At 35.1% G+C, this 134,456-nt stretch overlaps 12 protein-coding genes across 17 annotated transcripts; 7 read left to right on the plus strand and 5 right to left on the minus strand.

The window, feature by feature from the left end:
* Positions 1–18,120: 18,120 nt before the first annotated feature.
* CPFL2 (cuticular protein CPFL family 2) lies at positions 18,121–19,345 on the plus strand. Its single transcript, NM_001163906.1, has 2 exons — positions 18,121–18,146; positions 18,599–19,345. The coding sequence occupies exons 1-2, from the start codon at positions 18,135–18,137 to the stop codon at positions 19,343–19,345; spliced, it is 759 nt and encodes a 252-aa protein (NP_001157378.1). The 5' UTR covers positions 18,121–18,134.
* Positions 19,346–28,879: 9,534 nt separating this feature from the next.
* Positions 28,880–30,511, plus strand: CPFL3 (cuticular protein CPFL family 3). Its single transcript, NM_001163905.1, is given in 2 exon segments — positions 28,880–28,910; positions 29,733–30,511. Coding segments are annotated over 2 exon segments (714 nt in total). The 5' UTR covers positions 28,880–28,898; the 3' UTR covers positions 30,435–30,511.
* Positions 30,512–39,697: 9,186 nt separating this feature from the next.
* CPG22 (cuticular protein glycine-rich 22) lies at positions 39,698–42,480 on the plus strand. The gene is given in 2 exon segments (NM_001173312.1): positions 39,698–39,741; positions 41,919–42,480. Coding segments are annotated over 2 exon segments (324 nt in total). The 5' UTR covers positions 39,698–39,729; the 3' UTR covers positions 42,231–42,480.
* Positions 42,481–44,411: 1,931 nt separating this feature from the next.
* CPG23 (cuticular protein glycine-rich 23) lies at positions 44,412–45,180 on the plus strand. The gene is made up of 2 exons (NM_001172822.1): positions 44,412–44,456; positions 44,551–45,180. Exons 1-2 carry the CDS (start codon positions 44,445–44,447, stop codon positions 45,178–45,180), a joined length of 642 nt encoding a protein of 213 aa, NP_001166293.1. The 5' UTR covers positions 44,412–44,444.
* A 2,202-nt stretch (positions 45,181–47,382) lies between these two features.
* On the minus strand, positions 47,383–49,375 carry LOC101736296 (uncharacterized). Its single transcript, XM_004932699.5, has 2 exons — positions 49,176–49,375; positions 47,383–49,093 (listed from the first exon to the last, which is right to left on the minus strand). The coding sequence occupies exons 1-2, from the start codon at positions 49,185–49,187 to the stop codon at positions 47,465–47,467; spliced, it is 1,641 nt and encodes a 546-aa protein (XP_004932756.1). The 5' UTR covers positions 49,188–49,375; the 3' UTR covers positions 47,383–47,464.
* Positions 49,376–50,874: 1,499 nt separating this feature from the next.
* Positions 50,875–52,010, minus strand: CPFL4 (cuticular protein CPFL family 4). The gene is given in 2 exon segments (NM_001163904.1): positions 50,875–51,841; positions 51,983–52,010. Coding segments are annotated over 2 exon segments (918 nt in total). The 5' UTR covers positions 51,995–52,010; the 3' UTR covers positions 50,875–50,935.
* Positions 52,011–58,312: 6,302 nt separating this feature from the next.
* LOC101736495 (uncharacterized) lies at positions 58,313–62,518 on the plus strand. The gene is made up of 3 exons (XM_021352208.3): positions 58,313–58,865; positions 59,935–61,122; positions 61,513–62,518. The coding sequence occupies exons 2-3, from the start codon at positions 59,950–59,952 to the stop codon at positions 62,137–62,139; spliced, it is 1,800 nt and encodes a 599-aa protein (XP_021207883.3). The 5' UTR covers positions 58,313–58,865; positions 59,935–59,949; the 3' UTR covers positions 62,140–62,518.
* Positions 62,519–64,811: 2,293 nt separating this feature from the next.
* LOC101736423 (uncharacterized) lies at positions 64,812–86,144 on the minus strand. Of its 2 annotated transcripts, none has more exons than XM_038019153.2 (8): positions 85,785–86,144; positions 78,753–81,252; positions 77,483–77,741; positions 76,803–76,919; positions 76,626–76,735; positions 75,870–76,002; positions 74,130–74,371; positions 64,812–72,508 (listed from the first exon to the last, which is right to left on the minus strand). In XM_038019153.2, exons 1-8 carry the CDS (start codon positions 85,906–85,908, stop codon positions 72,427–72,429), a joined length of 3,567 nt encoding a protein of 1,188 aa, XP_037875081.1. In that variant the 5' UTR covers positions 85,909–86,144; the 3' UTR covers positions 64,812–72,426. The 2 variants fall into 2 exon arrangements, with proteins under 2 accessions (XP_037875081.1, XP_037875082.1); XM_038019154.2 differs by having other exon boundaries at positions 85,977–86,124.
* A 1,338-nt stretch (positions 86,145–87,482) lies between these two features.
* Positions 87,483–92,690, plus strand: cdk8 (cyclin dependent kinase 8). The gene is made up of 8 exons (NM_001168582.2): positions 87,483–87,966; positions 88,622–88,873; positions 89,501–89,690; positions 90,370–90,583; positions 90,662–90,830; positions 91,237–91,353; positions 91,879–91,951; positions 92,243–92,690. Exons 1-8 carry the CDS (start codon positions 87,721–87,723, stop codon positions 92,368–92,370), a joined length of 1,389 nt encoding a protein of 462 aa, NP_001162054.2. The 5' UTR covers positions 87,483–87,720; the 3' UTR covers positions 92,371–92,690.
* Positions 92,691–94,038: 1,348 nt separating this feature from the next.
* On the minus strand, positions 94,039–100,823 carry LOC101736634 (mucin-2). Of its 4 annotated transcripts, none has more exons than XR_005246080.2 (4): positions 100,695–100,800; positions 97,377–98,705; positions 95,448–95,912; positions 94,039–94,356 (listed from the first exon to the last, which is right to left on the minus strand). XR_005246080.2 is itself a non-coding variant. In XM_038019155.2 (4 exons), the coding sequence occupies exons 1-4, from the start codon at positions 100,732–100,734 to the stop codon at positions 95,752–95,754; spliced, it is 1,290 nt and encodes a 429-aa protein (XP_037875083.1). In that variant the 5' UTR covers positions 100,735–100,823; the 3' UTR covers positions 94,039–95,751. The 4 variants fall into 4 exon arrangements, 2 of the variants coding, with proteins under 2 accessions (XP_037875083.1, XP_062531223.1); XR_009976272.1 differs by having other exon boundaries at positions 94,039–95,315; positions 95,393–95,912; XM_038019155.2 differs by having other exon boundaries at positions 94,039–95,912; positions 97,377–97,962; positions 98,203–98,705; positions 100,695–100,823.
* Positions 100,824–103,586: 2,763 nt separating this feature from the next.
* On the plus strand, positions 103,587–106,762 carry Desat1 (acyl-CoA delta-11 desaturase/conjugase). The gene is given in 3 exon segments (NM_001043552.2): positions 103,587–103,867; positions 104,600–104,936; positions 105,380–106,762. Coding segments are annotated over 3 exon segments (993 nt in total). The 5' UTR covers positions 103,587–103,656; the 3' UTR covers positions 105,825–106,762.
* Positions 103,825–113,377, minus strand: LOC101736551 (trypsin-3). Of its 2 annotated transcripts, none has more exons than XM_062675240.1 (6): positions 113,169–113,377; positions 112,217–112,362; positions 110,559–110,730; positions 109,823–109,939; positions 108,692–108,817; positions 103,825–104,025 (listed from the first exon to the last, which is right to left on the minus strand). In XM_062675240.1, the coding sequence occupies exons 1-6, from the start codon at positions 113,316–113,318 to the stop codon at positions 103,840–103,842; spliced, it is 897 nt and encodes a 298-aa protein (XP_062531224.1). In that variant the 5' UTR covers positions 113,319–113,377; the 3' UTR covers positions 103,825–103,839. The 2 variants fall into 2 exon arrangements, with proteins under 2 accessions (XP_062531224.1, XP_004932758.1); XM_004932701.5 differs by lacking the exon at positions 103,825–104,025 and adding an exon at positions 107,196–107,421 and having other exon boundaries at positions 113,169–113,375.
* Between the last annotated feature and the right edge of the window lie 21,079 nt (positions 113,378–134,456).

Genomic DNA, 134,456 nt, shown 5'->3' on the forward strand with positions numbered 1-134,456 from the left:
TTAATTGCTGCAATTTTTCTCGCTAATTAGATAGATATGTCGTAACGTATTAGGCAAAGACTGTGACATAATTAATAACTTGTTTAATAATCTGCTGGAAGCCGGATTTAAATGTCGGTACTAAAAGTTCAGATGAAGTCAATGTAAATATGGTAATGCTTGTGTTTAATTATAGTGTATATTGGCAAGGCTAATTTAACTTCACAGTCAAGACAAAATTAAGGAATATAAAATTTGCAGCAGTGTATGCAGCGAACAGCAATGTATGATGCATTATTTACTGAAATATTTCAAGTCCAATAAAAGTATGAATGTACCGTGAAAATTATACTACTTTTGTGAGCTCGCAAAATACTACCAACTCATTTATGCTGAGAAACAATAATGCGTTGCGATTTGATGAACGAGAGTGCCTATACTCACACAAATGAGACTCTGATTACATAAAGATGGACGCCATTATACAAGTTCTTAGGTCTACTAAAGTGACGTCGAGCCAACCTAAGTTATCAGATAATAAAAGATAGTAATGCACAAAGGTTTAATTCGCTAATATCCCTTTAATACTAAGAAGAAACTTTAAAAAATCTTTTCGCTCATATCGCATTGACCGAAGTCAAAAGTTTTGATGATATGCATGCATTACAATAATTTACTCTTATCTCATTATATATTATTTAGGGATGTATTTCCGATAAAAACAATTAAAGCATAAAAAGCAACATAAATAAGAACAAAATTCTGTCGTAAATATTTGATTGATTCATATAAACAATTTCAGCTTACAAAGCTATCTATCAATAACATGTATGTAATTTTTGAAAATTGGCCTAGGTAGGTAGTATAGTGATTTTATTAACTGTATATTTATTTCGTAACATATTGATTACTCACAGAACCTAAAGAATAAGTTAGACCAAATTGCACTATTGTAAGTTTATTATCTTGTTATCATCTTAAAACAACACTTAGCGAATATTATTCTAATTGAACTATCTTAAAAGTGTGAAGATGTAAACGAAACTAGAAGTGTAATAAAAATTAAAAAAGAAATAAAAATGTTTGATAACAAGTCGTAGACCACTATGAGTAATATGATTCTTTATACTCGAACATAAAGCTTATAATTAATATATTATTATAGATATAACAAAAAATAAAATTATATTTGTTTCAATGATTTTAAAAATATTGTTTATAATTTGTTAAACTGAATCTAAATTTTGCATCAAAACAGCTACTGATTTTTTTAGGCTAAATAAATTGTACTTTTTTTTAAATTTTGTTTTTTTATTGCTCACTTCTACAGAAAAACGCGATAAAAAGAATAAATTATTATGTATTAACGTCTCGAAGCTAAGTTCTATGTATTCGAATCAAGCAACTCTATGCGGTTTTACATTCATAAACATGTAATAATTTTTGTAAGGACGTACTTTTTGTTTACAATCGTCTTCCATAAATTTGCATATGAGCACAAGTACAACTACCCTCCTATTTCTACTGCTGGTCAGTCAGACGTTCCGTATTTAAGTATGGGCAAGCAATTCTATAATACCATTACCATTTTGACCCAATGGCTCGAGATGAGTTCAGCGTTCGCCTTCTGCTGGTAGCTTTAAGTAAGCTACATCTGATCACCGTCCTCGTCGAACTCGTCAATTTCGACCAAGAGTTCGACGTGCGAGTGCGAACTAGCCCATAAGCACAGCCCTTTCTCGCCGGATCTTCCACCTTTCTCTATAGGTCCGCGCGAAATTGGAATAGCCCCTTAGGTTATCAACGATTAGATAGGGAAAGAAAATTAATTAGGCTGCGAGCTTATCCACGCATCTAAAGAGCGATAAACCAATCTTGAAACACGGCTTTGAAGTCTAAATGCAAATCATACATAAACGGCGGTCTTAGTATTGTTACGCGCTGGGGTTCGGGATAAATAAAATTCTACCGAATTACAAGTTAACACTGTATTTAATACTTAGAACACTTAAAACACTCAACAAACACTTTAAAACACTCAATTCGCTTCTTTCGCTTCGCTCCAGGTGATCGGTTCGCTGTTTCGTTTCTAGTAGTTCCGATTACTAACTAACTGCGTGCCGTCCCTACAACGGTTTTATAGTCAATATCACATCCCTAGAATTATCGAGAATATTCCTCACATCTCTAGTATATATCTAATATTGTGTTTCCGCTATCTGACAATAGATTGTGTTGTACTCCTCGAGCGTTCTAGGTGCTACTAAATCCTTCGATATTCGTTCGACCATTCGGCGATAGATGGCGTTACTGTTACTGGCGTAACAATATAGTTAACTTAGTATGGCTTTATCCAATTATAAACAGGATGGTAGTATGTAGCGATCAGGTAAGTACGAATCTGCTTAAAGATAGAGCTTAAGAAACAGATGGCTAAAACATAGCCCTCGACCATTCAATACCACGGAATTACAAAAAAGCTAAAAAACAAAAGTAATATTCATCTGTCAATCATATAAAGTATGTACTTCATATTACGTACATATGACATTTAGAGCAAAATTAGAAATACCGCGTGATGTTCTGGGTATAAGCTTTCATAAAATAAAGCTTAATTAGAGATCGAGTATCCAGAGATTATGGTAGGCAGCGGCTTGACTCTGCCCCTGGCATTGCTGACGTCCATGCGCGACGGTAACCACTTACCATCAGGTGAGCCGTACGCTCATCTACTTACAAAGGCAATAAAAATAAACAGTAACAGCGAACTAGGTCTTTTGTGAATGCTTAGATTTTTTTTCGGCATATAATAATAATAATAATAATGTTTTTATTGCAAGTAAAATTATATAATATGCACAGTAAAATTTTTAAATCCAATTTTGAACTTACTTACAAAAACAGTACAGTGAGATTACACAATAACAAAATTGTGACTGTCATCAGTTACTGGGTCAATGTAAATCAGCTAGAAACACAAAAACTTTTCGAATCAACAAAAATGATTTGTTGCCGTAACCCATTTTCCTGTAAGGAAGTAGCATTGTGATAGCACTCCGTAACGTATGATATATCAAAACATCTCTCTTTGATATGTTAATGACGTTTAATATAACTTGGCCCATAAAACTGTCGCATAAATGATAAATGTACCGCACCAACTATTTATACGACTGTTAAGAGAAATAATTTCTCATAAAACACACAAAATAATTACATATTACTATTTATCATTCCGCATATTATGAACTCAAAGGAGGTGCGTCCGTTTGGAGGGATATAATTACAAATATGTTTAAACATGTGTTCAGAAATAGTTCATGTAGACAAAAATGATGCACCGCCTAATTTGTTATACAAACTGTGTTACGTAATAATAATAGAACTTACTAATCTAACCAGAAATACTTGTTGTTAAAGTCAGTTTGTATGTCATAAATGGTTATATCGATTTTTTTTCCTACCTAAGCTGATAGCCTTGAGAGGCTATATCAGCGTCGCCTTAACTAGTAGGTGAGCTCACGGGGCTCAAACCTGATGACGTTGCTAACATAAACCCTAGCAAGAGCCGTGCTTCGCAGAATCTACCACCGGATCGGAAACGCGACTCACTGAGAAGATCCGGCGAGAAACTCAGTGGGCTCTATATCGATACATCACCATCAACGATTTTGTCACAACCATGTATAGGTATAGATCGCTTTTCATGTGTTCGCAGGGTGACGAGAATATCGTACACCTGGTCATGAGTAGTAGTAGAGTAGATTTCTGTCAGAGATCAATGCCAGAAGTACTACTAATTATTTAAAATTAAATGTCATCTTCATATATGTATGTATGTGTGTGTGTGCATATATATAACTTAAAGATAATCTTGGGAATTTACTAAATCTGTTGAAAAATAAAAAAAGTCTATGTTAAATGATATAGTGTACATATAATAATAATGTATAATACAAATAGATTTGTCGACAATATACATACATAGATCTAGTCACAAATTATGCAAAAGAATTAGTGGCCAATTTATTTTAATATTCAATTAACAATTATCAGTGAATATGAAAAAAAAAAACAAATAAAAGACATGAACTATTACTAAATTAGATCATCCCATAACGCAACGACTTCACAAATACAGAAGTGCTTTACAATCGAGATAAACATGAAATCTGTTTTTCTTAGCTTCATTAACTCCGCTAATAAACTACAAATGACAAATTGTCTCAGTTGTATACCGGATTAAAAGTGATCACGTCAGCTGGTCAGGGTCGCAATAAAAATTAAAAACGGTCTTGTGAGAACTCGTTACTAAGTCTTCGAACTTGACTAGCGGTATTATTTTATAAGAAAATATACTAGTATCATAAAAAAACGTTAAAATCTTATTTCAAAGATAACAATGTTTATTGAAAAAGGACCTTAACCTCCAACATGAGAAAATTCCATGCATCCCTACTCTCTGCAGATCACTTTTGGACTCTGCTGGCTGCAGATCTTTTCGAATCTCATAAAGCCAGCGATATCTTGGCGGTCCAAACCAGATATTTTTGGCTCAAACGCAACAGATGTACTGACTTTACCACAAGGTCATCTTCTATAGTCTCCAAGGGGCTGAAACAGTGCAATCACTGGCTTTGTTTATGGCAGAGCCAAGTCGTTGCCTACTGTCGCTCTTATCAACTTTGTGATACTGGACTTTGACAAAAGCTCATCGTTCTCCCTGTTTATCCTTTGTGCCCAACGTCCATTTTTTTCCTAATAGGTCCCATACTCTTCCGCCAGAATTTATGGTTCGCCACTAAAAAAAGGTGCTTCAATTATTTCTGAGTAATTCCTTATATAAAAATCACCTTAGTAATAGTCCTGTATATTCGAATCCTATTAGCATATACTGTTAGTAATACTATAGCAGTATTACTAACATGTTTGGACATTATCAAATAAAGTAATCTAATGTAAAGCTTCGGTACATCTTCAAGTATTTTGTCATGGTCGTCAGTATGGCTAATTAGTTTATGAAGTCCATTCAACCCAACCTCTACATGATGATTTAAAACACCCAAGACTCCTATGGCCAAGTTAAATAGCAAAGAAAGGAGAGCATCACTCTATCTTAGAGCATTCATAAGATAGATTCAGACAGGCTTAGCAAAAGTTACCTTGTAAGAACAGTTTCATTTTTAAGGTACAGTGAATAAAATTTGATCAGGGTCATCTAGTATATGACAATAATAACAATAAATACCTGAGAACAAATCCTGCCGTATCGTCCGGCCCTAAATTAGGATTATCTGTGTGATGGATACCAGAAACTCACTGCATACCTATATACGTTTAAATATATACATATATAGATAATAAACACCCAGAGAAAGAGCAAACAAGCCTATTCATCACACCAATGTTTGCCAGATGTGGTAATCGAATCTACTACCGAGGACGCAACAGTCAGCCAAAGTGGCATCTGGTTATCGCACCACATGTATAACAAGACAAGACTCCTACGCGACTTAAAACGCCAATGTTTCTTCGTTTCGCATTGACCCACATGTATCGAAGGCCTTACAAATGTCAAAAGGACCTTTGGGATGGTATTTTAGTTCCGCGGAAACTACAAATTGATAATCGTGCTTCGAAGGCAAGCGGGCCATGTCGAGACTTGATTTTCTGGTTATGCTTTTGTTAATTAGGATAGATGCGTACACCAGTGAATAAAAGTCCACCTGGTGATAACGAAATACCGGATACACCACCGCGTGGTGAATATTTTCACCAAACTCAAGAGAGGAAATTAAAATCTCATTCGGAAGACGATGAACCTATCTTTCAAACTAGAACAATAAATAATAACTCCTAATAAAGAATAGGAAGAACTATTGTGCCGAGTATTAAAAAATGCGCTGCCATGTCATTGGCGATGCCGAAACTAAGACTAATCTAAATTAATATATTACACTCGCTACATCTATCTCGTTGAGTATCAGTGCAATGCATTTTCTTAGCTGTTTTCTTTAAACAAACAAATTATGCGCATTTGTGACTGTATATAAATTAGTAAGTCTAAGCTATTAGCATAATACTATAAGCGGGATTTTACTTGAATGATCAGAGAACTACTTCTAAATAACTTAAAACGTTTGTTGAACTTAAGAAACAGAGAAATAATCATACAAGGTCATCTGGCTCTGAACTAAGATTCTCTATATGTACTTTGGGAATTAGTGAGTAATATATAAAGTACTGTCTTTAAATTAAAACAAGTCTATTAGTAATCTCTTTTACTGGTGGTAGGACCTCTTGTGAGTCCGCGTGGGTGGGTACCACCACCCTGCTTATTTCTGCCGTGAAGCAGTAATGCGTTTCGGTTTGAAGGGTGGGACAGCCGTTGTAACTATACTTGAGACCTTAGAACTTATATCTCAAGGTGGGTGGCGCATTTACGTTGTGGATGTCTATGGGCTCCAGTAACCACTTAACGTCAGGTGGGCTGTGAGCTCGTCCAACCATGTAAGCAATAAAAAAAAATAGTAAGAGACGTAGATAGTCTCTTTTTTGACATTCGATAGTCAAAAAAGAGACTCGAATATTTTCAAAAATGACGAAAGTCTGGCCAATATCCAGCTCTTGTAAAAAGTTTGGGTCCAATAATTGCGGTTGAATATCGCTTATCTTGCTATTGGCAGAGAGTCGCATCATTAGGCGACCCGCCAAACCATCTGCAAACGTTTATTTGGCAGTGGAAATTTAGAAACTTCAATACTTAGAGCCTTATTATTTTATTTTATATTCCTAATATGAGATGTTTGACTTCTGACCGAAATTAGATTAACGTTGTAATCAGTTATATTAACCACCATCATTTTAATTCAACACAATTATCTTTTTTTTAATGGCTATATTGAGTGGATGAGCTCACGCCCCACCTAGTGTTAAGTGGTCACCGAAGCCCACAGGCATCAACAACGTAAATGCCGCCACCCACCTTGAGACATAAGTACTGAGTATCAGCTATTCAGTTCAACGGCTGCCCCACCTTTCAAACCGAAAGGCACCACTACTTCACCACGGAAATAGACAGAATGGTGGATGATACATACCCATGCAGGCTCACACCATATACGCCCTACCACCAGTAATTATACAAATTATATGTTTAGTTTGATTTTTATTTCACGTTATTATTCCTTCACCGTGGAAGTCAACCGTAAATAATTGTTAAATACGTATTTCATTAGATAAACTGGTACCTGCCTTAATCCGAACACCGGCACACTCGCATCGCTCACAAATGCACCAGGCGTCTTATCTCACAGGCCTGGACGACTTCAAAACAATTATTTTAACACTAATTTTGAGAGCAATTTAAAATGTAAATAATTAAAATTAGGACTATAGTAATGTATGTATTCTAGACCAAACGTAGTAAAACTAGTAAATCGACTTCGAATCGAATGGCCTCGTGGCCTAAAGGATAAGACGTCCGGTGCATTCGTAGCGATGCAACGGTGTTCGAATCCCGCAGGCGAGTACCAATTTTTCAAATGAAATACGTACTTAACAATTGTTCACGATTGACTTCCACGGTGAAGGAATAACATCGTGTAATAAAAATCAAAACCGGCAAAATTATAATTTGCGTAATTACTGGTGGTAGGACCTCTTGTGAGTCCGCACGGGTAGGTACCACCGCCCCGCCTATTTCTGCCATGAAGCAGTAATGCGTTTCGGTTTGAAGGATGGGGCAGCCGTTGTAACTATACTGAGACCTTAGAACTTCTATCTCAAGGTGTGTGGCGCATTTACGTTGTAGATGTCTATGGGTTCCAGTAACCACTTAACACCGGGTGGGCTGTAAGCTCGTCCAAACATCTAGGCAATAAAAAAACAAATCGGATTGTCGTATATTAATAGTGATTTCAACCTAATAGACGAAAGTTAGCAAACAGTGCTACAAAAATTTATACAGTTTGTAATGATATATAAAAAGATTGGCGGCCAGTTCCCAAGGTTCATGTACACTAGTTTAGTGCTCATTGTAGAATTACTTAAGAACATAACTACTACTTGCGTTATTACACACACATTATTTATGTTGATAAAGTGGCCAGCTGGGAAAACGGAACTCGACTTAAAGTAGCGTGACCAAAACAAACATTAAATTTATTTTCATTGAAAAAATCACATAATTATCCCAATGATTGCTTCATATTTAATGGCTTCTTCAAGCCAAGATTTTCTCATGAATTCAGGAAAACATATTCCACATTAGAACCAATCACTCAGACCTGAAATACTAAATATGTTTTACAAGGCAATTGACTCCAGTAATCAAACCCAAAACCTATGTTACCGCTCTCCAAGATCCTAGCCTCTAGTTAGACGAATCGATTATTTTAATACGATTTGTAGATCTATTCTTATGTAAATTCTCGAATCAATCTACGCATTTCCTATTTTTAATAGCAGATAACCAGTGTTGACCGAGTTATTTCATTAACACATATAATCTGAAAATAGTATGTCTATCTTTGAAAAACTTAAAGAGATATTGTATGTTTTTTTTTATTGCTTAGATGGGTGGACGAGCTCACAGTCCACCTGGTGTTAAGTGGTTACTGGAGCCCATAGACATCTACAACGTAAATGCGCCACCCGCCTTGAGATATAAGTTCTAAGATCTCAGTATAGTTACAAATGCTGCTCTACCCTTCAGACCGAAACGCATTACTGCTTCACGGCAGAAATAGGCAGGGCGGTGGTACCTACCCGCGCGGACTCACAAGAGGTCCTATCACCAGTAAGTATTTCTAACATGAATTTCTACGTGTAAAATGTAAGAGGAATATTTCTTTATATATTTTTTCTTTCTAAATTGCAAAATGCGGCCCAATTCACGTATGATTCGCTGTGATTTTTTCTTCGTTTTTTTCAATAAAATCTCGTTATTTTCAGTAGTTAAAAATCTATTATTATAAATGTTTTTTCATTTAGTTTTTCTTCTGTACATTAAATATTTTGTATTTTTTCGTCCAAATACACAATTAAAAAGAATATAGTCCGTGCAGACAACTATTGTAATTGTGTTTAAAGAACTTCAGCCTACATTTTTTGTTTGCGGTGTTCGTATGTTGGTATATGACATCCACACAGGTCTGTACGAAGACTTTTGAGAGAAGTTTTGAGAAGCGAATTCTGTACTTATTTGCTTTAATAACTTCATGCATACGTTTAATCAAAAGTAAATAAAGTCGCGCTTATATAAAATTTATTCGCTGTCGATACAAGAATTTCATATAATCAACATAATAATTATATGGGCACGCAAGGCTGTTGATAGATAAACGTAGTAAGTAGCAACTTTTAGTAAGCAGCAACTAGTATTTACGAATGTAGCTAAGTCAAACGCTAAAATGTCGGCTTTTAATGTGTTCATTTCTAAATTATAAGTTTTCAACTCAAGTAAACCTATTAACTGTTGATAAAAAGTTTTGTAATTGCTACGATAAAAATTTCTCGGAAGAAGATTTGTTTTTCAGAACTAATTAAATTCTTGGTTCTAATCTGTTTATATTTTATTATGTAAACATAAGACATACACAACACAAAACATACCTCGTCGTAAAAGGTAGGCTGGACGGCATAACATCATGCCTCGTCTCTCATGTGGTGGACGGATCAAATCAGAGCTACATTGGGATATCCCTGAAACGAATGCAGCAGAATGGTCACGAGCAGGGCAGAGCATATTACAGGACATCGTATATAAAAAAAGCCTTTTTATTTCTTGCAACTGATATAATTAACAATTCTTATAATGCTCGTACATACAATTTTTTTTATTATTTCTTATTATTATTATTAGTATATATATGTTTTAATACTACTTATTTACGAGAACTTCTCCTCGAGTGAAGGCCTCCTCCTACGAAAACCAATGTTCCCTATTTTGGGCCACTTGTGTCCAGTTTGGGCCCGCTGTCCTTGTGATGTCATCCTGCCATCTTATGTGGGGTCTCTGTCTCTTTCCCACTGGACCACTCAATAAAGTAACTCTTTTGATCCATCTTCCAGCTTGTAGCTTCGCTACGTGGCCAGCCCATTTCCATTTCAGTCTTTGGACATGGTTTAGAGGTTCGGTGGCTTTTGACATATTTCTTATTTTTGTGTGTCTTATTTTTTGTATTTTATTAATGTTCATAACAACGTAAGACATCGTTAAATTTTATTTTATTAAAATTGAACGTTAATTATTATTAATTTTGATACCTTGTAAATAAAGTAACTTATAAATACAGAACAAGTATTCACACAACGTTCCTTAGTTACAATTTAATGGTGGGCGTGTTACCAAATTAATGAATTCAATACACAGGAATCGAAAGGTGCAATACCGTTAGATGATGATGTTGCAATGTAGACTGTACATTCGAACTCTATAGTTTGTTTTATCATTCTTGATACTTGAATGGGTGGAGGTCTAGATATAATTTTAGCAAACTTTTCGGTTTTAACTTTGTAAGTATGTAACAGCAGCATTTTATTTGGCACTAGCGGCCCGCCCCGGCTCTATTCGGATCTTTAACAAAAATTTCAACGATATTTGATGTTGTTTTATTTTCTTAACTAAAAGAACACTTATTGCGGCATAACTATAATAGTTAGACACTTTTTGTAAATAATAATGTGTCCTACAAAGTCGTATTACATTATTTTATTCTATCATCAATAGTTTTCGCAGGGCAGGCGATGTAAAGAATATTTTAGGTAATTTTTTTACCCCTTGGATTACATTATTGGAGTTTTAGTAAGGATCCTAATTTTTTTTCAAAACAGATTATAGCCTATATTATTCGGGAATAGTGTGGCTTCCAAACAGTGAAAGAATTTTTCAAATCAGTTCAGTAGTTTCGGAGCCTATTCAAAACAAACAAACAAACAAATCTTTCCTCTTTATAATATTATATATAATAATATAGATGAGTAACAAAGGTAAGCTTGAAGTAGTTAGAAGAATTTTTTTGATACCTACTTGTCTTTCTTTCATTTCTTAGCTTATCAAACCTTTTTCCCTTTCTATGTTGTCATTACCACTCCATTATAATGCGCCGCAATTTGGATAGAGATATCTTTTTTTTTTAAAAATGAAACATCAGAAAATATATTTCTAACACATATTGAACCTAAATTTTGCTGTGTAATGGAATTTCGATCAATAGGCGAACGGTCAAATATACAAATGAATGTAACCTCACAGACAAAGTTATATAAAGTTAAAGTTGTTAAAGACAAAGGATAGCTATGTCTCCGATAGTAAGACAATGTATAATAATTAAGAAAAGGTTGCAAAATTAACACTAATATTCAATTTAAGCCTTAACAATTACTAGACGCCAAGGCTATTTTATTGTAGCAAGTATAATTGCGAGTTATATCCTCTTCGGACAATAGATTAAGAAATTGGTAATAAATTAACGACCCAATGATGTTACTTTCTAAAAGTAGAAAAAGTGGTTCTCAAATATTAATTTACTTTTAATATTTAAACAAGTTTAAATGTTCCGTCGTATTTTAAATATTTTTCGGAGGTATTGTTTTCTTGGACTAAAATTCAGTTCAGTTTGTTTTAACCTTAAAACTTTACAGTTCTTAAAATGTAAAAAGTGATGTCTTAAAAAAAGGCATAGGATTTAAACTTGTTTGAAACAGATTTTAACATTACCATTTAATTCCTAACACAAGTCCTGTCCTGAACAATTCCATTAGTGATATACATGCGAATAACTGTACGATATATTAAATTTCGGCGAGACTTTTTAAGCTTTTTCACTCACTCCATATTTACTATTGTTCAGAATAGCTTAAGAGGTGGCAATAACGTGGTGTTTAACTTTAAGAAAACAATACATGCGTTACTAAAATTATAAACAAATACATGGAAACCTGCTTAAAATATACGAATAATATTTATTTTATTGTAATTTATTTATCGATTTTAAATAATTCAGACATTCGGCATATTTTTTTTTTTTGTTTTTACTTTGACTTGATATAAAGCTTTCCTAAAAAACAAGATCAACCACTTTCGAGATTCGTTATCGAAGATCTCATTCTATGAGTTTGCATAAGCGCGAAATCCAACTGTTCAAAAGGAAAAAATAAAATAAATACTTTAAAACGTATATTGTTATGATAAAAAAAAATCGTCACATTTGGCACCCATGAAAAAATTGTATATGAAAAATTAAATGCATGTAAAATTAATATGGAAAACGTTACTCCAAAGTGAACGAAACGATCAGTTACGCGACGTGTCAGAAGTAAGTGTGCTTGCTGCTGTACCTTAACTGATTAAGCACATATTCCAATATTTCTTTCAATACTCGCAGTTGGTTTCGCAAATGTACTACGAAGACCAGAACGTGAGTTCGACACTGGAGCAAATTGATTTTTTTAACTAGTTCAGTCTTCTAGGAGGGTGCGTCCCCTGGGAGGGAACTAATGCCACTATCCTGGGGTTCAAATCCCGCAGGCAAGTACAAATTTTTTCAAATGAACTTTGTGCTTTACCCATTTTCACGTAAAGCTTCCAGAAAGCAATAATTTTGTGAAACAAAAATTTAATTGGGCTTACAACGCGCCCTACCACCGGTAAAAGGTGGTTTAATGAAATAACAAATTAACCCTTTTCTTAGGAGGTACAGTAGTAAAAAATGGAAAAGATGTAATTTCAATTATTTCCTTGTAGGTCTCTCCGTAGCAGAAAAAGAACATCTAATGTACCATTGACTCCACATCATCCGAGACCCCGGGATTTTAGATCACGCGTATCCACATTTGTAGGTAATTGATTCTCGTAACGCTTCCACAGTGATATGTGAGATCAAAGTCTTAATTATATTCAAAAACAACTGTCACATCCTAGTCTACTTGTTTTATACAAATATTAATTTAAATTAGAATTAAATCATAGATTGTTAAAAATCAGATTAAACCAATACGTTTCTCATGATGCAATTTAATAAAATGAACTCAATTTTCTCTGGACTTTGACAATCCCAATTTAAATTACTCTTTAAAAGCAAACCGATCTAGATCCGACTCCATGTAAGTAAGTACCTTTATACAGCATCGATAAGTTCAATTTAACCTTTAAAAGTTAAAGTGTTGACTTAAGTGTTCTTAATTTAATTTAATGGCCATGGTCACATACGAACTGAGCTAATTTATTTTGTCTTTTAGTTTCTTTTATTGTCGTCGATAGTGGACCATCAATCCACTTATCTATTGGGAAGCGGTTACTGTTTCCCATTATGTTTTGTTCGAAGAAGGATATGTTGTAGCTCTTAGGCAAGGTCATAATTCTTCTTCCTCTTCTCAATCGAGTCAGTCTTGACAGAGTGGTCGTCATCGTCAAGTCGGAAGGGGCAGACTTGATGCGTCTCACGATGTCCCGCCATCTCTCCCTGCTCGAGGCCATTTTACTGCACTCATTTATGGGACCTCCCACTGCAGTTTTAATTTGATAAGTCCACCGCATTTGTAACCCCCCACGCGGTCTTTTACCATGAACCCTTCTCTATACAACGTGGCGTTCTATGGACCGGCCATCTCGTCGCGAAACGTGTCCGAAGAAATCCACCACCATGATTACAGGTAACTTAAACTTGAGCCAAATCTTCGTTTGACCAATTGAGTCCTACCAAATCCGCACCACACTAGAGATCCCATTCCACGACGCCCTTTATGCGGCCAATGATCGGAGGCGCTGGAGGGACATTACAAGGAGCAAAATCCTGTTGAAATATAATCGTCACGACCCTCAGCAGTGAGGAAACAACGGGGGGGAGAAACTTAAGCCAATAGATCGTCCACAACTGTCGTCACACATTAACTGGCAGCCCGCCAACTACAAGTACTTGTGAATACACATCACAGTACGTGTGTATGAGTTTTAAATAAACTGCTGAAAATTAAATAATGATGGCCAGTTTCGAACCTACGACCATCCGATTGAGCGCCATGCACGATGCGACAACACCTCGAACATCGGATAAATACAATAATAGTAATTGAATTAAGCCAGACTTAAAGAAACCAATTCACTATAGCCCAATTGCCAATGTTCATCTACTGTACTGACTAGTTTATTTCAAAGCGAACCGCATATTCGTGCACCTATTAGAGCGATCTGAAATAAAAGCATAAATAGAACATTTATGAAGATTGATAAAGATCTTCGAAATGCCATTCCTAAAACAACATTTCTTGGAAGAAAAACGGTTAGCTTCGTAGTTCAACAGGAGTTCTCACTTACTGTCCTATGTATTATTGATGTGTCTCCAAAGGTCTACATTAAACTTTCATGGGCTTATCACACGGTTTCGTGTACAGACCGTAATTGAGCCGCAGCTGTTGTTCAAAGCTCTTATGGAAATCAGTGTGAAGGGCTTTATAAACAGAAAACGTGTTGTTGTTTCATTGTCACTGTTTAATGTTTTACATTTCTTCAAAAAAATTTAGTTTACATGGTTCGGCTGTTAAAATAAATAAAAAATGTTTTGCTTATAGAAATCAGGAATGTCTGGATACTATGTAACAAAGACCGATACTATTTGAAAATTTAATGTCACTGAATTAATTATATCGAAAACGACCAAAAATATTATAATAGCGATAAAACTCTTTGTTTATCTTGAAAAACAACCCAAACTTTAACTAGGTATATAGGAGAAATGAATTCTGAATATGCCGGCTTTATATACAAACAGATACATGACGAAATAACAAAGGGTTCCATTTTATGCCACTCGGCTAAGGAACCTTAATTAAGTACAATTTTCGAGAAAGTAAGTACAAAAGGGACGTTTTGGTATAAGAATCTATTCAGTGACGGTCAAGACAAAAATAAATTTAATCGACTGGTTCTTAATGATTTTGACCATTTGCGTAAGATGTTTGTTTTTCGGGGACTATTATATTATGTAACATGTGTTTCCGGTGATTATTAGCTTTTTATTACTTAGACGGGTGAACGAGCTCACAGCCCACCTGGTGTTAATGGATACCGGAACCCATAGACATATTGCCACCACATGAGTTCTAAAACTTAATTCTATATAGTACAATGGTTGCCACGCCCTGTAAGCCAGAACGTATTACTGATTTTCGACAGAAAGACGCAGGACGGTGGTACCATGCGGACTCATAAGACGCCCTGTCACCAGTAAACATAATCGGTAATGACAGTAGGTCATAGCTCAAAAATTATGCCAATTTATATTTGCAATGTGTTTAGTACGACTCAAGACGGAGGGAAACAAATGTTCAAACATACAATTGATATTGTCGTACATTATCATTTCCAATATATTTATAGGCACAGGTGAAAACTCACTCATATAATTCAAATTTGAGGAGCACGATGTTTTCCTCGCAAAATAAACACACACAATTGCGCTGACGTTTAACAAACAAAGCTTTGTTACCACATACCACAGACGCGTACATTTCATGAAAATTTCCTTTGCAATTGTGACATTTACATGACACCGAAACGATTTAAACAGGAGATACAATCTCATTCAGACCACGTAATGTAGGTCACGCCTACACACAACATCCGACATGTACATGTTAACTGATTCTAATACGCTTAAATAGCCCATTGACAAATTCCACTCGCACAAATACTAAGAGAACAAACACAAAGATATGTTTTTAAATTTTTTCAATTCAACCAAATTGCAAGCTTTGATAAATTCTCTATGCCACAAAAAAAAATACGCTATTCTAGAAACAAATCTATATTTAATTTTAGAAGTAACATTTGGTCGACAAAAACAGTTACAAACTTGCCGAATTTGATTTTACTAATTTGAAATTACATTACATTTTATTACATTACAAGAAAATTTAAATGGAAACAAAGAGAATCGTAGCGATTTTTCCACATACAAATTATTTTTCGTTAGACAATAGAAAAAACTGAAATATGAATGATACATAAATAAAATTATTTTTGTTCAGTAAAAACGATAGATGCATATAAAAGCATAATAAATATTTATCAGAATTAATCCGAGACGACTATCTATGATACTACCAAACCAAAACTATTACGATGGAATTTTTATTACATACAATATTCGTAAATTATTTAATTTGAATATTCAGATGAATTGTATAGACATGTATATATTTCTAGCAGGCATTTAGCTGCTAAGCTCGATTAGTTCTAGATTATAATCTCATTGTGTCATATTTCGGTAATCTTCTATTTGGGTCGTGTTAAATTATTCTATAGGTTCTTTCGAAATCAAATAATATAATAAGATATTTATACTGCCTAAATGTATATTGCAGAATGAAAATCAATGAACCAAAGACCACCCAATGCGTTGGTCTATTAATCAACAACACCGAGAACTAATTAATTCATTCATGAGCTCTATGCACAAAATATTCGACCCATTGTCTACAACTTGCCCAGGCTAGAGATTTTGTTATTTACGATGATGTAACTTCAACATTCTTCTTGGTCAAATTAATGAATCATCTCAATGATCCTCTTTCAGGAATAAACAGAGCATTCAAAAATGCTAAAAAAAAAGCACAAACATTTACAATTTTTCTTAGCACGTATTTAAAATATTTAACGTTTAGCGATTTAACGCTGTTCGACCTCCAAACGTTTTGATATTACCGTTAATTCAGTAGAAGAATGAAACACACAGGATTTGCATACATTTGGTGCATACTTGAACTGGTATCGTGTAATGAAAATCAAACCCGCAAAAATTATTGTGTAATTACTAGTGGTAGGACCTCTTGTGAGTTCATACGGGGAGGTACCACCACCCCACCTATTTCTGCCGTGAAGCAGTAATGCGTTTCGGTTTGAAGGGTGGGGCAGCCGTTGTAACTATACTGAGACCTTAGAACTTATATCTGAAGGTGGGTGGCGCATTTACGTTGTATATGGGCTCCAGTAACGATTTAACACCAGGTGGGCTGTGAGCTCATCCATCCATCTAAGCAATAAAAAAAAATTAATAAAAGGCACGAGATCACGCGGCCGCTCACCAATGCGCTGGACTGACCTAATAAAGAAGGCATCTGAGTCCACTTTGGTTGAATGTACTCGAAACGCTTCGAACCGCCATACCTGGAAGCTCATTGCCTGGAAGGTGGTTCTCGGCGGGCGACCTAACGGGTCCTTCTGCACATACAGCGTCAGCGCAACCACGAACACTCTGACAAGAGTGTCCAACTGAGAAGAAGGTGCATACTCGACGCTTCAAGACTATTTATGAATGACTTCAGCAAAATAAATACTCCCACGTCATGTTAAATTCATAAACCAAACGGCAGTTCTGGTTTTAACTCATTATCAAGTTAACAGTAGTAATATTTAGCAAAAATATCTATTGTTTTAATTAAGAAAATAACATCTCGTTTTCACTCAAAAATCGTGCTATAATACACATACATAAGCAGAAACATAATCACTCCTGGCTGAGCCGTTGCTCGCCCACCTGCCCTGGTAAAACTGGAAAGGCTTCCGGCCCACCAGTAAATTCTTAAATATAAAAAAAAGAAACATAATTCACAGTGCCCATTTTCTGCGATACACGAGCATATCCGACCTTGTTACTAATTACATAAATAGTGGGGAATTAATCAATGAATGTCAACCGGATATTTATAGATTACCAAAAATTACGAATGCCGACTTGAAAAAATGAAATCAACAACTATTACATAACTACATACATAATATAATTACATGACGTGTTCCTGGGTTTCGCCGGTGTTATATCTTAATTTTAGTCATTATTCACGGCATAAACAAAACATAAGTAACTCTTCAGACTACGAATAATCTTAGAGCACCAAATTAGACAATATGAAAACTTTGAATATTTTAAAATTAATATTGATTGTGTCGTTTTAAATTCAAAAATTAAGCTGAGTTTAAAGTTAAAGGTCATCCACCAATCTGATTGTAATACCCTGATGTATTGCATGTTACTGACGAACAAGGTAACACAGATCTGTAATGATGTTAAATACAAATTTTCGTTGCATATAAAAAGGTTGACTTTCAACAAAACTGTCATTCGATTTCAACTTTCCGAAAGAAATTGTGCCAAATGGATTGCAAGGTATCTGATTTTTAACTATATTAAATAGTATATTAATATAGAATACCCATTAAATAGTACATTCATTATTTATGTCCAAAGTTTTGGTAGCCATGAGCCATGTATTTAATTCTTTCGAGTCTGTACCGTCCTGCCTATTAAACCGCAAAGCAGTTATGCAACTCGATTAAAAGAGAATGGTGGAACTCCTATTAAGATTCAATTGAGATTCTGACGTCACGGTTCGGGATGGGCGACACTGTTCTTTGTGATTTATATAACTTTTAATAATAGCTTTAAATCAAGCAGATTGTGTACTCTGTGTAGATTAAATTTTCACATTCTACAAGGAAATTTTGACAGGGTATTCTATCACCATATATACGAAATCTCCAACAGAATACATCTTAACAATTTGAGTGCTGTTTTATATTGTGCATGACATTCATACTAAGCCCTTTGACTTCTTTCAGATAATCACTATTCTATGCTACTTAGCTGTAGCTAGAGCAAGTATCATCGATACTGACTATCCACCTGCAGCATCAGTGTCATATTCTTCAATATCTACGCCAATCAATGGCAAAACTATTATCAACCCAAGTACTGAAGTCAGAAGACGTATAAATTTTTACAAAACAGTCGAACCGGCTCCTGTACACGAAACGTTTTCCGACCACAATAATGCTGGAAATGCTTACTTTTCATCGCTCCACAAACAAAACCTTGATTATTACAACCATCAAAACTACGATACTCCAGTATATTTGAACACATATCAACACGAACCGATCGGATTTAATCCACACGAAAATATCAACGTTCACGGACCCTTGGTACACTCTGTCTCCACACTAGCTGCACACAAGTCTATTCCTGTGACCTTCGCAACCCATTCTATTCCCTATTCCAAAACGTCTTACTTATCGGACACTCGATCGGCCCCAACTGAACCATCACTTTTTGCTCAAAGTGGCCAATCTTCTGGATTATCAGCATATTCCTCTTATACTCCTTTGTCGTATTTGCCATCAAAATCAAGTGCCGTATATTCTAAGATTTCTGGTGTTAAATCTTACGATATTTATTCACCTCCGATAAACACAGCAGCAGCAAGTTACGAATCTCATCCATCTCTTAAAAATACATTAACGTATTCGGAAGCTCCATTAGTGTCTCATTTGTCTTTTAATGGACATGGAGCTTCTTATAGTTGGTAATTATTATATTTTTAAATGAAATGTGCGACTGAACTAACTTGCAAAGTTACTTATAAGGTTTATTTATTTAAATAAAATTACTTCCCACAAAACTGTTATTTTATTTGTAGACTGGAGTAGTTTTATTGGAGAAAATGCTTTGGACGTTATATCCAAATAAATAAATATCCACAAATCGGTTATTTCCTATAATTTTGTTTGACAACAAAAATCTACAATGGTTTAAAAAAATCTACCATTAAGACTTTAATTTACAACTTATATTATACTAATTCAAATATAGATTATTTTAACATTATTCCGACCTATTTTGGCTAAATAACTGAAACCTTTGTGAGCTATCACAATTATGTTTTTTCAAGTAAAAATATAGTATAGAGAAATCTGTTCATACTATTTCAAGCAGAGTTCTTGTTGACATTAGAAAATATTTTTTTTGCTTAAGCGAGTATACGGTACATAATATGTATGTATATGCATATACACAAGAAACAACAAATTTAAAAATTAAAGACATAAAATCAAATATCCAAGATTTTTAGTTTTTAATTTGCATTTTAAAATTGTTGTAGGTTATAATAATTATATCATTTTATGTTAGTAATTTATAATTAACTAAAATGCAGTCTAGAAGATGAGGTCACAAAAAACTTGATTAAATATTTAATTTTTTAACCAATAGAAGAAATATTTCAACAGATTTATCGATGTGTTTTTACTAAAAATGAAAATTGGTACATTTTACAATGGAAAAAAATTGCTCTTTCTCAAAAATCGCAACCGTTTATCCTCAAAGTTCAACAAACAGAAGTGGCAACATATAGAGCAACATAATTAATAGAGTTGTGCTTAACGCTTACACGCTTGAACTAGCTCAGATCGTAGTGACCGGTGTGCACGATTGACCTGTCCACGTGTGTCGCAAAACATGTTCCGTAAGGATCAGTGCACAATAGACAACGTTTAAAATATGGATGTATTATAAGCACAACATCTCAGACGCAACAGCAAATTCAATTTTTTTTGTTTGTTAAAACGTCTTCGTCTGGTGTTGTGTCTATTTAAGAAAAGCGCAACGCCGTAACTTCTCTTGACTGTTGTCAAAGAACACATAAGAATTCATCAACAGTCTGTATTTCTGTAATCGATTTACGTTGTAATCGTAAACCTGCATGGTACCATCGTGGCTATATCTATCGCGGAACAGTCCTAGATTTTTGTTTGAAAAACGGAACAATACTTATAATACACAATAGACTTCGATCGCATGTTTCAAGGAGGTTGGCGGAACAAACGTCGTGATGTCTACGGGTTCTCAAAATACAAATTAAAAAAAAAAATTGCCATAAAAGTCAGACTGCTGAAATCGATTTTTAAAATATGAATAAATGGAAAAACGAACACCTAGTGAGAAATACTTGGTGTGACTCTCGTATGCCCGAAGCATATACATCCAATACAATATTTATAGGTTTCCCCAGTTGAAAAGATCAACATAATGTGTGCTTAGTACTAAGCACTTAGCACTTACTTATCACTAAGCACACTGGAATTCAATCATACCACTGGAATATTCATCAAAACATTTAAAATAAACTTTTTGAATGTATTAATTTATTTAATAATATTTAATAATAATAAATATTATAAATTGATTTCCAACACAATTGTAAACTGAACCTAAGAAACAACCGCCTCAGTTGCCCTTAGCAAGCCACATGAATCTTACGCAACTGAGCCGAGCCTAGCCGGCGGACAATATGTGTCAGACATTGTTATCATTCTAATAAAGTTACTTCTAGTTTTAATTGTTCTCAAAATTGTTTGGTTACAAGATACAATAAGATTAAATACAGTATGTCTATAGACATTAAGAATGTTTCTTATTCTGGTGTATTGAAAGATTTTTTTTTTTTTGTGATATGATTATTTATTTTACTTTTATCGTGTCGTGGTCTGCCTTTTCAATTCTTCGTAGCTTATGCAACACTGTGGAACTACAACGATTTGAGCAATGGGTACTGAAGAAAACCTAAAGTGCCTCAATGTTACGGCAACCATGTAGATTAAGCACCATATATTTGCTATTAGCACTTATTGGTATTATTATGTTTGACGTCAGGGGTAGTGCGTGAATATGTTTTCCTACAATACAGTTTTGGATATTGAAAACCATAAGATAACCATAAGATCGGTGGGCAGCGGCTTGGCTCTGCCCCTGGCATTGCTGACCTCCATGACCGATGGTAACCACTCACCATCAGGTGGGCCGTATGCTCGTCTGCCTACTAGGGCAATAAAATAATATAATAAATATTGGTCTTTAAGAGATCTGCTTTACATCATGGTTGGACAAAATAACTCTATACTATTCCATTCACCACGCTCGTACTACATACTAAAAATCTTGTTGAAGAATCTACCTACCTAGTCAGGTCATAAATTCTGTCACATGTTTAATGTAAAATAATTGAAACAAGTTTATTCATTATGTAACCATTCATATACCAAAATGAACTTAACAAAACATAGATTCTTATGACACTACAGTTTATTCAAAATGACCTCCGTGATTTTGAATACAGGCCTTCAATCTGCGCGGCCAGTCGTCTATCGCAGCACGAACGAGGTCCATGTCAATATCGGCGGCTGCCTTAATCAAGGATGTCTTGATTGACTCCAAATTGGGATGAGGCTTTGAGCACGCCTTTTCCTCCAAGTGTTGCCATATCTTGTAATCTAATGGATTCAAATCTGAACTGGAGGAGGGCCAGTCTTCGTGCCGGATGAAGTCGATTACACGCGCCGCCAGCCAGTCTTGTGTGCTCTTCGCTCTATGAGCTGGCGCCGAATCTTGTTGGAATACCCAGTGCCTGTTATTGAACATGGTATGAGAAACAGGCTCCACAAGATTCGTCAGGACTGTATTTTGATACACAACTGCATTCGTTTTTACACCTTTCTCACAAAAATGTACCTCTGTTAAGCCCCAATAAGAAACTCCCAACCATACCATGAGCGAGGATGGAAAATGACCTCGTTGGACACGCGGAATACGGTTGCTCGCTTCTTCACTACTGTGTGCGTACACCTTATCATTTTGTTTGTTGTAGCTCTCTTGTACGGTAAAAATTTTTTCATCCGAAAAAAGAATTTCCCGATATTTTTTTCCCGCGTACCGCTTCAACAAAGCGCGGCATCTCTTCAGTCTCAGGTCCATTAGACGAGCATTCAAACGATGTCCTGTTTTTCTTCGATATGCCCGAAGCCCTAAGTCTTCATTTACCACCCTTTTCACCGTCGTTCTGCTTAACCCCATCTGAAGGGCCAACAGTTTCTGCTTACGTTTGGGATTTCTTTGAATTCGCGCCTTCACAGCTTTTATCACTGCTGGAGTCCTAACAGACCGAAGGCGACCACTTCTTGACCTGTCATCTACACTAGAGTCTTCATTGTATCGTTTGATGGTACGATAAACGAATCTTTTGGTTATATTGAAATTTTTCAGTATGTTAAAAATTTGAAATGGCGCGTAACCGCAACGATGCAACGCAATAACTGCAACACGGTCTTCTTTAAGCGTCCACTCCATATTTAAAAATTCGACTAAAATTCTAAGAGTATACATTTTTATTTTCATGAACAATTCGAAATTCGAATTCAATAAACTTTTTTGTGGCCAGCATTCTAAAAGAAAAGTTTTTACTGTGTGACAATACTTATGACCTGACTAGTTATATATATACGTGAAGCAAAAACTTTGTTCCCATTTTTTCGAAAATTGCGTGGACGGTGAAGTAGGAAATTTCCAACATTTATAGAGAAGGAGTGTAGAATGCTACTTTTTTTTTAAATTATATATTAAAAGTACATTAAATCAATAAATAAAACATTACACACACTACCATCTATTTGACACATACACACATAGTTATATATACTCTTTGTTTATTGTCAAACTTTTGTTATTTGCTTAAAGTCTGTATTTTCATTGAGAATAGGTTATGTAATATTGTTTATCTTTATATTTATTTGTTTATAGTGTAGTCACAATCTGTGATTATAGAGGTATATTATTAGTCTTTGACAATAGAATCTTAATGACGTTCAAACTGATAATTTCAATTAATTATAGTTGAATTTCGACTACTGCGGGACCACTAGTATATTATAAGTAATTTCAAAAACTTAAACAGTAAGATCATGGTAAGATCATTGTCCACGTCGTATTGCGTCACTCGTTATCAAACCAGCTAGAGAGTAGATACGTTCTTGGCAGGTCAATAGCGACATGCTGTCTGCCAATACAATGTTTCGTGCAATTAAGATACATTTGCTAGAACGAATCCGTAGCGTAATCCATCCAAGAGTGTATAAGCTTGCAACCGACTTACAAAATAAAGGGTTCTCAATTCACTCCGTTATTTATAAGCCTATTTTGATTTTTTTGATTGAAAGGAAAAACTTCAAATTAATCTTATAGAAATTTAAACAAAATGATCTAAGCCGTCCGTAGTATGATTTTTAAATCAAAATAACTGAGAATATTTACTGAAGTCAGTTTTAATATTTTTCATATCTGAAATTGGATATTTGTGAAAAATTGGTGCTTTTATCGGCTTAATATTATGGTATATTTGAAGGGATGGTTAAAAATAATATACATAAAAGATGAATACAGAATGACTAACAACACGTAGCTTAAATTTCTGGATCTATAAGCTGGATCTATATTTCAATATTGCATAGAACGTCTTGATAATATAACGTAGGTGAGCACTAAAGATTGATTTTTTGCAAAGATTAAGAATCAATAAGAATAAGGTATATGTTAACTTATTCTTGTTAAAAATATATTAAACGCTTCCAAAAAAACATGATTAAACCAAAGTAACTTAGTTTAAATAAAAAAAACACTTTAGATATGAATAAAAGCCTGTAAAATTTGTTCAGGGTTGTTACTGATTTCCGGATTACCATAGTCGAAATTCATTTTTATAAGAATCAAAGTAATTCAAATTTAATTGCATTAATCCGTCAAGGTACCATACTCAACATTTTTGCACTGTTAATTTTACTAGCCTTGGCCGATATGATCGGAATTGCATAACAAGTGTCACCCTAAGATTTAGATTCTTTTTATGTATTTTATTTTCTAATTTCTCTGTCTCTGTTCTCGCTTGATTCAGTTTTTTTTTATTGAAGCTTAGGAACTAATTGACTTTATTTTGTTTTCTTCTATTGTTAATAACAAATTTCGTTAATAGCAACAAATAAAAAAAGAGAAAATCATTGACAATTGAAGAAGAAAAAGGCCCTAAAACGAATTCGCCTACTTAAATGTAGATTTATATTTCTAAGACATCGTTAAGGCATTCACTAGTTTATATAAATAAAAAATTAATTTCGGTCCTGTGGTCCCATCACTATCGCCCAATGCAATATAAAATTACATTCATTGATTAAAACGACTAGAGGTTCACTCAGTGTACGCAGATGTGAACCTTTTTGAAATTTCACTGATAACAGTTTAAAACAAAAAAACAATACTTATATTATAATAATATGGACACGGCTCATTTAATTGTACGTATATTATATGGACACGGCTCATTTAATTGTAAGAAGTGACCGTTGTTCGTGGACCGGCTGAATTTTTTTTTTGTTGCTTAGTTTGTTAGACGACCTCACAGCCCACCCGATCTTAAGTGGTTACTGGAGCCCATAGACATCTACGACATAAATGCGCCACCCACCTTGAGATATAAGTTCCAAGGTCTCAGTATAGTTACAACGGCTGCCCCACCCTTCAAACCGAAACGCATTAATTGCTTCACGGCAGAAATAGTCGGGGTGGTGGTACCTACCCGTGCGGACTCACAAGAGGTCCTACCACCAGTAAAAATTTTCAGAGAATAGGAATAAACTCGGCTCCGGTAGCGACTAGTCCAATAAGATGACGGTATACCATTCTCCAACTAACTAACTAAAAAATGTTAATGTTTTTATTTACTGACATTTAATTAATCAACTAATGAATTGTAATGTACGTTCACGGTAAACTTCCGTTTTTATATCGTATATATTTTAATTACACTTCCGTAAATATATTACGTGTTTACCCTCAAATCTTAGTTTCCTATTGACTAATAATAACAATTCCTATATTTGGTACCAAAAATTTGGAGATCTACCTACTCCTTGTGGTAGCGAAATTTTATTTTTCAACTAACATTGACCATACGTTTTTAAAGATATTTTCACTTTGAAATAAGATTTAGGTCGCGATAGAAATAATCAGTGTGCCAATGAGGGCTTACAAATAATTGGCACTTATCAGCACGATATGTGAACCGGCATAGTCACATCGCTTGATAGGAGTATACCGAGCATCTTGCCATTTAGACCACGACTTTAGATTATGTAGGAAGTGTGAATAACATACTTTATGAGTGCTAGTAAGAAAATGAAGTACTAAGTATCTATCCGAATCGTTATCCAAAACGAGTTAGTTTTAATTGCTGAAAATAAACCCACAGCTCAACTCTTATGAACTGGTAATTAGAAGTCCATAGAATTCACAAATAATACGAAACGAATCGTAAATCATGTGAATACTTGAGGTCTAAGTCTATATTTCATTCTATGAGTGAATAATTCATCTCATCCTTCAAACCAGAACGCTCGATAACTTTGATACAGAATTACAAGTAGGTGGTACCTATAGATCCTAAATTATAATGGCTAATCTTTAAAGATGTAAAGTAAAATTTTGGGATACGAAAGAAACTGAGACCTTAACTGTAATTATACTGAGACCTTAGAACTTACATCTCAAGGTTGGTGGCGTATTTACGTTGTAGATTTCAATGGGCTCCAGTAACCACTTAACACCAGATGAGCTGTGAGCTTGTCCACCCATGTAGGTAAGCAAAAAAATAAAAAATCATTTTACAATGTAAACGTGCAAATGAAGCATGTTAATATAGTTTTGTCCTAATTTTTCAATTGACTGACTTACAATTAATATGTATATTTAACTAGCTAATTTCAAATTCTCCTAGCATCCGGTACAGTCACCATCTTTCACCAGGATGGTCGCGTGGTCGTCAGCTTATGGGAATTTAAAAATAATATATGTACTTATCCACCTTGAAATTTAAATTAAAGGCAGTATGTGACATTTAAAGGTAATTAATAAAGCGTGTCATTGAAATTTAACATTAAATTATACTATTTGTACTCAAATAATACACTTAGTACTTACTGGTACTCATTATCGGCTTAAATATACCGCAAGCTTGGAAATTAATTTATTTAAAAAATTATGAAGAATTTGATTTGTCTTTTGTAAATTATATCAAATGGACCTGCAGAATACCCATGTAAAGCTTTTATGGCACCCATAACATACAATAATATGCATAATGCTTCCGTGAGATATAAAACTGCTTCCTTGAGATATAAAAATCTGAATTGCAAACTTTGTGAGGCAGAAGAAGACTAGTTGCTACTCGTACCCATGCGGGCCTGCAATAAAGTCTATCATCAGTTAGATAACATATATGGGGTTCCATATGGTTTTTTATTACTACTGTAAGCAGATAGGTATTTGACTTACCTGATGATGAAGGAATGCTGTGGCTCATGGACTCAAGTAATACCAGGGCAAATAATTACTACAGTGCCCGTAGCAACAGTTCTTCAAGGACACTGAGGACCTTCTAGTATCTACTGAGCTAGAAAAGCTAAAATACTGATCAAAGCTTGCTTCGTACAGAATAGTTTTCCATCTTCAGCCTACCGTTTTTTTTGTTGCTCGTTAAATAAGATCAAGAAGCGAAAAAACCCGTGAAACATTTGCAAACGCAAACGAATAAGTGTCTTTGATGTTAGTACGGTTGTTAGTCAAATTGCAAATGTTATTTACAAGCGGACGTTCAATGTCTCCGAACGACATAACCTTCAGAGACTCCACTAATAATCTATATATTAATACATGAAGGAAAAACTTTGTACAACTTTTACGAAAATTGCGCAGACGGAGGAGTATGAAATTTCCCATACTTATAGAGAATATAGAGAAGGAGTGCCGAATTTTAATTTTTTTTTAAATGATGCCTAAAAAATACATTAAATCAATATAAAAAACATTACACACACTACCCTGTATTTGACGCACACACGCATGCATACTATTTATTTATTGTCAAACTTTTGTTCTTGACGTCTGTGGTCAAATTGAGAATAGGTTAAATATTGTTTGTCTTTATTAATATTTTTCTATAGTGTATTCTTGGCGAAATTTGTGATTATAGAAGTATAATAGTCTTTGAAAATAGAATCATAATAGTGTACAAACTTACAATTTCAATTAATTATAGTCGAATTTCGACTACTGTGGGACCACTAGTAATAGATAGTTACTTCAAGTATATCGCTTTATTGACGGATGGACTGTGAGCCCATATGTATTGATAACACATACGTACGTAGGAGATATGTGTTTCGGTTCGAATAATGGGATAGCCATTTTATAAAATAACGGAGACGTCGATTTTAAGCCAGAAGGTGCAAAAAATTCTAGGTTACTTCCTGAACGCTTCATTAAATAAGATTTTCGTAAGCTTCTTCACTATTGGAAAGTAGTTTGATTTTCAAAAGTGATACCAACGACTGATTATCCATATGACATCATCAACAATTAAATCAACTTAGCATACTACTTTCGTTATTACTAATATGAAAAAGAAAAAAAAATACACAATTTCAACAGAAAAGAAAACCGATTTGTCGTAACTATGTAGTATATTATGATCAATGAAGTCGAAATCAAATGCTATATGCATTAATAAAAATAACTCAAAAACTACTGGTCGAATCTTTCACCGGCTTTTAAATGAAAAAAGATACATCAAAATCGGTTCAACTAACAAAACCCTCCTCTGGTTTAAAAATTAATTTACTAACACACAGACCCTTAGCTTTATTATATCAAACGTGACGCATCCATAATAGTTTGCATTGCATGAAATAATTTAATAAATACAGGAGCTGTCATCCTTAAAAACATTTAATCAACTTAAATACATTATGTCATTGCAGATCTGCAAGCCGCGGTAATCACTTTGTATCTGGTGATTCGCATGTTGCAAGTGTACAGGGGCAGTTAAATAAAAATAATATTATGAAGAGACCTATGATTGTGTTACTTTATACAAAATCAACTTCAACAAACCTGAACTAAAACAAAGCGACTAATCGTTGATTTAACAGTTTAAAAACAATGGCTAACGACATTCAATTAAGCATACAGTCGATCAGGGACCCTAAGGTTTCAACACAAATACAAATTACCGTCTAAACTTGACATGTGGACATGCAGGCTACATATCAACTATCTAACATTATTTAGATCATGCGACAGGGCAATATTCATGCACTAACCAGATTTGGTACAAACAGCTTGCGCACGGGGGTAACGAGACCAGTATAAAAGTCCTCGTGAATTGTGTGACTGTATCACTTGCCGTGGTGTACTTTATATAACAAAATGGCAGCTAAGGTATTTTTATAGTGTTTTTTCATCGATGTGTGATATTTTTTTTCGCGGCAAAGCTATGGGATCCGAAATGTTTTTGTGGTCAAATAAGGCATTTTAACTTTTTTTTGTTTCCTTTTTTTCTGGACTCATTTATGGTCTCAATTTCTATCCTTAAATTTATCCCAATTATTGATTAATATTTATTTATTATTTAACACAAATTGTCAATTTCTTGTCTGGAAAATTTTAATCCACTTTAAAAAATCATAACATCATTTTTCCACATTCTTTTAGAAAAAAAAATTTAATAACTAATGTAAATGTGAAAAAAAGTTGAGTACACTAGGATTTCTAATATCATGAACACTTAAATTCACTTGTATAGCACAAATTATCAATTTCTTGTCTGGATAATTTTAACCCACTTTAAAAAATTATTATATCATTTTTCAACATTCTTAAAAAATAATAATTTAATAACTAATTGAAATGTGAAAAAAAGTTGAGTACACTAGGATTTCTAATATCGTGAACACTTAAATTCTCATTAATTTAAATTATAAGAATTTTTTTAAAACATGCTTATTAAACGTGCTTAATTCATAAGTTTTTATGAAATCAAACCTGATCTAAACAATTACATTTATCTATTTCTTGATACGTTATGTACTATATATACGCAGTGTACTTGTAGGGGATAATCCATAGTGACTTGCAGAGCCTGTGAAGTATCTCAATTACGACACTAACAAGTTTGGCAACTCAAACATAAAAGTAAAGTTGCTTTGTCCACTACAACGGATAGGCGCTTACAACATTTAAATTGTAATTTTCATTTCACAGTTGGTAGTACTTCTGTGCGCTTTGGCGACCGCTCGCGCCGGCGGACTTTACGGAGCATCATATGCTGCACCTATTGCATCATACGCGGCAGCCCCAGTCATCAAAAGCTACGCCGCCCCAGCGTATGCTGCATACTCTGCGCCAGCCTACTCAGCATACTCTGCACCAGCCTACTCAGCATACTCTGCACCAGCCTACTCAGCATATGCCGCACCAGCTTACTCGGCATATGCTCCAGCTTCTTATTCAACCTACGCTGCGTCTCCCGTCTACAAGAGCTACTCCGCCCCTGCCGTCGCCGTCTCAGCACCCATCGTTAAGGCCGTTGCACCCGCAGTATCCTCCGTTTCATCCTACTCTACCCAGACATCGCATGGTGCTCCTCTCCTCACCAAAACTATCGCTCCTGTAGCGACTTACGCCGCTGCCGCACCTGTTGCAGCTTATGCTGCGCATGCTGCACCACTCGCAACTTATGCCGCACACGCAGCCCCTGTTGCTTACTCCGCCCCTTACACAACCTATGCCCATGCCGCTCCTTTGGTGACTAAGACATACGCTGCCCCTGTAGCCAGTTACGCTCATGCAGCTCCTCTTACCTACGCTGCCGCCCCCGTCCTTAAATCAGCCATCTCCTACTCAGCCGCCCCCGCTGTTTCCCACGTGTCCTACAGCGGCCTTTCAGGTCACTACGGCTGGTGATCATGAAGTTACCTAATCTGTACAAAAATAGTTATTTATATTTTTTTACAATGCGAATAAATTCTGTGAAAACTTAACTTTATTTTTTCTTTTGCATTTTATTACAATAGACCTATTACAAAAATACTAGGGACAACAGTGCTAAAATGCATTTATGTTACACCACTAATAAGATAGTTAAATAAGTGACATTACATTACATTACATTGTTTTTGTCGCACAGAAATCTGATGATATTATTCTCATTCAAAAAAGTCACAAGGTATTTGTTTTTTATTACCTCAATAGGTATATGAATATACGCTCATCTGATGAGAAGTGTTCTACATTTATCACATCCACATGTTTGCTAAAATTTTGCAACAGTTGTGCTGCTACTCAAAATGGTTTTCTTACTTTACTAATTCAAGATAGACTGAATATTTCTCGATTGCTCAACACGTCTAATCTGTCCGTAAAATTCTAACACATTCAAAATGAATAGGTGTATTCGATTGGACGAACCTGGTAGCATGGACCACAGAGTTGACAACAGTACTCCACGCGAGTGTATAGTGTGTGGATTGTGTGAATATTGTGTGAACCGACGGAAGTCTCCCAATTACTTATATATGGTGTCATTGTTTTTAAACGCAATATCATTAAACATGGCCATCCGAAAATGAATACTCTATTCATTAGATTGTAATTGAACACAAATAAAATATACAATTAATTCCACGATTTAAGGAAAAGCGAAAAGAGGTTGGCAGCTGTAAGCTTATATAAGTATGCATGTATGTCTGTCTCTGGTACCCATAACACAGGGAATTCTATTTTAGAACCGGATAGTCATGCGTGATTTGTTCCGAGTTGCTTAATAAATATCATTAGTTATTATTAAAATATACTATTTTTAGTGCTTTAAATAAAGAGTCGAATGTATTAAAATTGACTATGAAGTTCACGACCTATTCTCGCTGTTTGTCAATAGATGGCTACAACAATAAATACCGATCGATTTTAATAGATCTAAACTTAGACATATGAATGATAAACAAACCGTTTTGACACATTTTGTTTTGTTGGTTGTATATCAAAGTGTATTGTTACGCTGGTAAGAGCAACGCGATCTGTCGTCGAATGGCGGAAGCGAATATCAAAGAAACTAGTAAACTCGAAAACGCTCAAGAAGTAAAACGCCATCTATTGTCAGACAGCGCAAACACATATCGAAGCAACGCGACTTGTCAAGAATGTTCTCGATAGTTGTGGAGATGTCCTATCGACTATAAAAGCGTTGAAGAGATGACAGGAAAAATAAAATAAAAAAAAAACTGGAGCTGACGACAGCACGACGCCGGTAGGAGCTTGCTGCCGGGCGTCACTTCTGGTAGGATTCAAATCAAGCCATCGTATTATATTTATGTATATATGTCTAAGTAGGTGTGCTGAGTACGCTACGAGCAGCCCTCGCTCATGTCCCCCCCCGCATCAAGTTCACCCCTGCCTTTCATGGCAGGGAGCTTCTGCCCGGGCAGTGTGGTTCGCCCCGAGGCCCGTTCCATGCCCCCATAATGTGGTAAGATGACCCCCCTCTTGCTCACAAAGGCAGTTAGTAATCGGATCTAGTCGAAGCGAAACAGCGAACGGATCACCTGAAGCGAAGCGAAAGAAGTAGTGAATTGAGAATTTTAAAGTGTTCGTTAAGTGTTAATACAGTATTAATTTGTATTTCGGTAGAATTTTTATTTATCCCGAACCCCAGAACGTAACAGTATTGATATAGTTTCAATTTTTCGCAAATCAAAAGAACTGTTTTTTGATAAGTTGGTCCTCTAAGCGTGTCTAAACTTATACGATTTTGTTGAAACGTGGCACAGTTATTGTTGGTACTTCAGGGTTTCTGAACCTTTTCACTATCATGGTACCATAATGCGGGATTTACATTACGAAATTAGTGTCATGCATGTTGAACTCAGTTTCACGAAAGTAGTTTCGATATATGCGAAAGTAATTTCGTAAAAAAATTAGTGTCGCGAAATCCATAGTATCCCAGTAACCATGGCGCCATCAGCATTAAAGCTATATTTTGCTATATTCAATGTAGCTAAAGAAATGCTTATGTACCTACAAACTTAAAAAAAGGCTATCAAGAAAAAATACTTTGGTATATTCGAAGATGGTTAACAAGAAGGCATTTAGGTGCAATGAAGTTAGTCTTTGAATTAGCAGATGAAGATCCTGAGAGCTATAAAAACTATTTTCGAATGAGTGAAGATAATTTTGATTTTTTACTGTAGGTATTTCGGGTCCCAGAGACACTCTTGTCGCTAATATTCATTAATGAATTTTATATTTTTATCTGTACTTCATCTTTGGTTTGCCATTTTCAAGGCTTGAAGCGCGCGCGAGCTAAAAATACACACGGCCGCACAGCGCAGGCGTTTTCGCGACATTAGTTTCACGTCGCGTCTACACTATGAAATTTGTTACATGACACTAATTTCACCAAAAAATCGCGCAGGGCACGAAACTTATTTACATTCATGAAATTAATGCATGCATTACGAAAATATTAAATTACACGTGAAACTGTTGTTAAAACTAATGTCACGAAATTGATTTCATGCCACTAATTTCGTAATGTGAATTCGCCCTAAGTATAGTGCGAGTAAGCAAAACAAAAATAAGTTAAGAATTTAAAAATAAAGGATTGACAACTGTAACAAATGAAACTGCTTAATTTTCTTGCTCACTAACAATTAATGGCAGATAGTCTTCAGAAAATTTGAATTCCGAATTCTCGATAAAATATTTGTTTTTTCTTGTATCAATAACGTGTGAAATAAAGTAACCAAACACTGTAATTATATATTGACGACGTTCTCAAAGACACACACGAATACAATGACACATTCTTGACAAGAAGATAACGATCATGTTAATCATCATTGTCTTAAGAAGGTCGTTGGTGTCGAAAGTAGACGCAACGGGCCTTGGCTCTCGGCTAATTGTGACAATAAAAGTAACAAACATTCGGTAAAGTGTAGGAGTATTTACGAAAATTTATGTTTTTTTTTTCTATTCATATACCTAAATTAACACTTTCAGTTGAGATTATTGGTGCTATGGAAAATTACTAATTTATGGAGCAGTCTTCGAATTTTACAAGTGAAGAACTTGCTAGATGTCTTCTTCACAGTACAAGACTTTTTTTATATGCCTCCTTCCACTGTGAAGCTTAGACTTACTTAACCTTGTGCGGGTTCATATTACGCCATACGAACAATAATTCGATATTAGTCTATATTTTAAAATATTCAATCACTTCAACATGCCAATAAGCTTTTATTTGACTTTGGTTTATTCTTAGTGTAGAACAACAACTTTTATCATAGTAATCTGTGGAACATATCCTAAGCACTTATGTCAATTTGTAAATCAAATTAAAAAAACATATTATGTTCTATTTACATGCGGTCTAATCTTGTCTTAATTAATCCCTTTTTCTGGCAGAGGCAATCTTGTAGATGTTATTTGCGTTTGCATGTCCCATGACTTGCTCTTTCGTTTCAAATTCAAATTACGATCGTGCTAAAGAAATTTTCATTTCAATAATTAAAAATAAAGTATTCATATAGATTGAGAATGAATTCATCTTGCCGAATCTCGGTTGAATAAATAAGATTCAGAGTATCGTAATGGTAATTTGGCCCAGAATAAATTTATCTCTTGTTTATACCATTAAAATTGATGATTATTATTTTGTGTCCATGGAGCATTATGGTTTTGAATAGTAGGATTGCAATAAATTTGAGATTTCAACATCACCTGTTAATGTATACGGTTTCTACTAACCACTTTACTAACAAAATAAATTTATAAATCAGAATGTAAAGACACTTTAAAATAGTCATGACTTTATCACCGATTCGGAGTCCAATTGCACAAACTCAAGGCTTGGTCTTTTTTTTTTAAATTACATTTTGACAAGCATTACTGCATTTATCAACTCACTATATACTGTAGCATGATCAGAACTAGATCAGATTATTGAGGGCTGACCAAAGAACTCGTTAGTATTGCTACTGTATAAAGGATAATTAAAAATCCAACTGGTATTCCATTTACGCCAGTGAAACAATATGTTCACGAGTGCTTCTCGTCTAGCATGTCACTGTAATACTGTTATACCATATGGGTCAAAATTAAGAATCATTTTCAAAAACTGTGTCAATTGTGACTCAAGCGAAAACGTGAATGGACTTCGTCGGAGTCGTTTTTTATACGGAGATCGTGACAAGACCCCATTAAATCAAGATCTATATAAGGATTTCTGTAATCAGAGCACGTGATAATCTATAAAACGTACTTTTGATAAACGAAATGAATTGTAAGAATTTCCGAAATTGATTAGGGTATTTGGCGTAGACGAGGAAAAAAATGGAATTCCAATTTAAGTGATACACCGACTCACGTCTCAAGAAGGCAGCACGCTATGTTTTCCTATATAACCCGAGAATTACTTTTCGTTTGGTGGGAAATGCTTCAAAATAGTTTGGCAAAATATCCAAAATACTCTAATCTGTGTAAATGCAATTTAGGTAAAGAACATCTGAAATGAATACAGCTGTAGCTCATCTGATTATAATTCAAAGAAGTCTAAAACACAAAAAACTCTACTCATCAATATAAACGTTCAAATAAATTAAAACAATTACTAAAGTCAAAATAAAACACTCAGTCAATTTAGGCAGTAAGTCGAGACTTTGAGATATTGTAAAATGTAATAATACTTTACTTAACATTTAAAATTCACAGTCCAACGTGGTTCCACATTGAAATGGCATACGATAATGCCCTATCATAAAGCCCAAGAGGTTTTTATAGTCGTATCATATTACGTAGTCGGAAGGTCAGAGTTTGGTAATACGAAAACCAGTATATTTTGAGGAAGCGCATCATTTCAATGTGTAAGCTGTAAGCTATATACCTTTTTTACTTACATAGAAATTTCATTCCTTGATAACAGCAAAAGGCTAGATATATTTTTTCAAATCAAATGAAGGGGTTTCGTGTGGCTTATTTTTATTTTCGATCTTCATTCAGCAAGAGTATTACGGAAAGCTATTAAAAATTATTCGTTTTTGTTAATAGTCAATACTTACGTAGTTCTATGTGTAGGCAAAGTTTATATATAGCGACGTCAAAATCTTTACGCGCGTCAATTAGTTCTATGATATTATAAATTAGGATTCCGCATATATCATAACATTTTATCGTCCACACACGTTATCGTTACACATAGAAACATGTACGAACGACATATATGGCCGCAAATCGCGTATTGCGATCGCTCGTAATAAAAACCTTCTATCGTCTAATGTGCAGATCGCGTGCTCTGTCTTATAGATTACGATGCAAAATCATCACAGCTCTAAATGAAAAAAGTTCATATAGAGTCCAATTCTTGTTTTATTAATAAGCTAGCGTCCCACTCCGGCTCCGCTCGGGTCTTTAACAAAAATTTCAACGATATTTATATTAGCTTTATTTAGTTAGACATATACTGTCGCGACACGTTTTGTAAATAAAAATCTGTTCTACAAAGTCGTACTACATTATTTTATTCTATTATCAATAGTTTTCGCAGGGTACGCGATGTAAAGAATATTTTAGGTAATTTTTTTACATCTTGGGTTACATTATTGGAGTTTTAGTAAGGATTCCTAATGTTGTTCAAAAAAAAAAAAAAAATTATACCCTATGTCACTTGGGAATAGTGTAACTTCCAAACAGTGAAAGAATTTTTCAAATCGGTTCAGTAGTTTCGGAGTCTATTCAATACAAACAAACAAACAAATCTTTCCTCTTTATAATATTAGTATAAAGAACTCAGTGAAGCCTTTCGATGCATGTAAAATCAAATGTCGAATGTCATTGGAACATGGGTCATTGAAACATTGGAATACTCTGTCAATAAATATAAGTGATTCAATACATAGTGATCAGACATAGGTGAAAACATTTTCATTGATATTGTGTGTTTTTATGATAATTTATCTTAGTTTATATGTGTATGTGTTATATGTGTATGACAGTTCTGTACTAAACCCGAATATTGTATATTAATAAATAAATCGAAAAGTTTTTTTTTGTCTACTGAAAGCATTGTAATATCTAAGTAGTGTAGAACATAAATATTATATTAAGTAAGTCGTTTATATTTTCAAGAATCCTGGTATTAGAGCGGAACTTTTCCCAATGTTAATTTTTTTTAGAAAATCGTACAATTTAACGGTATTTTGTTCAGTGGTATAATGCGTGTTTCAAAAGAGTGATCACAGGTTCAAAACTTGATCCCGTCTTGCCATTCTTCCCATTTTTTCGAATTTTCACTTGTATTTAACGTAAAATGTATTTCCGAGAACACATTTTACAATAAATATAGCTTCGGTTTAATAGCAGCGACGAACTATCTACCATATCTGAGCAACTTGGCCATTTAGCAGTTAAAAAAAATATGTAAATTTACTCTCACGACCGTGATGTTACGTAAATAAAACCTTGAATTCTAGGGAAAACGAATCGATCATCGTTCTGTATCAATAAAATTTTGACGGTCAATGAAGAATAACGATGTAACTGTTCACTGATTTCTTAGTCTATGAACACAGATATCATGATACGCCTCAAATATTAGCCTACCATTAAGCACATGTATTTTCTACATGGATACCAAGTTTCAAGTTAATCGGATGCACGGTTCAGTAGTTATAACGGAACATCCGTAAAGGCCACTGTAGATTTATGCCTATATATTTTATAGTCTTGCCATAAATACTGAGACAAAGGAAAAAAAAATCTATTGCAAATAACATTTATTACTTTTACAGTTAGTTTAATACATAAATATAAATCAATTTAAAGTATAAAAAGCTCATTCGAAGTGGTCTCCATTAGCTGCAACACAGTCCTTTAAACGTTGAGGCCAGTTATCAATAGAAGCACGCACTCTTTCCATGGGAACATTTTTCACTGCCAATCGTACAGATTGTTTTAGGGACTCCAAATTATCATGGCGTTTAGAGCAAGCCGTACTCTCTAAAACTGACCATAAATCATAATCCAGCGGATTAAGATCGGGACTAGACGACGGCCAATCTTCAGCTCTGATGAAGTCCGAAACGTTCGTTTCCCACCAAGACTGCGTAGACCGAGCTTTATGACCTGGCGCCGAGTCATGCTGGAAGGACCATTCTTGATTATTGAACATGGTGTTGTTAAGGGGCTTCACTACCTTCTCAAGAATGGTATCTTGATACACTTGTGCCGATGTCTTGATATCTTTTTCACAAAAGTATGGCTCAGTCATTCCTTCATAGCTAATACGCCACCAAACCATCACTGAAGTCGGATAGTGCCCTCGTTGCACTCTATGACCTCCCTTTGCGTACCGCTTCAGTAGTTGTTTCAATTTTACCACACTATTCTATTTTAAATTATCAGTTAAGAAATGACCAGTACGTCTCTTATAGGCTGCAAGTCCTAAGTCATCTTTTAAAATACGCAACATGGTTCTAGGTGCTATCTTCATCTCCCGAGATAAAATCTTTTGCTTTCGGACAGGATTTCTTCGAATTATTTCCCTTACTGCTTTGACCACCTTTTTCGTACGAACACTACGTGGACGCCCAGATCTTTTCCTGTCGCAAACAGAAGAGATCTCATTGCACCTATTAATAGCCCAGTACACAAACATTTTACTAATACATAAAGCGTATGGAGAGTTTTAAAAATTGCATTTGGCTCCATACCTACTTTGTATAATGAAATCACAGCGATTCGGTTCTCTTTATCACCCCACTCCATTTTAATATCGCAAAATATTGTACAACGTATTGGCGCCAAAATTAGAAAACTCAATGAGCAATCATATAAAAATGACAGATTCCAAATTCAAATGTAATATTTTGTTTATTTTTAATTGTAACAGTATTTATGGCCAGACTAAGTATATTAGTGTAGATACATATATCTAAATATAAAATTGGACCGATTAATACTATTTGCAATAAGTATATTTTTACGCTTCAGTAAATACACTAGACAGCGCAAGGACCGTCGTATCTCTTATTGAAAATCAGTATAAAATAGGACAATTTTGTCAAAAATATTTCAGAAACCATCTTAAGTAATGGTTTGTAAAATAATATTTTCCTCAATCTTCTCTGTTTGCGGCTTAAGTTCAATTTTCACGGAATTCTGAAAAAAACTGTTAAACTTGATGGTATCATCCTGATCTTGTTACCTGTTAAAGAATTTTGTATTTTTCGCTCCCATTTCATTATGACGTTTTGTTTAAAAAAAAAGAGGATAAACCTACTTAAATAAATCAACTATACTCAACCGTTTTATTGGAAACTACCACTACACCGCAATTCCACGTTGTCTTTGAAAAATAACATAAATGAAATTCTAATGGGATCTCACTCAATTTTATATTAGTGCTTTAATGAAAAATGTTAGCTTTTCGTTTCCAGGAGCTATTTCTTATTAGGCTCTAGAAACCATTCATAGGTGGGGCAGCGTTGTGTGATATCTGGGCCCTATGAAATGTTCATAGATACAATTATGGGCTGTATAAGCCGATTGTAAATTGACTGTCAATTTTTTTTATTCAGATTGTATTATTTATTATTTTGTTACTAAAACCGATTAAACATTTGTATTTTATTAACATTATCATACAATTATTTCATTTGTATAGAGAAATAGCAAATTAAAGTTTGCGATGCAAAAAAAACTTTTTTATTTAATTAACCCACTCAAAATACCTTGACGGTACAAGTTTATTGTCTTGATTGAACAAACCAAAACTTAAATCGTTTCTATTCGATATTTTTATGCTTATTTCGGTTTTTTTTTCGGCATTGACTTTTCCATACGCACGTGCATGACGATATAATAATAATAACAGTAAACAATTTAAAATATTGTTTTATCTCTGATTCCTTCGTCTAATTAAATAACGAATGTAAAAAATATCTCGACGCACCAGCACTTCCTAAAACATCGTGGCTTAATTACATTACCTTCACGAGTAAATTGTAGCAAAATTTAAATATTATTATAATAATATAAACGGAGTTTTAACAAGTTGTGTTACAATTACGCATCGTTTTAACTAAAATTAGTGGAGTCTTGACAATGGCGAGGTCGCTTTATTTCCGAGTTTTGGAATTACTATATAAGGTGACGCTTTTGTTTAAACAAACATTCAACAATCAAGAATCAAACAATTAACAGCAAAATGATCGCTAAGGTAAGCCTAATTAAAACCTATTTAAATTATGCATAAGTAAATGTGTTTTTTTCTAATGGTAGGGTGGCATATTTCTGTTACCAAGTGGTCATACGTCTTCCAATAGATACGTTGTACAATCTTCCATGTCTCAAGAGCTCGAGATGTGTGGTGGCATTGTTACCAAATGGTAGTGGTTACCAGAGGAACAATTTACCAGGCGCAACCACTAGTACTAAGTGAGCAATAAACTTGCGAACAAAAAAAGTCGTCGTGGCCTAACGGATAAGACGTCCGGTGCATTCGTGTTGAAGCGATGCACCGGTGTTCGAATCCCGCAGGCGGGTACCAACTTTTCTAATGAAATACGTACTCAACAAATGTTCACGATTGATTTCCACGGTGAAGGAATAACATCGTGTAATAAAAATGAAACCCGCAAAATTATAATTTGCGTAATTACTGGTGGTAGGACCTCTTGTGAGTCCGCACGGGTAGGTACCACCGCCCCGCCTATTTCTGCCGTGAAGCAGTAATGCGTTTCGGTTTGAAGGGTGGGGCAGCCGTTGTGACTATACTGAGACCTTAGAACTATATCTCAAGGTGTGTGGCGCATTTACGTTGTAGATGTCTATGGGCTCCAGTAACCACTTAATATTAGGTGGGCTGTGAGCTCGTCCACACAGCTAAGCAATAAAAAATAAAAAAAGATTTTAGAGACCTTAAATGATAAATTTAGCTAAGTTTGGGTCAGTTTAAATTCATTATATTTTCTTTAACGTACTTCACACATTTCCTATTTAGTAAATTAGAGTAAATGCAAAATTTACAATACGCAATGTAACGTTTAAAGTATCTTAATTAACGTGTGATTGCAATGTTTTAATTGGCCATCTTTTACGGCTGTTGAGTTTTTTCATAATACATAGTAAAACAGTTGTAAAGAAATTTACATTTTTTTGTTACGAAAATACAGATTTGAGAGCTATCAGTCACTCACAGTATGATCGATTTCACATAAAGAACATAAATCTGAAGTTAATAGGTAGCTATCGAATAAATAAAACTGTTAAAATCAATGAACATTAATTTCAATTTTAGTGTCATAAATTAGTGTGATATGTATGTGAAAACTAATGAGATCCGTAAAACCATAGAAAAAGTATTGCTGGACAGGATAATGCACATGGAGGTATTATTAATATTACGCTTGAAAAGATAACCAAGTCTAATGTATCAAATATATTATATAGTTACATACATTAACATTACAGTAACAACTCTTAATTCGCTTCCATGTTTTTTTTTTTTTTGTTTTTTTTTTTTATAAATATATAAATAAATATTTACTAACAATCACGCCACGTTAACTGGTCCCGTGATAAGTTCGTAAAGAACTTGTGTTACAGGTACCAGATAACGGAAATAAATGTAAGATTTTTATTATACACATACATATATTTAATATACATCCATAACCCTGGAAAAGACATTTATATTTATCATACAAATATCTTCCCTTGGCGGGATTCGAACCCGCGACCCCCTTGTGTAGTGACCATGTCACTTACCACTACACCAGACGGCCGTTACATACAGCGAATACAGAATCCGTGAATATGGATAAGCGCGTTTACAAGGGTTATTCGGTTGGATACCTAGATATTGGAATCATTTTTAATAATGTGTATGTACCGATGTACCGATTAGATATTCGAATAAATAAATAAATCTTGAGTCGCGAATTGAGTTGCATTTTTCTAATCCTCGAATAGTGAAAACGGGAATGAAGGAAGCGCAAATAAGGAGCTTTTACTATTTCAGGTCTATATTAGTATTACTACTACTGTATTAGTATTAGTATTACTGTAAAAGTAAAAGTATTACTGGCGGTAGGACCTCTTGTAAGTCCACGCGGGGGGGTACCACCGCCCTGCCTATTTCTGCCGTGAAGCACTAATGCGTTTCGGTTTGAAGGGTGGGGCAGCCGTTGTAACTATACTTGAGATCTTAGAACTTATATCTCAAGATGGGTGGCGCATTTACGTTGTGGATGTCTGTGGGCTCCAGTAACCACTTAACACCAGGTGGGCTGTGAGCTAGTCCACCAATCTAAGCAAAAATTTTTTTATTAAGAAACCGTCGATTTCAGACAAAATGCTTAGTATCTAACGGTATTTTCTGTTTTTTTTTATTAGATCGCAGCCCTACTCTGCCTATTCGGTATGGCTCAAGCCGGCTACCTCCATGGCGCGTCAAGTCTTGGCTACGGCACTGGTCTCGGCTACGCATCAGGTCTTGGTTATGGATCAGTCGGCTACCATGGGTATTCGCCATCGTATGTGTCATATGCTCCTGCTATCTCATCTGTTTCGAGGTATAACGTACATTCTCCGGTAGCGTCCTACGGATATTCTCCTGTTTCCTATGGCGGTTACGGAGGATACGGTGGCATCTATGGATATGGTCACGGTACTTACGGTGGTTATGGTAGCAAATACTTGTGGTAAAAAATAATTATAAGTAGCTTTTTTGTGGATTACCTATATTTGTGAAATTCTTGCCATATCGCTGTTAAATTACATGTTTTTTGTCCAAATAAATTCGTTTCATAATATTCTTTTTATAGACCGAGCTTCAATTTCATTGTCAGTGTCCATAGTTATAAATTATATGTAATATTCTTTATTTCTCCTTGTTATTTATATACATTTCAACAGAAATAATTTGTGATCGTTTTAAATAAATATTTCTATTTGATAATCTGTTTTTATTTAAATTAAGTAAGCAGGTTCATGCTTGATTTGTACTCATGTGGTATACCAAAAAATAATGGATTTACTGTTTCGATACTATTTTTGCTTCTTTTTTTAGTGTATGTACATCAAACGTTTCTAATTATCAAGCGTTTAATTATATCTGTTTATTTTCCAACTTTTTTTTCGAACTATTTTCTGTGAAACATTTTAAAATGTATGGCTACGTTAGAAAAGAACACATCTGGCAATTAGTATTTACAAAATATATATTTCAGATAGTTATCAGATATTATTTCAGAAGACATGCCAAACATTTAACGTGGTTTTTTTGATTAAAACCATTCAAACTTTAGTTTTAAAATAGTTTAAAAAGCATTTTATGTGTTGTGTGAATGTAATGAAAAGTACCTAAAGTAATTTTTCTTACAGAACACATATTCCACCAGTAGTAGCTACTACTCTTACATTTATATCTTACAGTACAAATTACTGCCCTAAAATGACATAAATCAAGATCTCTTTACAAAAACGATAAGTTGAGCTACTGCGAATGTTTTTACTCACTGGAAACGTGTTCAAGAAAGCTATTTGTTGTCAAATGATAAATTGAATTGAAGCCAAATTGGACAGCTTAGATCAACTGAATCTCAATTTTGATAACCTTACATTATAACGTCTGGATTTAATCAGAAGATACGAGACCTCGACCCATTATACTTCGTGGAGCTACTATGCTTACTTATCCATAGAAGTAATGCCCTCGTTCTCTACCATCTGATCTTGAACACTGGGTTTGACGTAAGCATACGCGGTTCCGTAACCGTCTATTGTTACCACGGAGATGGTCTAATGAGATCGAGAGAAAGAGACAGAGGATATCTGCTGTTTGATCAGAACAGAAATACTAACGTAATGTCAGCTGTGCTTCAATAATATCGTCTAACATCAGCCTGTGATATCATCTGCGTATGCTAATTAAAAGCCACAGTAATAAATTGCGAGAAAAAACCAGTTTAAATTTGCAAAACTGAATAAACATAATACATATTTTATAAATTATTCAAATACAATTCAATCGCCACTTTACCGCCGGACAGCCGTTTTACTAGGTATACAAATGAGACAAATGAGAAATGTATGTCTGAAGACGATTGGCGGCATTCACATCTTGATATCAATAGGCTCTGGTTAACACATCGGGTGGGCCGTGAGATTGTTTCAACCATTTACGCACTTTAAAAAAACTCACAACAATGTCTCAGAAATATCACAATTTCTATGATTATAGATAACAAACTAACACTTGGAAATCTAAAATAGGATTTTTTTAATAATTCTGATAAATATGACCACGGAACTAGGAGCATAAAACTATTAATTATTAGTAACTAGTCTAAACCAACGATTTATATAAAACAAAAAAGAATCAACAACAATATAAGCAATCTTTACATTCCCTTGTAATCACATTGAATGCATTGAACATGTCGATAAATATGTAAAATTACAATATTATGCTGGGCTGTAACAGGCAGGCTATCAACCAAATAACAAATTTTCGAAGAAAAAAAAATTTTTTATTGAAACGCTACAATTTTTATATGATCAAGAATCCAGTCCGAATTCGCGAAACGATTCTCTTCCATGAACGCTAGTTTATAAATGATATCCTAACAATAAAACCCTTGAATTAATATCAAATAATGAGCATTTAAAGATGAATTGGAGGTCACTTTTTTTGTTGCAAACAATGAACTTACGCCTTGTACTCGTATTAAATTTTGGAGAACGCGCGTAATTACAGATGTTGCACTTAAACGTAATTAATTCCCGTCATGGTCCGTTTTACAAAATTCTAACAGAACCTTGAGTAAGAATGTATGTTTCCTACGTGTTCAATATATAAGCGTGGAACAATAACCAAAAAAGTATTCAACGCATCACGTTTGAAGAGTAACCAGCAAAATGTTCATCAAGGTAAAAAAAAACATAAATAATTATTGAAGTGTAATTTCGGATTTACAAAACCTTTGTAGTTTTGCAACGATCACCATTGAGTGCTTTTTTTTAGGTTTTAACCATCGCAGCTTGCCTGTTTGGAGTGGCTTACGCCGGAGCCCTTCACAACGCAGCTCTGAACTACGCTGGCGGCAGTGGCTATGGTGGTTACGGGTATGGGGGCTACGGACACAGCTATGGAGGCTATGGAGCAGGAGGCTATGGCGCCGGCCCCGCCATTTCACACACATCGGTAACTAAAGTGATTCCTGCCGACAACACAGCATACGGCGGCTACTCAGGAGTTGGTCACCTTGGCTCTGGATACTCTGGAATTGGCCACGGCTCTAGCTACTCCGGCTTAGGCCACATCGGTGCTGGATACTCCGGGTTAGGACTCAGCGGTTCTGGTTACTCTGGACTTGGACACATTGGCTCCGGATACTCCGGTGTTGGCGGATACTCTGGCTATGGCAGTCATGGTCTCGGTGCTGGCTATGGCAGTTATGCCAGTGGTTACGGCTCAGGAGCTGGATACTCTGGTCTTGGATACAATGGAGCTCCTGCCGTATCCCAAGTTTCAGTATACCGTGAGCACAGCAACACTCATGGCGGTGCTTACCTGAATGGTGGATATGGAGGATATGGCGCTAATGCTCTTGGTCATGGCTATGGCGCGTACGGAAACAAGCAAGCTTGGTAATTTTCCAACAAAAGAAAACTCACGGATGAAATTGAAAAATAAAACAAGTTGAATAAGACAGTTCTTTTCTTTTCATGACCGTCTGTAATAACATAATAAATGACCGGTACTTTTTCCAAAAAATAAAATCTTGATCTGGAACACAGTTTATATATATATATTTTATAATATTTACTAATCGTTAAAATGGAGTGGCTATAAATGCTCTATCGGCTCTATCGGATAAATGCACTAATCTATTACGTGCTAAATGCTAGTTTTCCGATGAGAATATAATTAGCGAAAACAAGAGTTATTACGCCAACAGCTACAGTCCAATTGAAACGTCTTCCCCGACGATATAAAGTATTATTTTGTTACTTAACCATAATAAAATTGCACCTTTTACAACCATTCCGTCATACATATTAATTAATTTAATTGCACCGATAATTGAGGTGACATCTGTCATGTACTTATTGTTAATTTGTCAATGTTTTGTACACACAGTGATGATCACTTTGTTGGTGCAATTAAATATAACTAACTAGTCGTCCCCCAGTAGTCGAAATTCGATTATAATTAATTGAAATTATAAGTTTGAATATTATTACGGTTCTATAGTCAAAGGCTCTTTATTATACTCTTACTTTTATAATCACAGATTTGGCCAAGGCGAAATAACAAATAATATTAAAGACAAACAATAATAATCTATTCTCAATTCGACCACAGACTTTAACAATAAACAAAAGAGTATATATGCGTGGATGTGTGACAAATATATGGTAGTGTGGGTAATTTTTTTTTTAAATAATTTAATGTACTTTTTATGCATAATTTAAAAAAAAATGCATTCTGCACTCATTCCCTATATTCTCTACAAGTGTGGGAAATTTCATACTTCTCCATCAGCGCAATTTTCCTAAAAAGGTGTACAAAGTTATTGCTTCACGCATTAATATATGTATAGATAAATAAAAGAAAGTAAAAATATTCACTAATTAAAAACAATATATTTCGATTTTAAAAACAACAAAAAAACTCTCAAGCGCAGAATGCACTCAAGTAGCCGAACTAACAATTATTTTCATCTTTGTTTTAACCTGTTGATATAGTTCAAAATATTGGAGCGAAACTATAAATTTATTGTATTTTCATCGGACGTTACTAATGTGCAATTTTTTTAGTAAATCGTATCGAAATAAGTGAAATTACGCTTATTGATTCCGTTACGTACTAACAAACATACCAGGCTGATAAAAGCGTAAAGACGAAACACAATAGTGAATATTTGTAGAATTTCAATATGTATAGTCTAGGTATTGTAATGAGATAGATGTACAGCTCATCTGGTGTTACCCGATTACCAACGCGGCAACGCTACAAAACATAATTATATCACTACGTGTGGGGGAGTCTAACTGGTTTATCGTCTGATCGTATTCGGCATCCTAAAACAATGATTGATACTAACTTGAACAATCTACTTTTATAATAATTTAATCGGTAAAACATACGATGATTGATTCTAAATTAAGTAATCTACTCTATTATATGTACACTTTTTTCAAAAATCGCATCTTACAAAAACAGTGTAAATTTCGTGATAAATCCAAGGAACTTTTTTTTTTTTGTTTCTTTGAAAGACTTATTACTTCCCATTCAAAATAAAAGTCCTTCCGCAATTTCAAGTAAATTAAATGACAGATTTGTAATGTACGTTTCCCCGTTACAGTTACAGTTACAGTTTTATTTTTAACTTATGAATCCGAAATATTTCCGGGATAAAAATTAAAGTTAAGTTCATTATTAATTATTCAAAACATACATTCAACCAAATATTTTTTATTCACAGTGCTTTAGAATTATTTTGACCGTATCGAAAATTAACACGGACAAACAATAATAGAAAGATTGAAATTAAATCTTCTTCTTGGTGGTATAATAATTAAGTTCAAACGACTAAGAGTTTATACATAGTTTTTAATTCAAATTCACAGACAAACACTTAATTTTTATTGACTTAGAAGATAGATGAGTATAGTTACGGATCCTGTTGTGGAAACGTGGATTTACATTTTTGAAGTATTATTTGTGATTTCAAGGTCGTTTACTTTTATTTGGCATTTTAACTGTCTTAATTAGACAGGATTACTGAGGCTTTTTAGAAGATATCGGATATAAAATATTTGAAATATAGGTTGGAAATAAAACGCAATGAACGATCAATGGATTTTATTAATGTTAGAACAAAATAATCAATATACAGAAACAGTCTTATAAAACGCAATAGTGTCCGTTTTTATTGAGCTGGTTGACCGTTGTAATTCACTTGAGGTAATCCAAGTGCAGTGGAATAAGTCGGAGTGGCTGCAGTAGATGAGGGATAACCGGACTGTACCAGACTAGGAGTACTATACGGTGAGCTCGAGTATGTTGGCGTAGCAGCAGTGGATGAAACAAAACTAGACTGTCTCAGATCGGGAACGCTATAAGGCAAAGCTCCTGAATAAGTTTGAGTATATGTTGTAGGAGAACCAAAGTTAGAAAATCCTGGGCGTGGTGCTCCGTTATTTAAAAATCCTGAACCACCTAGGGTCTGAGGAAAAGAAGATTGCCCGGCGTTAAACGGTTGAGATACGAATGGCGTTGAAGTTGGAGAAGCTTGAGCTGAATTAAAATTCGAATTTTGATAATTAAACAGTGGTGGGGACGCAGTATTTTGGTAAAAAGTATTACTATTATAACCAAATGGGTAGTTAGATGGGATTTGTGATTGGCCAGGATAAACTATTCTTCCATTCGTAGAATAACTGTTACTATATACTGGCACATTATTGGGAGCAGATAAAGCAGGATTAAAACCAATGCCATTGAACCCGGAAGGTGCTGAGTATACCGAATTACTAGTATAAGGAGAAAAGTTCGAAAAACCATAAGGAGAGTATCCTTGTGCAAAAGCTTGATTCGATATTCCTGTAGGATAAGGGTAAGTGTTTGAGAAGGGTGAGTACACCTGAGTTTTCGGGATTCCGGCTAAGAAATTAGGAGAACCTAAGAAACCATTTGAAGAGTAAGGCTGAGCTGGAGGCGTATACGGTATTCCTGTTGATTGAGGAACATAGCTCAACGGATTATACGGAGACTGTGCTTGAGCAAGAGCTCCGTATGGTTTACTTGTTGAAGATTCAGCTCCAAATCTTACCGAAATTTCAGGGAGGCCAGTATCCACTGGTTTAAGTGAATTCTGTAATGAATTTGAAGTCGAATATGAAGGTTTAATAGAGGAAGTAGATTCACTTTCTTCAGATGTTTGTTGTGATGACGAACCAGAAACTAACTCAGATTTAGAAGAAGTCATAGGAAGATACGATCTTGTATTTTGTTCTAATAATGAAGGTGCTGTTGAGGTTTGTAAGTTCTGAGAATTCGGATTCGGATCTGAAGATATTATGGCCACATTTTCACGATGTAAAGCGCTATTTTGTGCTGAAGACTCAGGTATCTGTTGACCGGAACTAGATGCGTCAGACGTCGGAAATGATGGTTCATTAAAGCCAAAATTTAAGCTGTCGCTTGAATTTGGAAGTGTTGATGTTACTGATTGGGGGAATTCTTGAGAAAATTGTTTAGGGGAACCGATTCGTACTTCGTCATCTGTGCTATTTAATTTTCTTTTACATAAACTGCAATCATAAGCTCCGTGCTGCTGAAATGGGTTAGATGTTGCATATTCTCCAAACGGCACGTTAGAAAAATCTCTTAGCGTCGGATACCTTTGTCCCTGCACTGCAACATTTGCGCCAAACGGTGGGAACGTCACTGGCGCAGCGGTGGGATTTGTTAAGTAACCATTCGGAGTACTCTGTGCAAACAGCTGTGCTTTGGCAGAAACGACACTCACACCCACTACAGTCAATAGAACGAAAATCTGCAAATAACAACACATGTATAACACTAACACTTAAAAACAAATAGTTAAAATAGTTAAATTAATATTTGCTCGTCCATACCTTATCGTACATCTTAAAACGGCTCTATTGACATATTAATTTTAGAAATGATTTGCATCTACTTTTATACTGTCATTGACAAACTGGTATTAAAAAATATAAATGAGGGCTCATACAATTCAAATCGAAGCTGAGTCATTTAGAATTGACCTTTTCGTCGTGGCGTTAAGAATTGAAATGACTGCTTCTACAAGATTGTCGAATCTTTAACAAAATCAGCTGCTCATTTTATGTTGGTATCGCCGTAGTAAAATTAATTTTAAAAGAAACGTCTTTCATCATGATTTTGGCGGATCGATATCAGGTTCCCATGTTTATGAGAAATGTTTTTTTAAGTTTCTTTCAACATTATGTTGTAATAAACCATTAAATTCGTTTAAATATATATTAAATTCAAGTTTGTATTAAAGCCTAGTTAGAACCTTCAACTATAATAATGACGTATTGTTTAATAAAACACGCAATTTTGTAGGTATTATAAAAGAGTCGATATCGTTATAAATTCTTAATATTTAGTAAAATGACATGAAAAGCTTAAAAGTAAAAAGTGGTACAACCGGAAAATCAACTAATTATTAATCAAAGTGTACATTCTCTTAGAAAAAAGTAGGCAGACTAGTGGCATAGTAGCATTTCTTAAATTATAAAAGTATTATGCATAAGCCCAGTCAGCATTATGAGAGATTGATTATTAGTTAATAACAAAGTCAAAACAAGAGATGTCCCCCCTATCACATCCTATTTCTTCTAATCGTAACATAACAATTAATGACTCTAACACTGGTACTTTATTAGTCGTCGTGGCCTAAAGGATAAGACGTCCGGTGCATTCATATCTAGCGATGCAACGGTGTTCGAATCCCGCAGGCCCAATGGGTATTTGTGTAATTGGTACCCAATTTTTCTAATGAAATATGTACTTAACAGATGTTCACGATTGACTTCCACGGTGAAGGAATAATAAAAATCAAACCCGCAAAATTATAATTTGCGTAATTACTGGTGGTAGGACCTCTTGTGAGTCCGCACGGGTAGGTACCATAACCCAGCCTATTTCTGCAATGAAGCAGTTATGAGTTTCAGTTTGAAGGGTGGGGCAGCCGTTGTAACTATACTGAGACCTTAGAAATTATATCTCAAGGTAGGTGACGCATTTACGTTGCAGATAGATGTCTATGCTCCAGTAACCACTTAACACCAGGTGGGCTGTGAGCTCGTTAACCATCAGCTACCCAACGCTGTAAGGACGGTATTTATCTATCTTTTTTTTTATTACCTAGATAGGCAGAAAAGGTGTTAAAGGCTTTTTATTATGCTATAATTTCCAGGCAAGGGATATTATATGCAAATGAGTAAGGCTAAACATAAGATAAGGGGTTTGCAATACTGACTAGTGTTCTTAAGCTTTTACTAATTTCCCTATCGGTAGCATCAGAATTCTTGTCTTTCTGGCCATCGACTACTTACTCCTCAAATTCGTATTTTCGGTACTGAAGGTAGGGTGTATTTTGATTTTTATAAGCCAGCACGGGTTGGTACCACCGTCCTGCTTATTTGTAACATAAAGTAATCTGAATTAGTTTCTTTCCTCGGGGTTCTTGTCTACCTGTTCTTATCTCGTAAGTGTTTGAAAAAACTAATACTATTTAGTACTTAAATAATAATTATAATATTAATCGGGATAAAATAAAAACTGGTATAGTTATATGGCAGATCGTTTAATTTGACTATTTACAGTATTATTTAGTTTTCGATTCAGTTTACCAACCGTATGTGGCACCGTGACCGCTGAAGGAGATGTGAGACACAGCGGGGGCAGCAGAATATGTGACAGCCGACTTTAGAACCGGGGCTGTAGCTGCGTAGGTGGTGACGGCGGGAGCGGCGTAGGTCTTGGCAACCAGGGGACCGGTAGAGTAGGTGGCGTAAGCAGGAGCTGCGTATTTAGCCACAACGGGGGCAGCGGCGTAGGTAGCCACAGCAGGGGCGGCATAAGACTTGGTCACTATCGGCGCAGCAGCATAGGTAGATACAGCGGGGGCAGCGTAGAGTCCTCCGTAAGAACCACCATGGGCTGTGGTAGAGGAGTAAGATGACACAGAAGATACTGCAGGACTGATGGTCTTGGAGACAACCGCAGGTGCAGCGTAAGCTACAGCGGGAGCGATCGCCTTAGCGACAACAGGCGCGGAGTACGTCGCAACTGCGGGTGTAGCGTGGGCGGAGTATGCGGCGATGGCTGGAGCACCGTGAGCAGAGTATGTCGCGAAAGATGGTGATCCATGAGCGGTTGTGGACGAGTAAGAAGATACTGAGGAAACAGCTGGAGAAATGGTCTTGGTCACAACCGGAGATGCAGCATAAGCGTACGATGGTGCAGCGGCGTACGAATATGCTGGGCCAGTAGCGTATGAGTATGCTGGTGCAGCAGCATAAGAGACGGCAGGAGCAGCAATGGTCTTAGTGAAGACTGGAGCAGCACCGTAGGCAGCGATGTGGCCACCGTGAGCGGTGTGAGTTGAGTAAGAAGAAACCGAAGACACAGCTGGACTGATGGTTTTAGTTACCACAGCAGGAGCCGCGATAGCGTGGCTGTAAGCCAAGGGAGCAGCTCCGAGGAGACCACCAGCGCGGACTACGCTTACAGCGCACAGAGCAACGATCAGCTGTAACAAAAATATAGTTAATCATAAACTATTATATTATTTTTAAACTAAATCCTAAAAGGATTCTTGCATCATAAGGTATATGTACTCTATAGTTAACAATCAGCTATGTTAACAATTCATCTATTATACATATCGTACCTTGGTGTACATGTTTGTTCTGTGGATGTTGGCAACTGAATAATTTCGGTAAGAAGTGCTCCGGTTTTTATAGTACTAGTTACACGTCCAGTACCCAATTTACTTTCATTGTCAAGGCAAACTAGCGTACTGAACAAGTAACTAGCCTGCGGGTGCATGAGGCTATGAGTCAGAGAGAGCCTTTCGATTTCATTTGTTCCGTTTGCACTAAGTGTTGCAGAGAAGCATTGGGCGGGTACAAAAGCCTTGACGTAATCTTAATACGTACTCATTTGTAATGTATTACTTATCACTTTCAGTTCCCATGGCATTTTCATCAATGGATTGTCAGCTGGTTCGTTAAATCGAAACCGAATTTATTCCGTAAACAAATTTACAAGGCAGACATGTTACTTGTTTTGTTCTCATTACAATCAGCTTTTAATAAAGTACGCTTTGATAATTATTAGGAATAGTTAGAATATACTAAAATGCAAATGATAATTAGGATAAATTATCCTAATTATCCTTCTGCTTTTTATTGCTTAAAAAGCAGAAGAGCATCCGATATTATTTGTTCCAGCAATAGAGATATTGCGAGGATTTCATTATAGTAGGCCAAAATTATCTCTGCAGACGTACTGTTCTCCAAAGTAGTTAGAAACAGACTCTGCTCTGGTAGCGGGTAGTGCCATGGTAAAAAAAAAGATAACGGGATCATCTGAAAAATTATCCTCAATGGTGTAAAAAGTATTTTTTATAGCTTAGATAGGTGGACGAGCTCACGACCCACCTGGTGTTAAGTGGTTACCGGAGCCAATAGACATCTACAACGTAAATGCCGCCACCTACCTTGAGATATTCGTTCTAAGGTATCAGCTTTTTTTTTGTGTACAGTGCAACGGCTGTCCCACCCTTCGAACCGAAACACATTACTGCTTCACGACAGAAATAGACAGGGTAGTGGTACCTGCCCCTCTGGACTCACAGACTATGAGTTCTATGGACTCAATTTTTAAAGTATCAGTATCGTATCAGTATTAATATTTCAGTAATTTTTTTTATCACTTAGATTGCTTAGATCCCCGACCATTGCTAAGCCTGCCTAAGTACTTTCCCATTATCCTTCTCCATCCGAAGTAGTCGTATCCTCAACTTACTCTCCCACATAGTTCAAGTCTCAATTCCTAATGTGAGTACTGAGTACTGATTATATGGCATATTGCTGGATTTAATACATGTTGTCTTGAAAGCCCTAATTCATATTGCTTATTATCTCCTAAATTTTTTTTGTTGCTCATAATGACCGGATAAAACTGAGGATTCTATATATCGACATATGACTACGGAACCTTGACAACAAAAAAACATACACGAAGCTGTACCAGAAAATCCTTTATACTCTATAACTTATGAAATCCTATATAAGAAAATACTACAATCAATCGTTTGAGTGCACACAAATACGAGTATTTTCAAAATTGTGTTAAAGTAATTCTTTTTTGTTAAATTGAAATAAATTCGAGTATTCCATTACTGCCTATATAATATAACAAACAGACAAAAACTAAATTGGCAATACCCAGTAACGTCGTCGTATCAAGGACTAATCTATTTCCTTACTCGCGGCTCGATAGAAATGTGGGTGGAAGTTTACCTATTCAAACAAGCAAGTATATTAAACATAGCCTAAAACAGCGGCACCTAATTTAGGAACTAATATTTCTTTATTAAAATCCTTGGTTCAGTGCACTTTCGAAGACCACAAAACCTAAAACAATGTCTGAACTGTCTAAGGTCAGAACAAAGTCGTAAATCACTTGGCTGTGAGCTTAAACACGTCAATCTCATACACCATTTCGAATGTGGTGGTAAGGCGTGTTGTGAGCCCGCACTGATAGGTTTCATCACCCTGCCCATTTCTGTCGTGAAGCCGTAATGCGTTTCGATTTGAAGGGTGGGGCAGCCTTTTTACCGTAAAACTGAGTCGTAGAACTCTTTCCTCAAGTAGAATGGCGCCATTTACGTTGTTGTCTACGGGCTCCGTTAACCATTTAACACCAGGGCCGTGAGCTCGCTACCCATTTGAGCAAAAAGGCGTTTTCAGTAATGGCGTAACGTTTGCTTTAACATTTCTGACATTAATACCAGTAGGAACAATAATAATTTCCAATCAACACGAATATTGGTTTAGGAGGGGGCGTCTTAAAAATAATTGGATAGACTGTGTAGAACAGGATATGCGAAAGGAGGGTGTGAACAAAGAGAGGTCGTATGATAGATAGGCCTGACCGGGAAAAGAACATCCTGCTCCGACCCCACGTAGAGGGATAAGGATAAGAAGAAGAAATAAAGTACATTGGTACAACCTATTGGATCAAACAAGTCATATATCGATGAGCCATTATACAGTTTTCCTACCTAACACAGGGCTAAGCGATCCACAACCTAAACAGCTGCTGTTAATGAAAATGACTTGTAACGGAATTATATTTCGTTTGTTCTGAGGAAAATAAACAATAGCATTTTCTTATGTTGTCACGAATCGTATACATATTTTTTTAATTATTCTTAGACTTACGGTTTCAACCCGCGCTTTTATTGTCATTTAATTGTTTCAGACTTTTAAAATGTCGACGCATAATACAATAGCCGGCCGTGACCACTAAAACTGGAAATTATCCGAACTGTCGTAAATAATATAATGAAAATAAAAAAGGCGACATTATAAGTAAAATAAACGATTACTATAATGCTATTATTATCTATACTAATATTATAAAGAGGAAAGATTTGTTTGTTTGTTTGTTTCGAATAGGCTCCGAAACTACTGGACCGATTAGAAAAATTCTTTTTCCATTAGAAGCCGACATTGTCCCTGATGAACATAGGCTACTTTTTTTATTATTATTTTTTGGTTTCATGTGTGTTTTAATGTTTCCGAAGCGAAGCGAGGGCGGGTCGCTATATCTTCTATAGAGCGCGTTTTAATACAGTACGAGTGCATAAACGAATTTATAGTTTTAATGGCATTGATTATAAAGAAACACGCAAACATTTATCTATATATTAATACGTGAAGCAAAAACTTTGTATCCCTTTTTACGAAAATTGCGCGGACGGAGGAGTATGAAATTTTCCACACTTATAGAGAATATAGAGAAGAAGTGCACAATGCTAATTTTTTTTTTTTAAATAATGCATAAAAGATACATTAGATCAATAAAGAAAACATTACACAACATACCATGCATTTGACGCACACACGCATGCATGCATACTATTTATTGTCAAACTTTTGTTCTTGTCGTCTGTTGTGATATTGAGAATAGATTAAATATTGTTTGTCTTTGTTAATATTTTTATAGTGTAGTCTTGGCGAAATTTGTGATTAATAGAAGTATAAAATACAATCATAATAGTGTACAAACTTACAATTCCAATTAATTATAGTCGAATTTCGACTACTGCGGGACCTCTAGTTTTTATTAATATTTGACGTAAATGTGTAGTTGTTAAAGAAACATGCTCAATACTCCAACACTTTGAATCGGTATGATAACTTGCATTAATCTTTGCATCCATCAAAAATTTCGCAACTCAACTAGTACTTATGCTAGTGATTTGCTTAAATTATTATTAGTAATTTATAGCATTTATTAATAGAACCGGTAATCTCAACAGGATACTGATTCGATGTTGGAGTTTGGATTACCTGCGGGTGTTATAGAAAGTAAAAGATTATAGAATACATGAAGGTACGTATACGAATTTGGGAGTGAATTCCAAATTAATTTTTCAAATAAAAAACGCTATTTCTTTATTAAGTTTTCTACTCGTTTCGTCTTCTGTAACAGAATTTTCAATTATATTTGCGTCAAATATTCAAGTATTTGTAGAGTTTAAAGTTATCAAGCGCAAACGGGGACATAATTTATAACCATATAATTTTTCGGAAAATAAAACGTCATTTCTATCGACCATATAATAATATCTAATCATAGTTCATTCAAGACAAATTCGTAAATCTGTCTAAATGTGTTGGGGCGTGCGTCGAACCTTCCTAAGAAGTGCCTAAAAGACAAATTTATGTGTTGATTTGAAATACAAAAAGTTAGGATCATCACCCGAAAAACACTGACTTTGTAGGTAGCCTATAAGTTTATAACCACATAGAAGAGGGCGGAAATCTAACAAAATCCGTCCTGCCCACTGAGTTTCTCGCCGGATCTTCTCAGTGGGTCGCGTTTCCGATCCGGTGGTAGATTCTGAGAAGCACTGCTCTTGCTAAGGTCAGTGTTGGCAACACACCCGGTTTGAACCCCGTGAGCTCACGTACACGTCAAGGAGAAGCTGAAATAGCCTCTCAAGGCGATCAGCATAGGTAGAAAAAAAAACCGTACTCGTGACGCCTGATCTCCCATGTCCCGGCGCCCTCTTTTGCAAAATGTTGAAGTCACAAAAGACGGGCATGTATTTTCATGACTCGTGGCCACGGTCCAGGCCTTATTGAGCGAAATCACAGCGTTACGCTGTTACGCTAAGGCGAGGATGTGCTTCCTAGCGTCCAAGTCGCTTCGGAACTGGCATTCCGTCAATAAGATGTGGGTATTTGGCGAACTATCTATAACCGGTATCCGGGTGATTCGATTCGACCATTCGTAGATTAACTGTCCAATTGGCAGTCGCCTAATACGCACAATCCTATCCCTAGTAACATAGTGATTCATTCATTTAGAAATTGTTGTCTTACTGTCACAGCCACAGAATCACTACCATAACGGTTTCTTTACGTAATTTTCCACGTTATTAAAATTCGTAGGTATACATACAAAACTATAATATTCCAATAAAAAAAAACATAAAATAATCTTAAAGCCTCGTTTATATCCGCAAATCCCTTTATCATTAACGTATAGGTGAAAGACGCCATCTAAAAGTCGAGGTTAACTGCTCTGACTGTTCCACATATTAACTTTGGGCGCGCGCTTATTTAAATCAATCACGAAGGTTGAAATCAGCAGATTGCTGTCGGACGTTTTTGGAAAATCGTACTGCTATTGTACACCGCGTACAAAATACGAAGTCATAAAGTCGTTTGCAATCGCAACATGGGAAAAAAAACAAAGAGTAGCCTACGTAGATTCTATGTACTTTAATATTATAACAATAATATGGATTATAAACTGCATGTGATTACACACTTACGTACTAGACTTTTTAACATCATAATATCATGGAAATGTGTGTTGTCATATTATCTTTTTTCAATTTTTGTAATGGCCATCTTTTTATCGTAACAAGGTTTGATTGATAAATACCGGTGGCAATGACCACCTTTTTTTGATTGATCTGTGTTGATATATAATTTTTCTTCTGTCGTTTGCACTCTTGGCGGGTTTTTTTTATTGCCCTTGTAGGCCGGCGAGCATACGGCCCACCTGATGGTAAGTGGTTACCGTCGCCCATGGACTTCAACAATGCCAGGAGCAGAGCCAAGCCGCTGCTTACCAGGGTGATCGTAGTCATCATTTCGGGTGGTGGTGCGCTTCACAAGACGTCGCCATTCCTCGCGTACCGCGGCCTTTCATGTGCACTCGTTGACGGGACCGTTTAGAACTGCATTTATTTGATTGGCCTTTGATATAATATCAAACTGAGCGAATAATGGTTTAAAACCATAATATGTTGTTTTCAAATATTGAAGGCTTAGGCAACGATCAATAAGTCTCCGACAAACAGTTGGCGACAAATAATTTAATAAAATGCGATGAAGAGGATTATAATCAGAAAGGAAGAACGGAAGACAAGTTTTATGTTTTTTTTAATTAATTATATTCATATGAATACCTAATATATTTAAGACTTTATTAGAACGAACAAGGGAATTTATAAATTGTTTGTTTATATTGTTTATCCTAATTATAAAAAAAATCAACAAAATTAAATGGCAAACAAATAATAAACGTTTTCCGTTCGGGTGGATTATTATTATTTTATGTTATATATCGGGTTAAAGATATTCTTTATTCTCAAAAGAATTACATAAATTCACTTAAATGAGAACATTAAAATAGTTACAATTACTTCAGATCGTGCAGTACATGACAATAATTTACAGTAACAACATGCGACGCTATGCTATAAACAATACATTTAACAAAAACTATAAAGATTATTATTTTCTTAAAATGTATAAACAGGGTAGATTACCACAGCAGATCGCCTCGACCAGCCTGCCGGCCGCTCGGTGGCGGGTAGATATTGGCGCCACAAGGAGCTAATTCGCATGGATGTGGCATTGGTTAAATGTTTGTAGGTTGTTAGTTTCGTTGTTTTTTCATTTCATTGTTTATTATATTTCTTTCCTGTTTATATTTAGGTATAAATATGAAGTTATTGTTAAATAAATGAAATTAAATTAATGGAATTGGGTAATTACTTTAAATTGAATTTAGTATTTTTAGTTATTAACGTAGGCTTAAGTAACAATACTATCATTTCTATGGATGTAACTGTCTGAAATAAATGGATATTATTATTATTAACAAATTTATCTTAGAAACTATATTATGGGAACATTTTTTCTTATATAATCATTACATTTATTTTTAAATACATTCAATGACTTGATATTTTTTAAATCTAAAGGCAGCATATTATACAGTTTGACACCCTCAGATGATATATTTCGTTGTCCATAGTTAGTTCTAGATCTGGTAGTGATTAAGTTTTCGGCATTTCGATTATGATAGTTTTGAAGTTCCTTTTTTTTAGTAAACGTCAATTTAGAATGTATCTCCTTGTGTAATATTTTTCTTATTAGTAAACAAGTGCTATAGGTATACAGTTGTTTAACAGACATAAGTTTGGTTTCACTATAGACTTTTGTGGTGGGTGTCAGGTAATCGTAGTGGAATAATAATTTGATTATTTTATTTTGTGTTCGCTGCAATTCCTTTAAGTTCGTGTCAGCAGTGCTACCCCATACCTCAATCAGATATTGAAGATGAGGTTTAACCAACGAATTGTAGATCATGAGAGAGACTCGACGAGGAAAACACTGGGCGGTCCCGCGCAAAGATCCTGTTAAACACGACAATTTATTTTGGATATGTTGAATGTGTGCTTTCCACGTCAAGCCGCTGTCTATAGTTAATCCTAAGTATTTTTCTTCGTTACTATTTCGTAATTTTTCGCCATTTATAGTAAGCGGTGCAAAATCCTGAATAATTTTATTTTTAGGTTTAAAGATTACGTAAGAAGTCTTAGCTGCATTTATAGTCAGCAAATTGTACTGATATTATATTATATTATTATTTTGGGTTTCGAAAACGATTCTGTTGCGTACTGGGAATATTCGAGATCTCTGTGGTACCATAACTCTTTACTGGTGGTAGGACGTCTTGTGAGTCCGCGCGGGTAGGTACCACCACCCCGCCTATTTCTGCCGTGAAGCAGTAATACGTTTCGCTTTGAAGGGTGGGGGAGCCGTTGTAACTATACTGAGACCTTAGAACTTATATCTCAAGGTGGGTGGCGCATTTACGTTGTAGATGTCCATGGGCTCCAGTAACCACTTAACACCAGGTGAGCTGTGAGCTCGTCCACCCATCTAAGCAATAAATAAAAATAAAAACTCGTCACGTATTTTAACGTATTTTAACCTCATAAAAAACTGACATGTTATCGTTGAATGAAGTTTAATTAAGTTTCTAGGACATCAAATATTTATCGAAGCACAAAGTAAAAGCAATATTTTCCCTACCGACCCTTAATTGACGTGCTTTTATTGCACTCAATAACTATACGATAACATGCCCACTAATGATATAAACATGTAATAGCTACACCCTAGACTTCGCAGTTCGGTTCTCAACATGAGTCGCAACACACGCAGTTTCAATATACTTATAATTCTAACATTACTTATTTTAATTCATGACGTAATATGTTTTAATGAAACTAACCAGCTTTATCAAGAGATCATGACTTACCATTCTGAAACATCCGCAAAAGCAATATTTGCTTCCGAAGTTGTTAGCAATATTTATAATTCATTTGAGCAGTGGTATTTTACCATTGCCTTTTGTGAATTTTCATACATGGAAAACAGAATAATTAAATATACCGAAAATTACGGTAATGGAAATCCTGTGATGCTCGTAAATACCTGTCCTCGCAACGATAGGGCAAAGTTCAAGCCGAAGTACAATATTCACGGTCAAACGGTTTACATTATAACATCGGAAAATTTACGTTTAGAAGACAGCGAGCAAGCAGTTGAATCTTTAAAACGCACTGGAGTTTTTCAGCCAAGAAGTGCTGTGATTTTTGTCGTAAACATTCCCGTTGAAATAGACAGCTATTTCTTTTATAACGTTAAGATGCACTTCCAATTATTGTGGAGCAGGAGTATCACAAACTCTGTCCTAATGGTGTGGTCGCATAAGTTACGAGCGTACAGTTATAATCCGTTTTTTGACGAAATACGAGACATTACGAACGTCTCAGACGTAAGCGGTTTTTTGGATTCACAGTATAAAAATCTTTTCGGGCACGAATTGAGATTAAGCGTTTATAGAACGATATATCTTGATGACGAAATAGGTCCGATACGTTGTCACAAAAATTATCTAGCAAAAACTGTAATCGACAAATTGAACGCTACTTGTAAATCTTTAGTTCCTAGAGACGGTTCGACGGTGGGAGATTTGCTAGACAACGGAACAGCGACGGGAGCCACGTCAGATTTAATTGATGGATACTCCGATATGGAATTGAATTCTAGAATTTTGAAAAATTCCTTTTATGGCTACATTGATACCACATACCCATTAACACAGGACGAACTTTGCTTCATAGTGAAAAAATCAGATAAACAATCCACGTTCACAACGGTGTTAAATTTATTAACGAGTGAACTCCTTATTTCCCTAATTTGCTTTGCAATTTGTTTCGTTGGCATCGCGCTCATCGTTCGAAAGATTGAAAAAACTTTAATGAAAATCGAAGATAAGAAAACTGTTGGTTCTGTAATGATTGACATCCTAAAATGTTTCCTGCGACAAACTGCAGAAATAAAATTCTTTGGTCCTGTATTCAGATGCATTACGTTGGCTATTGTCATTTATTCGCTTATTATAAACTCAGTCATAGATGTAAGTAAATTTATTACGTAAGTTTAGTTCTTTTAACAAAATGTGTTAGTGTCGCCGCACACGGGCCGCCAGCTACAGCCACAAAACGCAGCCACCGGCCTATTTCCTGTTGTTTTCATACATTTTGCATGGACTCGCCGCACCCTGTAGACGCCGGTGGTCGCCACACGCTACAAATCGCCACTGCTCGCCTCTAGTGGTCGGCTCGGCCACAAAATGCCGACACAAGTTAACTTCCCGATAACATTTCGAGCATATTGCGAACTCAAGTGTTTTTAAGTCGACTACAAATACCTAGTAGTATTACTAATTCTGTTTAATGTAAAGTTTAAAAATAAGAAAAAATACATATGTTTATTTTATGATAACTGATTTCTGGTATCTTTTCAGGCAATATTGACATCAGCAATAACTTATCCAAGATACAAACCAAACCTAAATACTATGAATGATCTTGTGAAAAGCAATCTTACCCTCGGAGTGCACAACAGAGATTTTGGAATCTTTAATTCAAGTCTGAACTCGGAGTATTACGAAAGCTTAAAAAATCGTATCGAAATTTTCAGCGACAAACAAATCAAAAAGTTCATCGACGAGAGACAATTTCAGTACGCTGTGCTGTTGCGTAGGACTGAAGCTGAGAACATAGTGCGGAAACCGGCTAATATGAAAAACGGGAGAAAATTGTTTCATATCGTAGCCGAATGTCCTGTCCCGTGCTCAATGGTCTTCTGCTTGCGTTATGGGAGTCCATTCAAACCTATATTAGAAAGCATACTACATCGATTAAGCCAATACGGTGTACTGAAACATTGGACGGATACAGAAGAATACAATTACAATCGCAACACGCTCAACGCAGAAAACAAAGAGAGGAAGTCGTTGAGCATTTCCAATGTTTACGAGGTTTTTTTGGTGACACTAGGTGGTTTTTTAATTAGTACCATAGTTTTTATAATAGAAGTATTTTTACATGCTTTTGACAGGTACTCACAATTACAAAAAAAAGGTAATTAATGGATCTACCACTGACACGTAGGTACTAGTAACTACATACTAAGTTTTTGAAATGCGCTTATTTTTCGTAACGTTCACGCTATTTATTTGCTTTAATTTTAGGGAAGTTCCCAAAGATAATAGGTACTCCATGAGTACCATAGTGTTTATATGTTACTTCATTTACACGTATCTAGAACTTTGTAAAGGTTTAATTTAAACAGCTAAACCTGTCTGAGAACGCACAGCAAAAAACAGAACGCGCATAGAAATTAATGGAAATGTAATTTTCACTAATATTCGAAAGTACAAAACATGAATTATATTACAGATATTAGTTAAAGTATTATTAGATTAGGAAATGATATTAGTTAAATTAAAGTATTATTTAATGTTCACGCTCTGTTGAGTTTTAACTTGACCACGTCATCAATACTTATGAGAAAGTTCAATAATTACTTTAGAATTTAAAAGTTCATCACAAGGACACGCTAAGCTTGAATATGAAATTCGAGATAATATAAAAACGGGAGCAGTTTTGTAACGGCCAGATAACATCTGTAATTGATCTTACATGTAGCCTTCATTTACTCGGGGTCAACGACCATGAACAAAACTAGGACCTGAGTGCACTTAATGTCATTTCAACTCGTTTAATCATTGCTAACGTTAAGTTACGTAGCCGCATAAATATCAACCGGTAGGTACCTACGACACTGCCTTGATATTTTGAATCCAGTCTCAGTGAAATCGTTTATTGTTCTTATCTACGTAACTGAAAGGACTCTTTTATTATTGTCACAATTGAGAGACAATGGGTAGGAATGGCTATTATACCACAGTTCGAAAACGTAAATTCGCGGCAGACAATTAAATAGACAAGAAAATTGAACTTTCATGTTGTTTAGTTTATGTATCAACATTTCTTTCACCCTGGCATTGTTTTACAAAAAAATAAATTATTTATTTGAAAACATCCCAAAACTGAGTGCCATACTTTTTAAATTCGCCAATAGGCAAAGGGCTTAGCCCATACAGCCTTATAGTAAACCTATATGCTGCCAAACGAAAGAGTTGTCTGAGACTTGAACAACAAATAAAAAAAAAATAGCCAATGGTTATAATTCACAGACTTTTTAGTTTATTTTTGTTCAATTCAATATTTATATATTGTAATAATAATTATTACTTAAAACCATGAATTATTTAATATTTTTAGATATTAATGATTCCATTAGTAAAAATCTCTATGGCCTACCATTATTCTATTCTTATTATATATGATCAGAGAGTTTTGGCAGCAACCCGAGTGAAGCATCACTTGAAGTTTTATTTTAATGTTTTTTTAATATTTTATTGTGATGTATAATATATAAATTGGGTGTTGTTTTGTGTACTAAACATCAATAATCGTTGTTCACGATTATTGAGGCATTGGAATAAAACTGTGGCTAACATAGCAGTGACTGTTTTTTTTTTTCAAGATAAAAGGTCTGCGGAAATTCACGCTCACTCAATGTGCTATTCATCGAGTTGACGTCAAAACTCCCAAAAAGCAATAAAAAGAGATACACCGGCTTTTTATTGACATAGAAAAAAAATATAACTACGACAGACTAGGCTGTTTAAGCTACGCTCTTTGTCTGCCTATTGACGAATTTAAAAACAACAACAACAATATTGTTGCTGGCTTCCGGATTTTCATTTCATTTTATTATTATTATGAGGATATAATAATAATAAAATGTACGTAAGGGCTTATTTCTAGCAACATTAACCACAATTAACTTATTTAATTCTATAAAGATGAGAGCGATTATTGATTTTGAACAAAACAATTAACAACTTAATTTTAGCTGCAGAAAAAAACAGATTTCTCTTAAACCTGGTTGAGAATATAAAAATCGTTTTCTGAATATGAAACGATATTTCTTTGTCTATCAAATTAAGTTAAAACCATCATGACATGACAACTTTTTTTAGGGGCCCAAACGTCCATAGAAAATGGGCATTGTCCTTTGAAATAACTTTAACGCTATCGAGAACGTTAAAAAACTCGCACTAAGCACACAGTTTAAAGGTTTACTCTCGCGTTTGTTCGCACAATAACTTCGTGCGTAACTATGTAAACTGGAAAAATTCAAAGCGACGGTATTCACTTGTAAAAGTACGTAAGGTATAACAGTACCGTTTTCAGTGACATGACTCCCATTGCACTGGCTTCTATTAGCCTTCCGACACGTGTTCATGAGCGGCGTCCACAATAAAAGATCAGAATCCGGTTTACTGGTGGTAGGACCTCTTGTGAGTCCGCACGGGTAGGTACCACCACCCCGCCTATTTCTGCCGTGAAGCAGTAAGGCGTTTCGGTTTGAAGGATGGGGCAGCCGTTGTAGTTCTAAGTATACTGAGAGCTTAGAATTTAGGTATATCTCAACGTGGGTGGGTGGCATTTGCGTTGTAGATGTCTATGGGCTCCAGTAACCACTTAACACCAGGCGGGCTGTGAGCTCGTCCACCCATCTAAGCAATAAAAAAAAAGATTAAATCTCAAAATGAGTGTAAAGAAAGCGTGATACTGACAGTTGGGCGTGTTGTGAGGGTGGGTAGGAACGATCATACTCTCATATACATATCTGTATATGCATTCACATATTGATCACATGCATAAGGATTTAAATGATTGAATAAAATTGGCACATAAGTTTTTTCTTTTATTTGTCTTTTAATTGACAATCAATTAACATCGACTTACAGCTAAACACATATTTTACGACGTAGGTATTCGTAGACAAAATAAACAAATTTAAATGAAAGACAGAGCAACGGTGTTCATATTACTAGGTGCGCTGTGCTTATGACTTGACGGGATTAAAATAATCTTATGAGCAATAGACTGCCTAACATGTACCTACTTCTGCAATAAGTTGCCTCGTCGTAAGCCCTACAAGCAAAAGAAAGTTGCAATACGATGTTGGAGATACATAAATCTCTTCAGATAAGTTTGTAAGCCGCCTCATCTGTACAAGAGTACAAGAACTAAACGTCGTCTCGTGTAGATAAACTTATCATATTCACAATATTGGCATTTTCTTTGACAGCTCTACTCTTTAATAATTTCTCTTTAATCTTTTGACCTTTACAACAAAACGACATTCTATGCATAGTTTCAAAAGTCCCCAATACAATAATCATAAAAAAAAATTAAACATATTTGCACAATTGCTTTAATGAATTTCAAAATTGTGGGTCGGTTCAACGAAAGATGACGTCACCGCGACGTTAATTACATTGAACATACTGCATCCCTTTTATTACACTTCACCTAGTAATATAACTCTGCCAAAAACAAATGAAGCCTCTTAAATAATACAAACACGAACCTCTGCTTCACATATCACGTTGGATACCTTTTATCCAACCATCGATCTAATTCGCTGCTTCGTACGCCTATATGATATGACGATTTTTATTGTCCAAATCTTCATATTGTAGTTTTACGTTTTCAAATACTAAAATATAATACAAAACGTAATCTACATGTCTTTTAAATAAAATAAAAAGTTTTATAAACTTCAAAACACATATTATACGCAAGTAAGTAATATAGGTACAATTATTTTGTTCCGTTTTACCATTAAATTTATAGTTTCAAGTTTACACGTCATACTGAAATAAAACATTTAATATAATTAAATGTGTTTGTATGTACTCGAGTGATGCCTTTACAAGACCGAAAGTTTTCCTTATTTTTTTAACGTTCGCTAAGAACTTTTCAAACATATCACACTGCACCGTTCTTTCCAAGCACCCAACGTTTTTCATTTCCTACTATCCCAAACAATTACCCCTACACAATTATGTACAATTGTACAAATCCAAACTTCCTTACGGCCTTCGGCATTAAACAGCTCTGAGCGTATACAACTTAAAACTTACGACGAAATCTTGTTTCACTTAAAATTAATAAAACAACTAAAACTAATTTTACTCAAAAATCAACTTCGTTTTTTTTTTGAACAAAAATATTCTTACTCTAAATTTACACGCAAGCTTCGGTCGAGCACGGATCGATTGATGAAACATTGGAATACAATAAAATTATGTTTACATATACATAGGTATCCAAACAAAAATGTTTTTAAAGTCAATACTACTTTCGATACTAATATAAAATGAAATCATTTTAAATACAATCAGTTAACGGAGTTTGTGCGGGTCGACGCGATCCCTTTGAACATCGCATTTGTGAACTTAAGGCCGCTGAAGGAATGCGAATGACGTCATTACACTGCGTAATATTGAAACATATTTTATAGTAGTACTTGTCGGCCATAAAGACCTAAGTATAAAAATAGACGGCAATGTAAGGTAGAGGCGTCTTAAACGACTTGGATGGACTGTGTGAAAGGGAATATGCGCGAGGCGTCAGTGCAGAGATGACTTATTATTGGCTGAAAGCCTACTGAGTTTCTCGCCGGATCTTCTCAGTGAGTCGCGTTTCAGATCCAGTGGTAGATTCTGCGAAGAACTGCTCTTGCTGGGGCCAGTGTTAGCAACACTCCCGGTTCGAGCCCCGTGAGCTCACCTACACGTCAGGGAGAAGCTGAAATAGCCTATAAAGGCTATCAGCATAGGTAGTGAAAAAACAATAGGCCGAATGGAGAAAAGGACTTGCTGCGCCGACCTCACATCAATGGGTAAAGGCAAGAAGAAGAGGAAGAGTAGTATCTATCGAATATCCAGCAAAAATTCGAATATAACTGCACAACCTGCGATCACATTAATAACCAAAAAAACCGATCGAGTGCAAAACGTATCTCGATATTCTTTTGTTTTACGTACTCTTTCAATCAAATCAATTCACTTCAACAGTGTTTGCGAGCATTCATTTAAAATTGAGTGATCAACTAAAAACATTTTTGTTAAAAAAAAGCTAACATTCTTTTTAAGCTTTCTCTTCTGTAAAACTGCTGCTGCCGACATTCTATAACAAAATCTGACCTTTAAAGAAACTAAACAATAATCGGACATAATGTACGATATGGTGGGAGAATCTTATATCTAACATGCATATTATTTGATTATCTTAATCCTAACACCAAAAGCTTATATTCTACAAAAGCATTTTTTTGTCGCGCAGAAAACTGAGATCATATTGTGAATTGAAAAGAGTTCCATGTACATTGAATCTGAAACGTTGGCGATTGTAAAAACATACGTTGTGTAACAAAATTTCGTTTTTATAGAAATCTTTCAGAATTCAATACAAGCAAATACAATGACAGACATTAAGTTCTATTGTAAGCTACCAAGTGCAAACAGAGTTGTGCGGTCACATTACACACCATTTTCCCGATCATTATTTCTCTTTTAAACCTTATTACGTTTTACGTGATCACACTTGAGTGTTGAAACAAATTATTATTTTGCATCTCACGTTGTGCCCTTAAATTGACCCGTAGGACCTTCTACCGTCTCAAAAAAAAGCGTTGGTACACATTGGTGGATAATGCACAATGCAAGCAACCACTGGCATATAATATCTTCGTTCATACTGCAAGTTAAACATTTAGATTAAATAGTAATTTACTATGTGCACTTAGATAATTAATGTACACGTGTAAATATTTTTGTGAAGGCCAAAAAGCCTAATTCTTTAATAATACAAATTAATACGTTATTCCCGGATAAAACCGATGCACAATATCATTGTGATATGATGGACATTTTTTTTCTATTATATCTTCCACAAACATTTGAGCATTTCTAATCAAAATTAAATCGAAAGTTTACCAAAAATAGTAGGAAGCCTCAGGAAGAAACCTCAGGCTTGTGTTACAATTTTTAATAATTTAAATAATTTGTAACATTTATTTTATTATCTTACACATTACTGTACCTAACAACGGTACCTATAGGCCGCATACAAGGCAAACAACCAGCACCCATTGTATAATTATTCAACGCTTATTACATCTGGGAATTTTACCTTCGATACTTTAATCTATTCAACAGATATCCTTGATTGAAAACATCTTACGATCCGTGTGCCTAGTGGGAGTTTTTTAACATTCTGGATAGCGTAAAAGTTGACTCAAATTTGTTTGCCTACGTTTGCCGCTAGGGGCGCTGTTCCAAACTTAATGTTCTTGGCTGAGTTAACTTTCACGCTATCGAGAACGTTAAAAAACTCAACTAAGCACACTGGACCTTTTATTCAGAAATCGTAGCTAGACATTCAGGAAAATTTCATTTTCCGCCAAGAGAAGAAAGAATACTGAATAATCACACAGCAAAGCGGAAAAAATATATCTATCGAAATTGCTTTGTGCATCAAAGTAAATCAATTAGGTAGGTAGAGAATAGCAAAACAAAAAAAACATTTAGTGGATAGTCACGGTGTTTAAGAACGGTGATATAACTTTGGGAATTTATGTATACAGGAAAAAATTTAGATACCCAAATCGGTTGAATTCGAAAAATTTCGAATATTACACCCTGTTTAATGTACCAAATTCATATTTACGAATGCCGAACGACGATTTCCGGTTTTAATAGACGAAGAAAATTACTTCTCATATTTATGTGACCACAACACAACCTAACCATGAATTATATGATTACGATTTTAAGAGCTACTAGTATCGGGGAGTTCGTACGGAATTTCATGGCATGACTAAGATTTAAAGGTTTTTGTTTTTAAATACGACATTGAACACGACACATCCTTAAAACTACGAATACGGATTAAAAATCAAACATAAAAATACGTATTTGTACAATCGGCATAAAAGCAATATAAAATCTTTTAATTTTTTTTTGTACGAAATTGTTTTTACAAAATATAAAATACAATCTATTTATTTATTTCGTAGTGTAAATTTATGAAAATATATTTTGCCGATAAAAGGTCAATGCGCTTAATTTTTTATAAGGCCAATTGTACAAAGATAAATAATTTATATGATTGGTCGTAAATGGACAAAAATGTGAAAATAAATTCGGTTTTTTAATAATCGTGTTTCGAGAGGTACAATTTAAACTAAGTCCGATATATTTCACCCTGTAAAAATCACAGACGAACCCATATTAAAAGTTCAAAATGAAAGAAAGATAAACGGGACAACTTAATGAAGTAAATTAATCGAAGAGCTTTAAAATCGATATTAAATCCCTTTTTAATAGAATTGTATAATAACAAACATTGTATATTTAATACTACCGTAGTTCATATTATCGATTTATTGTACTTCTCAATTATAAAATATCTCTATAAAAGGGACTTTTCGTTTGAAAACTCCTCAATTTGTATATATTTTACCACAACACCAATTCCTACTAAAGACAAATAGTATGAAAAATCTGATTAAATTTAATATTATATACACACGTGGGCAATTATTTTTATAAACAGAATACAACCAACTGAATTCGAACCGTTCGGAAAAACTAGTCCTAACTGTAAGTCAGTTAAAACGCTTATTAGTCGTTTTTTAATATTAAGAATTGCCCACTTAATTGGTACACACTTCGAAAATCAGTGAATACCGACGCTTTACTGAAATTTGTAATTTTTTTTGCAAATAATCTGTAATTTATATTAAAATATCGAAGTGTGACCAGACAAAAAGTAATGTTATCGCGTCTCAGACATTAAATAGGATCATCAGAAAGATAAAATTTAATCGCCGATAACGATCAACGAACAAGTAACGTTTTATTTCTCAAATAAAAATTAACTGCGTGAAGTAATCTAATAAAAGAAACATCCATTTATTAACTGTTTCTTTACTATATTTTTTTCTTATTATATTTCTTTTCATATTATTGTTTCTTTTATTCATAGTCATATTTTTCGAATAAACTTCAACTTTTTATCTCATAAATCGATATAGAATCGAATTGTCCACGATAAACAATGCCAGCTCATTATAATCAGTTTCACCTGGTTATACTTCCGTCTTTTACAGGCCGGCTTAAAACATAGCTTATTCTTGATACTCACTTTTGATTCCTTCAAAAATGTGTGTATATCTTGTTTAGTACATGCTCCTATTATTAACAAACGAGTCATTCGTTTTTTTAATTTCACTCACTTATTGGCAACCCATATAATTCAAATCCGGTTCATTGGATCTCTCCACGAGATTTAAATAAGGGCGGTGTAGCCAATTTACTTCGATAATATCCGATTTGCGTCACAATATTAGTGACATTGACTCTAAACCAAGTCACGTCCAATCAATAAAGTCATAAATGTGTCATCAGGAAATTTCATTTCACTTTCAAAGTTTTCATAATAACAGTCCGGGCGTCACTTATTTTAACGCTTTCCTCAAATAGTTCATTGATTTCCTCAATTTACGTTTACATTTTTTTGCACAATAGATAACATCAAAGAATGGAAATCGTTGAAATGTTTGATTGTTATCTCTTATATATTACATGTATTACATATTCTGAAGGATTGGATTATCGCTTGTCAGATCCCTCGAATCCACACTCGGTGCTTTTAGGTTCTTCAAGCACCGGTCACCATCATCGTCTTCGATCGCGACGAAGAGTTAGACGAGCGAACTATAACATAGCCACAGCCCAATGAGTTTCTCGCCGGATCTTCTCAGTGTGCCGAGATTCCGATCCGGCGCTAGATTCTGCGAAACACTGCTCTTGCTAGGGCTAGTGACAGAAAATTCTTTCAGGTTGAGCCCGTGAGCTCACCTACCCGTCCGCGAGAAGCTGGAATAACCCCTTAGGCTACCAACGCATAGATAAAAAGCGCATAGAGAAAAAAAGATGGAATTTCATAGACAATGTAATAGTAACGTTTATTTGTATTTCAAACGCTAGGCGAGCGGGTGAATAGATTGGTCTAGCTTCACGGTCGTTGATAATGTTTCATTTACGGTAACACAATTTATAAATTCGTTCGTAATACGAATATTTATGTCCTTACTACTTAATTACTAATTATATAGCAATGTACACATCTAAACTTGTACAGGTAACTAAAGAGGAGCAATATTATCATGGCATAAATATTCTAGAAGGACAAGGGACATATTTTTCTTAAAATTAAAGAATTACACTTAGAATCCTACTAATATCTTCCGTCTTCATCTCTCCATAGCGTTTTTAATATATTTTATTGATAATATATATCATATTCTTATAAGACAAAAATTGATAATATACTATATTTTATTTAAATTTATTATTTGATTACTATAATATGGAAATAGTGGGTACTTTTTATATGTATTTGTTTCTATTTACTACTACTAAATACTACTGATCTACAAGACAAAAAGTTATTCAGTTTATTCTACGCTAATGCAATGTCCATTAAAAATATTCATATTTTACTCTTCTACATTTTAATAATATATTAATATTACTAACCACCTAAGTATAGACTAGAAACTTGGTTTTTTTTTCAATTAATTATGAAACGGTTCTTACGAGTATTTTAATTACTTTTGATTCAAGATATATTTATCGATGTTACAATTTGGCACGAATTTGAATATGCTCAATGTTCTACACATAGAAACTTAATACTATTTTTTTATTATTATTACGTCCATTACTACTATGTAAATGGCATAGAAACTGTAAACAAAAGTCAATATTAAATTAATAAGCTCACTAAGTCAATATGTCTTTTGGCATGAATAATCTACCACTAAATGTCTCTATGTTACACTTGCAAGAATGAAATACTGCATACTACTTACGCATTAATATATATTACTATTTACTGAGCGTGTACTAATAAAGTATTTAATATTAATATAGAAGATATCAAAATATTAATTCTACAACAATTACCTCAATAGAACAGAGCGTCACTTACCTAATGATGATGTGTATTCTCTTTTATCCATATTACGGAATTGTATTTATTTTTAAATACGCTTTACTTTGCTAAAGCAAAAACTGAGGGGAAAGCAAATATACACTTTTACTTACCATTAATTCAAGCATAAAGATATAAATCTTACTATGAAATCGTTTTAATATTCAATGTGTTCATGTCTAAGCTCCGTACATGTAAACGCTGTTACCATAACAAACACCATAGACGTAACGGTATGCGTTTGGGGGAAGTCGCATCATATTAGGGTTCAAAAAGAAATAATTGATATAGGGATTGTAATAAACAGCGCTTGACCACCCGTTGTACACAATGTAATGAGGTCGGTTGTAATTCAATGGATACATCAATACGGGGCATTGCGGTGATTGAGAATTCAAATGATACGCCGGTTGATTTAATAGAGGCAATGTTGTAGAAAGCTGATCCTAGGAACTCTGAAGTTGGTACGATAGCTTGTCATCCGCGCATACTTTGGCCGTCAGCATTCCGGGATTGCGCTCAGAGTAGCTGAAAATGTATATATACATTTATATATTAATACATGAAGCAAAAACTTTGTATCCCTTTTTACGAAAATTGCGCGGACGGAGGAGTATGAAATTTCCTATACTTATAGAGAATATAGATAAGAAGTGCAGAATACTATATTTTTTTTAATTATGCATAAAAAACACATTAAATCAATAAAAAAAGCATAACACACACTACAATGTATTTGACACAACACATACATAAAAATATATCTTTGTTTACTGTCAATTATTAAAGTCTGTGGTCGAATGGAGAATAGATTAATATTGTTTGTCTTTAATGTTATTGATCTACGTGATTATAGTATCGAATTATAATAGTTTTTGACAATAGAACCATAATAATGTTTAAACATATAATTTCAAATAGTCGAATTTCGACTACTGCGAGTTTTTCAACATTATCGATAGCGTAAAACTTTTTTTATTTTATTTTTATTGCTTAGATGGGTGGAAGAGCTCACAGTCCACCTGGTGTTAAGTGGTTACCGGAGCTTATAGACATCTACAGCGTAAGGGCCGCCACCCACCTTGAGATATGAGTTCTAAGGTCTCAGTATAGTTGCAGCGGCTGCCCCACCCTTCAAACCGAAACGCATTACTGCTTCACGTCAGAAATAGCCCGGGTGGTGGTACCTACCCGTGCGGACTCACAAGAGATCCTTAATTCGTTATATATATATGTATATATGTTACGGTAAAAGTAGATATTGCGGCAAATGTACACATTTTTCTGGTAAATGTGCACATTTGCCTCCTCGTTTGGGTTAATGTGCATTCAACTAACATTTACAATTTCAAAGAAGGGAAATGTAGATTGAATTCACAATGACCATGCCGTTTTGGTCAATGTGAGCATGCCATACAAAATCGCAAGTGGTAGTAATGTATGTGGTGCGCACCACTACAACCTAAATTAACCTAACCTACAACATATTATATAATATGCAAAGAAAAGTATATTTTGTTGGTCATTTGCATATTTTAATTAAAATAATTTTCGTTATTAAAGCCTTTTGTATTATGTTTATTTAAATAAATATTTTTTTATTCCAAAACATTATTAATTTATTTGTATTCCAACTTTTCTTAAAACATGAAGGTAAGAGTATTATACATTTACCAAAACATGAAGGCAAGAGTACACATTGGCCGGGAAATGTACATATACATTATATTCAGTTCACATATATCTAACTTTTCGGCAAATGTGCACATTTACCGGTAATAGTGTACATTTCCCAAGAGCGCACATTTACCGTAACATATACATAATTATATAGACGCTTGAAAGGCAAACGTGACCAAGCGACAATAACTGCTTTGTACATAAATGATAGGCAATAACCATATTCGATGCGCAAAAAAAATTATATTTGTAGGTCTATTAAAATTATTTCAATCCTACAGCTAGATTCGTTAAAATATTTTTTTTTCAGATATTTGAACTTTAGTCTAGTGTAAAGTTCACGCATTGTCGCTTAATCACGTTTGCCTTTCAAGCGTCGATATACATACACAAATACAATATATTATCTGTAGCAGTAAACGTTTTTATTTAAATTAATTTAAATAAAAAATTTAATTAAATTACTCACGCAAGGCCACGTTGAAGCAAACGCTTCTTCACGGCGGGCTTTATCTTCGGTCGTCCGTTGCTGTGAGCGCCCCTACCGGTGATGAAATACAGCGTGTTGTATCGCGAACCGCCGCGCGCGTGCGACTCTTTCAGCTTGCGTATATGCGTGTCCAGAAAGATGTCAAGTGACTCCTTGGCTTCCAGAACGCGCAGGTAATGAAGATCTATGGTCGCACTGTCCGGATTCCTTGTGGCGTGAACCTGAATTAATGTTTGAATATATTTCAAATGTGTTTATTTCGTTTTTTTATCTTTTTTTTAACAAAAAATATCCCAAAGGACTTAAGTTATGTGACCGAGCATTGTAGTTTCTTAAATACATATAAATGCGAGGCAAAATAATTTCTTTAAATGTATTTTTTTTTAAAGTAACTTGTAGTACCCGACTATAAATTAACGCATAAAAGTTATAAACACTACGAGTGATTACTATGAGAATAAGAACAAAGCCAAAAATTCTTAAATAAATTATTCATCTAAGGAAAAGAATTCACTATTCTTTGTTGAGTTTGTAGTTTTTAATATATTATTTTTTTGTTATTAGACGATCATACAGTCCAACTGATGGTAAGTGGTTACCGTCACTCATAGACATCAGCAATGTCAGGGGCAGAGTCAAACCGCTGCCTATCATATATTCAGCCAGCGTTTGAAACAAGTTTGTGTATAAAAAATCAAATTAAAATTTTTAAATGACAAAACTCCTATTTTACCACTATCAATCACTACTATAGTGCGCGCGGAACTAGCTGGCCGCGCCTTAGGTGGCAACAGGGGTGAGGGGGCGGGTTGCCTACTAGTCGCAACGCACATGAGCTTAGACAGTGATGACCAATCTCGAGATATCGTAAACAATAATCGTTCAATTATTGAAACTAATAAATAAATAAAAAATTAACATTTAGAATTTTATATTGTACCTATCTAATTGTAATTAATTCTAATTGTAATTAATTAATTTAGTTTTCGTAGACTTGGAATTTTTATCTCTTCCATAAAACAAAATCATCAACTTGTATTTTCTTTTTTATTGAAGTGAAACTTCCTTATCGGCGTTGGAAAAAAATTTACCGTCACATTTTTCGGTTACGCGTCACATTTTTCCGTTACGCGCCATCTTTTTTGTATTCATGTCTATGATAATAAAATCCTTTTGTTTAAACTTTATCTAATTTAACTTTTTTGTATTCATGTCTATGATAATAAAATCCTTTTGTTTAAACTTTATCTAATTTAACTTTATTTAACCAATTTCTAGAAAGTTGCATGTAGATCATTTTTCGAAAAATAAGGCCATAAAGAAGTTTCACTTCTTACGTGTGTACACTAGTACACGCACACATTTTTTTTTCTTATGGTCTCCGCGGAGAACTAAATTTTGCTTCCTCTGTAGTTTACAAGGAAGTTTTACTTTCAGCAACTGTTGCTTCTGCTACTAATTTATTTATATTCGCATCAATTTTAGATTCTAAACTATTGACATCGGCTTTCAGTTTTTTAAAAAACGAAAGCACTTTATATGTGATTTCCTTAGATTGTCTTGTTATCGGCGGACTCATCTCGCTATTACAATCTCATGTGCGTTTTGTCTCCGCCTCTCCGTCCCACCGCTCACATACATAAGGCGCGGCCAACTAGTTTCGCGCACACAATAATAAAGTGACAGATCAATTTCTTTATTATAACAATAAACGCATACCTGTATAAGTGAAGCAACGGCGAGATTTTTGGCGATTTCGTATTTTTGCTTATGGAGATTGGCAGCGTCAATATAATAGTCGGCTACTTGCAGCATCCCCAAACGGATACAGTGTTGCGCCTTGTTATGATTACTATGAAATATTTTTTTTCATTTTAAATGTGTCGATTCAAAGCAATAGCACAATATGTAAATGATTGATAGCTTATATCAAACGAAACAAAACAATAATAAAATTCGATTCATATAAATGAAAGATACAGCGTAGAAGAGATTTTTTTTTTATAGCTTAGTTGGGTGGGCGATTTCACAGTCCACCTGGTGTTAAATGGTTACTGAAGCCCATAGACACCTACGACGTAAATGCGCCACCCATCTTGAGATATAAGTTCTAAGGTCTCAAGTATAGTTCTCTCAACTCAACTCTGGCAAAATGTTCATTTTGTAATGTTTTTTTTTTATTTCTAATATTTTTTTTATTGTGTAATCTAATAAACATCACTGCGCTAAAACGATTACCGGTGAATGCGACCATGCGAATGTGACGCTACTGCCATCCCCTTGTTTGAGTTGAAGTTGAATCAATGAAGATCGACAATTTCATGTTTTGTTCCCTTGACATTGAAGCTTCACTCGATATGACTTGATTTGAACAATCCGCTTATTATTTTTAGGCTTGGCTTAATAAGGTAACGCTATGTAAATGGTATATTTGTTACATCAATTTGTTAAATTGCATTACATTTCAGTACTCACTAGTTGCGCTGCTCTAAATGCATTTCTGCCTCATCCCGGTAATACTGAACGGTTCCCATTTCGACCACTTCGCTTTTTGGCAGTAAAGGCCACTCCTCTTCCGAAAGAGCCTGCTCATAAAAATGGCGTTTTAAAACTTTTCTTCTGCCGAACAAAGTTGATTTGTATTAATAATACCTTTCTCTCCTGTTCTAGTATAGTCTTTTGGCGCTGAAGTTCCTTCTCCATTACAAACTTGTTTAATCCATTTTCGGCCTCCAAAATATCTGTTCGTCCTATTGACATTAGCAGCACCTGAAAATGAATTACCCTTCTATGAAACACAACCCGCAAAAGATGCAATGATCTTTGTAATTCTAACACCTAAACTCAACCTTCCCGAATGTTACATATTGGAGTTTTACTTGTAGGTTAGTGACGTTTATAAAAATGTTCAAGGGCATCCACCATGTTAATAGTAGGTTAAGTAGTGCAATTGTTTACTTTGTATTGTGAGTAAAATTATTTCCTTAAATTATAAGTTTGGATAATTGTAAGGACCATGTGTACAAACTCAGCACATTTGTTTTGCTTAGTCGTGCGCACGTGGTTTATGTTGCAAGCCAGTTTTTTTTTTTTTTTACTTGTTATTTTTTGTGTATCTTTTTAGCTTGTAATGTGTATTGTGTGCCTAATAAATAAATAAATATAGTTCATGAGTAAATCATCCAAAAAGACTTTATACATATATCTAGTCAAACAGCTTTCGGGTTGTTAATTTCGTAAGTCAGTATGGGTATTTGCGCAATTTCATTTAGGAGAATCACAAAAAAAGTGGAATTATTAACTGAAACCATCGCTCAGTTCGTATAACTTACCTCAACGGTGGTTTGAAAATTATTTTCGTGGGCCATTAGTAATTCTCCTAGAACATCTTGAGAAATTTCCGGGAACAAGTTGTAAAGTTTTTCTCTTGTCATCTTAGCGGCCAAGTCTTGTGGTTCTTTTTTCTTCCATTTCGCCACATCTTTTTGATACAATGATACTGCAAGATCCATATCCATAATTTCTTTGAAATCCGGCACAACTGGTTCCCTGCCCTCCTGTATAAACTCCAATTCTTTTGAAGCCAGTTGCCTGTAGAGTTTTTATTATATTGTTTCAGGCGAGTTCAGAATTTTAAAACACGAAATGAGAACCATCATTTTAATTTGAAGATTATTAAAATGGTATCAATTGAGTGGCGACCTTCAAAGTTTCTCTTAACCTATTACTACAATGTTAATGCAGAGTGTACTCTAAAAACTTCATGTGCAAAATAAGCGCCTATCGCGTCTTCAATTCTTGGAAATATAAAAATGAAATTATAGAAATACATTGCAATAAGAAGGAATTCTTGGTCTATGAAAGTTACAAAACTATATGCTTATATTTAATACTAGCGACCCGCCCTCGCTTCGCTTCGGAAACATTAAAACACACATGAAACCAAAAAAAAAAATAAAAAGAAAAAAAAAAAAGTAGCCTATGTTCATCAGGGACAATGTCGGCTTCTAATGGAAAAAGAATTTTTCAAATCGGTCCAGTAGTTTCGGAGCCTATTCGAAACAAACAAACAAATCTTTCCTCTTTATAATATTAGTATAGATCAATTACAATTAACGAATATGATTAGGCCGTAAAGTGCTTGTAAATGTATGCAATGTATGCGTTGAATTTTCTCCGCGGCATACTATGAACGATTCTAGCCATCTGTTTATAAGAACATGAACAATTTTATTTCAAGGCGGCTTAGAGTAACTGTTTCAGTTCTTTCAAAGAGCACTTTATTTGTGTCAATGTATGTTATAATTATATTTTTACAACATTTAATATGTACAGACAAATTATGGTTTCAGTGATATTATGATTATTGGAACCATCTGTCCATCATCATACCTAAGCGCTTTAAATAAGATAATGAAATAAGCACCTTGATGAAAATTTTACTAGTACATAAATATGAAATCATTTTGGAGGAATGCATAATAAACCTTCCTGCGAGATGTAATCAATAAAAATACTCCATTTACAGCACATTAAATAGACCTTATTCAAGAATTTAGTGTAATATATTCAGTTTGCATCAATTTACGATGCTCCACTTACCTAGCTAGCTCCGCATCTTGTTTCAACATTAAGGAAGCCTGATCAGATTGCTGGTCTAATTGATAAGTTAAAGACTCTACCCATAAGGCGTTTATTTCATTCATTAAAGACATCGGCATACTCGCAACCGGTAGAATGTTTTCCGGATACTGCATTTGTTTTCTATCAAATAGTTCATCTAAGATTTGAATTAAGCCCTTGCTCAAGTCAACAGTTACATATGTTTCAGAAACCGCTTCGCTATTTGTGTCATCATCACTAATAGAAGATACTTCATTCTCGTTAGATTTACATTCTAGCTCAGTTGGCGTAGCAGCTGTATTTGAATAATTATTCCCAAGACCGGATGTACTAGGCACAGCCAATACATCATCATTTGTAGAGTATTCACCACGCCGCAATTGTCTTATTCTCAGAAAATGAGGAGAATAATGTTCTTCTGAAATTTTCACACTTTTTTCTATCTCTTTTTTTAACTGCAATACCGTTTCTGACAAAGAAACTTCTTGTTTCGGACGTTTTTGTTGTAATGGCCGTGTTTCTTTGGTTTCATCATTGCTTTCAGGTGCTGTGGAATTCAGTTCAATGGCTTGTGCTCTATCTGGAATTATATTATAAGCAGCTAAACAATCACATTCGTCGGCTATATCTTCTTCTGCATCAGAAGTATCTTGTGCATCACTTTCATCGTAAAGTTTACTCGCCATTCCATCAAATACAATGTCAACTGCCCAATTAACATCACCGCAGCATTTATCGAAAACATCGCGCAAATCAGCTCTGCTTATGTTTTTAAATAACTTCCTGAATGCAACAAAATGCTTTTCTTCATTTTTACACCTGAAAGAATCTGTCATTACTTGCTCATTGGTCATGGTGCTTTTATCTAACATACGCTGGTCTGGAATTTTTTCTTTTCTCGTCGTAGTATAAGAACTATTAATATCTCTTGCTACTGCCGAAATTATTTTGTAGCTGTTTTTACATGGGTCTGTATCGCCTATTTCCACGCAAGTGGTGCTAGTTTTCTTTTCAGTAGGAATAGGCTTATCATTATTTTGGATTGTTTCGGTTTCATCATGCCATGGTGACATGTACATGGAAATCCGACTCCAATCTTCACATTTTTTGACCGATTCCATTAATTTATTAGATTTTGCTTCCACAGAATTTCGTGGAGGTTTAGGGGCAGTTTCGACAGCTGGTAAATTATCATTACTATTATTTTTTTTAGTACCGTCCTCCCACATTTCTCCATTTTCCCATTCTTGTTCCACTTCTTCTATCTCTTTTAAGCATTTCTCAGCCTCCTTTAGTTGATTTTGGTTTACTGCTTTATCATGTAATATTATTGAATTTTTTTCTTCAGATGTTTGTGTATTTTCTTTTTCTAATTCGTCCATTTGGTTGTGGCTAGATGATTTTAGTTCATTATTTTCATTAGCAAAATCATTTTTTGCACTAGAGTACGATGTACATTCCATTTTATCATCACTGATCTCCTTCATTGGTTGAGATGAGTGACTGCAGTTTTCACCGGAGTTACTTATATGTTTATTCTGATTTTCTCGAGCATTTGAGTGAGCTTGTTGATCACAGTTAGCCTGTGTCCACGAAGAATTTTCACCTGCATTTGTTACGACGTTAGTTTCATTTAATACAGGAGGTATTTTTCTCAAAACTGGAGGCGTTAAGTTGATGGGATATGATGCGTTGCTAAACTTTAAGGCCATATCTGTGGTAACATCTCTTTCATATCTATCCAACATTTTTTTAATAGAGGTAAAAGGAACGTGGTGTGTGTTCTTTTTAAACAACAAGTTTGTATTCCACTTCCATGGAGTATTTGGTTCTACGATTTCTATAATGTATCCAAATTGTACACCATAGTAAACAGGAAAATTCATTTCCCACATTTCAGTGTGAGTGTTATCTACTATAATAGGACTCAATCCTTTATTTAATGCAAAGTAGATTCTCCGACTATTCCACTCATGCGCAGCAGATATTTTATTTTTATCAAAAAAATATTTGCCCCGTACTATGAAAAAATCATCAGCACTAAATATGTGGTTGTGAAAGTTATTTGGATCTGATCCCATTATGATTTCTATAATTTTTCTGGCTAAATATGATTTACCGCTACCTGGCAGGCCTCTCATAATAACCATTATTCTAGCACCATTATTATGGTGCATGATAATTTGACGAATTTGGTCTGTCCAAAAATTCATTTGGTTCATTATTTGTCGATCTGGCTTTGGCATTTGTTTAGATTGTGTTTGAGCAGTTTGAGCTGCAGATACATAAGACATGGGGACTTCATCTACACTTGTTCTTTGATTAATAGTGACCGACAATTCAGGAGGCTTTTCGTTGTTCATCGATGTTGCTATATCCAAACTAGCATAATCGTCAACTTCTTGCATTTCAGCTGATTTTGTTTTGGTTGAATTAGAATCACTAGTTATACTCATAATTGCGTCCACTGACAAATCAACTGAAAATAAAGAATTTTCAATTACAATATCACATATTGTTAGCTCTTCTGTTTGATAATTTAGTTTTCTATTTTATTTTGGTTTCTAATTGAGCTGATAAGCGAACGGGCAATGGTGTTAGGTCATACACAGCACGTAAATTCAGAGAAACGTGTAATTATCGAATTTGAGATTCGTCCATGGCTCAAGGCTCCATGGAGACAATCAAGTTGGGGTATTTAGAGGCTCTGCCACATCAATAACCTGCTGGAGCTGATTGGCCAAACAATGTACAAGATAATTCTTAGGTGCGCAACTAAATTCTTGCTGTTCGATCATGGCAGCAGAAATAAGTGCGGGTCGATTTTTAGAGACCTAAAACATCGTGAACCAAGTTTAGATATATGATAAACAAATCATTTTGTTAATGTTTTTATTGGCCTTATAGGTAGAGGGGCTCATACGGCCTACATGATGGTGAATGGTTACCGTCGCACATGGACGGCAGCACAGAGGCACAGTCAAGCCGCTGCCTACTACTGCGTACTCTCCGTAAGCGTCGTTCAAAGGACATAGGTATCATAGCGCTCGGAAAACGCCAGACGACCTACCAGGACGAGAGAACGATGTGGCATCACGGATAAGACAGTGATCAAACGATCCTAGTGGAGCGTCGACCATCACACTGTTTCCGGCTGAATAAGTGGTCAGCAGAAGGTTCAACATAGAAGGCATGTGCCCAATATCTAGGTCACAAGTGTTTTAAACGGCGAGTTTTAAATTCTGTTTTAAATTTTGAGAACCATTTTTTCCGTCGCTTCAAAGATGGTGATTTCGATGTTCACGAACGTCAGCGTAATCTTCGAAAACGGCGACTTTTAGGCATGGCTAGATCCGATTATTGTTTGTCTCGATCGATGGCACATACTGACACCACAGAATAGCTTAATTCGTTAATAGCCTCCAAAGACGATCACTTCTATTGTCAAGATATTCGTAATCTCCAAGATAGATCGGAAAAAGTCGTGACTAGTTGCATTTTCATCAAAAAACAGCGAAAACTTAGTTGCGGACCTTAGACTATCTATTATGGTATTATATTAAACTTAATTAAAAAGCGACATCCTATTTACGCTCTCAAACTAATAATTAAATGACATGTTCATAAATAATAAGGAAATAATTTACCGCCAAATTTAATCAACCTAATAATTAAAAATATATTTTAACAGTTCGGAACTGAGGATTTCGCAATCTTTGCAATATAACATAATATAATCGCTTAAACGATATTATTCTGTCTATAAAACATCAATATTATTTAATTAATAATATTATTTAATTCAAATAACATCAATATTATTTAATTATAAATACCTATTTAATTTAAGTGGTATTGTCAAAGTGTGTTGCACTGTTATTTTTAAGGTGGGCAACATAGAGAAATTTGGTCCAAAATTCATTTAAAAATTAAATATGAATTATCTATCATGTGTCAATTGGAACAATAATGGTTGGCCAATGTTGGAAAATATGCTTATATTTTTTTCAATACAATTTCTTATACTATACAATTCTATGTCCTTTTATTTAACAAAAATTAAACTAGAAACACCTTACATAGACAGCGTGCAGAATAAAAGTAATATTTTAAAATGATTTGATCTTTACACTGTACATTTTTTGGATTTGAACTTATTAGACTTCCTCCTTGCATCATATTCCTGAGTGCTGAGGGTTGTGACCTTTACGGAGCACTTTTGTTCAGACTATGTTCCTCCATTCATCCCTGTCCTCCTATCCTATCCAGTGGATAACGATATTGATGTTTGAGTCCAATGTCGTCTTAATTTGATCAGACCACCGCATGGGACTATACTCCTTTGTCCTATTAGTTTTATTCAATATTAATTAAATTTTTCAATGTAAATCAAACATGTATTGCTCATCTCAATTGATCAAATAGGAGATAAAGAAGAAGTTATTTTAGTTTTATTATTTTAATTAAGTACTAGTCAAATATGACCGCTGTGACTATCACTAATTGTATAAAAAGACGGATTATCTTAGAACAACTTGTGTTATGTTGATGGTACTATAAAATATAATGTAAATCTACAGTTTTATTACAATAGTATCAAAACACAGAGGACTACATACAAATACAGGTAAAAATATTTTCATGACTGGTAGTAGGGAGTCTTGTGAGACATATTAGGACATACAGCACCCTTCCTATTTCTATAGCCAAGTAATTATGTGTTCTGTTTTGAATGGTGAGAAAACCATTAACCATACTAAGACATAAACCTCATATCTGAGGTGGTATTGTCTTGTCTTCATCATCCGTTCTCATGTTTATATGCTTTTTTTTTTTTTTTCGGGCCGAGGGCCGAACCTCCTACTAGGTCCCCGCGTCTAGGGGGCGCGCGGGGTATGTGAGACTCAACGATCTGCAGGTGTTGAGAGCAGACCGCGGACCCAAGGAATTTAGGGCCCACCCACTAAACGACTCCCCTGCACTCTCACACCCGGCGTCCGATCTCCGTCCGGGGTCAAAACCCGGTCAGAGTAGGGGGGTTCCCGCGGTCAACACTACAACCAGACACGCGGCGCCACCCCGAGGACGCCCGACCGACGGGTCGTCGAGGCGATAGTCGACGACCAACGACGTCACTCTCCGCGGTACGGCATGTTTATATGCTATGGTAACCTCATATCACTTAACCTTTTACAGAGATTGCCTTCATTTAAAATAATAGTTATTACCGATGCAGCATTTTTCTTTTAAGATTTTTTGCCTTCAAAGGCAGACTAGTGTAAAGCATTCAGAAATCTTAAGTGGTCAACAGGATAAAACACCTGGTGCATTCATATCGAGCGAAGCAGCTACTAATCTTAGCAAAATACATATTAAGGAAGTACTTATACAATGAATAAATAGGATGATATAATAAAAAGCAAACCTGCAAAAACTGTAATTGACGTAATTACTGGTCATAAATCATTCTATAAATCTGCACTGGTAGGTACCACCATCCAGCCTAATGCAGAGAAACAGTAATATGTTCTGATTTAAAGGATGGGGTAGCCATTAAATTACACAATGGAAGCATAGACCTCATGTCTCAAGGTGGTGACATTCACTTTGTGATCTCTATGAGCTCCAGTAACCACTTGACAATAAGTGTGCCATCTATGCAATTAATTAAAAAAAATACAATTTATTTTCATTTCAAATGTTAAAATAACATTAGAACCTGAACAATAATGATTAAATTGTTATTTGAAAACTTTTGAATAACATATCATATAAATCTGTAAGTGTCCACATGCATGTATAAACCCATTGCAAATGAAAATTTTTAGTAACATATCATCTAAATCTCATAAAATGTCAACTATAAGCATTGCAAATGTTATACAACAAGCTCTCTCTCGTCTAGATTAAATCCGGAGGGTGGATACACCTGACAGGGGACCACCCCTACATGCCTCCACCTAACAGAAGGGTGAGGTGTTTCGCTAGATTCAAGATCAATCAATCTGTTTACATGTTTTCTCAATCATAATTATTTTGATTAAATAGCTAATTCAACTGTCTCCAAACAATTTAATTTCTTTTTATCCCAGCAACAGCAGTTTAAATGTAATTTCAATTGTGTTTGAACAATTTAACAGTACGAAAATGGCAGGGTGGTAGGAGGGGTTGTTGGGGTGGAAGGAGATATATTCTGTTGTTATAATTAGATCTCCCATCATCCTTTTGGGTGATGTTGTGGAGTGGGAAAACACCTCTATCCCAGGCACTAGTCACTTCTCTTTTAAATAACTCCCATTTCGTTTTTGTGTTTTATTTATTTTACTATTCAGATTATTATTATTTTTCCTCCAATAACATCTATTACCATTATGTTAGAAGAGGGTAATAGATTTCAGTACTAATTACTGTCCCTTCACAAATTACATCAATTTAATTCCCAAATTAAGTAATACTGTTATGCTTTAGAAAGAAATAGAATAGATTCTTAACATTTTGTCTGAGTTTTAGTGTCATTATATACAGAAATGGAATGAAAACAAAATTAACATATATTCATAAACATTATTTTACAAAAATTATAATACCTAAGTTTATGTTAAAAACTATTTTATTTAATAAAATTGCAAATGCTTATTTTTCTACTCTATTTTGGACAAATAAATAAAAACAATACAAGTTAACCAACTAATTGTAAAGGTCCACCACTAAAAAACAAAATAAAAAGCAGTAATTCAACACAACAAAAAATTTGCTACGCAATCAATCACTACGTTAATGAGTGTTGCTATGGAAACCAATCCCTTAAACTGGGTTCCCAGAATGCGTTGTTATTGACAACAGCCAGGGACCATGCATCTATCGATAGCTTTATTTATGTTTGCAATCAGAGGGTGGAAAATCAATACCGCGATTACCTGGGGATGGGGTAGCGTTTGTGCAATTACTAAAGGACCTAAGTACCTGGTATGTACAAGGTACATTTAATAACATAAAATATCAGTTACTTACGATTGCCGCAGCAGCTTTCAGCAATAGTTACAATCACATCATTACTCACAATGTTTCCAAACATATTCGTTAAAACATCAATTGCGTTTACTATATTTTCATCACTGTTCCCTTGGTCCTCCATTGTGACTTCTAAAGTGTAACAACTCACACTGGACTGGACATTAAATAATATAAAATGAAATTATTTACCTTGATAAATATGAACACGTTTATTTAATAACAAAGACTAGTAAACAAATTTGTTTAAGCATAAAGATGAAATCCATAAACCTGCTGACCATTGTCCGACTATTGCGAAGTGAATTTATTTTGACACCACACCACAGATAAATTTAGACATATTGACACTGGCAACTGTCAATTAACAGTATTGTAGTAGTAGTAGTAGTTATATTTTTCCAACTATGAAGGCAAAAGTATCATACCATACACCTTAATCGGTTATAATTTTTTTATGAAAAATGATAATATGAAGTGAAATGAAATGAAGATGATTAATTTGTAACATTAATCAATTGGCACGAAATTAAATGAAATAAGATGAGATGATATGGGATCCACTGAAAAAATCTCAGTAAATGACCACCATTTTTCTGAGATTATATTATTTCATGCTATATCATCTCATTTCATTTCATCCCGGTTGATTAATGTTACAAATCAATCGTCTTCATTTCATTTCATTTCACTCCATATTATCATTTTTCATAAAAATAAGAATATAAATTAAAATAAGACATGACTTAAAGGTCTTAGTTACCCGGACATAAATTACCATAAATAATTTGGCGGGAACGCGAGGAGTGAAGTTGTGTGATTTGTTTTTTTTGTCTATTTAGTGTTTCTTCAGGTTTAAATGTGTATTAACAGTGGCTTATTAATTGTTTAATATCTGTGAAAGCGCACAAATGTGGGAAAATGAAACAAAGCCGCTGAACGTAACTTCTCGGGATCCTCCAAAAAGTCCACTTCAAAAGTCTTAGTGAATGACCACCAGTTTACTGAGATTTGAAATATAATCCCATATCATTTCATCTCGTTTCATTTCACTTCGTTTTCATTGTATTTCATTTCGTTTTCATCTCATTTCATTTCTATAATTTTTCATATTAAACAAAAGTTTTCATTAAATTAAAATAAGACTTGACTTATAAGTCTTAGTTACCAGGTCGTAAAATCCCTTAAAAATATGCATATGGCTACTTTAATGATCACAGATGAAACTTAAACTTTTTGGCGGGAACGCGAGGAGTGAAGTTGTGTGATTTGTTTTATTTTGTCTATTTAGTGTTTCTTCAAGTTTAAATGTGTAATAACGGTGGTTTATTAACTGTTTAATATCTGTGAAAGTGCACAAATGTGGGAAAATGAAACAAAGCCGCTGGACGCAACTTCTCGGGATCCTCCAAAAAGTTCACTGAAAAAATCTTAGTAAATGACCACCATTTTACTAAGATTATATTCATCCTATATCATCTCATTTCATTTAATTTCATCCCAGTTGATTAATCATTTTCATTTCATTTCCCTCCATATTATCATTTTTCATAAAAATAAGAATATAAATTAAAATAAGACATGACTTAAAGGTCTTAGTTACCAGGTCATAAAATCACTTAAAAAAAAGCAGATGAAACCATAGATTATACACTTAATTTATTTGAGAATGAAACTTAATTTAATTATTTAAGCTAGTTTTAGTGTTTTAATTTAAAGATTTAGGCTAGTATAGATATAATTTGCACTCATGAACTAGATATAACGGCTTTTTCACTAATTCACGGAGAATAATGTTATAACGTAGTGATTACTTGCTCAGTGAATAACGTCTTGTATATAACTTGTGAGGGAAGGTATTCAAAATGATTTAAAGTGTAATAAAATATAAATCCTAATTAGTCAGGGATCCAAACTGCATTTCCCGACCGTAACAATGGGAGACAACTTTCAAAATAAGACCATGGCGGCTGTGATGATGGACTACGATTTCAAAATCAAGACTCAAAATGAACGTTCCAAAGTGGAAGACTTGTTCGACTATGAGGGCTGTAAAGTAGGTAGAGGTACATATGGCCATGTATATAAAGCCAGAAGGAAGGATGGCTCCGATACCAAAGATTATGCTTTGAAACAAATTGAAGGAACTGGACTTTCTATGTCAGCATGTAGGGAAATTGCTGTAAGTATAAATACAACATAATTATTTCATTTAAGTAATTTGTTTTTAATTTTAAATAAAAATTTTAAATTTTAAATAATTTATATCTGTATAAATGTGAATTTATTACCATAATAATATGTTCTATGGGGAGTGCTATGAGGAACTGTTTGAAATGATTCCATCATCTCGTTTTTACCATCGCACCGCCGACCACCGAAATAGAGTTTGTCCACACTACCTTGAGCCACTCAGTTCATCCACAGTGTGTTTCCATACATATTTTTGCCATGTACCATACGGCTTTGAAATGAGCTCCCCTTCATGGTGTTTCCGAAGCGCTATGACATGCCCTTCTTCAAACGAGGGCTGTGGAGAGTACTTAACAGTAGGCAGGGGCTTGGCTAAGCCCCTGGCTGAAGTCCATGGATGACGGTAACCACTCACCATCACCATGTAAAAAATTTGCATATTTTGATTCTTGTTTCTATTATTATTTCAAATAATATGTTCATGGGATATTACACCTATTTTGATTGTGTTGTGTTGTATAATTATTGTGTACTGTAAACAAACATTGCATTATCAGCTGTTTTTCTACTTCATATTCGGTCTACAATATAGTAGTGTGGTTTAGATCATAATAAAAAAGTTCGTGTAACAATTTATTTTCTAGCTATTAAGAGAGTTGAAACATCCTAATGTCATAAATCTTATTAGAGTGTTTCTTTCACATACTGACCGAAAAGTCTGGCTGCTATTTGACTATGCAGAACATGATTTGTGGCATATAATCAAATTTCATAGAGCAGCTAAAGCTAATAAAAAATCAGTTATGGTGCCAAAAGGAATGGTGAAGAGCCTCCTCTATCAGATATTGGATGGGATACATTATTTACATTCAAACTGGGTTTTGCATCGAGATCTGGTGAGTGTGATGTATATAGTAATATTTATAATGATGAATCGTTCACATACTATGAGTTCATGTTGTATTGAAATTGTAATTTATACTAAATTAGATAACATAATATATAAAAGTATAATAAATATTATATTAAATAAATTACTATAATTGATAGAAATTCTACTGTTGGCCTGGAAGAGATTAGAAAGACTAGGACGGCAGTCTTACTAATCTCTTTTTGTGTTGAATGATGTGCATTTGTTGTTTTTTTATTTATTTATTACTAGCTGACCCGGCAGACTTTGTAGTGCCTCAATCGATAAATAAAAGACCCAAACTTTTGCATAAAATAAACTTAAAACAAACAGAAGGAATCCGTCCGACGGGGGACATATCAAAGGAAAAACAAAATTGTTATTTTTATTTAATTCCGAACATTTTCATATTTATCTACCTTTTAAACCTCTGGACTTCCACAAATAATTCAAGACCAAAATTAAGCCGTTCTCGAGTTTTAGCGAGACTAATGAACAGCAATTATTTTTATATATATAGATTATTTTGGTGTACCATAAATCAAACTTAATGAATCGATAAATATTATTTTTGTTCAATATCAATATATGTTATTTACAATTAATACTCCAGAAACCAGCCAACATATTAGTAATGGGTGAAGGACCGGAGCGTGGCCGAGTTAAAATAGCTGACATGGGATTTGCAAGATTATTCAATGCACCTTTGAAACCACTTGCTGACTTAGATCCAGTAGTAGTCACATTTTGGTACAGAGCTCCTGAACTGTTGCTTGGTGCCAGACATTACACTAAGGCCATAGGTATATATTTTATTACTCTTACAATAATTCACCTACAGCCACATAAAATTAAGTACTTACCTTTTACTTACTTAAGTAATTTTTACTTAATTGACGTCTACACTTGGCAGGTAAAACACCTTCTCTTCAGCATGGAATTAACAACTTGGTAGCACTTTATTAAATTCATCATTATTTAAATAAATCCCAAAAAGCTTAGAAAATAAAAACTATTATACTATTTTCATTTTTGGATTGTTACTTAACATAGCTAAAATTCATCTGAAATTTCAGTAAACCCGGTCGGTAATTGTGCATTCTGTGAACTACATACCATATCAGTAGTTCATTGTAAACATAAAATATAATGTAATCGAAGAAGAATATAGAAAGATTCCCACCCCATGACACTTGTTCAAAAATATCAGGATATGGGACTGCAGTAGGCCAAGGCGGCACTCAATTATTTTGAGCTCATGAAGTATAGACTCATTGGTGCAAAATATTATATGTGTATTGTAATGTTAAAATGTTGTTCTTTCACGTCAATACAAACCAATGGATTGACATGATTTTTTTTAAAGTGAAAGTATTCATACTGATACTTTTCCTGGACGAAATGTGTAGAGCCACGGTTTAAAACCAAGTCAAAAGAGATGTAAAAAAAAAAGTAATTTAAGAAAATCTCATTTATTTGCAGATATTTGGGCCATAGGATGTATATTCGCAGAACTATTAACATCTGAACCTATTTTCCATTGTCGCCAAGAAGACATTAAAACAAGCAATCCATATCATCATGATCAACTAGATAGAATATTTAATGTTATGGGATTTCCACTTGAAAAAGATTGGGAAGATATAAGGAAAATGCCAGAACATGCAACACTAGTTAAGGATTTCAAGAGATCAAAGTAAATTGAAAAACAAATATTTTGAGGATGCATTGGTCTAAAATGAAATTAAATTTAATATGTTCATATTCATTACAGCTACCAGAACTGCTCACTCAGCAAATATATGGACAGGCATAAGATTAAGCCAGATAGTAAAGCTTTTAGTTTATTACAAAGACTTTTACTGATGGATCCTAACAAAAGAATCACTTCAGAACAGGCTATGCAGGATCCATACTTTGCTGAAGACCCACTGCCTACTCAAGTATGATATTATAATGTTTTTGAATTCTTAATGATCTGAATGGATAGATGAGCAACCTGAAGTCAGGAATATTAGACCCTATAAATGCACAATTTTAATCCCACCCACCTTGTAACAAGTTAAATTTCCAACTGTACTATAAATGCTATCCCATCTTGATTATAGTAGGTATCTACTGGTAAGGGCTCACAAAATTGCCCTCTATGGTAAAAACCAACCATTAAATATTTTGATTTCATTATGTAATGATGACATTCATTTATTTGGTAAATATTTGTGAACCTGTGCAAGAAACGAAATATGTATTAATAATATTGTACAGGAACTAGTGGTAATAATATATTGTACTAGGTCACCATAATATATTTATTTAACAGTGAATGATTTAATTTCTTTCGGTTAATAGGATGTGTTCGCCGGATGTACAATTCCATATCCGAAAAGAGAATTTTTGACTGATGACGATCAGGAAGACAAGAGTGATTCAAAAGCCAGACAAAATCAACAGCAACAACAACCAAATGTAACGATTTTGACATATGTTATATCCATGTATTCTAACTAGTTTGTTAGCGAATTATACATAATTTATTGGCTTAATCCTTATGCTGTGTTCATGCTAATATCTGTGGTCATTTGAGGGATTTGCACGGGAATGCATTTTTACTTAACTGTAGAAATAAGCAGGGCATTGGTGATACCTGTGATGCGATCTGACAAGAAGGGTATCAATCAGTAATATATAAATAATATTTTTGGGCGTTTGATTTTACGCAATATAGTCGCCGTTGAAGTCATTCAATTCATGAGCATGTGTTAATATGTATTCCAAGCCCGTAGAAAAAATGTTACTTGCTTCCAGGATTTAAGCAACATAGTCATATCACTTCATACATGTACACGGAACGTCTTAAACTTTATTTCTCAACAAGCCATGCTTCAAACTTTACACATTCATTGTACAATTGTGTAAATTGTAAACGTGATGAATAATGAGGTATATTGATACCATTTACTAAATTTTATTGTTATTTTTAATTTATTTCAGACCCAACAGAATCAAGTTCAACAGAACAGCCACGATCATGGTGCCAATAATGCCAAAAGGATGAGAATGACGGGTAAAATAACACAAGTTTTAATACAAATTTATAAGTATAAATTTATTTTTTGCTGCATTTTCATGTAGTGCCAACTGATTCTGAACAATAAAATTCCTAGCCCTTTAGAAAGTTACTTTAAAAACTATTTATGTGCCTAGTAAATGACATATAACCAGACAGGGAGTTAGCTTGTCTACACAATAGAGTGTTAACCACGAGCAATTAACAACAGTAGGATTTAGTAATCACGGGCAATAAATAAAATAGAGCAAGGTGTTATCAGACACTTAGTTATATATTTTTTTTCAGGTCCGAACCAAGGCAACAACACTGGTGGTGGCCAGCAGGAATTCCATCAACAGCAACAAATGATGTTCGGTAGTCAGCAGCAGGGAGGAAGCTCCCAACAACAAGGGAACTACCAACAAAGATTCTAATACAATATACCTGAGTCTACGTACTCGGGTGGACTGAATTTAGAACCATATGAATAAAAACGTGCTAATTATAAATTGGTTGATGAGATATTGACTCAAAATCTCTCAGACAGTGCGAATGTGATGTGTCGCCGTACGGTTTCTTTTTTTAAAACTATAGAATTAATGATCCGTCAAACAAAACTAGTGGTATTTCGTGAAATGCGTTTCAGTTAATGTACTCTGTATTTTTGGTGGACCTGTTCCAAATAAACGAAGGAAAAATCTCATGTTGATAGTCATTGTGACAAACACGTGAGAGACATTGGGTGCTATGTTGTAAAAAACTGTTGTAAATCCTATAATACAAAAAGATACTTATTGAAATTGAATATTACTATCAGCAATGTGTTTGAAGTGGCTAATAGATTTGATTACTATCACAAAGCAGTTCACCATTCCGGCTTGAAAAGTAGAAAAGATCTTATAGCACAATAGAATGATATGGTACTGTGACATCTAATGATCTTTGCCTCAAGGCTCATTGTGATGCCCATTGTTTCCAGTAGTTATTTGGTGACAGTTGGGCTATGAGCAAATACGTGCTCATAAGTTATAACAAGACTTTTTGGCGGGAACGCGAGGAGTGAAGTTGTGTGATTTGTTTTCTTTTGTTTATTTAGTGTTTCTTCAGTTTTTAATGTGTAATAACGGTGGTTTGTTAACTGTTTAGTATCTGTGAAAGTGCACAAATGTGGGAAAATGAGACAAAGCCGCCGAAAGTAACTTCTCGGGATCCTCCAAAAAGTCCACTGAAAAAGTCAGTAAATGACCATCTATTTTCATCCCATATCATCTCATCTCATTTCATTTAATTTCATGTCAGTTGATTAATTTGGGTTTCCTTCGTTTTTTATTATTCATAAACTGTAAATAAATTATTAAAACGGCGAATTATAAAAATCTTATTACTTGACGCTGGCTAATGCACAAACCGTGCCGGAGCCAAAAAATAAAGAAGCTATAACAATAAAGTACATAATCATTTCGTGTATTAATCGAACTCGCAATTAATTTGTAAAATTGTCCTATTACGAGTCGCAGAGGTTTAATACCACCAACCAAATTATACACTACAATTGAGACTCTAACTTCGTGTTTCAAAGTAAAAGTCGCCATTTAAATTGTGGAATCATTGAGCTTCGGTATCAGCTAACTCTTGGCAGGTCGTCAGCTCGGTTGCCTTCAATTGGGAATTTATACTGCTTTGAGGATATTTGCCGATTCAAATTCTATTCTTTAACATAAATATGATGGGATCCTTTCTAATTTATCATCAAGAGGCAATTTATACACTACTATTGAGACTCCAATCTCGTGTTTCAAAGTAAAAGTCGCCATTCAAATTTTGAAATCATTGAGCTTCGGTATCAGCTAACTCTTGGCAAGTTGTCAGCTCGGTTGCCTTCAATTGGAATTTATACTGTTTTGAGGGTATTTGCCGATTCATATTCTATTCTCCAGCATAAATATAATGGGATTACGTTCTCAAGCACCAGCGGCTTGTTGGACAGCAAATAGGTAATTTTATTCAAATTAAATGATATTTAGAGACATATTTATAAATTATCATAATTTTAAGTTGTATGTGATGAAAAAGGAAATGGAACGTCTTGTAAATAAAGAGCATTTTCCTTTGTAGGTCAATTGTTTATTTTACGCCACTATAATTGCTTCAATTGTGAATTGCTTCACTGTAATTGTCTCGCATTTACAATTGAAATTATCACGAATGACCCTCGAGACTTAATATAAACTTAATCGTATCATCAATTATTACAAAATACATAGATCTTGGCTCTTAAATCTTTATTTCTCCAATGCGAAAGCTTTGTTGATATTAAAATTACTTTACAGTAAAACTACATTATTTGTTTAAAAATTTCCCAAATTGTTTTTATTTCTTTTTTTACTTAGTTCTTCATTCTTTGCCGTGTTCCAAGTGCACTGAGAAATAGAAATGACCGCGTCATCTTTTTTATACCACGGCACCACCCTTTTTTGTTATTTATTGCTTAAATGGGTGGACGAGCTCAGAACCCACCTGGTGTAAGTGGTTACTGGAGCCTATAGACATTATGACGTAAATGCGCCACCCACCTTGAGATATAAGTTCTGAGATATAAGAGATATAAGTTCTAAGGTCTCAAGTATAGTTACAACGGCTGCCCCACCCTTCAAACCGAAACGCAGTACTCCTTTACGGCAGAAATAGGCAGGGTGGTGGTACCCGCGCGGACTCACAAGAGGTCCTACCACCAGTAGTCGCCTTCTAAACAGAGTTTAAGTCTACTATATGGAATCGCTTTGGCCTTCCGCTACATTTCCAGGGATTATTTTTGCTACGCACCATCCAACTGTAATAAACCCCCTTCCGCCATGTTTTTTGAACGTTACTATAGGCCTTTCTACAAAGGGAGCTTAAAAAGAGTAATAGATAGTAGATTACAGTTTGTCTGTAGCCTTGACATTATCATTGACATGGCGGATGAGGAGTACTAACTATATGATATGGGCTTTATGATATGATATTCCAGTAGGCCGTCGAAGACAAAAGTTCAACCAACAACTTAGAAAATGTTAAATTTAAATCTCAATAATAGTAATATGTAAATACAAAACTAAATAAGAGTTGACTGAAATAATCATTTTGAGACTAAGTAAAATAAAGTTCATTTAGTACAAACTGTTGCTTTAGTACCTAAAGTATCTATAATACACAGAAATTGCTTCGGTATTTTGATTCGCTATGAATTCTAGAAATATGATTTATTATTAATTTATTTTTACTATCTTTATGTGGTGCTTTTTTTATTTTTATTGCTTGGATGGGTGGACGAGCTCACAGCCCACCTGGTGTTATGTGGTTACTGGAGCCCATAGACATCTACAACGTAAATGCGCCACTCACCTTGAGATATAAGTTCTAAGAACTCAGTATAGTTACAACGGCTGCCCCACCCTTCAAGCCGAGACGCATTACTGCTTCACCTAGAGAGGTCCTACCACCAGTAAGAACCATCAGCTATTTGTCTTACCTATTAAAAATAAGTTTGTGTTCTCCGAGCTTCTATGTTTTTTCAGGAGCACCTACATGAACTTTTAGCCAATTCGTAAATCTTTAGCAGTATCGTAGACAGCATTCGTGAAAACATACGAATATAAAGCAAGATTTATTTTAAGCAATGATCTTTATCGTAGATGCGATTTTTATCTTCCTCTTGTATATACAGGAAAGGACCTCTAAAGCTGAACTGGTTTTATTTTGTGTAATTAAATGCTAATTAATATCCCGTTGTTTCTATAACAAGCCGGACATACTGATAAATATTTTCAGATAGACTAAACTAAGCCTGTAAACTCAACGATGGTCTTCGGACCGACATTTTCCACAATATACTCGGCCTTTTTCAATTCCGGCCTCTTCAGTCTCTTGTTAGATTCTACAATTCGAATTCGTGAACGTAGCTTTCCGCATCTGCCGTCTATCAATTTTTCGTATGCTGTAAACAATAACGAGCAAGTTAATATTATTTAATTTAAATAAAAATGAGTAAAAATAATATGTTAAAACGTGTGTAAAATACATACAACGGTAACCAAACATTTAGTTTACGGGTGCTTTGACCGACCGTGAAAATCGTATTCCAAACGCCGAATATTGTAAAACAAAATGGCTTTACGATTTAACTACGACCGTGGAAACCCAGAAAATAATAAATAATTTTATGTAGCCTTAATATGTTACTAGGAACGAAAGTTAGTAATAGAGATCGAAGTCTCATCTTACGGATCCATCAGATCCAATAACCTTTGCATTAGACGCCTTCAGCTCTAACACTAGGAGCAGGTTTAGGGACCCCGGTAACCGTACTCGTCGAACTCAACAAAGAGGTCAACGTGCAACCTAACCCATGCATCAGCCCGCTGAGTTTCTCGCCGGATCTTCTCAGCGGGTCGCGATTCCGATCCGGTAGTAGATTCATTCGCGAAGCAATTGCTCTTGAGTTGTTAGGTCTCCTTCGGAGGCGCTCGGGCAGTTGTTAGCAAATCCCACCCCTCCTGGCTGAGCCTTTACTCGCCCACCTGTCCTGGTGAAACTGGAAAGGCCTTCGGGCCACCAGTCAGTCGGGCCATCATTCAATCATAAAAAAAAATGTTGCTAGGAAATATTTGGGCTTCACGCGCATCATATTTTAGAAGTAAAAGAAAAATGAAGTTTTATTACATGCATATGCATCTGGGATACATTACTTTTTAAATACATTTTGTTATGTAACCGTTATTGTAATTACTATTGATTTACAAAACAACCGATTATTTTACTTCGTATATTGCCAGATTACACGCACTGTTAAGCGTTTATGAAACCAGTCTCTATCACCGGTATTAATTATTTGATAAGTAAGTAGGTATATGAACCGTTGAAAAAGCAGATTTTATTGAACGAGTTATTGGCACAACTGTTCACATAATTGGACCAACAAGTGGGTATTATAACATAATTTGTGAAATATATTAATTAATAAATGATGAAAACAAAAAGAAATTTAAGTTCACAAATACCTATTTGTGTAATATTTTGCGTGGCTCATTCTGGAAAACGGATTTGTAGAACTCTAGGCTTACACAATATAATGTATTTAAACTGCTTGCTTGCCTATCAATGGAAGCTACTTTAAATACATTTAATAAATTCAGAACTCCCTGCGATTCCACCGAGTTTAAAATGAACCACTTTAAAAGAAACAAATTGATTTCATATAATATTAGATAAGTAGGTATAATTATGAAAATTGCCGTTTCGCGTTGCCGAACAACTATAAAAAACCAAATGTACAGCCAAATACTTCATCGTGTTGTTTTTCTACACTTCCTCAGTATAAATATCGGTTAAACAAGTATTACAGTTGTACTTTAGTGTACATACTTAAGTTTAAGGATCTGTAGATTAGCAAAGTACTCACTATCTTTCCTAAAGGAATTGTGGCAAGCCATGTGACATACGGACGGGAAACCCTTGAGAGTCCTCGGGTCTATGTGTCCGCCAGAAATGGGCACACCACAAATAGGTTCTTTCTTTCCTTTGCACGAATCGATGCAAACATCATATCTATTGCGTTTAGGCTTTGACTTTCGGGTTCGGGTCGTAGTGGGTCTTCTTGTCGTGCTTGTGGGATTTATCTTCACATTTGTGATCGATCCAACTGGGGCTACAACGCGGATCGTCCATGGGAATAAAGGCGGTCTTTGAACTATAGCAGTAGGTGTTCCCAATTTGCGGTTGACACCTTGTGTAGCTCGGTAATTAGAAGTCGTAACAATGGTGCGTGCTGTTGATGCCACTAATTTGGCTGTCGAAAGTGTTTCAAACGCGTTTGTTGATGTTAGTGTTTCGGGAACTTTCGAAGACACTGTTTGAACTGCTACTTGTGGTAATGGTTGTGTGGTAGGGGAAAGTGTTGTTGTCGGAATTGTAGACGATGGGTTTTGATTGCTTACAAAAGGTGCAACTTGCTGTTGAGGTGGATAATTTTGAATATTTTGGGGAGCCTGTTGGTAAATAAGAAAGTAGTTAGATGAAGGTGTAACAGATGAAAGTTGTACATTTGGCTGTTGAGTCGAAGGTTGTTCTGATTGGAACCTAGTTGGTGCTGGTTGATTAACAATAGGCTGATTTTGGGGCACTATTTCTAAGCGGATTTGTTGATTTTGAGTTTGAGCTTGCGAAAGACGGGTCTGTTGAGTTTGTTCAGTTGGTTGAATAGGTATTCCCGTCGAAACAGTGCTTACTTGAGGCGAAGTCGTTTGAATAGATTGCACTCCTGGCAGAAGTGGGTCTGTTGTTTGTATTTGTTGAATCGGTTGCTCCGGAGACGCGGATGGTAGCAATGGCTGAATAGGTTGAACTGACTGTATTAATTCTAAAATGGGGCTTTTTATCTCTGTTTGTACTTGAACTGAGATCGGATTGCGTTGTGGTGTTTCTTCTGTTGAATATAGTGGAGTTGATGGTGTCGATGATATAATAGATAGTGTTTCCGTTAAATCTCCTGTAGTACCAGCACTTGAAACTTTCAAAGTCGATGGAGACAACGTAGTTAAAAGACTAGTCCCTTCCTGAGGTGAACTTGATGCCTTTGGTAAAACAATAATGGGATTTGTAGACGAAAACGTGGATTCGGTAGAAAATATTTCCGAAATTGGCTTCGGTTGAAATCCATCATTAATGACATTTGCCGAATACCAAGGATCTGGCATGGAGTCCGATATCTCAGCTCGGCATAGTTGTAACACTGGAAATAATAAAATTGACAAACATAAACATAAAAATGGTAATAAGATACAATTCTGCCGGGTCGACATAACGATAGGTATCAGGATGCTTTCATAGGATTTACTTTGGTTCCGTTTAATCTCCACCAAAAATTATCCACTACTTAATACACTAACGACCTATTCTACTCGATTACGTGTATTTCATTTCATTCGTGTGTAACTGGTTTTAAAGGTCCACTTTTTCGATCCCTGTATATAGGTATTTAAGGTAAGTATAAACGGTCAAGCACCTCTCTTAGTTACCGATAACCGTGTCATTGAATTGTACGCTCTATAAGGCAACGTATTGCACAATAGTCATCCGGGAAGTAATAAACTTTCTCTAATTCGTTGATGTAATTTTTATCTGTATACGGCTTTTTAGCTATACTAACTTTTACACGCGTCTTCGGTGGCGTCAATGTAGATAAAATATTCTATACAGAAGGTGTTTATGCAAAAGTGTTAAGTGCATATTTTCTGTGATAATTTGGGACTTGACTGCGGGATTTGAATACCGGTATAATCTCATCGCTTTATACGACACGACATCAAATGATTCTAGCGACTTCGATCATGCTTCATGGTGGGTGACGAAATTCACATCATGTTTACGGACTCCAATAAACACCGATTAACGCGAGATTGTCCGAGAACGTATGTCCAGTTAAAATTCCAAAAGGCAACATGACGTGGTGCTTTACATTCGAAAATCGACTTTGGAGCCTAATCGAGTAGGAATGGTTTGCGTGTTTATTGTGACTTAAACCAGCTAACGCAAATAACATCATCATCTATCTAAGTAATCTTGTTTGTTCGCAAAAAAAGTATTTTTCGCATGCTCTGCAAAAACTTACGTACAATGCAGATAATGTATACTTAGATACATTACAGATAAGTCAAAACAAACTAATTTGTTTTCAGCTTTGGGTAAATTACAATAACAAAAGTAAAACGATTGTTTGTCTAGTCTTGTTTTTCCAACTTATCGTATATAACTGTTTTAAAACAGAAATTAATTTTCTTATTCCCGAAGGCAAACGTATTGAGGCCAACTTGATAGTGACTGGGTACTGACAAGCTTATGGACATCAGTAATATCAGGGGTACAGCCTACCGCTTAGCGTGCGTTGTTTTGAACAAATTATCCCTTCAATTATATCTACATATACCTACTACTAGCAAATCAGATTAGCGAGATTATTTGATTAGTAACTTAAACTAGTCCAGCAAAAGTGGTTTTAACAATATCACAACCAATATTGACTGTGTAAAACATTGTTTTCTGTTTCATTAAGTATTTTTATTTAAGCACTAAGCATTCCAGTAGGTATGTGAAGACTAATTGCCAGTGATCCTTCTATACCAAGCATGAAAAAGGATAAGTATTTCAAAAATACCTACAATTGATTTTTTTCAACGAATATAAATTATATGAATATTGTAAGAAATAAGTACCTAATGTAATAATCTTTTTTTTTATTTTTATTGCTTAGATGGGTGGACGAGCTCACAGCCCACCTGATATTAAGTGGTTACTGGAGCCCATAGACATCTACAACGTAAATGCGCCACCCACCTTGAGAGATAAGTTCTAAGGTCTCAGTATAGTTACAACGGCTGCCCCACCCTTCAAACCGAAACGCATTACTGCTTCACGGCAGAAATGGGCGGGGCGGTGGTACCTACCCGTGCGGACTCACAAGAGGTCCTACCACCAGTAAAAATCACCATGTCCCCGGCGATTAAATCAATAAAACTTTAATAAATCAAAATTACGTATCTAAGTACACAAGTTACCATACTATGATTTTGTTACGGCGGTGTAATAAAATGCAACTCACATGTTAAAATTACATTGATACTTTATTACCATGTTTTTGCCGCTAAGAATTAAAAGCAAGACTTACGTGTTAAAACGACTTATTACCATGTTTTTGCCGCTAAGAATTAAAAGCAAGACTTACGTGTTAAAACGACGAGCGTGGACCCGTACAAATACGTCATGCTTGTTGGGCGAATGCGGTTTGAATGTTTATGAGCAAAAGAACTGGCCCCTGCAGTTTACCAACTGGACTGTCAACTTATTAGGGAATGAGCCTTGTAGGAGTTCTAGTTATTATCGGTTAAGTACGATATACATTACGTAAATGCACGCTTTATTTTAAAAACATTAGATAGACTGATCGACTTAATTGTGTGTGATAACCCAAGCACTCTTGATTTTTTTTCAATCGATTAGGGTCCATGTGTAGGTAACCCGATCATGGTTTTAGTATTATTCAGCTTACCGCTTTATGATGAGTTGTCTTGACTCTCTTAGAAAACGTTAATCAGAAATGGAGTTAGTAGAAGAGCTGAGTTAGAAGATTGATTTTGTTGTTACTGAGGATCGAGAATATAAATTTATCCGTAATCTTTTGAAAACAATTATTGGTTGTCTGTAAAGTCAATTTATGGACGATAGTTTTACAGGATAACGTCATGAAGAAACATTAATCAAAAATTGCATACTTTTATGAATTTTATTGAATTAAAAAATCAAAATTACGTATCTAAGTACACAAGTTACCATACCACGTTTTTGTTACGGCGGTGTAATTATTATCACTAAATTATCATTATTTTGTACAATATAAAGAAGAAGTCAATTGAAAATTACAAGTTATCTGATCAATTAACGCTTGGGTCGATCGTGCCTCTCTATCGCGTGTTCCGCGCTTTCGCTTGCACGCTCGGGCTTAGGCGGAACGTGACACTTTTTTCGTATTTGCAGCCGGTGCTCATCAGTTTAAAAGACGTTATCACGTATCAAAAAATTGACGTAAACTCGAACTGGAAATACCTATACCAAAAAAAGAGACGAATCCATTTTTATTACTTCGCTATTTTTCAAAGCGGGACAGGTTTTAGTATATTTTTAAAATTAAAAATCTTAAATTAAAAAAGACCTGTCCAATACGTGTTCGTAGCAAAAGGATGAGAAAAATGATATATTTTTTCCAAATTATGTGATCGTTAATTGTTATAACTATTATATAAAAAAAAAGGGTTTTTATTGCTTACCTATACCATATGGGTAGCTCCTAAAGTACTTACCGGAGCCCATTGACAATTACATCGTTAATACTCACATTCATCTTGAGACATGTGGTCTCAGTTATATTGCATAGCGACCGTCCCTTTCAAATTGGAACGCATGGCTGCTTCGCGGGAGAGGTCAGCAAATCGATGCCTCCAATGAACACTACTCTAACTCCAAATTCGTAGGTTTACAGGAGAGTTTAAACGAAAAAAGTTGATAAATATAACTGCAATAATAAAGATTTTATGGTTTTTTCTTGTGTAACTAGCTGATTTACTCTTGCTTCGAACCCCATTAATAATGAATTTGTAATACTTTTAAAATAGTGAAGCGATTTGCGTGAAAAACGAAAATTTCAAAATTTTGAGTTAGAGTAGTGTTCATTGGAGGCATCGAAATAGGAAGCACCTATCCATGCGGGCATCCAGCGATCGCAGTACACTAGTATGTGTACTACTGGCATGGTAGCATTGCTACCCATTATCTGGTGAATTCTCGAGTCGTCGTTGCAACACCCTCAGTAAAAGATTGGGTGTTGCTGTTGTTGTTGGGAGGAAGCAATGGAAGACGTTTGCATAGACCAAAAGGTGGGCTGTGACCTCTTCTTAATTTAACCATTATGTTTAACAAGTAGAAAATAAATAAATAAAAATTGTTATTGCGAAGTGATGTCGCCAATTTTTATAGGGAAATATGAATTCAAATATTAATCAATTAAACATGTTCTAACCACTAATTGACTCTACTAAGTATAAAAATTGTAACCTACGAACTCCAAAACGCAACGCGGCTTCTATAAAATATTTAATCTTTTATTTATGGCCATTAACGTGGTAGATGGTAATCATAAAGTATGTGTTAAAGTGAAAAGTGGTATAACAAGAAATAATAATAGATTGAAATTTTCGTGGCCTGAACGATAAAATACTTGGTGTAGGTACTCTTAACAGGCGATACGAAAATGCCGGTTCTCAATACTTTTTTTGCGGTCTCGGGGCGAATCCCTCTATGAGGTTCAACGCCCAGGGTGCGCTGGGATTATGTGTTATGTGATTAAGTCTATGACCGAAGATGATCAAGGCCGGGACCGAAGGTGTTACAGGTCACACCCACTAAATTACTTCCCTGCACTCTCGCCAGACTGAATCAACAGATGGGCCGTAGGGTTAGGCAAATAAAAAATGTCCCGATTGTTTCTGCAGGATAGCTATCGGAGCACCGTGGTGTGTGAGGAATGTTGATCATCACGACGACCTAAATCTAGAACTGATAGTATCTTAAGGTAAGGAGACGTCAGAACGCTACTTTGAAAAAGTAGCGCGACACAATAGCCCTCTTATAACCAATGCTAACTACGTACCCGATCCAGGCGACGGGATAAAGCAAAGCCACCCTCGCCCAAAACATGTCTTATCAGATCCCCCGGATCCACTCGGTGCTTTTAGGCTCTTCAAGCACCGGTAACCATCTTCGTCGAACTCGTCGACTACGACGAAGAGTTCAAGGATCAAGAGAATCAACCTTCAAATCCCAATTGAAAAAATTGCCATTACAAATCTTCCACCTGGAAGATTTATAATCACGAATTTATAAAAACGGATTAATATTGGTCCGTGACTTTATTTCTATTATTTTAAGTTATGGTACTTTCAAATCGTAACACAAACGTTGGTGATGTCATTATCAACTGTTTATATAAATTTAACTTTAATGTTATTTCACTTTAAAGATTTTATGAATTTCAAGAAGTATTGTTCAGAACAGAACTTCTTTAGTAGATATTTTGTATTATAAAATTAAATAACTTATAATAAGTAGATAAAATTGAAATCTAAATTACTAAAATGCCTCCTAATTCAGTGGATAAAACAAATGAAACAGAATACCTCAAGGATAATCATGTTGATTATGAAAAACTCATTGCACCCCAGGCCTCGCCCATCAAACACAAAATTGTAGTGATGAACGTGATACGTTTTAGCTATTTACATATTGCTGGTCTATATGGACTTTATCTCTGTTTCACCTCAGCAAAATTGGCTACATCGGTTTTTGGTAAGCATCTTTAAATTTAATTTTTGGGTACATGTAGCAAAATTCAGTACCGCTAACGGCGGTAGGATTACTGCGGTCGTATGGTTTGATACAACTGTCATGTCTTTATCTGGCATGAACAATTTGCGCTTCGATACGATGACTGGGAGTGGGACTGCCTGTATTCCAGTAAAAGATTACGATGTAATTATTATTATAATTTTTTTTTATTGCTAAGATGGGTGGACGAGCTCACAGCCCACCTGGTGTTAAGTGGTTATTGGAGCCCATAGACATCTACAACGTAAATGCGCCACCCACCTTGAAACATAAGTTCTAAGGTCTCAGGTATAGTTACAACGGCTGCTCCACGCTTGAAACCGAAACGCATTACTGCTTCACGGCAGAAATAGGCAGGGTGGTACCAGTGATTACGTAAATTATAATTTTGCGAATTTGATTTTTATTACACGAGGCTATACATTCGCCGCGGAAGTCAATCGTGAACATTTGTTGAGTACATATTTCATTAGAAAAATTGGTACCCGCCTGAGATTCGAACACCGGTGCATCGTTCAACACGAATGCACCGGACGTCTTATCCTTTAGGCCACGACTACTTCACCGGCACCTCAAGGCGGGGTACGTCAGTTAGTAGTTAGCCGTATCTATGGACTATGTATGTTTTAAAAAGCCAGGAAGAAAAAAATACATTTAAATCTTAATATCGAGATGTTTTTTTTTCTGTTACAGCTATTGTGTTATTCTTCCTTGGGAACTTTGGTATTACAGCTGGAGCTCATCGTCTGTGGTCTCATAATGGTTACAAAGTCAAACTGCCCCTCGAGATCCTGTTGATGGTCTTCAACAGTATTGCTTTTCAGAACACCATTTTCACATGGGTGAGAGATCACAGGCTACATCACAAGTATACGGACACTGATGCAGACCCTCATAATGCTACGAGAGGTTTTTTTTTCTCACACATCGGCTGGTTGTTGGTGCGAAAACATCCAATGGTGAAAATTGCTGGAAAGAGCCTTGACATGTCAGATATTTATTGTAATCCTCTTTTAAGATTTCAGAAAAAGTAAGTATCCATGTAATTAGTGTATAGACATAATATTCCAACTGCCTCAAAAAAAAATTACTCCCGTGATTCTTCTTCAATGAGATTCAATTTCAAGCATCTTAGTAGATGATTTAGCGCTAATTTATTTCTCCTACCTATTCTAGTGATCTCGAGGGGTCATGCTAGATTTACAAAACGAGTAAGTGAGCTCACCTAGCTCTAACCTGGTGACGGTGCTAACCCTAGCCCTAGCAAGAGCAGTGCTTCGCAGAATCTACTACCGGATCAGGAACGCGACCCACTGAGAAGATCTGTCAAGCAACTCAGTGGTCTGTGGGTTAATTTACTCGCCGAACCCTTGTACCCGTATGTAGTTACCGCAGGCCACAACAAGAGGGTTTTCGTGTCGTGCTGCTTTTTCGAAATGCCGTTCGCGCTAAAAGAATGTTTATTTGTTTCAGGTACGCAATACCATTTATAGGAACAATATGTTTTATCATACCGACATTAGCTCCAATGTATTTTTGGGGTGAAAGCTTAAACAACGCTTGGCATATTACAGTTTTAAGATACATTTTCAGTCTCAATGGCACTTTTCTTGTAAATAGCGCTGCTCATTTGTGGGGATACAAACCGTACGATAAGAGCCTGAAAGCTACTCAAAGTGGCATGGCAAATGCATTTACTTTTGGTGAAGGATTTCACAATTACCATCACGTTTTTCCGTGGGATTATCGGGCAGACGAATTGGGGGACAGGTACATAAATTTGACAACAAGGTTCATAGATTTCTTTGCATGGATGGGATGGGCTTATGATCTGAAAACTGCTTCCACCAATATTATTGAGAAGAGGGCACTAAGAACAGGGGATGGGACTTACAAACGACCAAATGGAATGAATTGAAACAGTCTTCAAAAAGCTTCTTTGCGTAATATCACTTTTTTGATGACTTTTGCAAAGTTATTCAAAAACAGGCTAGCGGAATATCATATTATAATAATTCTTATCTTTTGAAATAACTTTTCTTAATTTTTGCTGGTAATTTTTGTATTGGGTTTTATTGTATTAATTTAAACTTATACATTTTTTTATTAGTTTTAAGTCAAATTCTCAAGCTAATAATTGGTTATAAAAGGAACATTACTTTATCTCCATAAGCGTGTGAAGTTTCCAAGCTTCGTAACAGTCATTTTATTAAGTAAGGCGTTTGTATATTTTATTGAATACGAATTTTTAAACGCAATATAGGCGTTTCTCTCCTATATTAAAATAATTTCGCCTTATTGGGCTTTGTTAGAAAACTTGATAGTGTTTGAAATTTAGATAGAATTTTGTTTAGTTTTGTATTCGTATACATGGCTTTTGTTTTTTTGATACCCCTACTTGAATTTATTTTCAAAAAGTTTTGTGAAATAATGAATAGACATATTGATTTCACTAAAACAGAAGTGTCAGGGAACATGTATATATGAACGTGAAATACGAACCAAATAATTGTGGTGAAGCGTTTTCTCGATAAATGATAAGGATCGTAAAAAAACGTGATTCATTACTGCATTTCGATTCTGCTTTTGAGTCACATAAAATATTTTCACCCGCTAAATACTAAAACGTTTTAGCTATAACTATGTCTATACAGCCATTTTGCCGTAATGTATTTTAACATAATACATAATCGTCCAATGTTTTTGCAATTATTTTTTTAGATTATAGTAATACATAGTCATGGATACAAAGTTGTTTTACAATAGCGTAGATGCCTGTTATTGGATTAAAAGAAGGATAGAATAGATATGGTTTTGTATCTAAATAAATTATTTTATCGAATTAACGTTGGAAAACATTTGTTTTATTAGAAATAGTTCCCAATGCTTCACCTCCTAATCTGCTTCTATTCATCATCATCCACTATTTATGTATTTCACTTTATGTAGGTATTTGGCGGACTATTAAGTCCGACTATGTAGGTACAATATCAGGGTCAAACAAACTGTTTAGTTTTAAAGACTGTTTTGATTTTTTATGTTACGTTGATGATTGGTACATCTTTTTTCATAATGTTACTAAGAAAAAAAAGAAAATTTCGAACCTAAAATGAATTTAAATCTTTATAATAATATGTGAATGGTTATAGGCTGTAATCATTGAGCTAGCATTCTATTTAATATTTGTAGTTATACGAAATATAAAAGAAGAGTTCACATTTAAGAAAAATACAAATTGCCCGCAGCTAACACAGCGAGCTGTGCCTCATTTAGGTACTAATAAAACGCATTCAAAATAAAAATAGTTCAAAATTTATTACTGATATCAACATATATAACAATGTTACGTCTCTACAGCTTCCTTTATTTTCGATATACGAATGATAAGACGATACTCTGGTGAAAAAAGAGCCGACACCTCTGCGGTTACCGCTGACAATGCCAAATACCACGCCGCGACCTTTGTCGTTAGGGTCGCCGGTGCCTCGGCAAACCAGCGGTCCTCCGGAATCGCCCTACAAGTTAAACATAATCTATTCTACGCGGCGGTGACTAAAATGGCACTTTTTATGATATCATTTGTAGTTCATTATGAAGAGATCCCGATTTCTTATGCAGTCTAAAAGTGATATTTTTTCGATTTTTTTTAAATTGTGATTTTTTACGAAATAATCAAAGTCACTTCAATCTTTTAATACAAATTTAAAAAAATACGATTATAACGTGCCGTCCCCGTGTCGTAAGAATGATTGAAAATTCTTAGATTGTGTTGTGTATTTTATGATCTTAGAATTTCTTACGAACTCAGTCTAACGTCTAAGTCTTAAGCGGTTACAAGTTCATCAGAAAATTCAACGAAGTCGTGGTGGCCTAAAGGATAGGAACACACGGGTAGGCTCCACTACTCTAGCTGGAAGCAGTAATGCGTTCGGGTATGAAAACTTTATTTTTTAACCATCTACAACCATAACCATCTACAACGTAAATGCCTTCACCCGTTTTTTTTTTTTTTTTTTTCCGGGCCGAGGGCCGAACCTCCTACGAGGTCCCCGCGCCTAGGGGGCGCGCGGGGTATGTGAGACTCAACGATCTGCAGGTGTTGAGAGCAGACCGCGGGCCCAAGGAATTTAGGGCCCAAATGCCTTCACCCACCTTGAGCTATGTGTAAGTTCTAAGGTCTCAGAATAATTACAACGGCTGTCTCACTCTTTAAAGCGAAACGTATAACTGCTTTACGGTTGAAACAGGCAGGGTGGTGGTACGTACCCGTGCGGACTCACAAGAGGATCTATGGAATGGCTATGGAATGAGCTCCCCTCCACGGTGTTTCCTGAGCGCTATGACATGTCCTTCTTCAAACGAGGCTTGTGGAGAGTATTAAGTAGTAGGCATAGGCTTGGCTCTGCCCCTGGCATTGCTGAAGTCCATGGGCGACGGTAACCACTCACCATCAGGTGGGCCGTATGCTCGTCTGCCTACAAGGGCAATAAAAAAAAAAGAGGTCCTACCACCAGTAATTACGCAAGTTATAATTTTACTGGAATAGCCGTTTTGATTTATAATTGAGAAATGTTTGTTTCCTAGTGTCACAGGATAGATGGTGGCATAATCCTTGTGAAGTTTATGGACCCCGATAACCCCTTTACATCAAGTGGGCTGTGAGCTAGTCCACCCATCTATGTAATAAGTTTATAATAAAAACAACATTCTGGTTGTGGGTTAAATTAAATCGAAAGTAAAAGCATTTTAATAAAGTTACACTAAAATCTGTTATAATTTAAATACCTTTTTGACATCACTGATTAGATCTGACGTGCAGACAAAATGTTGCATATTTCTATTGTGTAGTGCGGAACAGAGTCTCGCTGAAATTATTTCTAAATCTGCTAGAAGAAGTTTTTCTGATGAAATCTGATAAGAAAAAGGTGAGATCAAGTGTTTGAAGCATAGAAAATGAACCAATTTCTTGTAATAGCTAAGAGCCACGCTACGACTTATAAAAATGTAAAGTGTTAGATATTATTTAGTGTTAATAACAATTTTTTTTTAATAAAAGATTTTTTTTAGTTGTCAATATAGGAAAATTTATAATGCCGAGAAAAAAATATAGAAATTTGTTAATAAGCTACGTGCTATAGCAACTGGATCTTGGATAATTGATCTCAAGCTAGGCCTTGAAGCATTCAGGCATTCCATTTGGAATTGAGACAGCTATACGCAGTTACAGTTATACAGTACCATAGTACTTTGTAATAATACACAGCTATGCAATACTATTGAAACATCGACCTCATCTCTCATGGTGGGTGGCAGTATTCAAACAGCGTTACTAATGACCCCCTGTAACCAGTAATAAGCCGGTGAACCGTGAATCTATACACTAAAACCCCTAAATAACACCCATAAAGCAACAACAAAATAGATCACCCTGTATTCCTAACTCACAAATTACCGCCATCTCGAGTACAAGGTGGTAACTAAAAGTATGCGAATCGAGCTCGTACGACTTAGAACATAGGGTCTTCATATCTCTAACGAGAAGTAATCATGAGTGAGAGAAAGAGTATAATTTATTGCATACTAAAATGCAATTAACATTGTAAGCCGTCAACGGGCAGGTAGTACAATAGAGTATTATTGCTAACAGCTATATTTTTCGCAAAACCGTTTTTGATCTGCATAAATTTAGAAAAAGATATGTCCATCAGATTTGCTGTGGTGTCCTACTATAAACAATATTTATAGTGGTCTAACATAAACTAAATACAAAGGATAAAATAGGCGTAACTGCATTGCTGTCGATACTTTTGTCATATAATGAAATAAATTGTAATTACAGATTGGGTCTAGTAAGTCGGGCTCTAGATTGAAAACTACAACAGTATGTTTAAAGTCTAAGTATGTATTATATATTACCGTTTCTGTAATCCTTCCGTAGCCCGAAACTAAGCATTTTCCTCGATAATCGATAAACTGTGACGCTATTGGTATGGAACTTACGTATTGGTTAAAAGTAAATGGATGATTTAATGTCTGTGAAAAAATGTATTTTTTATAGACAATGTAATAAAACTACAAAACTCATTATCTTTAAGTACTCAATTATTTTATGTACACTACTTAACTGTAAAGAAATCTAAAGAAACGAACAAAAAGCGATCCGGCGTAAACTAAGTCCGTTAGATCCGGCGTCTGTAGTAGACATAATTAACTACTTTTATGGTTCTTTAACTCTCAGACACAGCCCACTGAGTTTCTCGCCGGATCTTCTCAGTGGGTCGTGTTTCCGATCAGTAGTAGATTCTGCGAAGCACTACTAAGCTTAGTGTTAGCAAACGTCAGGTTAGAGCCCCATGAGCTCACCCGGTGAATCTAGTATGTCCCGTCGAGGTCACTAGAATAGGTAGGAGAAAAAAATGGTTCAATCAGCGGCAGCGGCTTGGCATTGGTGAAGTCCATGAGCGACGGTAACCACACACCATCAGGTGGGCCGCATGCTCGTCTGCCTAAAAGGGCAATAAAAAAAAAACAGTAACTGTGACCACAAGAACTGTATATTTTTCAAAAAAATCGGATACATTAAAATAAAAATAATAAACGCAAGATTAACCTGTAAAACTAGTTATTAAATTTGTATTGAATGAGAACTTACAATGATCGATATGTCGTGTATAGGGAATCTGTAATTTGTAGGATATATGATATTATAAACGCTCCTCCATTGGCCACTTTGCAAGCTGTCTCTGTAAGAGTAAGCTACGATATTCTGAAGATTACCGGCGACGGCAACGACGCGTCTTAAAACACGATCGGATACTTCAGTGCTAAAAAAGATTAATTTCAGAAATAAATAATAATCTATGTACATTTATACTAATATTATAATATACTAATATTATAAAGAGGAAAGATTTGTTTGTTTGTTTGTTTCGAATAGGCTCCGAAACTACTGGACCGATTTGAAAAATTCTTTTTCCATTAGAAGCCGACATTGTCCCTGATGAACATAGGCTACTATTTTTAATTTTTTTTTTATTTTTTTTTTTTTTGTTTCATGTGTGTTTTAATGTTTCCGAAGCGAAGCGAGGGCGGGTCGCTAGTATTATTATAAGAGAGACGCGCTTTGGTCACCCGTAATGCCAAAAAACTAAGCTCTCCTTAATGCTTTATAGTTTTTCCAAACTTCGTCTACAAAAGAAGACGGTTATAATGCTCGGAAAGCGCTGAAGCATCCAAGATCAACATGATAAGTAGTACAAGTGATTATATTTATACATACAAACGCATTGTGTATCAGCGTTGTATTTTAAGATCTTTAGATAGAATAGGCAGTCAATTATTATTATTACTTTTTATTTATTTTTTATCGCAATGGGTGGACGAATTGACAGCCCACCTGAGGTTAAGTGGTTACTGGAGCCCATAGACATCTACAAGGTAAATGCGCCACCTACCTTGAGATATAAGTTCTAAGGTCTCAGTATAGTTACAACGGCTGCCCCACCTTTCAAACCGAAACGCATTACTGCTTTACGGCAGAAATAGGCGGGGTGGTGGTACCTACCCGTGCGGACTCACAAGAGGTCCTACCACCATTAATCATTTGAGACCAACGAATGTAATCTTTTTACTATAATCGAAATTGATTCGAGATCGAAATTACTTAGGATAAAAGATTCTGCTGCACAGGTTTAAAGACAAAGCGAATAAAAACGTATTAAAACATTGAATTACATTTTTTTCAAGTTTTAAATTGTTACAAGGAATAATCTATCTATATAATACAAATAACCAAAACGAAGAAGAAAAATGTAGAAAACAAAAACAAAATGTGTGCAATTCACATGTGGTAGAAGTGAAATCTTCCAAAATTAAAATACAATTATTCTAAACGTCTTACGTATATGTAAAATTTTGTCATTAGTAAATAATTGTAAGGTAGCGCCCTCTGTGAATTGATATTTTAATTTCACGTATAATCCTAAATTAAAATTCACTACAAGAGCTTTCATACACACGTTAGTATTAAAAAATCTCACAGATGGCGCTGTATTAAATAGTATGTATATTTCTGTCTCATTCTTTGCTGGCTTCATCCTACACATTTTTGTATTTGTGTCTCTTACCTGTCGTTTTTTCCGTTGCATCCGGTTTGAAATCACAACGATTCTAAAGAAGTTTTCACTTCAACAATGTAACTACAATTTTCTTAAACCTTTCTTTTTCTTAATAAGAAAAACCAGTAACTCCTTATGTTTCCGTTTTCACTTTTCTAGTTATGCTACGAATGTATATTATGTATATTATTACCTCTTACTCCAAAACTTCCGACAGTAAGAATTTTTTTCTTCAAAGCAATGTGCAGCAGAGATCAGCTTCGCAGGCCCTATTATCACACCACCGCAGAAGGTGACGTACAAATTACGAATTCTTGAATACAAAGCTTTAAAAGCAACCTGAAAGTTGTATCGAATTTTTTATTTTCAATGTCTTACATATTATTCATTGCTCAGTTAAAGGTTATTAAAATATGTATATAATTATAAATAAAATTGAGTTAATTAAGAATCTGAAATTATACAGGTGTATTATTTGATTATTTATATTTATATTTATTTTGAATATGATTTCTCAAATTTTCGAACAATTTACAGCTTTCATGATCACAGATTCGGCTTTTCGCATTAAAAGTGTACAATTTCCAAAAATATTCCAAATTGAGTTAATATGCGGAATCATTTGGTATCACCAGTATTTCTCTCATAAATACTGTCAAAAGAGCGTAGTTTAGTTTTAGTTTACCTATGTTTTGACTACTACTAACAAAATTATTACATAATTTTATCTTACTTTAAAATACAGGTGAAAAATAAAAACTAAATTATGCAAAGATGATTAATATAATAAATATCACATGTTAAACTTTTAAAACACTCTCCTGTAAAATTAGTAAGTTTTGAGATTATACAGTTTTAATGCGAGAAAACGAATAAGTAAGCTGTTGTTCTTCGACACTTAAATATTCGAATATAATTTGTGAATTAAAAAAACACGAGATTTATTATCATTTTTAAGTGCTTCATCTTTTAATAAACGGCATGCACGCAATTATTATTGGGTATATCGTTCATTATCTATAACAAATCTCTCAAAGACAAAGATTTAAATAGAAAAAAAAAGAAAGTACAGTTAGGATTAAAAGGCACTAGTTTATAAAATATATAGTATTTATATATTTGGATATATACAAAAATAAACATACCTGATACGGTACATCTCCGAGTTTGGCTGCTCTACCATTAGACACCCTCTGCACGAACTCGCTCTTATTAAAATACAAAAAACTATTCATAGAAACACACAACTGTATAAATGATAATAAAATGCTTAATTTACTTAGTAATTTAAACATTCAATGAATGCTCAAGACGAATTCATAAGTTATAGGAAAATTTAAATTGACATTAGACGTTTGTTGTCTTTTGATTAGCCAAAAAGGTGTACTCATAGAAAATTCTTGATAATAGATTCCACAGTATTACGTTTTTCTTGGGTAATTATTTTAAGCGGTGATTTCACAGCGTGCCACCCCTCACTTTGAATGATGTCGAATTTTATTTATTGTATTAATTTTTTATTGCCTTTGTAGGCAGACGAGCATACGGCCCTTCTGATGGTGAGGGGTTACCGTCGCCCATGAACTTCAGTAACGTCAGGGGCAGAGCCAAGCTGCTGCCTACCGTTAAAAGTCTCAATCGTATAGTATGCATAAGGGCTGATCTACATTGGAGGAGCAAAAGTAAAAAGTATATAGGAGTAAAAAATCATCTTCTTCGCCGCAGAAATAGGAAGGACGGCGGTATCTGCTCGTGTAGGTTTAAAACATACGTTACCAACAGTAATTGTCAAATAAGATCGCAGCACATTAGTATAATACTCAAATAATGCTGCTGTTCTCTTGCTGTAGCTCTCAATAAATAGCATTATTCGTTTTGAAAATCGCAAAAGGGGTAATGACATGACTCATAATCTAAAAATGAATTGCCAAGCGACGACCTAAGTTCACGTGAAGTCGCGAACACAGCTAGTAAACTACCTTACGAACTATAGGCATAAAGTTCAAATACGTCATTACGGATCCTCCTGATCCATTAACGGTGCTTTTAGGTACCTCAAGCACCAGTCACCGTCCTCGCCGAACCCGTCGTTTGGGACGAAGGGCTCGGCGAGTAAATTAATCCACAGACACAGCCCACTGAGTCTCTCGCCGGATCTTCACAGTGGGTCGCGTTTCCAAATCGTAATGTAACATCAAAACATATTTTCAAACTCACTTTTAACTCTGACAGAGCCATCTATAATAAAGCTGGCGAACTAGGCACATAAGTCGTAATATGTTCCTTATTAGTTTCTCAAAATTAAAATAGATGGCGCAGAACGCACAGCATGCCCCATATTCCAATTGCATGTTTTCCTATGCTTTTTGAATGAATTTAACTAAAATGAACTTTATATAATTATTAGGTCTTTAACCTGCTTGTGGCCGTTGCAGTTTTACAATACTGGCCATTTGAATTTTAATTATTTGAATATTTACTTTGTAGTTTTAGTATAGATAATTATGTTACTTTATTTAATAAACTAATTTAATTAAAGATAGATAATTTTAATTCTATTAAAATTTTCAAATTCAATCATTAGTGTAGTGATTAGTGTTTTATTTTCACTATATTTGTATCTTTTTCATCAATTATGGAATAGGAATAAATAAAAAAAAAAAAAGTGTGTGTGTCCGCTCCGACGCACGACTGGAGTTTACTGGATATAAAAAATTAAACGAAACAATACGAGAAATAGTTCTATATTACGACAACACGATACACTACAGATTATTAACAAATTAACGAGACACAAAACAAACGACTAACAAATATATGAAAATACAATAATGAGAGAAACGCGCGATCAGTACGAGGCTTTGTGGCGGACTGCCGGCGCAGCAGCCCGGCGTCACCTGCGATAACGCGGCCGCGCGTTGGCTCCTGATTGGCGCGCGCACGCATCACGCAATCAGGAGCCAATCAGGCGCATAACGCATTTCGTGTGACATGCTAGTACGATTTTGGTCCCCATAATTTTCATACCCCGGGCCTATATATGTAAATCGATTCTAAAGGAGTAAACTCCAAAAAAAAAAAAAAAAATCAATTACCGGTGAGTTAGCAGCAGCTTTCTCCGTTAGCGTCAAATCGACAAGGTAAAAAACTTGGTAATCGGGTGCCGCACGCAGTATAAAATGTCTTTGTACAATTTGTTGGCCCGTACACCTGACTTCGTCATGAAAGGTCCTTCCGTTTTGAGCCCCGAGAGCTCACCTACACGCTAGGGTGAAGCTGAAATAGCCTTTCAAAGCTATCAGCTTAGATAGGAAAAAAAAATGAAACGTATTGAAAAACTATCACTGCGACGCTGTGGTGCATATTTTGATTGAGAGAAATAAAAAAAAAATCTTTAAAATAATAACTTAAATTTTCTGTATAATTAACGGCATGTCTATCTATATTCTATTCAATAGTGTGTTTATGTGCTTAATTTCTTATTAAAATAAAATAAAATCTAACTTAAGTCATTTTTATACCACCGAAACTCTAAGCTGTTGTTATTATAAATACAGAAAATACTCTTTGTTTACGTACATTCTTGTAGCTTCACGTACCTATAACTTTGATTTTAAAGTTTGACAAATAGGGTTTTTTTTTTTTTTTTTTTTGTTTTTTTTTTTTTTTTTGTCAGGAGGAAGTCACCGGACTTCCGCCCTCCACTGGGGATGGAGGGCGGGGCATGTCGGAGTTGAACCGACTAAAACCTCCTGTCGCTCAACAACCAGCATCCAAACCTCGCATGAGACAGAACTCATGAAAAGGCAAAGGGGGGAAAGTGAAGCGTTTAGTGCATAAAGCAAATTTTGTTACAAATGTTTACCTCCGCCGATGTAGTTGTAGTTTTAAGGAGATCTCAGACGTTTCTGAATTATAAACTACGTGTTTCATTACCACCGGAGCCCCGAGAGGCCGAGAAGGCGCACGCCGGAACTTAGTACATAAATTATAACTTCCGTTAGTTTAGACTTGAGATGACGACGATGCACGAATATACAGGACGCGTATTTTGGTAATTTATGAAAATTTAATAAGAATTTAATAAAATTTCTTCGAAATCAATATCCACATCCGATATAATTTAAAATAAGATTTGGTGTTGTATAAAAGAGTGTAAATTAGAAACATTAAACAAATGCCAAGCATTACGAATTAAAATTGATAATTTCGATAACAATTTATTAAGAGAGTTTACCTTATAATATAAAATGTATAAAATATGGTTAGTCATTATTCAATAAGACTTTTTTTTCTTCGGTATGAGGACGAGCTCACAGCCCCCCTGGTGTTAAGTGGTTACTGGAGCCCATAGACATCTACAACGTAAATGTGCCACCCGCCTTGATTATAACCGCCAATTATACCGCCAATTATAATGTAATAGACTCATTTCGATTGCATGTTTAGCTTTTACAAATGTTTACTAATATTTTATTACAGTATTAATGTTTTTGTGATATTAAAAAAACATCCGCCTATATAGTCGAACTACCGTAAAATCCGGGCATTGTCTTGACTCGTGAGATTTGTATTTAATTAGCGGGAACTCGAGCATCACGTCGTCCGGATATTAAGTCTTGGCATATGAAGTAGGACCGTACTACATATGAGTGAAATGGATTTGAGTTGATAAGCGTATATTATTGTTTTGCTTATATCAGGATTATTTTATAAAAAAAATTATGACCCTTGTAGGCAGACATTTTTATGACCCTTGTAGGCAGACGAGCATACATACGGCCCGCCTGCTGGTGAGTGGTTACTGTCGCCCATGAACTTCAGCAATGCGAGGGGCAGAGCCAAGCCGTTGCCTACCTTCCTATGTTAACAAACGAGGAAAAGAAAAAAAACAAAATGTGTGCAATTTACACGTGGTAGAAGTGAAACCTTCCAAAATTAAAATACAATTATCCTAAATGTCTTAAGTATATGTAAAATTTTGTCATTAGTAAATAATTGTAAGGTAGCGCCCTCTGTGAATTGATATTTTAATTTCACGTATAATCCTAAATTAAAATTCACTACAAGAGCTTTCATACACACGTTAGTATTAAAAAATCTCACAGATGGCGCTGTATTAAATAGTATGTATATTTCTGTCTCATTCTTTGTATTTGTGTCTCTTACCTGTCGTTTTTTCCGTTGCATCCGGTTTGAAATCACAACGATCCTAAAGAAGTTTTCACTTCAAAAATATTATGTTTATCATTAAAATATACGATAAGTGAGCGGGTAATTTGATTAAGAATACTTGTCGAACCTTACGCCAATTTAGTATTTTTTTTATATTTCTTAGGTATTCAAGACCTTCTTTATTAAATTTATTAGTAGGCGGGATCTGAAGCACCCGTGTGAAAGTCAACCACGATTGGGTACTAAAATGAAATAAATATGAACATACTGTTATTACAATTTCAAAATGGATAACTAAAAACCGGTAACGTTTAAAAATAATATTGTTTTAACTAATTTTGTATTCGTAAAGACACATTAATTAGATTTTAAACACGCTTTCTATTTTATATATGTATGCTATTCACTCGTTGGCGCAGTAGTCAGCGCTTCTGACAGCTGGACAGGTTCGTCGTGGATTCGATTCTCGAGGTTTGTATGTTAGTAGTCTTTGTGCTTCACACCCATAAACTTATAACTTACATAAGTAAGTGTTTATCAATATGTCCCAAAAAAAATAATTATCTTTATCGAGTAGTAGAAATAGAGTTTGCAAACTCGATTCGGAACCCAGCAAACCATGACAAGTCGGCACTAATTAGGTCTGGAAACTTGAACAGCTCAGTACATCGTGCCTATCTTAACGCTAATTAAGTGATGCCTGGTTACTGCACTAAGTTCTGTCAAGTTGGCACTAAGTTGTATTGTCTAACTTTGAACGAATTTAAGTTCGAACAGCTGTTTCTCGTGTTCGGAATCTCATTAAATTTTGTTATAAACAATAACAAATTAAAGATTAAAAATTTTTTGTCAGTGTTTTTAGTGTTATTCCGTTATTTATAAATGCTTTGTAAATAGTATAACGCTCAATACTATTATTTGGTTGGTCACGAACCGTAGTCGTTTAATAATTAATACCTACTACTTACCTATACGGTTTAATATTTGCCTTTTTTTTATTTTACAAAGGTTTTAATTGTCCGTTACCACGACAACCGAACAGTATAGTAATATCTTAATTAACGTAAGGTAGCCTTTTAAGAACAATCAAACTATTATCGTCTACAGTAAAAAAATGGAGCAGCATTGAGACATCTTCACAAACTCCAAGAAAATCGCTTTCCTTTCTAGTATACCAACTAAACTTACACCACCTGAGTAACGATTAGCGCCATTGAAGAAGAAAAAAAAAATTGCTTATGTTTCACAAGTTATCAGTCTACCTGGTCTCATATTGCTTCATGGCGTTTCTATGGTGTTTATAATGTAGATAGCCGCAACAAATGAAGACAATTTAAGAACGATGTTATTCAACGGGTTCTTTTTTTTTCCTACCTAAGCTGGTATCCTAGAGAGGCTATTCCAGCGGAACCTTAACTAGTAGGTGAGCTCACGGGGCTCAAACCTGACGATGATGCTAACATGAACCCTAGCAAGAGTCGTGCTTCGCAGAATCTACCACCGGATTGAAAACGCGACTCACTGAGAAGATCCGGCGAGAAACTCAGTGGGCTGTGTCTGAGAGTTAATTTACTCGTCGAGCCCTTCGTCGCAAGCGTCGGGTTCGACGAGAACGGTGACCGGTGCTTGAAGTACCTAGAAGCACCGCTAGTGGATCGGGAGGGTTTCTTACTACGTGTTTTAGTCAACGATTTTCTGATATGTCGGCGCTGTTGCTAGCGCCATGATCACGAGTGCACCAAGATTCTGCGGACCGAATGGTAAACAGTCGACGTCACCTCCTGATCCACTAACGGCGCTTTTAGGCACCCCAAGCACCGGTCATCGTTCTTGTCGAATCCGTCGCTTGCGACGAATGTTTTGGCGAGTAAATTAACCCACAGACACGGCCCATTGAGTTTCTCGCCGGATCTTCTTAGTGGGTCGCCTTTCTGATCCGGTGGTAGATTCTGCGAAGCAGGGCTCTTGCTAGGGTTCGTGTTAGCAACAACGTCAGGTTTGAGCCCCGCGAGCTCACCTACTAGTTCGGCGAATCTAGAATAACCCCTCGAGGTTACTAGAATAGGCAAGAAGTAAAAAAACGGTTGCTCCACCCGTCTAATCAAATAATTTTATTGTAATGGAAATAATCGTAAAGGCTTAAAATAATTGATCACTCTTTCTAAGAAGCACTTAATTATTCATAAAAAAATATTATCGCAAACACTCTTGGGCTTCTTTGATTTAAATGTTGACACAGACTAATTAAGCTTGCAGCTAATGTAAATAAAAAATAAATTCAAATGAACAGATGCAGCACAATACCTCGTTACTACGCCACGGCTCCATAAAAATATAATACATCACTTCAAATCGCACAGATGGATAAGTTGTCTCCTAAAACATTGTCCCTTCATAAGCATTGATAAGATTTTTGTAGGGAAAAAATGTTTTTCTCAGATAGGCAAGTCTCAGTTAGCTTGGTTTTAAATGATTGCTGGAGTTCTAACAAAATGCCGATTCCACCATTCAAGCAGAAATTTGAGGTCGTATAGAAAAATAATAATTTAGAGTTGTGTTTTCAAAACATTGTCTGCATCAAAATATCAATCGCCACAGTCACTTGACTCGAGACAATTAATCATGTTCTGAGATTCTGCAACAATTGTTTCCTTAATGTGCGACTGTAGCGATAATATTTCCACAATAGGTATGTCTTAATTCTTAAATTCCAGAAAGCACATGCAAAAATTGCTACCATGTTTTGCTAGTACCAATTCCTCTATTCAGAGAGTTGGGGTCAGCAAGTCAATCAATGTCAATCAACATTCATACACGTTTCAAAGAATAAGAATAAAATTAGTTGTCGATAAAGGTCCCCAAAATAAAATAATAACGGACCGATGGTATATTTGAATAGTTCTTTACTAAGCTTGTTGCTCGAAGAAACGTTTGCATGGAGCTTATGTATTAAATTTGATCACGGTTGATTCTGCTTCCGCTCTGAAAATTTTCTAACATTCGTGGATATCTTAATGAGGACTTCGTCGAGCAAAGGCAAAAAAATTCACTCAGGTGATGAGGTAGGTATGTAAATAAATAATGTCAACAATGAAATTAAATTTGAAAATCCCTAATTCATTTCAAATTCAAATACTTTTAATGATAGAATATTTTAAAAGTTGTGTGATGCTTTAATATTATTATACTGTGGATTTCAAGTATCTTTGAATTTTCTTGAAGCGAAATTCTTAGAACATCAGGATCACTAACCTATTGATTAATATTGTTCTGTCAACTTTCACGTTAAAACAGTCAATAATATTAAAATATCTAGTTTAATAAATTAATACATTATTGTATCATAAAAAAGGCACAAGTGTTATTTTTTGCACTATAAAACACACTTCGAGCTTTTAATGGTATAACAAAACGTTAATAAAGAGTGGGCCAAACTGGCCATTACAGAACAACCGGGGATGCTTATTAAAAATGTGGCCTGAATATCAAATTGCTATCTTCCTATTGTATCGCACCCTACGTCATAAGGGCACATCACTGGCCCTTTGAATTCAGATAAAGTACGCAGAGTAGGGAGATATAGAGAATAAATAATTTGTTGGATATGCTTTTTAAATCCCAGCGAAAAAGTTAAAAAAAATTAACTGGCTTCAATAGCGCTTGGCACAAAGAAAATACAGTGAACGATACAGCAAAATTGTTTATTTTTTGTACAAAATTGCATTCAAGCCAAGCAGATAAGCGATGCGGAAGGAAAAATATGGGATATTATTTTTGTTGAAAATTTTTATGGTATGGCGAGTCAATAGTTACACAATGCAGGGGAAAGAAAGTTCAACTGGTACGTCTCTATATAAGCGTGCATAGGAATATTTTTAGCGACGCGGTGTAGTAAGAAAAAAGCAGAATCAGGGAAGTACAAAATCCAACTCCTCGTCCTTTGAAGGTTCCTCTGTGACTTTTTAATTATAAAACTACAATCGGTAAACTTCACAATATAAACATAGTATTGGTATGACGATAGCTATATTTTTAAATTTTTCTTTTTTGTTTAAGCGAGTCGTCTATTATCAAAGGTGGCAATCTGTGCATTTGGACAAAAAAATGTTATTGATATGTCAATACAGATTGATTTGAATATAATTGTCTCCTTCAAAGAATACGGTTCAAAACCTGCATTAAATAAAGGTTAATACTTAACCTGTTATTTATCTAAGATGTCGTTCAGAAGAGTTTTGTGACTGCCAATGGAATACAAAGTCAATAATTCGTTTTTCTGATTTACCAGTAATTGTCCAAAAGTCACATTGCCGGCTTTGATACTAGTCGACTCAAGTTTTTGTTTAAATTATGTGATTTGTGTGAGTGAATTGAGTAAACCGAACGAAATGCTTTAAAACATGAAGTCTAAATCACAACTGAAGTCTATAAAGACTATCCCGTTTTTCAAACTGGAAAGCAGGCAGGATTTTGGTAACCCACGTATGATGGTTTAAAATTTTGCTCTAGTACCAGTAAAATTAACAAATTTGCGTGTGCGCATAATTTCGATGTTTAAGTTTTTTATATCGTTGACTTGCGCCTATATAGTAATAAGCGGGAGTCTAAATTAAATATAGTGCGGGATATAAATTTGTTATCCAAATTTAAAGAGTTTTTTATAGTATATAATAATATGAATCCCTAATACGATTCTTTCTTATTATCACTAAATGTTCTGAAACAAAGAAATTCGTTGAAACAACTCATGTGCAACCTATAGTACGTTAATGGCATTACGACGAAACTATTTATATTCCTCGGTTTTCATATTACAATTAAAAGTCCTTTTACGGTTTTATCTCAGTATTTAATGTTTGCGAACTACCACGAAAACTATGAAGTATTTGAAACGTCCGAAATAAATTAATGACAGTAAAATAATTTAGATTAATCCGTAAAAGTATACTTCATGATATCTTTTTTCTATATTTTTTTTCTCTTTTCTCTCGTTTACGTATTCCTGTCTTTGACGACTATCTATAAATTGTGGTACTCTGTGCAACAAAACTAAAGCACGAGCAAAAATGTTGTGTTAGTGCACTACTGGTGCCCTCTACAACGACTATTGTTTGTTGTTTTTTTTTTGTATAAATAAATTCAGTTGTCACATCCGAAATGATAAATGGCCAATCTGACACGGCGCTCATATGGTGGATTTGCCACTTGTTGTCTGTGAAGCTGAGTGGGGCTTGTTATTTTAATGGGCCCACATTTTATTAAAATGTCAAAACTTAACGCACGGTGTAATTTTGGGTACACTATTGTGATATATGGAAATCACGAGAATAAATAACAGTTTAAAAAAACTAACAAAATACGCTTTTATAGAAAATCCAACTGAAAAATAGAAAATAAATTTTAATAAATTTGAATTAAAAATAGTGTAAGAAAAAAATGATTTTATTGTAAAAAAAAGCGTGGGGTGCTTTTCAGAATATTATCAAAACAAACCTTCTACTCATATATGTTCATAAAATATTTATAACTACTGATACCATGCACCCCACGCTTTTCGCATTCGGTCTTAAAAAGTATCAGGGAAATTGTTTAATTGAAACTATGAAACTGACGCCTTTTTTTATTTTATTTTTATTGCTTAGATGTGTGGACGAGCTCACAGCCCACCTGGTGTTGAGTGGTTACTGGAGCCCATAGACATCTACAACGTAAATGCGCCACACACCTTGTGGCGCAACACGCCTTAGAGGTGGTTAAACCCATTCATATTATGACGTTTCATTTGTGGGCTATTAAAAATGCTACAGATAACTCTCAGTCTTAATATTTAAATAAATCTACTTTGACGGTATAATCTCACATTTTTTATTTCCATCATCATTATATTTGAAATATTAATATAAATGAGAATAGTAAACGTGAGAATTACTGTCCACGTCTCGCAAAATTCGGAGATAGTAATAATTACCTATTATATTCGAAGATAGTACTAATTACCTATTATATGTCTCAACGTTTTTAAGCAGTTCGCAATGATCATGGTTAATTTTTGTTGCTCAAGTTAATTAGACAAAAGGATAAAAACAGAGTCGATTAGAGGGGCGTTGGAAATTGTCTTAGTTATAAAGAAGTACGTATTGTCTAAATAACATTTGCTATAGTTTGCTAACTAAATAAAACCTATATGCTTGGTGATATATCTCTAGAATATTATTAATTAATCTATTGACGAATTAAGCGTCAGTGGTTCGTGACGTAAGAAATTGTTACATAAATATAGTAAACTCGAGATTACACCGTAATATGCTTGACAAAAGAAAAACAAATTATGAAGTTGTGAAGAAAAATTTAAGCCTTAAATAAATAATAAATCCATTTGTTACGGTTTCCGCTTTTTTCGGTCCCATTACGAGGGAGGGCGGCCAATTTGAAAATATTGAATAAGTAAAACAAGCGAAATATGAATGCAGAGATTAAGCGATGTAGACGGACCAAAGCTGATAATTAAATTTCGTTAATCGGAGAACGTGATCATGGGCTACCTGGTGTTAAGTGGCTATCCGAGCCCAAAGACATCAACAACGTAAATACCACCACCCACTTTGAGACATGAAATCTAAATCTCAGTTCTATAGTTGTATGTCTAACGCACCCTTAAAGACGGAACGCAGTCTTACAAGATAGACATCTTGATGATGCGATGACCAGTGATGACCGATGATTTTTATTACGCGATGCTATGTTATTTCCTTATCGTCGAAGTGATTCCTTTTAAGTACGTATTACGGGATACGAAAACCGGCACCGCCCAAATTTTATATTTTTTTATCTTTCGAAAATTTTCCAGACCAGGAACTATTTTTTGCAAATTGGAAACGCGTAGGCAGTTTACCAATCTGTAGATACCAAACATGATCATTTTAATTTACGTAAAATTCTTAATAATATGATTCACATTATTTATACGATTTACATTAATATCATTATAAATTTATTTTGCAGCATCTAACTTAAAACCGATTTGATTTAGTATTGAAATGCTGTCTAGATTCAGGTGCAATAATGTTTACTTGTAATGCCATAAGCAGTGTGTAATAATTTCCGTAAATTTAAGACAATATTAAATTGATTAACACAACTTATCTACTCGTTAATCTTTGGACAAAGGTTGAAATGTAAAGGTATTATGACGAGATGCGCCGTATTTTGGCGTGCAGTATAGCATTAGTGATACGCCATGGAACGTGTGGGAAACGCCATGAAAATACGCTAACACCATTAAAATGATCGGAGCCGGCCCGCTTTTTTGGGTTTTTTTTTTGTTTAACGTACACGAATTCAGCATTTCGTTTTCCTTTTACGTTATCCTGACGTTTTCATAGTTCACAGTTTCGGTCTTATTACTGCGGCAGACGAGAAAGGCTGTTAGTGTAGTTAAAAACAGACGTGCCTGTTCGTCGGACTATTAAAAATCTTTTCGTTTTATTCGCGGGTTCGGTAGAAATGTTTTCGATGTAACGCTCTTTCGCGGTTGTTGTACGGAATTTGCGGGAGAACCGCATTTTAGAGAGGTTGTTTTTTTTTTTGAAAATAAATGTCATCTGTCTTTTAGCCGGCAATGAAAATGTATATATAGTTATATTGGATAGTCGCTTAGAACGATTTTCGTGGATTTCAATTCGTGGCGGTTATTTTTTAAGTAGCTGCAGCTCTATCGACTTCAGAGTACTGTGATCATAATAGTTCGTTCGGCTTAATCATTACAAATAATAAAGTCACTAACTGTACATATAAATAAATTATAGTTTAAAAAAATAGAAAATAAATTTTAATTAACGCGCTTTTTTTACAACAAAATCATTTTTTCTTACACTATTTTTAAATCAAATTTATTTTATATTTTTTAGTTGGATTTTTTATAAAAGCGTTCTTTTTGGGTTTTTTTAAATTATTGTTTATTTTTCATTTTTCAATGAAAGGCGGTAACTTATCCGAGAAATAGGTGATCGACGCGTCTGGTAGTTTCCCTTCTTGGTCTTGACGCTGACACTCCGGGTCTCAGAAAAACAAAAAACCGCTATTTCTGATTATCCTAGTAAGGATAATCAAACTTCGAGCCAAATTTCGAGTTAATCCGACATTTTGATGGAGGTCAAAATCATGTTCAAAGATTCTTTTACATACTAGATATAAGATGCCCGGTGCATTTGTATCAAGCGATGCATCGGTGTTCAAATCCCGCAGGCAGGTACGAATTTTTCTAATGAATTACGTACTAACCAAATATTCACGATTGACTTACACAGCGAATGTATAATAACATCGTGTAATAAAAATCAAACCCGCAAAATTATAATTTGCTTAATTACTGGTGGTAGGACGTCTTGTAAGTCCGCCAGGGTAGGTACCAACACTTTTCCTATTTCAGCCGTAAAGCAGTAATACGTTTCGGTTTGAAGGGTGGGGCGGCCTTTGTACTGTAAAAATTGATACCGTAAAATTCGTGTCTCAAGGTGGATTTTACGTTTTAGATGTTTATTCGATACCTATGTCTATACTTATATTATTCTATGTGAAAAGCTACTGTTATTAATACGAGATAATTATTATGTTTTCGTAACAAAACCACAGAGCTGATTTTGATGAAATTCGTAGTGGAAATGCCGAACCTTGGAAAATATCCCAGTGCTGAGTACGGATTTTCGGCGCGAGTCAACGCTAGGCTTTGTGGGTGAAGCTGCGGGCTGAAAGAAGCCATAAGACAACTGTGTGCCTTAAGCTGCTGCTAATAAAAACCCCATATATCTATAGAAGAGGTTTCCTTCTTCTTGCTTCGGTTTCTTCAATACTGAGGGTCGTGACCACCTCCTCGCAACAAGAGTTTATTACGGACCATTCCACGCCATTTGCCTCTATCTGCCGCCGAGTGTCGAGCATCGTGAACTGTGATGTCGAGGGTAGTGCGGATCTGGTCAGTCCAACGTGTCGGGCCCCTACCTCGTGGTCTTCATCCGTTCACCTTGCCAGTCATCATTAGCTTCTCCAAGCCTTTTCCATCAAAACTCTGTGTTATATACCTGAAAGTTTTTATTAAAAGTACTGAACATTTTTTGACTGCAAATCAATATTATGTGTCTAGTTGGAGACCGGTATTCATATTGTGTTATCTTTGGGATCTAGTGGTCAATTAACAATGCGTGGCAGTAAAATCAACTGGTAAATTAATTTAATTAAATCTCTTGATTATTAGGAGCAAGATCTATTCATCAGAGATCAGTTATGAACCAAAAGAATACATAAATAGGCATTGTGAGCATTTGAAACTGTAAATTTGATTACGTTAGCAACACTACTTTTCAAAGGTTTTATGAATTCCATTCATGTGGTAAGAAGATTGTTTGGTTTAGCAGGAATCAAATAACGGAATATTTTTAGAATCACACAAACAAAAGCACAGCGTGATACCGTCAATACCCGCCTGCTTACCAGAAAATTGTCGGTAAAATATCAAAACAGTAGTCTTAACCGTATCGCAGCTACCACAAATCACTTCTATGATCTGTGGCAGCTACGTTTTTTTTTGTTTTTATTGCCTTTTTAGGCAGACGGGCATACGGTCCACCTGATGGTGAGTGGTTACCGTCGCCCATGGACTTCAGCAATGCCGGGGGCAGAGCCAAGCCGCTGCCTACCGCTTAATACTCTCCACAAGCCTCGTTTGAAGAAGGACATGTCATAGCGCTCGGGAAACACCGTGGAGGGGAGCTCATTCCATAGCCGGATGGTACGTGGCAAAAAAGATCTCTGGAAACGCACTGTGGATGACCGCAGTGGCTCCAGGTAGTATGGAAGAACTCTACTCCGGTGGCGGGCGGTGCGATGGTAAAAACGAGATGCTGGTATCATCTCGGTATCATCTCTACGTATTTTCATTTTATAATTCGAATGTATATTTAGTGAAGGATACTAAAGACCCGTTCTGACGTTCGTTGTCAGTTGAAGTTTGTCTTCACAGCGGGAAAGGATCTTGAAGGGAAATGAACTGGTAAATTTGGTTGAACGATTTTTAATAAAAATATTAAGTAGTGGTGAAACACGAGTCTCGCTAATCAATCGCTTGAAGCTAACTACTCGTGCGTCGTCTGTAGTAATATGCTGTGCTATGTTATGGCTTAGTTTTGATTTGAATGTTTAAATTATATTATTATGAAATTCTATCAAAATCCGGCAGGCTTTTGAGTTAAAAGTAATTAAAATCCAATTATACTAACAAACATTGATTGATAAAAAAACCGCAGCGATATTTGCAAAAATAATAAGAAATACTCAATAGTTAGGATAGGACCTAGTTTGAATTTTTCTGGGAAAATGACTGTTCGGAATATGATTTGAGTAATTTTTGTACATGTCATTCAGCTGAAAAAAAAACAGATAAATAGATGTACTGACCGAAATTAAAGAATGTTTGAAAAGCCTGTATTTCTAGATCGTATAAATACACTTGAGTTTTATCTAACCGTAAACAATTCAGACACATGAGTAGGTGCATGTCTCAATTATTTTATGTTCCTCACGTGTCAAAAAGTATTTCCTACCCATAAATAATACGCTAAATGAAGTTAGTGTTATGGTTTGAAATCCACTTGAAAAGTGTGACTATTCACACGCAAAAAAAGTATATCCACTTAACCACGAAACAACACAATCAGATTACCCAACTATTAAAAACTTCCGGTTTGAATACAAATTTAAATGTGTGATGAAAAACTCTCCTTTGGTCTATTTGCATAGAACACAAATTCCAACACCAAAATGAATTTTGTCATCCATCGTGCGTACATCTGTCCGTTTTTGCAAGGGACACTCCGCACTGTCCCTTCATAGAAAAGCAATCGGGTAGTCGTAAACGTTAAGGGTCTGGAAGCACCCCCCGGGGGGCATCTAAAGGCAATACGATGTTTCTTGAAACTGGTAGAAAAAGCCGTTGGTAGCCCCTAATCCGGTACAGGCATCAGGGGTGTTATAAGCGAAGCAAAAAGTGTAATTTAAAGCTGACTTAAGGTTTCGAATTAAAATGAAGAGGCGTTGAAGGACCACGATTATTCACGGACCTTGACCGGATAACGTTTTTAGTTACTTCCTTGTTTGTAGCGTAATATTTCGTACATAATATATGACTATGTTTTTGTATTGGTATTATATTTTGTTTTGGCATTGCTGAAGTCCATGGGCGACGGTAACCACTCACCATGAGGTGGGCCGTATGCTCGTCTGCCTACAAGGATAATAAAAAAAAAAAATTACTACTCTCTTCAAAGATATTGAAAATAATTGCGGCACGACCATTATTTTCAAATGTAAAAAAACCTCATTCTTCCGTTTGAGTACAAAAACGATACGTTCTGGAAACGTCGGTAACATTAAATTGAAATTATCCAGACGACGACTGATAAAAAACACAGAAAGTACTGATATAGATTAATACAAAATACCGTGTTTGAAAGTTTGAATTTTAAATTAATTAAAGCGACCGTTCAATAAAATCAATTACTCATTCAGGAGGATCGGTAGCCATATGCAAATTCTGTGCTCCCAGATGACCGTACTCTAGTTGCATAAAGTATCGGTATTTTGCTGCTGTCTTTAATTAACATTTATTGAAAACTTTGATACGAACCTCCTTTTTTCCTCGCTTTTCAATGAGAAGATGCACTCATGGCGCATTGTGTAGTACCATAGCGTGACAATCTTGTCCCGTGAATACCCAATTACGTTGTAATAGCGACTGTCCTACTGTTGCCAAAATGTACCTATCTCTGAAATTTATTCCTCGTGTGAAGTACAGCCCCCACCTCTGGGTCGGGGCCCCGAAGTAACAGCTACTTCCATTTGACTCCATACAGAAGAGAGCTGTTCGCGATGTCGATAATCCGATTCTCACGGATCGTTTGAAACCTCTGGATGTGCGGAAGGACTTTGGTTCTCTCTGTATTTTGTACCGTATGCTCCATGGGGAGTGCTCTGAGGAATTGCTTAAGATAATTCCATCATCTCATTTTTGCCACCGCAACGCCTGCTATTGGTGTAGAGTTTATTCATACAGCCCAGAACCATTGCGTGATCCACAGCGCACTTCCAGAGATATTTCTGGCACGTACCATCCAGCTTTGGAATGAGTTCCCCTCTACGGTGTTTGCCGAGCGCTATGACATGTCCTTCTTCAAATGAGGCTTGTGGAGAGTACTTTACGGTAGGCAGTAGGTTGGTTGTGCTATTGGCATTGCTGACGTCCATGGGCGACTGTAACCACTCACCATCAGGTGGCCCGTATGCCCGTCTGCCTACAATGGCAATAAATAAAAATAACATAAATGCCGTCATGCACATTGAGACATGAGTTCTAAGTCTCCGTTTTTATGGCTGCCCCATTCTTCAAACTGAAACACATTACCTACAGCTTCACGGTAGAAATATACCGCGTGGTGTTTGTTACCTACCCGTCTGGACTCACAAGACGCCCTATCACCAGATATTACGCAAATTAAAATTTTTGCGGGTTTGATTTTTTTACACTATGTAATTCCTTCATCGTGGAAGTCATTCTTTAGTGAAAGTCTTCACTAAAAAACAAGGGCCTTAGTGTGGATGTATGCAATTGTCCGGAATAGCTCATATGATTTAAGGTAGTTTACTGTTAAACAAGCGACGAGGAGAAATCTCGTCTGGCTTCGATGATTTAAAAGAAGTCTTAGAAATTATTTACAGAGTACAACAATGCCACATTAATAGAAAATCTAGAACTAGCCTATAATCGTGAACGGATTGAATAATTCAGTTTCCTGACTTACCTTTTGTAGAACAATGTGATCTAATTCCATGCATTTATAATCATTGTATACTCTGTCGACTGTCAATTCGCTACTTATCTACATAAGTCAGTTTCAAATACTAGCCATAGAATGAATAATAGATAGGTTAACAAATAAATAAAAAAGTTATATTCACCGTTTCCTCAAAAATTCTGTGAAGTAAATCTAAAAACACAGAAAATAAAATCTCTTATGACAGTTCATACGTAATATATGATGTCTATGGGCAACCGTTACAACTTAAAACCAGGTGGGCTGTGAGCTCATCTATTTATGCAATAATAAAGATTGTTTTCAAACCACGTTCTTGGAACGTTAACAAGCAATTTAGTCATATATCCCTTTGCTCGCTTTTATAATTAAACAGTTTTTAAAACTGACCATACATACACCTGATGGTAGTACAGAGTAAAGGAGTAGGGTATCAGACAACATGCGAACTCTAGTCAAGCTGCAATGAAGTGCCTCCTGCACGTAAGTATCAGCCGACCTGCAGAGACAGGGGTGTGGCGCCAGATACTAAAAATGAAACACTGAACACATAGCTCTGCGAAGAGTTTATTGACGAGGAAGAAGAAAGAAATGTAAAAGCTTTCACATGTTCATTGAATAACTTCCAAGATTCCAAATTTAATTAATGACTAGTGATGGCCGTGGTGGGTTTTTTTATTGCCTTAATGTTAGGTCAAAAAACTATAATAGCAAATGTATGAAAATTGAATCTACAACAATCTTTGGGTGTTTTCATTACTGATCCCTTCCAGAACGCTGAGGTCATCCGAGAAACATTGTTGTTAATTCTCAACAAATACCTTGGGCCAATCGAACAATTCGTTTGGCATATTTATGGTATAATATCTACACATAACTGCAGTCATCTGGGTTCTCAAGTACATTCAAATCTCTAGGCACTCAGAGGGCGGGGCAGGGTGTGGGCGTGGTCTCGGCTGGGCGGTCCCTTTGAGACCTCCCAGAGCAGAAACCCGAGAGGTTTTGACTTTTTGTTCTGAACTTGTATCAGTAATTTTGTTGTTAGGTATTGCTGTCGTGAAATACGCATTTAAATATGTGGCGAAATGCATTAATTTTCTATTGAAAATCTCTACTCAGATGAAACTTTCACTATGTTTCACACTCATTATATTACTGAACAAAGGTCTATCTAAATACCTTGTTGGCAGGAAATACATAGTAGGTCGAAGTACCGAACTCAGTATCTCACTTATTTTGTGCCATATTTCTTTAATTACCAATACATTTCCGAGACACATAGTTGTTAACTTTCATTCAAAACATGGTCGTTTACCGATTGAATTGAACAGTAAAATATAACTCGATACAAGATTTTTTACTTGTATGGTGTTAATGAATTCCATATTCAATTATCTCTTAATGTGAACAAATGGTTTTAAATTATCAATGTAGAGATATGAGAAGATCGTATTCATTTTGTTCAAATAATACAATAATAAAGTTTCACGAATAGAAGAATATTGATTTGGTAAACAAACGATCACTGTCAAATTTGAATCGTTTCGAACAAAAGGTAGATTATCTCACAAATTTAAGGAAAAAATTCAAACAAAATTAGAACATTTTCCCGATCTTCAATGTTGATGAGATTAAAAATGAGTAGGAGATGATATTGATTCGTATTTATAATTGGTTTTCGTATATACTACTATATTATTATCTATCGTATTAGTTAGTATAGATTATCTGCCTAAATTATTATAAGTATCAGTAAATCCAAAAGAAATTTGATTTAATGTAATTGTAAAAAAATGATTTTATCGTCTCATAAACAATTCATTAAAACGGAAAAGCTCTACAAGGAATCAATTTGAAATCTTGTTTAAATTTTTCGAATATGATAATCAAAACGATTTGAAACTTTTCGAAGTAAGCGCGCAATGAAATAGCATCACGCATAAAATTAAACTTTTCAATATAAAAACAGATATGCTAATTTGCAATAAAGAATCGGGTCTCATTTTTATTTGTGACTAGCGACCCGCCCTCGCTTCGCTTCAGAAACATTAAAACACACATGAAACCAAAAAAATAAAATAAAAAAAAAATTAAAAAAAGTAGCCTATGTTTATCAGGGACAATGTCGGCTTCTAATGGAAAAAGAATTTTTCAAATCGGTCTAGTAGTTTCGGAGCCTATTCGAAACAAACAAACAAACAAATCTTTCCTCTTGATAATATTAGTATAGATATTACAATTTATAATTAGATTCGTTTTGCCAGACCACACGAACACATACCACTATCACGCCTATTTATTTGGTGGTAGGACCTCTTGCGAGTCTGCACGTGTAGGTACCACCACCCTGCCTATTTCTGCTGTGAAGCAGTAATGCCTTTCGGTTTGAAGGGTGGGGCAGCCGAACTATACTTGAGACCTTAGAACTTATATCTCAAGGTGGGTGGCGCATTTACGTTGTAGATGTCTATGGGCTCCAGAAACGACTTAACACCAGGTGCTGTAAGCTCGTCGACCCAACTAAGCAATAAAAAAAATATATATATATATAATTATGTCGTAAAGCAGAGGTGCATTCCAGTTTGATGGTGGCAACTGTACTTATAAGTACAATACAACGGAGACTTCGACATCACGTTTCAAAGTGCGTTGCGGAATTCACGTGTGGTGTTTATCCGAAGCCCATAAATCACTATGCAATAGAATAATAAAACTGGTATCACAATTTGGTTATTCGAAAATATTATCTATAGCGAAGGCGTTAGAGTTGCTTTTCGTTTTTTTAGCTTTTCTATTAATGCGATGTTTTAATTATGAGTTAGAGAGTCAAGGGAATATCATCAAGGAAATCGCAATAAGAGGTTGAAGTGTTTTATTTGTATCAGAATTAACGGTTGTTTCGCAAGTATAAAGAATAGTTGAAATAATCCAAACAATATTTCTTACCACCTGTAAATAGAATACGTTTGCATATTCCTATTGCTTTTTCGGGAACAGGCGATAATGTGGCGACTTGTATGACTCGAAAATGTCTACATATCATTTTCGAAGTTTTTAAATTACGAATTACCGATGAATTTCGTGTCGAACGAATATGCTACTAGTTACATAAGTAGATACTTATAGCTGTAAAAATAATTAATATGATGTAGCATTCGCAACTGGCATATATCTATTGAGTACCTAATACAAAATATTTATAATGTTTTTTAAGGATTAACGCTACCGCCTTTCGTTCTATTAAAGACAAATAAAAAAAAATACACGACTACGCGAGCTACCCAATTTAAAGACTGTTTATCAGAATAAAATACATTCATGTTTTCATAAACAGTCAGAGTCGTCCAATTTAAAAATTAATTCGATAATTTTTACACAAAGTTATTATATTATATTCACCCTAAGTTCCTACACGAAGAAAAACTGCTTCTATTTCACGTTTTCTAAATTATTTTTTAAGGATTAACGCTATCGCCTTTCGTTCTATAGAGGACAAATTTAAAAAAATGCACAACCACGCGAGCTACCCAATTTAAAGACTGTTTATCAGAATAAAATACATTCATGTTTTCATAAAATAATCAGAGTTGTCCAATTTAAAAAATGATTCGATAATTTTTACACAAAGTTATTATATTATATTCACCCTAAGTTCCTACATGAAGAAAAACTGCTTCTATTTCACGTTTTCTAAATTATTACTCAGTTAATGTCAGATGAAGCGATCCCCAGTTGAAACAATCTGAAACGTTCATCAGTTGAGTTGAGCGAGTGAGGTGTCACTTTAACGATAGGTACTATCAGCGTGTCGCAATTTATACACGTTCACATCACACACGCTTTTCATATAATTAATGAGGCGGCAAAACCTCATCTCGCGAACAGTTAAAGTCAATTCCCACTGAAATTTCATCATCGTCAATCTAACTTGGGTTTAATAAGTAATACTTGCGCTGTGGGCCGTCCCCGAGCAGCCGGGCTGGTCCAGCGAGATATTTTGCGTCTCAAGTATTCAGTTGTCCCTTACCCACGCGCGGATCCTCTATTCTCTGAGGAAAACCTCGAATCCGACCTTTCGTTAGCGTAACACAAGTCCTAAACTCCAATAGCTGTTTCATTAGTACAAATAAAAAAAATATTAATGATTTTATTCTTAGTGAATCGTTAGTTAAATACGTCAGTTTTTTGCTAAAAAATGTGTCTTAAAAATAATATAAGTGGCGCCACCTGTGCTCTTGTTGTCGTCCTGCTCTTGAGGCGAGGGCGTGTCCCAAGGGCGCCTCCCACAGTCCGCGGGGACGGACGGGGGCGCTTCGAAGCCCGGGCACTCGGCGGCGCGCTCCCGCGACGCTTGTTAGTGTTCCGCAAATTCACAGCGGGATCGCCCGCACAACCGGG

This window comes from Bombyx mori, chromosome 23 (genome assembly GCF_030269925.1).
Source record: "Bombyx mori chromosome 23, ASM3026992v2".
NCBI classification, from domain to species: Eukaryota; Metazoa; Arthropoda; class Insecta; order Lepidoptera; family Bombycidae; genus Bombyx; species Bombyx mori.

Excerpts from the sequence above, each read along its gene's own strand:
- LOC101736495 (XM_021352208.3), top strand. The coding sequence starts at position 59,950 with ATGACTTACCATTCTGAAACATCCGCAAAAGCAATATTTGCTTCCGAA. Across the intron at positions 61,123-61,512 it reads TTATAAACTCAGTCATAGAT|GCAATATTGACATCAGCAAT; the intron begins GTAAGTAAATTT and ends GTATCTTTTCAG.
- LOC101736551 (XM_004932701.5), bottom strand. The coding sequence starts at position 113,318 with ATGTTTAAATTACTAAGTAAATTAAGCATTTTATTATCATTTATACAG. Across the intron at positions 110,731-112,216 it reads CGGAAGTTTTGGAGTAAGAG|CACTGAAGTATCCGATCGTG; the intron begins GTAATAATATAC and ends AATCTTTTTTAG. Across the intron at positions 108,818-109,822 it reads ACGGAAGGATTACAGAAACG|ATTTCATCAGAAAAACTTCT; the intron begins GTAATATATAAT and ends TTTTCTTATCAG.
- LOC101736634 (XM_062675239.1), bottom strand. The coding sequence starts at position 100,734 with ATGACGTATTTGTACGGGTCCACGCTCGTCGTTTTAACAC. Across the intron at positions 98,706-100,694 it reads CACGCTCGTCGTTTTAACAC|TGTTACAACTATGCCGAGCT; the intron begins GTAAGTCTTGCT and ends TATTATTTCCAG. Across the intron at positions 95,913-97,376 it reads CAATTCCTTTAGGAAAGATA|CATACGAAAAATTGATAGAC; the intron begins GTGAGTACTTTG and ends TATTGTTTACAG.
- cdk8 (NM_001168582.2), top strand. The coding sequence starts at position 87,721 with ATGGGAGACAACTTTCAAAATAAGACCATGGCGGCTGTGATGATGGAC. Across the intron at positions 90,831-91,236 it reads AAGACCCACTGCCTACTCAA|GATGTGTTCGCCGGATGTAC; the intron begins GTATGATATTAT and ends TTCGGTTAATAG. Across the intron at positions 91,952-92,242 it reads CAAAAGGATGAGAATGACGG|GTCCGAACCAAGGCAACAAC; the intron begins GTAAAATAACAC and ends ATTTTTTTTCAG.
- LOC101736423 (XM_038019153.2), bottom strand. The coding sequence starts at position 85,908 with ATGGAGGACCAAGGGAACAGTGATGAAAATATAGTAAACGCAATTGAT. Across the intron at positions 76,736-76,802 it reads TACTAGAACAGGAGAGAAAG|GCTCTTTCGGAAGAGGAGTG; the intron begins GTATTATTAATA and ends TTTTATGAGCAG. Across the intron at positions 74,372-75,869 it reads CCGTTGCTTCACTTATACAG|GTTCACGCCACAAGGAATCC; the intron begins GTATGCGTTTAT and ends ACATTAATTCAG.